The sequence below is a fragment of the Medicago sativa genome, chromosome 8, assembly GCF_051527215.1.
Source record: "Medicago sativa cultivar Bolivia chromosome 8, Bolivia_mono, whole genome shotgun sequence".
In the NCBI taxonomy this organism is placed as follows: domain Eukaryota; kingdom Viridiplantae; phylum Streptophyta; class Magnoliopsida; order Fabales; family Fabaceae; genus Medicago; species Medicago sativa.
In genome coordinates, this window is record NC_140756.1 from 50,898,316 (window position 1) to 51,042,494 (window position 144,179).

Here is a 144,179-nt window from a genome sequence, read left to right on the forward strand (position 1 = left end):
GCCGTGGTAACCACGGCTAGAGCTAGGCTGTTCTATCTTTTGGTATCGTAGTTACGCACCTTTAAATACCTTGCCGACGAAATAAATTGGTTTTTCATGTTTCGAGTCTTCTACCAGATTGTGCTCATGGCGTTTTCGGAGATAGCCAAATACAAAAATAGGACGGCGTTCTAATTTGGCCGTTGGAGGACAAGTGGACTAGATAGAAACTTCTTTACCCGCCGAAAGGCGTCTTCACATTCTCGGTGTCCATTCAAATTTCTCCTTCTTTTTAATGGAGGCGAAGAAAGAAAAAGCTTTGTCGCCGGCGCAGATAAAAAACGAGATAAAGCCGCCGGTCTTCATGTGAGTTGTTGTACTTCTTTGATGCTTTGGAGGGGCTTCTCATGTCGATGATCTCCCGACATTTATCGGGGTTTGCTTCAATACCTTGCCTTGTTAAGAGGAAACCTAGGAACTTTCTCGCTTGTACTCCGAAAGAACACTTTGTTGGATTCGACGGATTCGTACTTCCGAACCCGACCCAAAATTTCCTCCAAGTCGTCCGCATGATTATGCCTTTCTTTTGTTTTTGCCACCGGATCATCGATATATACTTCCAAATTCCATCATATCTGTTGAGAGAAAGTTGTGTCCATAGATCTTTGAAAGGTGGCGCCTCGCATTCTTGAGACCAAAGGACATGACTTCATAGTGATAATTCTTGGTGTTGGTCATAAAGGCTATTTTAGGGGCGTCCGGGGGATCCATGTGTATCTGGTTATAACCGGAATAGGCGTCCATAAAGCTCAAAGTTACGTATCCCGAGGCGTTGTCGATCAAGTGGTTAATATTGGGGACACGCCATGTTTAGATCGGTGTAATCCACGCACATTCTCCACTTTCCATTTTCTTTCTTCACGAGGACGGTGTTGGCCGGCCACGTGGGATACCTTATTTCGGCGATAAAGCGGGCGTCCACTAACTTCTTTACTTCATCGTCCACAACTTTTCTTCTTTCTTCGCCCATCTTCCTTTTTCATGTACGACCGGCTTCACACCGGGCTTGATGGATAAGTGGTGGCACGCTATGTCGGGATCCATTCCGGCATTTCGGATGGGTGCCGGGCGAAGAGATCCAAATTCCTTCATAGCGGATTGACCGGGCGGTTTCTTCCTTAGGGCTCGGGGACGTGCCAATCTTAGTTGTTTGATGGGCTTCGGACCAATGGAGATTTCTTTTAAGTCTTCGGTGGGTTCTAATCGTTCTTCCCGGAATTCTTCTCTCGGGGTCGAGGTCAATCATGTTGACTTCATGCGTTGCCTCGTTACCGGATTTCTTCCTTGTTTTTTTTTTGCAATCACAAACGGTTGTGATAGCATTCTCTCGGCGAGCTTCGATCGCCTCGGATGGTCCCAATCTTCCCATTATCTAAAGGGTACTTCATGACTAAGAACTTGGTGGATAGGAAACCACCCAAAAGGTTGAAAGCGGGGTGACCAATAATGATGTTGTAGGAGCTTGGCGAGTTTACCATGATATACCTTACGCGAATGGTTTTTGAATGAGCTCCGCTACCAAAGGTCGTCTTAAGGGTGATGTAGCCTCTTACATGGACCTCGTTCACCCGTGAATCCCGTCGTTGTTCCATTGAAAGGTTGCGGTTGTTCTGGGTCTAGTCCCATTCGGTTGAATGTGTCATAGTAAATTATATCAGCGGAGCTTCCCGGGTCTATCAAGACCCTCTTCACGTCCCACTTGAAGATTTGCAGAGTGATAATCATGGGATCATCGTTGTGTGGTATGATGTCTTAATAGTCTTTGGCCGTGAAAGATACATCTAGCTCATGCTCCGGAGTTTGTCCTTCATATTCTTGGCACAACATTACTTGTCTTACATACTTCTTTCGAGACGAACTTGACCCTCCTCCTCCGAAGAACCCGCCGGATATGGTGTTTAGCGTGTGTCTCTTTTCCTCGCCAAACTTCCTCTTTCTTACCGTCGGATTTTTGTCTATTCTCGCCCCTCCTATCTTGGGCGTATCCTCTCAACTTTCCATTCTCGTATTAACTTCTCAATTTCCTGGCGAAGATGTATGCATGAGTCGGTGTCGTGGCCCCGTATCTTGTGATACTTGCACCATTTATCTTTGTCTCCTCCCATGATGGGGTATCGTGTTGGAGGTGGATCGGTGGATCAACTTTGTTTCGTAGACCTCCTTCATGATACGTTTTGGTCTTGTGTTCAAAGAGGTGAATTCTTCTAGGCGCGGCTTTTGGAAAAAGGGGTTGTAATGTCGCCTTTCCGGTCTTCCGTAGGGGACTCGGTCTCTGCCGGCCCGGTTGATATGATCTTCGTTTCACGCCGTTGGGTGCATGCTCTTTGGTGTCCCTTGCTTTCTTTCTCGCATTGCTTTGGTTGATACGACTTGGAAGTATGTTTCTAAGGTCTTGGAATCGCGATTTGCGATCCGCAGAAATCGTGGGAGATTCATGTACCACCGTATTCCGGCTAATAGTTTGCACTTGAGAGAATCGGGGGCTCGACTACAACCATACGAGTGTTGAAAGTCGTAACATGTTCAATGGGGTCGCTCTTCCCGTCGAAGACGGAGAGATGGGGTGGCTTGAAGTTCTCGGAACCGGTGCTCCCGCATTTTGGCGGACAAGGGTTGCGGTTCCGGTCGTCCATCTCGCCGTGGTTTGACTCGTCTTTTTCTTCTAGTTGCTTTTGTTGTATGGTTTCCATCGAGGCCTATAGGGCATCATTGTGTTCCTTCAATTGAGCGAGCCGAGTCCGTAAGGATTCCAACTCTTACGGTGTTGCCATGATGATGGGCTGTCCTCTAAATCGTACGTGAGGTGCGACCTATGTTGGTAAAAGAAAGGGTAGGGTTTCCAAATAGAAAAGGGTTTTACGACTTGGAAGTATGTTTCTAAGGTCTTGGAATCGCAATTTGCGATCCGGAGAAATCGTGGTCAAGGCTAGTTTTACCGTTTCCCACATATGGCGCCAAGCTTGTACTTGCAAAAAGTACGATAAGGATTCTAGGGTTAAGAATCTTATGCTAGGGTTTAGGCTTGATGATTAGAAGCCATGAGAATGCTCCCAAGAGTGGTATTTATAGCCTATTATGGGCTTGGGTTTCGGTTGCTTGGTTTCCAAGCAACAGGGGCATTTATGTATTTATGTTAGTTTTATGTGGTTTCTAGAAGCCCGGTAGGTCGATGCCTTTAGTAGAGCACGTTAGTGGTCCCGGGAGCCCTTCCGGAGAGCGCCCGGGCCCTTCGGGAGGCCTTAGAGCCCTTCCGGGAGGTCCTCTAAGACTTTAGGAATATTATGACGGTTCAAAGCTTAACATGGAAACCCTTGTCTCTATGAACTTCATTAAACATCGTCTACCCCTCCATTACCAACTCAAGCTAAATGTGCCTATCATGTTTTTACTTCCTAACCCATCTCGGACTACCACCGAGGTGGCAGAAAATTTATTGTATGTTGATGATGTGCGAGATTCTTGGGGAGCAAGATGATGATGTAGGTGAAGGTGCTAACTTGCACCATGATGTAGGAGAAGGTGCTAACTTGCACCACGAGGAAGGGCACCATGACCATGAATCCGGTGAGCTTAATGACAATCAAAGATGGGCATGGATACACAATGAGGTTGAGAGGATAAGCACCGAGCAACAAAGGCAAGGTGTTGAAATCTCCGGACTAAGAAATGGTGTCCAAAGGGGCAACCACATTCATGAAGAAAATAATGAAATGCTCCGTAGGATGATGCAACACCTCCATCTCCAAGGTCCTTCTTATGGACCTCAATGAACAATTGTAGCTTTCCTCTTCCTCTCTTCCCTTCTTCTCCTTCTTCTCTTCCTACTTCTTCTTCTTCTACTTCTTCTTCTTCTTCTTCTTCTTCTTCTTCTTATCTTTTATAGCAAAATTCATGATTAAGTAGCTTGTTTTTAATGGAAACCATGGCATACATTTTTTTGTTGTCTTCTCTTAAAAAAGGTTGTTTCTTGTGCATGAAAGTAATTTCTTGTGTTTTTAGTGTTCTTGTTATACCCACATCATGTTTTATTGTGAAAATTCTCCAATGAGAAAAGCACCCAGTTGCAATCTTTGACCAAGTGTATGAATAGTTATTTTAAGGAGTGTATTCTATCTTTAATGGTAACTTAGACCCATAAAAGTCTTTAGAGTAAAAGTAATATAAGTTTGTGGGGCTGGAGAATGGCACAAACATGTGGGGGAAAGGACTCAAATGAGGAAATAATTTCATCAAAGTAAGGGGGAAAGGACAACTTGTCCAAAAAGACTTCCTATGCGGAGATGATAAAATTTTTTGCAGCACTACTTAGGGTGATCATGGAATCTAAGGGGAAAGGACAACTCATCCAAAAAGACTTCCTATGAGAAAATGATAACCCCTAAGCAATCTGCAGCCCCTTGTGCTTAAATTGATAATCTATTTTAATTTTACCTAAATTCCCATCTCTCTTATATGAAAAGAAGAAAGGACTTTTCTCGGTTACTTTAGTATTAGGGATAGAACCTGTTCCTCATAATATTTGTTTTATACGGGAGCAAGAAAAGGGTTGGACTGCACACACACACACTCACTTAAGACTTGTTGTTGGGTTGAATAGGTTCACAAGGAATACTTGAAGTCATGATTAGTGTACTTGAAACAAAACCTTAGGAGAGACATGAGTTTTCAATTGTGTTGCCATGATAAATCTTTTTGTTGTTGCTATGTCTATTGCCTTTTGCTTGAGGACAAGCAAAGATTCAAGTGTGGGGGAGTTTGATGAGTCAATATTTAGTCTACTTTTATATATTATTTAGTTTCGTTTTATATAGATTTAGTTTTATTTTATTTAAATATTATTTCCTTTTTGAACTATTTTACTTCAATTGCATATTTTATATTTCAAAGAACGAATATTGGATGGAGGGAGTCTTGGAGCAAAAGAAAAGAGTCCGGAACTGATTCGGAGCGAAAATACGAAAGATTCGGGAACAAAAATATGTTCCCCCAAGTCAGAATCTTGGCACGGCCCGTGCCAACATGTGGCACGGCCGTGCCACCCTCCGCAGTGCCTTTTCCTGCTTTTTCTTCGAGCCCAAGATACTCTATTTTAGTTTTACCGAAAAGTCGTTGTAATTTCTTAGATTTTAAGTCAAATGTAAGCTATAAATAGAGTAGCTCTCCATCACAAATATTCATCTTTATTTCTTGGAATTCAATAGTGACAATTGTTTTCTTAATAAAGTTCACCTTTTTATTTCTTTACTTTCTTGCAATTTATTTTATGTTTTCTCTCTTCTCCGCCATGTCTACGATGAACATGAGTGAGTAGACTTCTCTTGTCTTGGGATTGTTGGATAAGTCTAATGACATAATCCTAATCGAAGCTTAAACCCTAATTTCATGTAGCCATAATTTCTAATCTAGAATCACCGTTTTAACATGAATTAACCATTATCAAACCGTGGAAACGAAAGTGGAGGGTTTGATAGTTGTTAATCCATCATCTAAAATATCAATTCATAATGCGAAATCGGAGCTTTGATATTGGAACAAGTGAATCTAGACAAGAATTGCAAAGGCAGCGAAATAGTCTTTGCAATCCTTGAGACATGTGTAGTTTCAATCCTATAAGCTTCTTCTAGTAATCAAGTCAGCGAAATAGGCTTGGTTGCTAGGGTTAAACTCTCACCGGAATTGATCGGAAAGGTGAGGGGCTAAGGGAAACCGGTCTTTAGAAATTAAGGTGTAAACCATGAAGTTAGAAGTTAAAGTCTTGGCCGATGAAGGATTTGTTATTATGACGAACCAATGTTCCCAAGGCTCCTTTTTATTATTGTTATTTACTTTCAACCAACCGAAACCACCTCTTTTATAAACTTTCTTCTCCTCTAATCATTCTCTTAAAGTTAGTTAAATTGAACAACTCCATAGCGGAACGATACTCTCTTTTACTACTACTTCGATAGACCGTGCACTTGCGGTTTGGCCTATCAGGTTTCTCCCCGCCGAGGATGAGGAGTATGAGTACAACAACTTCGCATTGGCTGTCATCTTGATAGTGAAATCGTGTGGTTTGTTGATGCCTTCGGTTTTGACCTTAATGCTTGAGGCACAATGAAGGGGAGAAAAACACAAGAAGGGGTTGAATTGTGTTGGACTTTTCTTCTTTTTCTCTTAACAAAACTAGTATATTTACCCGGCGTTGCCCGGGCTAGGCATATAATTTTGTATACTCGTAAATTTATAGATGCACGTACAAATATAATTAACCGGATTTAGTAAAATTATTAACATATATATATATATATATATATATATATATATATATATATATATATATATAAAATAAAATAAACATTTTTTAAGTATCCGGACTTGCAAAAATCTGTACCCATTATTATATTAGTAAAATTATACAATTGTCATATTACTTGAATAAAAATCTTCTCGTCGTGAAATAAAATATAATTGTATTGTCTAATTAATGATTTTTGTTTGATTAGTAATTTCTTGTCAAGTGAAAGTGTGTGGTATAATATTTTTGTCTTAAAAAATAGAAGGAATAAGTTTAAGATGTGTCAATTCAGTGGTAAAAGTCTGACTTTGTAACTTCAAGAGATGTTGTCCAAATCTCACATGAAACGGTTGTAAAATGATCATTAGAATCACACTTATTAAAAAAAATTACGAATAAATTCTACATAATTTCAATTATTTTTTAATAATGCATTTTTTTGTATAAAAAAATTGTTTTACACGTTGATATTTTCAAATATTTGTAAATATCTTAATATCCACCAATACTCGTTTGGTGGATATTCATGCAAATGTGAAAATATAACATAAATATCATTTTTATCAAATAAAGAGATATAGTAACAACAATAAAATAATCATAATAATAATTATATTAAAAAATAATAATAAACTAACACTTCCATTAAAAAAAAATAATCTCAAAGTATAAAGAGAAAAAAATTGTTCAAAGTCCAAAAATAATGCAAACCTTATGATAATTGATTCAAAAATGATAAATATTTATTTTATATATATATATATATATATATATATATATATATATATATATTTTCCAAAAGAGAAATAAAATAACATATAAGAAAAGAGGTACGAGAGGGGGACATTAGACCTGACCCGTAAATAACCCAATCGGGGATACATCGTGATATAACATAAAAAAGAAACTACCCTAATCAATCTAAACAAAACGAACTCTCATCACGGGCGCAACCCGCCGAACCCGCGTACGGATTCGAAACCAAGTTACAAAAAAGATGATAAGAGAGCGTCGATTGGGATAAAAAAGGGTTCTAAGATTGGCGTATGGATCGACCGCCAACACGGTACCAAGATCCACGTTCCAAAGAACCCCCGAACAAATCAAGAGGTATAAAGCTCTTTCGAGCAACAATCCGTGAACAATCACAAGGACCGCAACGGACAAGAAAACGATACCGGAGTGAAGGCGGACACGATGCATCGAGACCTGCGGATCTCAACAGACCTGAAAATATCGTAGAATCAAGCATGGAACACCAACACAAAGGTTTCTAAAAAACACTTTTGAACCCATAACGAGAGTCCAAAGCGATCACATCCAAACCACCCTTACGGTTACCAAACCAACGCCAAATCTGCAAATACCAACACAGCTCCGAACCTACAAAACACAACAACACCAAACACAAAACAACAGAACAAAAGGCCATGAACAATATCCGACAGTAATCTCACACCAAATCCACAACAAGAATCGAGACCGCCTTGTTCCAAGCAAACAAACCTACGATCCAAAGGAACGATAAACAGAGGAAGATTAAACAAAGCAAGCAGAAATCACGAGAAGAAGATAAGAGCAGAGCACCGTCGAACAAAGAGCCACCACCGATAAACCCACCGGCGCGACGACACCATGAAGGCTCACAAAAAGACCCCATCCACCAACCGAAATCTGCAGAACACACCCGCAAAACCGAAGAACGGATCCAACAGAATCACCCCGGACCGGAACTAAATCGACGGCAAAGCAATTGATGAAAAGCAAATCGCCGGAGGAGAAAGGAGCAAACGACCCCTAAAGGGGCAAAGAGGTGAAGTGGAGAAATAAGAATCTCATCAAATAAACATCGTAAGAAGAATAAATGAAAGGAACATTGATAAATTTAGCTTTTTTAGTTGTTGTTTGACAAATGAAAATGTTCAACATCGTATCTTTTTTGCTTATATACCACAAAGCATAGTAAAACAAAATGAAAACGTACTAAAAAATAAATGAGTATCTTTCACTCTTTATTCTCGAAGAAAAAAGAAACACCCATACAACAAATAAAGAATAATAAGATGAAAAAAAATAACATAAGAATAATTATACCGAAAGGAAAATAGTCAAAGATAAATACTATAAAGTAAGAAAAATCCCTAATAAATAGAATGACAAAGAGTGTTGGGGAAAAAAGAAAGCAAGATAAAAAAATAGTATTTTTTTTTTGAGAGAGAGAAAAAAATTTTGTTTATGGATAAAATAATAACATATATCACATCATGAATAAAACACATAAAAAAGTATGAGAATAATATAATTGATTAGTTTCCATGGAAAAAATATAAGCGGTTAGATATTTATAGAGAAAATATAGGTGGTTGTTCCATAGAAATATAAGAATTTAACAAAATAAATGATGTTAAAATAAAATTAGAAAATAAAAAAAAACAAATAAAATATTTGGAAAAAAAAAAACAAATCTTACTTTATATATATACTATTGATTGATATTGATAATTATTTAGAAATACAAACGACCGTGATTGGTTTGTTATTTAGAAACGACTGTGTGTTCCTATACAATATTGGGTTCACATGTCCGCTATATTGTCATGCACCAATTATGAATGGATGCCAATACCTATTGCTATAACGGCACGCACCAATTATGAATGTCCGCTATACTTGGTTCACGCACAAAACAACATAAAAGATCAACATAAGCAAAAATACCTATTGCTAAACTACGGAACTGGTGAAATAAAAATAAAATAATAATAATAAAATAATAATAATACAAAATAGGAATGGATGCCACAAACTCAATTATGAATTATGAATAAGAATGGAGAAAAGAGTGGTACCGTTGAATCGGAAAAAGAAAAAAAAACAATAGTATAGGTGTTAGTTCAAGGACCTGAAACTCGTAGGTGTTTGTAATGGATACCGAAACAATAGTTCAAGGACTGAAGAAAAAAAAAACGGTAAACTCACTCGTAGATGTTAGTTACATCTTATATTATATATATAAAAATAATAATCTAAGCATAAGTAGAAGAAACGATAGTATAGGTGTTTGTCAAACATGAAGGAAAAAAATCTTAGATCAAAAGAAGGTTTGAGTTTCGGTTTCTGCTCAAAATATGTGATTTTGGTGATTAACAAAATCTCATTTATTTAAAGTTAAAAAAAAACAAACCGAAGCCTTTTTTTCCTCAATGAAAAAACTAATTGAATAATATGGTAAGCCTTTTTTTCCTCAATGAAAAAACTAATTGAATAATATGGTGATTTTAAGGAAAAATGCAATTTAAATTAGTCTCATCGAAGTATTTGGAGAATATTTTAGAAACATTGTTATTTTGAAAATTGTCTAAAGAACAAAATGTTTTGAAGATAAATTTTCGAAAGAAAAGTCTCTCGATGAGAGAGAGTTCTCCATAGTTACTTTTGTCAAATTTATGGTGATTAAGTGTTTTGAGAGGTTTTGAGACGAAGGCTCTTTTGGAAAACATTTTATTTAAGTTTTTGGAATTATTGAAGTTGATCGTATTTTCGTGAATTGCTAAGGTTTCACCTAGAATGGGTAGGAAGCTTTAGAGCCGGTATTTACCTAAGTTATTGTATCCGTTAGGATACTTAGCTCGAGGGTTTAGAGACGGTCCCGAGGTAGATGCTTACGAGTTGTAGAGCTGTACATTATAAGGAATGCTTTGCTCGGGTAAGGGGCACTTTCTTAAACATCATAGTTACTTAAATGCCTGGATGATGTATGTGCTATTGTGTGTATTGTGAATATGATATGTTAAGTGAATGTGTTTGCCCGGTGTGGGATTTGTTTGCAATCAACTTGATTATGATATGTTGATGTGCGTTGCTTTGATATGATTTGAGAATAAATATATGAAATGCATGTTGATTTATGAAATGTTGTTTGATATGAATTGAAAGATAATATGTGAACTGCCGGTTGAGGCATGTTTTTATACTACATATGTTGAATGATGTATAAGAGTTGCATTTGCACATATTGAGTGGACAATATATGCTCATGCATTTCATGGTACGTGTTAGTCCGTTGGACGAACGGGTCTTATAGTACGCGGTAGTTCGTGGAGACGCACGAACGCGCGGGGTGTGGACCGCCGTGAAGGAACCCACCTTAAATCTATGAGATTGGGTCTTATAATACGCGGTAGTTCGTGGAGACGCACGAACGCGCGGGGTGTGGACTGCCGTGAAGGAACCCACCTTAAATCTGGTCTTATAGTACGCGGTAGTACGTGGAGACGCACGGACGCGCGGGGTGTCGACCGCCGTGAAGGAACCCACCTTAAATCTGGTCTTATAGTACGTGGTAGTCCGTGGAGACGCACGGACGCGCGGGTGTGTACCGCCGTGAAGGAACCCACCTTAAATCTATGAGAATCATGATTTTCTTACCCTCTCGTGGAGTGGATTATTCCGGAATCATTTGCATGTGATAGGCCGGTGGAGGTTGTATCACACATGTAGAATCTCGCATTTGCTAGGCTAATTGTGCATCATTATATTTTGTGTGAGGAATGTTTATGCCGATGCCATTTACCATGCTAGTATATATGCTCGCGGTATTTTTGTAATTATGTTGTTATTAGATCGTGACCCTTTACATTAATCCGTGGATCGGGCTTTGCCCCATATCCAAATAGGGAGTGTGCTTTGCGGGAATAGCAAAGGCTTTGGAGGTGTAGCGGTTTGGCGGTCGGGCTTGATGCCATTGGTGGGATCTTGTACCATGTCATCCCGGTTCGTAGTTAAGGATCAGCTTAGATATTTTAGTTGTGGTGTCTTATGTTTATGTAATTTTACTTCTTTTGTTTGGGCACCGCCGTAAATGATGCTACCATGAGAAATGAATACTCGAACATTATTTTATGCTTCGTAGTGCATGATTTGATAGTAAAATCTCATTGCCTAATATTGTTTTATAAAATGTGACATTTGATTCAGATTGTATTGTTGGTAATGCTTTCAAAATGTTTTACTTACTCGATTTTAAATTAAAGACAATCCCGAACCCTTTAGTGCATGGCATTGAGTTGTTTTAAAAAAGAAAAAAATGCACTCCTGTTTTGAAAATCGAGCTGTTACACTTTATGACTTCGTAATATGTACACAACAATAAAACTTCGCAAACATACAACGGCCGGGGTAAAAATTAGAAAATTATTGATTAGAACTTTTAAGAGCATAGTTATGGTGTCTTGTTATTTTAATTTGAGAGCTGCTAAATAGTGTGAAGTGGTCTCTAACGAAAATTTACGAAATAAAAATGACAACCACACATTATTATTATTTTTTTGAAAAAATGTAGATTAGTTTAAACAAATAAAGATTACAACATCCTAATAAAAATATTCTCATTAATTCTCTTGCCTCATGCCACTAGACGGTGAGGTCGGCAATATTAACAAAAGATTTTATTAAATGGATTCAAATTGTAATGATAGATGAATAGCCACATATCTAAGAAATAAAAGTCTAGAAGAGAAGAGTGAAAATTCTAGCAAACAGTTTTAGAAAAAGGATACCATTATACTAGAGTTAGCAGTCCCGCATCGAAACTCTGTAACTAATAGACACAAAAAGTTGCCTATAAAACAATGCGAGTGAACTTCAAGTTTTACATTGTGGTTGTTCCCTTTATACGTTGTTAGTATATCACTAGCCATTGTCCGGGGATGGGGATAAATAGTTGGAGGCTATAAATGATTGCATTTTGTAATGCATTTAATTTCTTGTCACTTGAAACTTCTGACTATCTTTCCGTCCTCTTGTTATATTTATAAGATATATTTGGGTTAATAAGAGTTGATGTATTATATACAACAACTTTTATTGACTTAATTAAAAATTGAATACTTATGAGAGTTTATATTGTCAATTAAAAAATGGGTTTCTATGATGTGTAAATTTACACATTAAAAAATTCAAAATAGTAATTTTGTATTAGAACTTGACCTTAAGTATATAATTTTTTAATAAATAAGAGTTGTCTATCAATAAAAAGTTGCTGCTTTTAATTCTTTTAACACATACGTTTTAGACAAACCCATTGAAAAATCGATTGAAGGGTTTTAATACATATTTATTTTTATGAAAAGTCTAAATTGAGAATTAAAATATGTGTACATCTAGTAGATCAATTTAATTCACTACAAAAAAGTTTTTATACAAAATACAACTATTATTCACCTTATTCATCCATATACTATCGAAAGTAAAAAAATATATTAATGTGATCAAATTTAATGTCTAGCCTAGTGTAGCACATATATATGAGTGAGCCAATGATTTTCCTGGTGTAGTGTAGCATTCACAGGTTCAACATTTGTGTCTTTGCTTAGTTTAACACAAGTTTCATAGGAGTTATTGCAGGATTGCAATTGTTCATTCTGAATTTCTTTAGAAAGTCACTACCACAATTTTGGCTTTTAATAGCACAATTTTAATAGCGTTTACGGATAAATGCTATTAAAAATGCAAATTATAGACATGTTATAGCACTCTTCAGAAAGCGCTAAGAAAAACTTGTTAAAAATCTGGGTTAGATAGCGCTTTTTTATAAGTGCTATTATTCTTGTTCTCACTAATAGCGCTTTTAAGAAAACGCTATTGTTGAAGGGGTATAGATAGCGTTTTCACAAACGCTATGTTTGTGCTTTATGAAAATTAAAAAAGGGTGGATGACTTTTTTCATTTTCGCGCACTAACAAATAACACTACTCTCTCTTCCTTCAAAAAAAAAAAAACATAACACTCTCTCCAAAAAGAAAGAGCTTCCACCGTCCAAAACTAAACCCCACTCCTCCGACCACCGTCCTTCCTTCATTCTCGAAAGAGCTTCCACCGTCCTTCCTTCACCGTCCTTCAACTCAAAAACTGAAATCTAAACCAACTTCCTCGGTCAAAATCAAAGTCGAATCGAAATCGAAGTAAGAAGTCGGAATCGACGTCGGAATCGTGGTGGTGAAACGCTTTCTCTCTTTCTTCTCGGTTAGATCTTCATTCTCTTCTTTTACACTTCCATTCTCTCTCTTTATTATGCATGAATTAGATAACCTAGGAATTGTGTTCTCAACTTGGTGTTGTTAGGCTTTGGGGTAATTGCAAACAATATAGAAGCATATTTTTGTAATGGGTTGAAGATTTGTAGATCACTATGTCATTTTGGTATTGAAATACCCGATCTGAAATCATTTAGATCCATTCCAAATGGGTTTCTTCGGTACAATTTTTGGTTTTTTCGGATTTGGTGTTGAAATTTCAATTGGTCTCGTTGTTGGTTATTTTCTCTTCATCTACTTTCAACCTATAGATGTTGAGGTAATCATTCTTAATCTTGAAATCTAGAAGCATTACATTGTTTATGTTGTTTTGTTAGCTTATTTTTGAGTTTTTTTTTTTTTGATTTTGGAACGGGATCCTAAAATTACGCCAATAGTGGACCAAGACGATGAGACTTTGTAAAAAATGCTTCCTGAGATTCCTAATTGGATTAAAAATCCTGACTTTGATAGGGTAAATTAAATTAAATTCAGTAGTATTATCTATGAAGCACACGACACATACACCGGATACGACACCGACACGGGCATGTCGAGATAGTTTGAGAAAATAAATTAATTGAATAGTAATCACATGTGTACGTGTCGTGTTGTAAACCATTTACAACACACGATTTCAATAAGAAGTGTCATTGTTACATAGAGTAGTATACAACTATGGTACATTTCTATTTTTAGGTTTTGAGTTTTGGTTTTTAGTACTTAGCCGATGAAATATTGTTTTTGTTTGTGGTTTTTGTCAAGGTTGATTGGTTGAACAAGTTTATAGAACTTATGTGGCCTTATCTTGATAAGGTATGTTGTTTTTATGTACTTTAACGGCAATAGAAAACAATTGTTAACATTTGACATTTTTTTGCTTCTCATTGTTCTCGTTTTGGAATTATTTTGTTTTTTGTTTTTGTTTTAACGTTTAGGCGATTTGTAAGACCGCAAAGAACATTGCGAAACCCATAATCGAAGAGCGATTCCAAAATATAAAATTGATTACGTTGAGTTTCGTACACTCACTCTCGGGACCCTGCCCCCAACTTTTCAAGGTTTGTTGATCTAGACATGATGCATTGTTGGATAAGAACCTTTTAATTGCATGCACAGATGCTCAAGATATTTTCATCGATGTTTTTAAAATTGTTACTTATTTCACTGTTTGTAAAGGGATGAATATAACTTTTTGTGGATTCTCCTCTTAATATTGAGGTTTGAAACTGAGATTTATCATTGTTGTACTTTCTTTGACATCAAAGACTATTCTCGTTTAAAATTTGAAGAAACTTGATGTGTTATACGATGCATTTCCCCATAAGACCCTCTTTATGGTGTTATTTGTTATGTGTGAGACAATTGTAAAAAGTCATAAAGATTACTCTTTTTTTTATATCTTCATGGTTCATATCTGCTCACAAAGGGATGTACTTTTCGCCGCTTTGCTATTTCATACACAAAATCCATTTTTGTCTTGATAACATATTTGTGATATTGTATGAACATTCTCAATACTTTCTGTCATATTCACGGGAATGAAAGTTTATGTGACTGATGAGAAGGAGTTGATTATGGAGCCTTCTATAAAATGGGCCGGAAATCCCAATGTCACCATTGCCGTTAAGGCATTTGGGTTGAAAGCAACCGTTCGGAGTAACATCTTTGTTGTATGTCGGCTAGTAGAGAATGAATGAATTTTTTTTTCTCGTCTTTCTATGCTAAAATATATGTAATTTCCAGGTTGTGGATTTGCAAGTTTTTCTTTTGCCTCGCATTACATTGAAGCCTTTGGTTCCAAGCTTTCCTTGCTTTGCCAATATCTATGTCGCTCATATTATAAATAAGTTTTCCTTTAGTTCTTATTTACTTGTTTAATTTCCCGCCTTTTTTGGCTAATCTTGATACTTCATACTTAACTGATATAGTATTGCCGTACCGATAGGACGAGAGTGAGTGTAGCAATAGTATGATCACTATTGAGAATAACTTGTAATTATGAATTAGACATTTCCATCTTTTTGCACACGTAGGAATTAAACTACGATAAGAGGTGGCTGAAGTAGGTGTGGAATTTAGGAATTGTATTACGTGTTCCTTTTCGCCGGGGTATTTTGTAAGGCTTGGTTGTTGTCGTGATGAAATGTAAATGCTGGTTTGATTGAAATTCTAAGTGAATAGAGTAGCATATTAAAAGAGGAAATGGCAAGAAGCTTGTTGATTGTCAACGTAAAGCCTTATCCGTCAAGGATCCAACTCCAAAAAACCCCGGCAACCAAAGTGCCGCTAACCTTGCTTGTGTGACGGGTTATTATGGTTTAACTTATCTTTTAGAAAAGTCTCTAGTTGAGCTTAGCTGGAAATATTAACGGTTTATTGGAAATAGGCATGGCTGATCATTGAATTCCGAGAACCTTACCGGGGACCAGCTGATTTTGAAGGAACCTTTAGCGTAAACATGGCGAGGAGATGATCTGTTGGAATACATGAACCTTGTAGATAAGGTAGATTTTTGGGGAGTGGTATTGTTAGGATCTATCATTATATTTATTTAGTTAATTAGATAAGTTAACTAGTTACAAGGGATATAGATTAACTAAATAGTTAGTTAGTAGAGAAGTTAAGTAATTTAAAGGGATATGTACGTATAGGAGACATAAGGATGGGAGAGGGATCCAATACACGTGTTTGTTGTATTGTGAAAGGACAAAGGAGTTTTGTGAAAGTGAAACCATTATAAGCAAATCTTATCTCCTATATCATTCTTAAAATAAAATGTGTTCAATTTTTTTTTCTTCATTTCTTTCTATCAATTTTCCAATTTTTTTCGGTGCTCAATGTTTTATTTAGACATAAATATTCCCTCATTTTGTTTGTCATTCAGAGTTTATTAGATTGGTTGTTCTTGCAAGGTTCCATAACCCTTGGCATGGGACAACCTCTTGTTTATTTCTTATATATTTGATTGAAATTTGCTCGTGCTACGGGAGATCAACCAAAATTTCTCTGGTTATTCGACAAACCATGGAAGAATGCATATTGACACATTTAATGCCCCGTTCCCTGTGTTCTATTACGGTCTCCGGACCTTATTTTTTTTAATCATTGTAAATTGTGTATTTTCTTTTTGCAATGATTTGGCTATTTAATTTGCAGATTGATATTTATGTCCAATAAAGAAACTATATTTGAAAAGGTATTCTTATGACTGTTTTGATTCCATTTTAAATACTATTTTCCTTGTCTAATCCAACAAAACTGTTGACGGATGTGATTCCATGTATTAATGTGTGCTGTGATGTTTCATTGTGCTTATCTTTTTGGCATAAACATCAAATTACTTCTTAATTATCCAAACCATTAAGAGGGATTTAGATTTAATATGGTGTATCATTCAACTTGATTCATATATGATATTTTGATGTCGTTTCATCTATTTTGCCAACCTTAATTGCCTAGTTTGCTTTCTTCAAAGACCGTCATAGTAGTGTTTATACTTCATAGACTGTCCCTCATGAATATTGTCTTATATATTAAAGTTTTTCTCCACTATATGGAGTATACATGAGATGCTTCAAGGTTTAAGCACTCTCAATCAATCAATTATATATCATGTTTAAGACAATGTACCTTGAAACATAGATTGATTGAAAGTGCTAAAATATGAATGGAAATAGATAGGTGATATTCGATAAATGCTTAGGTACATTGTCTTAAACATGATATATAATTTTGTATTTTGTTATTATAAGGTTGAAGTTTTAATTAAGTGAACCGGTACCTTGAAACATAGATGACTCGTCCCCTTTTTCTTAGGTAGTATACATACGCCAATTGTGAAAAGCTTAGCGGTGAACACGCCACTTAATTAAAAATACTATGTCATGTGAATATTTATTCTTTACGGAATTTATTTACTATGTCATGTTCCTTATGGAGATTTTTTCGATTAGTTAATGCATTGCTGAATTCATTTTGTATAACTTTAGGTTCGTTAGAATGCTCGAGGTCAACCGGTTGGGGAAGAAAGCCAAAGTTTTGTCGGTTACTTTAGGAAAATTGGAGAAAAAAAGCCAAGGTTTTTTAGTTACTTTAGGTTTGTCATCGTTCATATATATATATATATATATATATATATATATATATATACGTATCCACGAACTTTGCATTTTTATACAAGTGTACATTAGATTTCATTTGTAATTAAGTGTACTGATCAATACATTATTGATTTTTATTTCTATTAATGGATGACTAGTATTTCTCCTAAGTATATATATTTTTTGTCCGGTCAATATCTTATTATGATACTTTTAGTTGTAGATGTAATTTTAAAATTAAAAAAATAAGGACTTTTGTTAGCGCTTTCGTGAAAGTGCTATTAAAGGGGGATAATTAAGATAGCGCTTTCCAAAAAACGCTAAGAAACATCTGTTTAAAAATAACACAAAAATAAGGCTTTATTAGCGCTTTTCCGAAAGCGCTATCGAAACACTTGCTATTTAATAGCGTTTGGAAAGCGCTATTAGAGGCTCCCGACCTATTATAGCGGGGGCTTTCTTAGCGCTTGAGAAGCGCTATTAAGAGCCAAAATGAGTGCTATTAAAGGGGGTATTTTGTAGTAGTGAGTCTTCTACATATATTTCTTCTGATGCAAGAAAACTCCAACTATTGTATTCACAAAGTATGACAAGTTAAACTCTAGTGTTAGATTGCTTAAACCTTGTTTTCATCTTCTAGTCTCTTGCTGCAAGCCTGCAATTATTTTTCCATTTTCCATATAATAATAATCACACTCTCTTTTGCTCTTCCATCTTTGAAGAACAAGAGTATTTATATATACTTAATACACACCTTCATCCCTTGTGATTGGTGATACTCCTTAATATATAGTTATTTATATATAAAAAATTCGTGACACAAACAATAGTACGATCTACTTTAAAATTATATTTAAGATAAATTGTGGACCATCTAGGAGCACATTGGTGCGCTATGATTGTGGCGTAACAATGGGAGAAACAAGATCTAAACATTAAATTGTTGTTAACCAATGACAAGCAAGTTGGAAGAGCACATAGGTTCATCAATGAAATGTGCTTCTTGTTAATGTCGACAATGAAATTGGAAATCTATTCTTAAGTTAATTTTCTTGTTAAATTTGATGAACCTATGTGACCTTCCTCTATTCTTAGTAACCTTATCGCTAATGTTGGACAATGAAATATGTTGTGTGATCTATCAATGGTGGCACCGAGCGCCGTGCAGCCATTAAAAGACAGTTGGAACTTTGAAGTTTAAGTAGAAGAGTCCAATGTTTAAGACTCTAAATCCCAAACTAATAACGTTCTAATCTACGCCTTTATAGGAAAAATGTTGAAATAAAATGATGTTGCTTAACTTGAACACACTTGATATGGTATACGGGAGTATTTGACATTTATCTTAGAACATATTCAATGGCATCTTTACCAAAAAAGTGTTAAGAGTCCCACATCGGTTAGGAGTTGGCTCCGACAATTTGTTTATAAGTGGGGGCAATCCTCACCTCACAAGCCGGTTTTGTGGGGTTGTTTTAGGCCCAACCACGATTTCTAAGATGGTATCGAGCCTCTTCATGATTCTTTGGGCCACCCGTTATCGGGTTTCCGTTATCGGGCCACCCGTCATTTATGTTCACGCTTCGGATGTGCAATCCCGAGCGTGAGGGGGTGTGTTAAGAGTCCCACATCGGTTAGGAGTTGGTCCGACAATTTGTTTATAAGTGGGGGCAATCCTCACCTCACAAGCCGGTATTGTGGGGTTGTGTTAGGCCCAACCACGATTTCTAAGAAAAAGATCGAAAATGTCGCTATGGCTAGCACCTTGAAAAAGACGGCTTCGAAAATGTCGCTATGGCTAGCACCTTGTCTCTATGGCTAGCACCTTGAAAAAGACGGCTATAAGTGTTTATAAGTGGGGGCAATCCTCACCTCACAAGCCGGTATTGTGGGGTTTTGTTTGGCCCAACCACGATTTCTAAGAAAAAGATCGAAAATGTCGCTATGGCTAGCACCTTGAAAAAGTCGGCTATAAGGGAAAAAGATCGAAAATGTCGCTATGGCTAGCACCTTGAAAAAGTCGGCTATAAGGAAAAGAAACTAAGAAAAAGATCGAAAATGTCGCTATGGCTAGCACCTTGAAAAAGACGGCTATAAAAAGGTTCTTTCAAGCTTTATATTTTTTTCTTTTGAGCGTGAGGGGGTGTGTTAAGAGTCCCACATCGGTTAGGAGTTGGTCCGACAATTTGTTTATAAGTGGGGGCAATCCTCACCTCACAAGCCGGTATTGTGGGGTTGTGTTAGGCCCAGCCACGATTTCTAAGAAAAAGATCGAAAAATGTCGCTATGGCTAGCACCTTGAAAAAGACGGCTATAAGGAAAAGAAACTAAAAAAAGATCGAAAATGTCGCTATGGCTAGCACCTTGAAAAAGACGGCTATAAAAAGGTTCTTTCAAGCTTTATATTTTTTTCTTTCTCTTTCAAGCTTTATATTTTTTTCTTTCTAGTGTTGAGAATGGATCTACATTTGTTAATGATGACACCAAATTCATTGATGGAGGCACACTCCCAAACTACACTATGAACTATATGTTGACATTCCATTCTATTAACACCGGTTCTTCGATATGTCACCAACAATTTTAATGCTTGCCATAGTTCTATACATTCAGCATCATGAGTAAAGAGTCTTTCCATAATGTCATAATGTTTTTGCTCCCAAACTGCACATGACCATGTCATCCGAGAAAACAATGCCAATCATCATCAATCAAAACATCGCGATCGACAACTTGATAGTGATGAATCTATGAGACTCCATAGTGAATCCATAGGCCGACGAACGAGTATATTTTCCATCCTTGCTGAATTTCTACACCGGTACATCTTCAATATTAATTTGCATGATAGGAATTCTCGTCACGCTATATATCTCATGCTGGTTCATCACATTTGTTCCATTTAAATATGCAGCTTAAGTGAACTATGATATAATTCATCTGAATTGCATTTGATCATATGCAATTACAAGTAGGACATATGATATTGACCACCACTTTACTCCACACAATCAAGTTTTTATTGGTGTGATTATTTAACGAATTCACAACACACCTTGTGATAAGGAGGCTGTAGTTTTCTAGTTTTGAATAACGAAGGAATATGAAAGAATAGAACGTAACGAGAGAGAATATGGCTGCAGAAAACTAATTTTATTAAAATGAGAAACTGATGTTATATTACGGATCAAAAGAAAAATAACTGAATGAATAAAATGCTCCTTAATTGTAGCACCACCACTTACTAAGTGAAACTAACTTGTCCACTAAAACAAAATAATAGATATTTTGATTTGACTTATTCAAACTTAAAACAAACGAGAAAATATGCTAACGGCATCCAAAGACACGTTTTCAATACTCCTCCTTGCCGTGGAGGCTGCAAACTCCTAGCTTCTTCTTTAAAAATTCAAACCTGTGAGTGGAAAAGACTTGGTAAACATATCAGCCTTGATCTTCGTGTTACAATAAACCAAATTCACATCACCATTTTCTTGCACTTCTCTTAAGTAAAATAGCTTGACATTAAAGTGCTTGGTCTTCCCATGAAATACTGGATTATATGATATGGAAATGGCAGCTTGATTATCAACAAAAATCGGTCTACTTTGCTCTTGCTTCGTGCCCAAATACTGCTAAGATATTCCTCAACCAAATAGCTTGATTTACAGCATTGCGGCTACAAACTCAACTCGGCTTTGTTGACCGAGCTACAACCTCTTGTTTCTTTGAACACCAAGAGAAAACACTTGAACCTATGTTGAAACGGTACCTGAAGTACTCTTCATATCATCCAAGCTACCCTGCCCAATCACCTGTCGGAGTAGCCACATAATTTGAATTCTTTGACCTTGCGGTACTTTACTCCATAATGCACAATTCCTTTGATGTACCTTACAACTCTTTTTGCTGCCTTCAAGTGCAATTCACTAGGACAATGCATGAATCTTGACAACAAGCTAACCGAGAATAAAATGTCGAGCCTTGTAGAAGTAAGATACATTAGACACCCAATCAAGCTTCTAAAATGAGCTTCATCAACTTTATCGGCCCATCATCCTTGATGAACTTCTCCTTTTGATTCATAGGAGTGTTCATTGTTTTGCATTCATCAAGCTGAATTTTTTAAAATCTCCTTTGCATATTTTTTCGACAAATAAAAATCTCATTCTTCTTTTGAGTGATTTCCATGCCCAAAAAATAAGTCATAAGGCCAAGATCGAGTCATCTCAAAGACATCTTTCATTTCTTGCTTGAATTCTTCAACTAGTGCTAGGTTGCTTCCTGTCACTAAAAGATCATCAACATACAAAGAAATGATTAAAATATCAGCACCAACATACTTGACATAAAGTGTAGCTTCGGATAGGCTCTTTTTGAAGTCCAAATGCAGCAAATGATCATTAATTCTATTGTACCACACTCTCGGTGCTTGCTTTAAGCCGTAGAGAGCCTTTTTTAGCAAGTAGACTTTTTCTTCGTGACCTTTGATCACAAAACCATCTGGTTGCTCAACATATATCTCCTCTTGCAGAAAACCGTTAAGGAAAGCCGACTTAACGTCCATATGAAACACTTGCCACCCTTTTTGTGCAACAACGGCAAGTGTAACGACCGATTTTTCGCTAGATTTATTTTATTTATTATTTATGTGTGCTATATGTGCTCTTATGTGATTATTGCCTCTGTGTGTATTTTTGGTTGGGAATCGTAGAATTCGGTGTTAGAAGGGTATTTTAGTCATTTTGGACTTAGGGGCATTTTGGTCATTTTGAGAGTAGGGGTAATTTTGTAATTTTGCAGAAAGTTTTTTTTTTTTTGTGTTTAGTGAGAGTTATTATTTTACCAAGTTACTAGAGGGTGTAGTAATTATTTTATTTACCATTAAGTGACCGTTAGTGTTATATTTTAGGTAAGTGAGTAGTAACATTTTTGAGGTTGAATTAGAAATGGGTTAGGCCCATTAAGGTTTGTGAGATAAGCCCATTAAGTGAGCCTTTATAAACTTATGTTAGTGAAGAGATAGGGTTACAAACATTTTCATTTCATTTTTCATTTGAGAAGAGAAGAGATAAAGGCTAAAGGGAAGAACAAGAACAAGGGTTAGAGGCAAAGGGGATTCATCTAGGAGCTAAATTGAAGCTTGGGTTAGAGAATCTTGGTGCTAGAGGTAAGAGGGTTAGGTTTCAACCATAATTCATCTCTTTTTCTTTTTACCCATTTTATGAAATTGATGAATTGAACCTAATTGATTGTAAATTTGTGTTCATGTTTTGATGCAATGTTTGAGTATGAAAATTAAATGTTAATTGAGTTGTTGATGATGAAATTACATGCTTAAGTTGTGGTTATATGTATGCTTTGCATTTTTGTCCAAAAATGATGATATAAAGTGTTGTTGTGATGAATTGTTGATGAATTTATGATGTTTAGTTGCCGTTGTTGTTGAGAGATGTTGTTGTTGATGATTAAAACATTGGGTAATCATAATTGGAGAGTTTGCTATGACTTTGTGTTGTTTTATTGAAGTTTGATGAAAATGGGTCAAATGAGGAATTTTGTCAAGGGGATGTTTTGGGGCAAATTTTATATGGAATTGAGTGTCTTTTCATGTTTAGAAATGTTTAAACAAACTTTGGGATCAAATTTGAGCTTTGGGAAGTCAAAATTGGGGTTTTGGGGTGAAAATGAAGTTTTTCCCGAGACTGAATCTGTCATAACTCGCAATGGCGAGTAAAGCTTACTCGCAATTGCGAGCACTCGCAATGGCGATCAGTACCTACTCGCAATTGCGAGCTACACGAGTCGCGTTCCCCTGTTTTGGTGTTTTCGTGTCTTTTCCCTCGTTTTTGTTTTGAACTGGTTTTTGGTACAAACATGAAAGTTGTAGATAATATTTTTATCTTTCCAAAGGCGTTGGTTTGACTTGAATATGATTCTTGGTTTTCAAGTTATGTGGAAAATACTCTTGAAAAGTTTTGTCAAAAAATCCCTCATAACTAGTCCTAAGTCGACCCAATCCTTGTGGAATGTTTTTAATCCTTGGAACTTGGTTTTTATGAGTTCAGCTAAGGTGGTTAAACCGTGATGTAGTGAACCTACTTGTTTTTCTTTGAAAATGGGAATTTTATGAAAAATGGTCAAGTGAGACGAACTTAGGAATTTTTGGTAATTCTCCATGTGTGGCCGATGAAATGCTTATTTAACCTCTACTCGCATGTATAAGTAACTTGTAAGGGTGCATGGCATAGGCAATTGAGCTTATAGGATTGGTTTTGGTTCATAACCTCTAATTATCTTATGTTTTGACTTTGAGAGACGAACTTGATTGAAAATGATTTTTGAATGTCAATAACTTATCAATTTGTTATGAATAGGTTAATATGATTATGAGATGATGTATGAATGGTTGCTGAGTGGTGAATATGATGTTTGTGATCATATGTTGTATTTGTTCCTTTATATGAACTATGTGGAATTGTGGCAACTATATGTTGTTTGTGTTGTGAATGTTGTTGGTGATTGTATATATGATATGTGGTGGTGAATTATTATTGATTGCATATATACAAGTATTGGTGATGGTGATGTAATTATTGTTTGTGTGAACATATGCATTTGTAGTTGAGTCATATGTTCATGCATACATGACTGATGGTGGTGGATTTTATATCCAATGGAGGTGATTACGATGTTTTTGTTGCATCGAAGGTGACGACCTTGAGGTGTTTTGGTACCACATGCATCTAGATGAGGCTAGAGACATTGCATAAACTGTTGGTGGATTGAATTGCATTGAGATGTAATTGATGGTTGATTTTTGCTAATTGTAATTGTGGATTGAATTGTTAATTGTTGATTGACAATGTGAGGTTGTGATATGTGTATGATATATTCGTTAATGTGAACTTGGAATGATAGTGATGAATTATATGTAGGTTGTGCATGCTTGTGAATACATGCTTGATTTGTTATTCTTGAATATATTCTTTCATTTCCAATGTTCATATTAAACCTTTTTTTATTGATTATGATGATGTAATGCTAACCCTCGGTGGTTTACCACATACCTTTACGTATGGACGGGTAGATGGAGTGCGGGATGCTTAGTTGTTTGCTTGATGATGCCGAGGAGTGGAGTTTCTCTTTTTATGCAAGTGTCTAGATTAGGGCTCTGATCTAGGGTAGTCTTGCATGTTGGTTTTTATTTTGGACTATGTATTATGGAGTTGAGATGTTATCTCGTTATTTGAGAATTGGAGAATACAATTGTATTTTTGTTGAGATCCGGAGATGTTTTATGAATGATATGTATGTTCCGTTGCTATGTTATGTAACATGATCTTTATGCATGTATTTTTGTGGTTTAATTCGAAGACGTAGCATCTATTTCTAGAATATGTTTGAATATTCACGCGTTTTACCGCTTATTAAAAATAGGGTGTTACAAGTTGGTATCGAGCCGTGGTCGGTCTTGTCCAAACTAGTAGACTAGTGTTTGTTGATACTCCCTGTTAGTATGCGAATGGTAATGAGTTACCTTCGGTACTTGTTCTTGTGTTGTTGTGTTGTGTTCTTATCTGTTTGTTGGTTTTATGTATAAGTGAGATTGCTTGGTGGTAGGGATGATGGAGCAACCGCTCGGGCTTTGACTTCGATGGCTCGGGTGTTGGCTCGGGTTAATGAGCAGGCGGCGGTTGGTCATCGTGATCCCGGTGAGGCAAAGGAGCGGAGGTTGGATTATTTCTTGCGAAACAGTCTGCCGACGTTCAAGGGTAGGTATGACCCGGATGGAGCTCGAGTTGGATACAAGCCATGGAGAGGATCTTTCGTGCTATGGTTACTAGTGAGGATCAAAAGGTCGGGTTGGCTACTCACATGCTTGCCGAAGAGGCCGAGTATTGGTGGACCAATGCTAAGGGAAGGCTTCGAGGGCCGGTGGAGCCGTGACTTGGGCTAGGTTCAAGATTGAGTTTTTGAGGAAGTACTTTCCCGAGGATTTGAGGACTAAGAAGGAAGTGGAATTCTTGAACTTGAAGCAAGAGAACCGTTCGGTGGTGAGTATGCGGCGAATTTTGAGGAGCTTTCGAGGTTTTGCCGTACATCAATGCGGAGGATGCTATGGTTTCTAAGTGTGTGAAGTTTGAAAGCGGTTTGAGGCCCGACATCTATCAAGATATGTGTATTCGGGAGATCCGAGACTTTGATACTTTGGTGCATAAGTGCCGTATGTTTGATGATGCCGGAAGGGCTAAGGTTAATCACTACAAGGCTCGGAATGAGAAGAAAGGAAAGAGTCATGGATTTGGGAAGCCGTACAACAAAGACAAAGGCAAGAAGAGAGAATGCTGGTGGAGGCTCTAAGGTGAATGTTGCCGAGGTGAGGTGCTACAAGTGCGGTACTTTGGGTCATTTTGCTAATGATTGCAAGGGTGGTGAGAAATGCTACAAGTGTGGGGAAGCAGGTCACAAGGCTTTGGAGTGCAACAAGGAGATCACTTGTTACAATTGTGGTGAGAAGGGGCATATCGGTACTAAGTGTACCAAGCCGAAGAAGGCGACGGGGAAGGTGTTTGCCTTGAATGCGGAAGAGGTGGAGCATCCGGATAATCTCATCCGAGGTATGTGTTTTATTAATAGTACTCATTTGATTGCAATTATTGATACCGGTGCTACTCATTCTTTTATCACGGTTAGTTGTGTGGAGCGTTTGGGTTTGGTTGTGACTCTGTTGTCTCGTGGGATGGTTATTGATACCCCGGGTAGTGGTTACTGTGACTACTTCTTTAGTATGTGCTAAGTGTCCTGTTAGTTTTGGTAATGTTGATTTTGAGTTGGATCTTGTGTGTCTTCCGTTGAAGCATATGGACGTGATTTTCGGTATGGATTGGATGTTGACTTTTGGTGTTAACATTAAATGTTTGACTAAGAGTGTGACGTTTTCTTAGCCGGTAGGCGAGGAAGGTGGAAGGTTCTTAACTTTGGAGAAAGTGAAGAAGTCCTTGGATGGTGAAGCTTGTGTGTTCATGATGTTTGCTTCCTTGAAGGAAAGTGGTGAGAAAGGAGTTGGTGATTTGCCGGTAGTGCAAGAGTTTCCGAAGTTTTTCCGAACAACATTACCGAGTTGCCGCGAGAGAGAAGTTGAGTTTGCAATTGATTTGGTTCCGGAACGAGTCCTATTTCGATTGCGCCGTATCGGATGTCCGCATCGAGTTTGGTGAGTTGAAGAAGCAGTTGGAATAGTTGCTCGAGAAGCGGTTTATCGTGCCGAGTGTTTCTCCGTGGGGTACTCCTGTGTTGTTGGTTAAGAAGAAAGATGGAAGCATGAGGTTATGTGTGGATTATCGGCAGTTGAACAAAGTGACAATCAAGAATCGGTACCCACTCCCAAGGATTGATGATTTGATGGATCAATTGGTTGGTGCGAAAGTGTTCGGCAAGATTGATTTGAGATCGGGATATCATCGGATTAGAGTAAAGGCGGAAGATATATCCAAAACTGCGTTCGGTACGAGGTATGGACACTATGAGTATTCGGTGATGCCATTTGGAGTATCTAATGCGCCAGGTGTTTTCATGGAAAATATGAATAGAATATTTCATCCTTTTCTAGACCGTTTTGTGGTGGTGTTCATAGATGATATTTTGGTGTATTCGAAGTCCGAAGAAGAGCATGTCGAGCATTTGAGGATTGTGTTGGGAGTGTTGAAGGAGAAGAAGTTGTTTGCTAAGTTGTCGAAGTGTGAGTTACGGTTGCGGGAAGTGAGTTTCCTTGGTCATGTAATTTCTAAAGGTGGTATTGCCGTGGATCCGTCGAAGGTTGATGCGGTGTTGCGGTGGGAATCACCTAAGTCTGTTTTTGAAGTTAGAAGTTTTCTTGGATTGGCGAGTTATTATCGGAGGTTCATTGAGGGATTCTCTAAGTTGGCGTTGCCATTGACGCAATTGACTCGGAAAGGACAAGCTTATGTTTGGGATGCTAAGTGTGAAAAGAGTTTCCAAGAGTTGAAGAAGAAGTTGACGTCGGCTCCGGTTCGATTTTGCCGAATCCGAAGGAATCGTTTGTTGTGTATTGTGATGCTTCTAAGATGGGTCTTGGTGGTGTGCTTATGCGTAATCGTCGAGTTGTGGCTTATGCTTCAAGGCGATTGAAAGTGCATGAGAAGAATTATCCGACTCATGATTTGGAATTGGCGGCTATTGTGTATGTATTGAAGATTTGGAGGCATTATACTGTATGGTTCTAAGTTTGAGGTGTTCGGTGATCACAAGAGTTTGAAGTATTTGTTCGACCGAAGGAGTTGAATATGAGGCAAAGAAGATGGTTGGAATATCTTAAGGATTTTGATTTTCGGTTGAGTTATCATCTGGAAAGGCCAATGTTGATGTTGATGCTTTGAGTAGGAAGTCGTTGCATATGTCTGCTTTAATGGTGAAAGAGTTGGAATTGATTGAGCGGTTTAGAGACTTGAGTTTGGTTAGTGAGTTGACGCCGGATGGTGTGAGGTTAGGAATGTTGAAGCCGACAAGTAATATATTGGAAGAGATTAAGAATGGCCGAAGGAAGATTTGGAACTTGTGGATCGTGTGGTGCCGGTTAATCAAGGTAAAGGAGGAGATTTCAAGTTGGATGAGAACGAGTGTTTTAATGTTTCGTGATTATGTTTGTGTGTCAAGTGTTCTTGAGCTTAACAGACAGATTTTCGAAGAAGGTCACATGAGTAGTTTGAGTGTTCATCCAGAGCGACTAAGATGTATCGGGATTTGAAGAGGTTGTTTGGGTGGCCTGGAATGAAGAAAGAGATCGCAAAATTTGTGCATGCTTGCTTGGTTTGTCGAAGTCTAAGATTGAACATCGAGAGACCGTGTGTTTGATGCAACCGTTGTTTGTGCACGAGTGGAAGTGGGATAGTATATCAATGAACTTTGTTGGAGCGTTGCCGAAGACTATTAAGGGTTTTGATTCAATTTGGGTGATTGTTGATCGGTTGACGAAGTCGACACATTTTGTTCCCATTAAGACCGGTATGTCCGTGGCAAAGTTGGCTGAGATCTACATTGAACAAATTGTTAGATTGCATGGTGTTCCTTCTAGTATTGTGTCGGATCGGGATCCGAGGTTTACTTCTAAGTTTTGGGAGAGTTTGCAAGATGCTTTAGGAACTAAGTTGAGGTTGAGTTCGCTTATCATCCTCGGATCGATGGTCGGACGGAGAGGACTATTCGTAGTTTGGAAGATTTGTTGAGAGCTTGTGTGTTGGAGCAAGGTGTCGGTTGGATTGAATGTTTACCGTTGATTGAGTTTACTTACAACAACAGTTTTCATTCTAGTATCGGAATGGCACCGTTTGAAGCTTTGTATGGTCGGAGGTGTAGGACTCCTTTGTGTTGGTATGAGTCGGGGAGAAAGTGCTTTGTTAGGACCGGATGTTGTGCAAGAGACTACGGAAAAGGTTAAGATGATCCAAGAGAAGATGAAAGCGTCTCGAGTAGGCGAAGAGTTATCATGACAAGAGGAGGAAAGACCTTGAGTTTCGTGTTGGTGATCATGTGTTTCGAGAGTGAATCCCGTAACCGTGTTGGTCGTGCTTTGAAGTGTCGGAAGTTGACTCCTCGTTTTGTTGGACCCTTTGAGATTGTTGAGAAGGTTGGGGTTGTAGCGTATCGGATTGCGTTACCGCCATCTTTGTCGAATCTTCATGATGTGTTTCATGTGTCTCGGTTGAGGAAGTATGTGTATGATGCGTCTCATGTGATCCAAGTGGATGATTTGGAAGTAAGAGATAATTTGGTTGTTGAGACTTGGCCGGTTAGGATTGAGGATCGTGAAGTGAAGCGGTTGCGTGTCAAGGAGATCGTTTTGGTTAAAGTGATTTGGGTTGGACCGACCGGTGAGAGTGCCACTTGGGAATTGGAGAGTAGGAAGTGGGTTGCGTATCCGAGTTGTTTCCTTCGGGTAATTTTCAAGGGCGAAAATTCTTTTTAGTGGGGGAGAGTTGTAACGGCCCGATTTTTCGCTAGATTTATTTTATTTATTATTTATGTGTGCTATATGTGCTCTTATGTGATTATTGCCTCTGTGTGTATTTTTGGTTGGGAATCGTAGAATTCGGTGTTAGAAGGGTATTTTAGTCATTTTGGACTTAGGGGCATTTTGGTCATTTTGAGAGTAGGGGTAATTTTGTAATTTTGCAGAAAGTTATTTATTTTTATTTTTTTTTGTGTTTAGTGAGAGTAATTATTTTACCAAGTTACTAGAGGGTGTAGTCATTATTTTATTTACCATTAAGTGACCGTTAGTGTTATATTTTACCGGTAAGTGAGTAGTAACATTTTTGAGGTTGAATTAGAAATGGGTTAGGCCTATTAAGGTTTGTGAGATAAGCCCATTAAGTGAGCCTTTATAAACTTATGTTAGTGAAGAGATAGGGTTACAAACATTTTCATTTCATTTTTCATTTGAGAAGAGAAGAGATAGAGGCTAGAGGGAAGAACAAGAACAAGGGTTAAAGGCAAAGGGGATTCATCATCTAGGAGCTAAATTGAAGCTTGGGTTAGAGAATCTTGGTGCTAGAGGTAAGAGGGTTAGGTTTCAACCATAATTCATCTCTTTTTCTTTTTACCCATTTTATGAAATTGATGAATTGAACCTAAGTGATTGTAAATTCGTGTTCATGTTTTGATGCAATGTTTGAGTATGTAAATTAAATGTTAATTGAGTTGTTGATGATGAAATTACATGCTTAAGTTGTGGATATATGTATGCTTTGCATTTTTGTCCAAAAATGATGATATGAAGTGTTGTTGTGATGAATTGTTGATGAATTCATGATGTTTAGTTGCCGTTGTTGTTAAGAGATGTTGTTGTTGATGATTAAAACATTGGGTAATCGTAATTGGAGAGTTTTCTATGACTTTGTGTTGTTTTGTTGAAGTTTGATGAAAATGGGTCAAATGAGGAATTTTGTCAAGGGGATGTTTTGGGGCAAATTTTATATGGAATTGAGTGTCTTTTCATGTTTAGAAATGTTTAAACAAACTTTGGGATCAAATTTGAGCTTTGGGAAGTCAAAATTGGGGTTTTGGGGTGAAAATGAAGTTTTTCCCGAGATCGAATCTGTCATAACTCGCAATGGCGAGTAAAGCTTACTCGCAATTGCGAGCACTCGCAATGGCGAGCAGACCTACTCGCAATTGCGAGCTACACGAGTCGGTGCTCCCTGTTTTGGTGTTTTCGTGTCTTTTCCTCGTTTTTGTTTTGAACCGGTTTTTGGTACAAACATGAAAGTTGTAGATAATATTTTTATCTTTCCAAAGGCGTTGGTTTGACTTGAATATGATTCTTGGTTTTCAAGTTATGGGGAAAATACTCTTGAAAAGTTTTGTCGAAAAATCCCTCATAACTAGTCCTAAGTCGACCCAATCCTTGTGGAATGTTTTTAATCCTTGGAACTTGGTTTTTATGAGTTCGGCTAAGGCGGTTAAACCGTGATGTAGTGAACTTATTCAACAAAATAAATAGAAGTTCATCTTAGAACCCTAGCCTAAAAAGATTTAGTTACTCATGATAACTAAACGACTAATTACAAAAGAAATAAAACTTACTAGAATCCGCTTCCTCTTGAACTCGCTCTAGTTTTGAACGAGAAATTATGAATGAGGAAGGACGTATTTATAGGAAAAGTTTACACCTGAACTTGGGCTAAAACCGCGGGCTTAAAGGGCAAAAACGTTACAAAATTGTGACTTTTTCGCAAGACAACATGCTCGGGGTGCATAGACCATCCCCAAGGGGAGCATGTGCATTCCAACCTAAACCGCTTCCATGTGCCTGGAGCGCCATTACATGCGCCGGGCGCATGTTCCTGGTTGCTCCATGCTACGGGCGCATGGTTACATCTCCGCGGCGCATGGGCACGACTTTGCGGTGCCGAAGTGCCTGTTTCTTCGCCTTTTTAGGTGTTTGCTTCTATGTAAGTTGTCTTGGAAGTTGGGAACTAAATTCCCTCCTATGTAAAGTCTTCGATGCCTCTTGAATCTTCATTCTTCATCTTCCCAAGGACCACATACATCTTCGGATGTCTTTGCTTTGCCGATTTGCATGACTTCTTCGTGAATTACGTCAAAAACACCTTAAAATTGCTATGTTTCGGGAAGAACGAAATTACGAGACTCAAATATAGAAAACATTACAAATGTCCTGAAATCATAGGCAATTGTTATAATACTTTGTTGTTGTGCTTTGGTAAAACCTACAAAAACGGACCGAAAAACATGCTAAGAATAATGTAAGACTTGATATCTCATATTCATTTACTTGTGAGATGTGGTCATCGGTCTACTCACATTATAGTCTCTGTGCATTACTATTTTCCCACTTCCAAGTAAAACACTACAAATAATTTCATAATAATGACCTTATGTTTAATGGGGTCTCACTATTAAGTTCCGCTTAATGTTTCATTAAATAGGTTAGCTAACTGCTATAGAGAATTTATCAATCTAAAACAAACTTTATAAAGAAATATCTTACATTATAACTAAATAATCAAGAACAATTTCTAAGTTTAAACATAAAAACATTGACCTCTAGAGCTTAGACTAACAACATGTCCCTAGCTAAATGAAATGATGCGATATTTAATTATAATAGAAAAAAATTACATTGGAGATTGTACACACTTGCACATATTAAAAATGAAGGATTAAAAAGTTAATTTGAAATTGCTCCCAAGATATATAAGAGATAATTTATTAGTAACGTGGTTATATAGTAACTAATTCCACATGTATTTTAGATATGCTAGCTTAAATATTGGCACATTTTTTCAATTTTCTATTACAATTTATAGTTTTTTAGTTTTAACATATTTTGTTGTATATCATACGTTTTGATTTGATTTACTTTCATATTCGAAATAAAGGAGTCATGTGATTCTTGTGAATGTGATAAATCAATACCAATAAATATAGAAATATAGAAAACAAAATTATTAAATTAAGGGTTAATAGTGTTTACCCCCGTAATATAGGTCATTTCTGGTTTTACCCCCGTAAAATAATTTTTTTGGATTTCGTCCTTGTAATTTGAAGATTTTTGGTTTTGGACCTTCTTGAAGCATTTGGGAGGTCTATACGAGCCAAAGGCCTTTTGAGAAACTAAATAATAAATAATCATTTAATCAAACACCATATGAGCAAAAGGGGGTCAATCATTATTAAATACTTTCACTTCATTTTTATTTTTTATTTCCTATATACATCCTTCCTATCAAAATGCTCCACATCCATGAAATTGAAAATGAACTATTAAATTTTATAGATTTTTATCAACCCTATAATAACTTAAATTAAACCATTTGCAATTTCTTAACGTTAAAATCATACGGGTTTGGATAAGTTAATATATTAGGTATGAGATAATTTCTTCATTTATATCTCAAATCGGTGTTTTAAATTGCCAATTGCATGTTTTTATATTGGTTTATGAACCGGCTCCTAGTGTCGAGTTACAAAGCGTGTTAGCAAAGAAATATTCCTAGAATATGAAAATCAACATTTGGAATCTGAGATCTCGATGTATCACACAATTTCACCATTTGCAATTTCTTAACCCCAAAACCCTAGGAGCTCGGTGATGATAAGAAATTAGGTATGAGATCGTTTCATCATTTGTATATCAAGTCTGTTTTAAATCGCCAATTTCATGTTTTTCATTTTGGTTTATGAAATTGAGTTTGTTGTCGAGTGCTAGAGTGTAAAAACAAGTAAATATTCCAAGGGAAAGAAAATCAACCTTGGGGGTCTGCGATCTCGATGCAGCACATAATTACACCATTTGCAATTTCTTAACACCAAAACTTTTGGAGCACAGCAATGATAAGAAATTAGGTATATATGAGACACTTTCTTCATAGAGATTTTTCTTGCAATTTATATATTGATGATTAAATTTAAAGAAAAATATAGTCAAATATGTTGTCTAGATTTTGAAAAAATTGATGCACCCCAATGATAGTGAATATAAAATTGTATATGCTTACCTATGATGTATTGATCTATAAGTTATCTGTAACTTAATCTCACTACGATGACTTTCAAAATATTTTTGCTTTATGTACATTAAGATGTTACAATTTATGTTTTTCGTCATGAATAATTTGTGAATCAAGTTATATTCTACGATAATATAACATTTGATGCTTTGTTTGTGTAATATCCCACCTAATTCTTAATAGATTGTAGTATCGGTAATGTGTTAGGAAAGAATCGTTTCAAAGAAATGACATTAAGGTAATTGTTACATGTGTATATAAAGAGCCAAAGCCCTCATTACATCTCATATTGTCCTTTTCCCTTTCACTTTTCTGAAATTAAATCCATCCTACTCTCCACTCTCTCTCACGTATATCTCCTCCCACTCTATCATTCATAAAAAACTTTCCTAGTTTAACATGCAAATTTCCCATCATGATCTTTGGAACCTTGGGTACAAATGCTAGCTTAATTTCATTCCCTCCCTTCACTCTTTCCCCACATGACCGAACCCCATTTCTTATTACCTTAACCCCAACCTTTCTTCCAAAATCATAAATCCAAGTTTGCATGCTAAAAATTTCACCTCCAACCATCTCTTTGAACTAGTTGTAAGCTTCAATTTAAAGTGGGTAGAAGAATATTGTTAATGTTATAATTTTTAATGTATGCACTACTTTATGCTTAACACCCTTCTAAATATTTTAGACATTTTTGTATGGGTGTTACGGTTTGGTTTGGATAGAAAATATTCGTGTTTAAAATTGAGAAAGATTGACATATTATAAGGTGATTCCAAAGATTAACTATATGTTAATTAAGACGGCATAATGAAATATCTTATGATATACAAATCTTATTTGAAGATAATAAGGGTAATGATCTTTCAAATAATCATATTTACATTCAATTACTAAAACTTTATATACATATATGTATATAACTCTCAAAGATGTTTACATATTTTGATATCACCCAAAAACACTTATAACTAATAAGATATTGTTGGGTCTCGAGGGGAGCCTGGAAGATCACCAACACTTGGGTTCATAGTAGCCTTATAAGTGAGTTGGAAACCACACTTTTACCAAAAACACTAAGACATTAGATTTATGGGTCCCTGTCACTTATAAGGTGCTCAACCTCCAATTTTCTAAGCAATGTGAGACTTCTAACTAGAAATTTTTACACAATGATCTCCCACCTCAAGTGTGTATCCACCACTTCAACATGCTTATCCCTCAAGAAAAATCATTTCATCCACAAACGGAGGAAGTATTTTTAAGTAATAGGTCTTTTGCCTTACTATTTTTCTCCCTTTTTGATAATTGAATATTTTCATGAATAAAATAAACTTGCAAAAGAAGGAGTAATAATACTAATAAAATATTAAGTTATCGAGATTATGAATCATCTCTTTTTCTATGTCAAATAGTTTATTTATTCATAATCGATGTACAATGACCTGTATTTAAGAACGGAGAAAGTATTAATTTTCTTCTTCCCCAATCTTCATATCTCTTTTATCTTTGTAGAATACATTTTTTTTTATTTTTAATTTGATATTTGAATTGTTTGTTAATTCATAAATTATTTTATTTCATTCAAAAATTTATCTATGGTTATTTGTTAAAATTGTCGATTAATGTTACTTTAAAATAATGATAAATTTTTATGGTAGTAAATTTTAAAAGGATTTAAAGATATGCTTTAATGGATCTTCTTAAAGTAATTTACACCGTTATGCAAAAAATGTGAGCAAGTATACACAATCAAAACAAGTAGTATAATAAAATCGTTAACACGATAATCGTTGATGTCACCTTCAATATTATTAAAATATCTACTACCATAACATTAATATTATTTTAAAGAAAGAAATCTGATTTTTTTAAAAATATCCATACTTAGATTTCACATTAAAAGAATTTTTATAATTCACATTAAAAGAATATTTTTTATGATTTAACAAACATATGAAAATCAAATTAGAAATAAAGAAATTTTTTTCTAGAAAGATCAAACGGATTTGTGAAATGTTGAAAAAGAAAACTAATACAATGAACAATGACTACATGCTTACTCGGCTAAAACTGTTTTCCAATTAGAAGTGATCGTGACAAGAAAGAAATCATAGCATTTCCATATAGGGAAAAACTCTATCTTTAATGTTTACCTTTTCGGTGCGTATTTCTGACATACCCAATTCCATAATGGGTTAATTTAGACTTTATATTTTTGGGTTAGAATTAGTATAAAAAGGACCCCTTACTCGCCTAATGAGAGGCACAATTTCAAAGTTAGAACAAATTATTTTTGATATTATTTGGTTTTCTGCTATTGTGTGTATTTACGCATTCAGGTATAATTTCGTAGCTTAGTCTTTTTGACTTAATTTTTTATTATTTATTATTTATATTAATTATTTTTTTAATTTTGAATTTGAATTATTGTAATTAACTTTGTTTTTGTTCTTTTTTTTATTGAACGTGTAATTGATAGGTTGATTTAAGTGCATGAAGTTAGGTTTTTTTTTGTTCTTTATGTTTGAATCGAGTTTTTATTTTTCATCATTTTTTGGGGATGATTTTACTATTTAAAGTGACATTAAAACTAGCAGATGGTTTTGAATGATTTTTTTCGAGGTGTTGTAGATGATTGTTGGATTTCTTAGGTGTCAACATAGTTGGGATTGTTGTATGGTGCTTAAAAATTTTTGCTTAAAAATTCACAAACGGGTGTGGATTTGTTTAATTATTTATTTAAATTTGAATGAAATATTGGTACAATTTCTTTAGTTGGGATTGGTGTATGGTGCAAGCAAGACCTTGTTGGTTTTGAATTTTGATTAAGCTAAGTGAGATTTATTTTTATAAAAAAAAAAACAAAAAGTTATAATCTTTTATATTGTTAAATTTAGGGTTAATGGTGTTTTACCCCCCTGTAATATAGGTCATTTCCGGGTCTACCCCCTGTAAATTTTTTTTTTATTTACCCCCTGTGAAATTTTTTTTCTTGAGAATACCCCTAATAGGCCATACCAGAGGTTAAACGAGCATCCCACACCCAAATTTTTATTTTATTTTTTTAAGAAATTTTGGTTTTTGTATGGCCTATTAGGGGGTATTCTAAAAATTATTTTACAGGGGCTAAATCAAAAAATTATTTTACAGGGGGTAAATCCGGAAATGACCTATATTACAGGTGGTAAAACATTATTAACCCTTAAATTTATTTACCATGAGAATAGCATGTACAGTTTTTCGAGTGTTGGATAAGCATCAATTTTTTTACTATTGTCAATTTAGCATAATTTCTTTATTATGTTAAATTCTTTTTTGTTTTAATCATGTTTTAGCTATGGTTTTTATGCTTTTATTCTTTAGCTTCAATATTTTGTAAATATCGGTTTGATTGGTATGTCTAATCCTTTCATGGATGCTAGATGGTGAAAATGATGATGAATTTCTTGAGAACCCATACTAGTTTTTCTTTAGAAACTTTTTCTACACAACTATTTTTATGAGTGAGTGGGAAATGCATTAAGCTTTATCGATTTAAGAAAACCATATCAGCTATTAAGTATTTATTTTGAAAGCTTTTTGGGGACCATATAAATATTTGTAGAAATAGATTTGTTTTGTTGGAAACCAGGTGCCAACAAAGGCCACTTCAATATACTTTACGAGTATGAGTTTACTTGGATATATTCCATTATGATATGTTTGTATTGTTGGAATAATACCTTTGCAATTGTTAAAATTTACTTGTTTTGCCCACAAGGGAATGCCCTTATTGACTAACCTTTTATCTTTATTATTGTATGAACATTATATTATAATGGTGAGCACATGATCATTTCTACTATTTCAATATTCTTAAATGTTTTAAACATTCGTGGACTGCCAAATATTCTGGTTTCTCAAGGTTTTGTAGTAAAAATGGAAGAGAAACCCTCAAAGTCATTGGGTGAAGTTGCACTCAATCAAAAGCGAAAGAGGGATACCCAATGTGTTGAACATCGGCGGGAGTCTCGGCACCAACAAGTGTGGTTGGAGATGTATGCAAATCGAGATGACTCTTGTCCCGATATTTCCAAGTCATTGGTCGGTTATTATTTTAATTATAAGAAAAGTGGAATACCGAAACGTTTGATGTTCTATAAGAATGGTGAATGGGTTGACTATCCGGAGGATGTTGTTGACTTGGTTAGAAAAGATTTCAAAATAAAGAAGGCAGTTGTAGAAGTAGAGTTAGATGGCCAAGAGGTTGTGCTAGATTTTTTGCATATGCATCATGTGAATTTGAAAACATGTTTGCAACTACCCATTGCGTGGATTGATGAGGAAGGAAACTACTTTTTCCCTAAATCTTTTGTTGATTCTACTAAAGAACTCAATAATATAAGGGAGCAGGAGGGTGAAGAAAGTCCTAATAAGAAAGAACCATATGAGACAAAACTACATATATCCAATGAAATAAATGGGATGGATGAGTCCATGTTAAGAAAGTATAGCCGAGAGTCGGATGATGCAACAAAGAATGTAAAAGTTGTTGGTCATGTTTTGACTAACAAAATGGGGATTCGAAATTTTGCTATAGATCTTAACAAAGAGCCGGACATAGATTTAAATGATTATTACGAATCTTTATATGAAAAATTGGATGCGGATTCTGCACAAAAGATGTTTCTTACAGGAATGAGTTCATTGGGCATTAGCAAGTCTGATATAGTTGAGATTTATCGCAGCTCGGGAAAGTCAATGCAAACACGACTACGGTTATTCCAAAAGCAGGTTGATATCACAAAAGGAGTTCGAGGGGAAGCTAATGTTCGCTATGCCTGGCTTGCTTGTTCTAAAGAGGAATTCTCAACAATGATGGAATATGGACTTAGTCAATATAAACTAACACCGTCCAAATGCATATATGGCTTTGGTGTTCATCTTGCACCTGTTACCCACCCTTCGTCCGGTTAGTTATCATATGATAAACATTGAACTTCATACATTTTTATTATTATTATTATTATTATTATTATTATACGATATGTTATCATAGATTATTTTTCTGGATTTCTCAAAGGATTTAGTTTTCCCATGTTCACAGTTCACCTTCTTGTGATGTTGACGAAAGTGGAATTAAGCGTATGTTCTTATGTCGTGTCATAATGGGGAACATAGAGCTTCTTCGTCCCGGCGGTAAACAAATTCGTCCAAGTAGTTGCGAATATGATAATGGGGTGGATGACATTCAATGCCCAAAGTGTTATGTGGTGTGGAACATGAATATGAACACACATATCTATCCCGAATTTGTTGTTAGCTTCAAGTCCCCTTTGGTTTTTGAGGGTAATTTAATGTTCCTTTAGAAAAAAATTATGTCGTGTGTCAATGTTAGATATATGCTTTTGTATGACAACATGCTTTACATTTTAGCATTACATAATTATCACCGAAGGGTGAAGGAGTTAATCATTGACAAACCAATTGATATGTAAAACTTTTCAACTTGTTGAATGCTTTACTCTAATTTGGCAAAACAATCGTTTGTATATGTTGCTAAGTTATATGATTGATATTTCTTTCAACAACGGAAAGATCCTCTTGATCACGACACTTGATTTTTTTGTTGTTGTTTTGAACAGAAATGTTTGTTTAAATGAGAGTAAGAAAAAACGGTATCGACATTCTACGGTGGACACTGCATGGCTTTTTCATGAGTTTTGCTTCTTATGGTTTTCTAGTTTTCTATGTAAAAGACAATGTTATCACAATTTTTTTTAACTGTTTTTAAAATCTAACAATGATTTATTTAGTGCACAACTTTCCATTCTAATATTTTTTATCTTCGGTTTTAATACATTTACGGTTTTATCTTTTAACCGTTTTGCTTCTTTGGGGCATTCATCTTTTGAGATTTATCTTATAGTTTTTATTCCTATATTGTTTTCCTTTATTGCCTTTATCCAAACAATTTTGGTTTGTGGTATGCCTCGGGTAAAAGCTACTAGTGTTTACGGTAACATCGAAGAACTCCAAGTTCCGCTCGGCTGCCTTTTCCCATTCCTTTTTCCGTGCTTTTATCTTCCATGAGAAACGTGGTTCCTTCCCATATTATGTTTCTTATCGACGCCCAATATGCGTTGTTGATGGTATGCAAATGATGTCCAATTTATGTCAATGTCTTACATAGTAAAATGTCACTAATGTATCATGTCGTGCTTGTGCGGTCGAATAAGATTTCACGTGATGATTTCATGTCGAAGTTGAGGTCGGTTGTTGGAAATGATGTACTAAAATCTGCAAGTATACAATGTTGTATCCAAGGTACAAAATTTTTTTTTCTAGAAATATTTATTTGGTTTGCTATATGTTTTGATCTTATCTCGTTAAATATGTTATGCTTAAATTTTGGATTGTGTAATCATATGATCTATCTCTTGCAATTTGATTATGCCTTCTAATGTTTAGTTGGCTTCTTGCGTAGACCACCAGGTGGTGGATCAAATTTCTTAAACGTTAAGCAAGAGTGAGGCTTTAAACAGAGGAGCCAGAGATCTTACACATGGAGTTAACTATTGTCAACATGGAGTTCGATATTATTTTCTTCTAGGAGATTTTTTTTTGTAATTTCATTTTATCATCTAATTCCCAATTTCGATCCGGAATTATAGCAAATGTTTGATTTGGGCCCTAAGTAATAAGAAATTTTAAAAAAATTGAATTCCTAAAGTGTAAATGTCATTTAATTAAAGATAATACGTTTTATTACGTTAAATAATCTAATGAAACTATCATACTTCATACGAAAAGCAATACCTGCGAGAATATCCAACTCGTCGTACAAAACAACTCCTACAAGAATTTCTAGATCCAAAAATCATTAACAATGTATTTTTACATCAATATGTTCTATGATATCTTTCTCAATACATAAAATGGCTAGAGCATATAACTTTTATTGTGACATTGACAGTTTGAAGTAGTTTTTGAACAATTTTAACTTAAAAAAATCTCTTTACGGATGCAGCGATCGACATAATTATGAGAATTCAATAAGCAATTGAAACATTTGATATTCAATTCCTAGAAAGATTCTCTATGGAGAAAAGTAAGAATATGAAAAATGGCTACACTACTAGGAAAAGCAAAATTAGGGAGGGAAATTTGTGACGGAAAAAATAAAATCTCTCACAAAATTCTTGGTCGCAAAATTTAGTGACGGAATTAGAGAGGGATTTCGTGTTTTCCCTCACTAAATTTTGCTCACTAATTTTTGTTTTTTTAGTAGTGCTAGAAAGATTGTCTATAGGAAATGTAATATTCAATTCTCCAATAGGTCCTTTTTTAATTAAAATGTGTCTCATTTTAGCATCAAGAATACCCCAACTTTTAGGATAATAGATATCTAAAGGTGAGATGAAGTGGTCATCGATGCCATCAATATTTGAGACATCAAGAACACTATCATGGTCATTTATGGGATTGTCATCATTCAATTTTTTATTAAATTGTTCAAGATTATCTTCTACTACGGGAAATCCATCACTATTTGCAGGCTATTATGCCCCTTTACAAATATATATATATATATATATATATATATATATATATATATATATATATATATATATATATATATATATATTTACACCCACCCCAAAACACTGAGGTACAAGTGAGCAAAGCTACACCCACTTGTGTTTTTACCAAAGAGTGCATTTGTCACTATTCAAACAAATTTTAAATTGAATGGTAATTTTGTCAATTTCAATTAAAGAAAAAAAAACAATAAAACACACGCGTAATGTAACACCCCAAATTTTTCATAATAAATTTTCATATATCTAAATATATGTTTCGCGTATATCTTACTTATTGTTGTGATTTTGTGTGAATTTGTAATTTGATAATAAGTGTGTGCATATTTTATTTTAATTAGTTCTAACTATCATCAAATTTAATTATTTATTTTATAAGTAATTATCTTGATGTCTTGGTAATTGCGTGATCTTTATTACTTGTATGTGTAATTGTTATGGTGTGGTAATTTAAACATATTCTCATATTAAAAATAATAGTTAGAAAGAATAAAAATAATAAAAAAGTATAATGATAATGACAATTACGGTGCCGCTAGTCATACTTGTGTGATCTACCCAATAGCCTAAGGTAAATGTGTATATCTTCTTCTTCTTACTCTAAAAGCTTGTAAGGTTTAGCTATTGGTTTACCCTAATTACATGCCTTAATTTCCTCCTTAACAACTTAAATGAAATCCTAATCACATGGACAAATAAATGAAATCTTACACTCTTTATTTAAAAAAACAAAAAACTCATTATTGTTCACTCTGTACATCATTTTGATTTGAGAAGGCTAACACGGCTCAAAAGACCGGCTTTGCTCCTACCAAAGCTTCATGACTTCTCAACTCTCTCTCTCTCTCTCTCTCTCTCTCTCTCTCTATCTCTCTCTCTCTTAGATACATTTTGTTCATTTCCAAGGAAAACAAAATCAATTTGTGGCTCTCTCTCACATTTTTCCAAAGATCATCTTCCACTCTTCTCATTTGGTTCTTCAAATCTGATCTCAAATAGTTTTTTAGAGCCAAACCCTACTATCACCATCTTGGTTGAGTTTATAAACGGAGCTTTCTTCTATTTGGATCATTCTGAATCCAAGTTTTGTCACCTTTGTTTTGTTTCGATGGAGCTTCAAAGGAGACTTTTTACGGTGATCGGTGTTCTGTTGTTTACACAAGGAGGGACTCTTCAACCCATCACGGTATATGTTGTTTACAAGAAGATTTCAGAGGCTTTAGATTTTTGGATTTTTAGTAAGATTTGGTTAAAAGAAAATTCTAGGGTTGTCTTATGGTTGTGATTGAACGCACGTCAAGCAAAACAAACTTCTATGAAAGTTTTGCAAAACTTATTGAATTAAGGACCGATTCAGCTTTATTACAAAAGTCAAAACCAAGTTTCACAAATCATCTAAGCGAAAAGAAGAATACAATTTTATCATATCAAATACACTTAGTTTCATGATATCATGCCATAAAATTGCAAATTATAATTCGCAAAATCAGTTGGTTCATCTAAAACTATTAATATTTCTCTCGCCGCACCTGTATTGAGGTTTGGCACCAAGTATCTATTATTTACTTTTTTTGTTTCTATCATTGTAAGTTTACCATGTAACGAGAAGACAACATTTAGTAATTTACCGAGCAAAGTGAGGAATTTGAATTGCCTCATAGATCTAAATTTTCACTCATAGGGTCAAAATCCAACAAGTAATCTTTATCTACAGGAATACAAATTGTGCGTTATCCTTTTTTGTGTCCACTTGGTGGCTCGATCACCAATTTGTATGCTATTTTTTCATCATTCCTCATTCTCTTTCATTTTTAATCCTTCAATTTTTTGTTTTACAAGAGACGCGTGATGAAAGTTTTAGTGTTTAGTCATAGATCACTAGATACAAATTATAGCATATCATCGATAACAAAGAAGGAACAAGAAATTGTGTAACTTTGAATTAGGTTGATGAAGGATAAACGCAGACAACTCCGACAACAATGAGAGGGATAACTACCCTCATTCCGTCTAGCTCTAGGTTTTCACCATGACATTCGGCATAATTAACCGTCCGATGGGATGACGAATAAATAGCTAAACGGTTGAGGGCAAGGACCTCTCATTGGGCTTATCTAAATGGTCCAACCCATCACGGTCCATTTAGTAACAATAGCCCAACCACTCAAATTCATCAACTAATTAGTGCTTAACACAATAGACCATAATTTATAATATAATATTAACTTTTAATAATTGATTATTGTCAATCCATAATTGATTAATTAAATAATTAATCCAACAGTCTCTCACTTGGATGACAATACTCAATTACTAAAAGAATTCAAAATTTCACTTGTAATAAAGAATTTGGTCAAAGCACTAATAAATCAAAAGAGAAGTGAGTTTTAATGCTGCATAAATTGAATCCGATAGGGAATGTGTCACTAAAGAATAGCCCAAGCATTTTAAAAAATGCTATAACAAACTCCCACTAACCCAAAATAACATAGACATGATCAAATTATTATGAGTTACAATACTCATATATATAAGTCTGTGGTTAGTGGTTCTGCCAATGGGTTTTCAATATTACGTAAGTCCTATATCCACATAGGTACACGAATAGTAATTACTTATAGGGATAGCCTATTAAGAGTGTAATTACATATAGTCAAAATCAATAAATGTTCTACGACATTCAATTAATGCAAGTTTTACAAAAAATGTGACTATGAAAATCCATAAAAGCAAAATAGGAAATTCAATAATCCCCAAATTGGATTAACATAGACACTTAGTTTAAAGAAAAAATGTGGATTAATGTGGCCACTAGAATGTCAATAACAAAAGAACATCTATGATTATCTCAAATTATAAGTACCACAAGAACACAATATCATACTCGATAGGAGTATTGATATTATACATTGTACTTACTATTTATGACCTCAAAAATGTGGAATGTTGGTAAAACAGAAGCACAATGTATATTTGCATGCCAAGAAATTATTGTGCATATTCCAACAAAATTGACTTAAGCATCCAATTATGATGCTCATTGAGATTGATAGAATTTTAATATATATCTCAATAGAATGAGACTAAAATTTAAAGTCTCATAAGCTATGCCATATTTTATAGTGTGCACAAGAGTATATGGCGATAACGAGAATAATATTGTGTACACATTTCTCTTGATCTCACATATATATAAACAAGAGTGAGATTTCTCATTTGAGCTCATAATATATAATGTTGTGTACACACTCCCACTAATCCCACATATATATAAACAAGAGTAAGTGAGATTCTCATTAGTGATCAGCTGATATAAAAATATTATAATAATGTTATATTCAACAGTGGGATACTTAATTGCTAGTGCAAAATTATTAACATAAGTGGTTATATAATTTTAACTAATAGAGTTTCATGAACTCAACCACATATTTTGCACATAAGCATAGCAGAATTATTAACACAAGTGGTAACTCAAGGATAATATAAAACCCCTCAAATACATATTTTATCAATGGCATACATCATCAAGAATTGAGTTTCGTAGTTAACCACATATTCTGCATTTATAATTAAGGAGAATGTAAATTTTCATTTAAGAAATTTATAACACAAAATCTCCTTTTTCACAATTAAAATTCCAAAGAATTTTATAAATATAGTAACCTTTATATGACATAGTATGATGATTATATAAAAGGTTTATTATCATATGAGTGAGATAAGTCTTTATTATTATAAAATAGGATATGAGACTCTATTCACAATTTTAATAACTCACTCAAAACTCAAATGTTACAATTATACTTCAACACATTTGAAAAAATATCGTGTTACACGCAGCGGAAATACACAAGACTTATATTTTATTATTACTGAGGATATAAAAGAAAATAGTCATAAGCTTCCATAAGTATTAAAGAATAGCAATAACATAATTAATATCCTCAATATAAGTCTCTACAATAATTTCATATCTAAAGTTATGAAACAAATAAATATATTTGTTTATGAGATATAGTTAGTTGACATGTAGAATTTTTCTCACTTGTTGAAGAATGATATTTTCTCCACTTGGTGGAGAATGATAGTTAAACTATCTTACCCACAAAAGGATGATTATGTTAAGTAATGTCATACCGATAGGGTATGTCCATCACGTTACACAATACATAGCAATGATTCTCCCACTTGATAGAGAACTAATCATGATAGTTGAATTAAAAGTTTGAAAATATTTTAAATAAAATATTCAACTATTTCTCTATCACAAAATGATATGTTAAGTAACGTCACACCGATATGTCCGTCACTCACATAACAAAGGGATAGTAGCAATCCAAAATATTTATATATATATAAAATCACATATAGTTAGAAATTTAATTCAAAATATAATAATATTGGATTGCAAAATTTATACAATTTTCTACATGTCTTTTAACAAAGTAACTTACTTATATTAATCCCTTTCAAGGATCTTAAGGATAATAAGTAAGAACTATATCATCACAATGTACAATTCTTATGTCTTACAAAATTTAAACCTTGATAGAGTATTCTATTATAATTGACATAAGTATAAACATTTTAGGTACATTGAATAATAACAACTATATTAATAACAACACATCAATGGGGTATGACTGTTACCAATATAATGTTAATCAGTTTAACAAAATTCGCATAATTGTATTCACGATAGGTGAGATTACAATTATACAAATAAATAATGTTTATGCTTAAGAGAATATGATACAATAATATCATGCATAAACAATTGTACTTAATTTACTCATCTTCGTTCATATTCAAATGATAGAAAAATGTGCTTAACAATATTTTAAAATAGCACATCATGAATATGACTTTAGAATTTCTATTATATGAAGTAGTATAATAACAAAAGTTATTATTTGAAATACAAGTGTGTCAAATAGTTTTCTAATATATCCAGAATAGAACTCTTAGAATAAAAATTTTCAATACTACCACTATAAATTAGAAAGAACATAAATACAAAATGGAGTATTATAGTAAGAAAATAGTATATAACAAAAGAGTTCTGTTTAGAATATTCTGAAAAAAAGGATTTAATTTCTATAGGATATCATAATTGCACAACAAAAGAGAAGAAGAACTAAATTTCTTCATATGTTCAATAATAAGCAATAAGTCACAAGAGGATAAAATAATTAAATAACAACTTACCTCGCAGAGTGTGACATTCATCCTTATACTTAGAGCCAATGCCTTTTGATGACTTAACGAGAATATCTTATAATATAGTCATCTCAAAATATTCCACAATAGAGAATAAACAATTATAAATAAACATATGTGAGACTCTAATTAAAAAAATAAATCAATATGATTTATATAAGAATTCAGATGTAAGGATGATACATATTTTAAAAATTGCCTCAATTCTTAATAAGTTGTTTTTATAATAGTTAACGGATAAACAACAAAGAGGGGTACAAATTTTAATTCATAATTAGAATTTTAGCATTATTCACTATATATAAAATATATAGTTTAATATTATTGTGATCCAAATATTTAATTGCGACAAGACACATAATAATATTTGTCACAAAATTTAGAGTAATAAACTACGGGTCTAGATTAGAGAGTATAGTAGAAAACATAATGTATATTAAAGAGAAATATGCCAATTTTAAATTCAATTAATATAAATGACATATATATACAACTCACTATACTCATTTTGAAAACAAAATATTATGAGGACCCTTCAAAACAATTTGTGACAAGAATCAAAGACAAGTGTCTTAGTTTAAATATGTCGCCAAAAAATGATCAATTAGTAAATTTTGGATCTTTATACTAAGACAATATGAATAATATATTTGGCATTAGAATTAATAAATTGAACCTTCTAGAAATTCACAATAGTAACATTTCAATTGATTAAATAGTTAGTGTTACTAATGTAAGAGTGAATTTTCAAAATAGTTTAGGCTCAAATATTGAGAATATATGATTTGAAGAGAAATAATTCTCAACGATCCTTTTAAGATTTGACAAAATTTTTGAAACCCATAAATCAAGAATAGTATAATAGTCAAGTTATTCTTGACACGACAAATAATTTTGAAGGTATCAACAAATCTCAAAATATATATTAATGTAGAATATTTGATGCAAGATAGAATATTTGATGCAAGAATATAAGTCCGAGGGCTCGTTTGGTTCGGCTTACACTTGACCAAAAGCAATTCTCTACAAAGGCCAAAAGCAATTCTAGCCAAAAACAACGTGTTTGGTTTGGCTTTTCAGAATTGCTTTTATCCTCCAAAAACAATTCTCCATGAAGCTACAAATCCTAGCTTCTAGCTTTTCTAGAATCAATTATAAACAATAAATATTATATTTTATTATTACAACCTATTATTTTCCTTTATTACCCTTTATCAATTCTCCTTTAGCTATGTCTATTTTAGTAATTATACATTCAAAAGCAATTCTACATAATTGTATCCAAACATAAATTAGTTTGTTTAATCAATTCTACATAATTGTATCCAAACATAAATCAATTCTCTCGAATCAATTTCGAATCAATTCTATCGTAATCAATTCTGTCGAGAATCAATTATATTCAAAGCTGAACCAAACACTTTAAAAAGAATAAATTTACATAAGTGTTATATTTTAGACTCAAATCTAAAGAATTCATGATTCAAAAGAACATAAGATTCTCATATTAGTATACATCAAATATTTAGAGATCTCAAAAGTAATTTAAATCCCAAATTTTAAGGGTATAAAATAAATCAAATCTTCCAAATATTTTGGGTACAAGATAAATTATATTTATAACCCAAAATAATATAATATTTACTAGTTAATTAGAGATGTAAAATTCCTCATTGATACATCAATCTCAAGTTTAAGAGAGTGAAATTTTTCATAAGTGTCAAATACGACTAAGGAATCTTGCCATAAAAGAATATGATATTTTAGGAAACAATTTATTCCCCAAATAATAATATATAAAATATATATATAATTGTCAAAATAATTCCAAAATAAATTACCAAAATAATCAGAATATAATAATTATATTATTATTTGGCATAAAACAAAAAATGGAACTTTAAGAGTAACGCGCACGTGTTATCACACGCTGGATCTTCTTCGCCCGGTTGGGCTGATTTTGGGTCGAGACAATCCACGACTTGACCCGATTGGATTTGGCATGATCAACAACATAAAAAAAACAACGATTTTAAGGGGCAAATGATCTTATTCCTTCAATATAGAGAAACCCATTAATTTTTATAATTGTTCACGTTTTTGAGAGAATCGGAAATCGCAAACAGAGTTTTGGAGCTTTTAGTAATCAATTGTATACACATAAAGAATTAGGCAACCATCTATTCTCAGGTTCTTTGCAAAACGAATTATCAAATAAGAGAAACGCAAGGTATTTGATAAATTTGAGAATTGTCAATTCTGATCAAAACCTTGTAGATGGCATAGTATATGATATAAACAAAACAAATAGCATGATGTATATCGAAACCATATTTCATATTCCAGTGTATACTTAATTGAACGAATCAACCAAACACATGATCAGGTACGTATAAGCATAATAGCCATAAATTGTATCTATTAGGCTCGATACCAATTGATGAAAGTTTTAGTGTTTAGCCATAGATCACTAGATACAAATTATAGCATATCATCGATAACAAAAAAGGAACAAGAAATTGTGTACCTTTGAATTAGGTTGATGAAGGATAAACGCAGACAACTCCGACAACAATGAGAGGGATAACTACCCTCATTCCGTCTAGCTCTAGGTTTTCACCATGACATTCTGCATAATTAACCGTCCGATGGGATGACGAATAAATAGCTAAACGGCCGAGGGCGGGGACCTCTCATTGGGCTTATCTAAATGGTCCAACCCATCACGGTCCATTTAGTAACAATAGCCCAACCACTCAAATTCATCAACTAATTAGTGCTTAACACAATAGACCATAATTTATAATATAATATTAACTTTTAATAATTGATTATTGTCAATCCATAATTGATTAATTAAATAATTAATCCAACAAGGCGATGCAACACACTAGATTGGTTAAGTGGACGGTTGAGGTGCCGACCGTAGGTAGAAGGTTTTTGACTGTAGGGAGTGGCTTGTGGTACTTCTTTTAGGTTTCTTTCGCAAATCAAGGTAATTGTTGTGGGTTTGGTTGGTTAGTTTCACATTTTAAGAATTTTCAAATTGGAGGTTTTAGCTATTTTTTATTTTGTAGTTTTATGTGTAGGTTTCTTCAATCCATTAAGGTAATGTATGTTCAATTCAAATGTATCTTTGCTAGCAAGAGTCTATCATCAAATGATTGTTCTTTCCTTTAAATGGAAGGTTGAAGAATCTAAGATTTGTGACCTGTAGAAACCCAACACTACTTTCTAACTTCTTTCAACAATAATAGCGGGGATAACATATCCTTTAATTGAAATCGAAATTGGAGCATTTGCTTTGTTTAATTTTTGGTTATTTTTTATTTGATAAGTTTTTTGATGGGGTGATGATTAGTGAAAGTGACAAGGGAATCAAAATGGTTTTCCCGTATTCGAGGCCAAGAAAGTTACCTCCAGAATTTTAGAAAAGAAGGATAATTGCTTGATGCCTTTTCATTCATTACTAGTAGATATATAATACAATACTCATAGTACCGACTTAACGGTAATAAAAGGACATAAGATAAGGTTACGGCAAACAAGCACAAATTCTATTCATCCAGCCTCATGGCATCCACCCATGAGGACGTTTAGTGTTGCATTTGGGCTAGGAGGTATTGGGCCGGCATACGTAGTTGGGCTATCATTACCTGCTCCATCGGAAGGCACCTTGTCCCCAAGGTGGTACGAAGCCTTCAAGAATTCCCGGCCTTCCAAAGTGGTGTCTTCGAGGGTGAATGTTCCCACCGGACCAAAGCCAACCGCTTTGGGGGCACGACGAAGTGTCCCACTTGAAGTCTAGAATTGCAAGGGGTTGAGTGTTGGTAAGGGAGTCCTCATTAGTAGAAGGATGGTGTTGAGCCGGGATTGGACCATGATGAGGCTTGAGCAATGAGCAGTTGAATACCGGTGTATCCTTGAGTTTGGTGGTAAACTCGGTCGATACGCAACCGGTCCAATTGTTTCGGTCACACGATAAGGGCCATAATAGTGTTTTCCCAACTTGCCGTAGCGAGCAGATGCCACGGATGTTTGGTGATAGGGCCGGAGTTTGACATAGACCCAATCACCAATTTTGTTAGAGACATCCTGCGGTGCCGATCGTGTGAAAGCTTCATCCGTCGCCGGATCTTCACTAGCTTTTTCTTAAGATATGTATCAAGCTCTTCGCATGAGGTGAGTAGCGAATCCACAACTTTGCTACGGGAGGAACCAGCTAGGTAAGTAGGGATGGATGGTGGTGGTTTCCCATAAGTAACTTGGAAAGGGGTGACGTCTCGTAGCAGAATGACACGTAGTGTTATAGCACCATTTAGCCAAGCTAAGAAATTTTCCCCATAGTGAAGGCTGGTGATGGACATATGAGCGAAGATATTGCTCTAAAGTGCGGTTGAGGACCTCCGTTTGTCCGTCGGTTTGAGGATGATAGGAGGTGGTCATGCACAATTTGGTACCGGAAAGTTTGAATAGCTCTTTCCAAAAGTTGCTAACAAACACGGGGTCTCGATCAAATATCGGACTTTTCGGAAATCCGTGTAGTTTATAGACCATGTCAAGAAACAGAGAGGCCACTTTGTGTGTAAAGAGTTGAGTGGGAAGTAAACCAAAGTGAGCTCCTTTCGAGTAACGATCCACTACCACTACGATTACCGTGGAACCATGATAGGGTGGGAGGCCTGTGATAAAGTCCAAGGCCAAGTCCTCCCATGTGTTGGATGGATGAGAGATAGGTTGTACTAATCCAAATGGGTTTGAGCGGAACGTATTTGGTGTGAAGACAAGTCTTGGCAGCTCTAAATATACTTCGACAATTAGTTCGCATCTCGGCCGGTAAAAATTCATCCGAAGTTTACCGAGGATTTTTGCTAGACCAAGTGTGCCCTCTCAATGGTGATTTGTGAAATTCCAATAAGAGAAGAGGGATGAAGATGTTCCCCTTGTTGATCCAAATATGACCCTTGTACAATATGAGGCCATTAGACGGCTTATAATCAACAAGTTCCACCGGATTTTGCGTAATGCGCCGGTAGAGGGTTGTTGTACTTGCAAAAAGTACAAGAGAGGATACTAGGGTTCAATATCGTATTCTAGGGTTTAGACTGATTATTCAATGCCCTAAAAGTGTTCCCAAGGGTGGTATTTATAACCTCCTTGTGGGCTTGTTTTAGCGTGACTTCAGCCCCAAGGAAGCCGGGCTTTTGGCCTTTTAGGCGGTTTCTAGCGGTTTCTAGAAGCTAAGAAAGACGGCGCCCTATTAAGGGCGCGCCTAGGCCTCATAAGCCTTTCTAGAGGGCTTTTAAGCCTTTAGGAATATTATGACGGTTCACGGCCCCCCAAACACAAGTCTTGTAACAAGGCAAAGTGATGAATCAGTAAGGTTGGTCGTATAGGATGCTTTAGAGCGTTCTAGATGTTTCTAGAAGCCTTTAGAGGTGGCGCCCTTAAGGGGTCTTGCCTAAGGCCGTTTTTGGCCCTTTTGGAGGGCGTTTCGAGCTCTTAATTGTACATTAACGGTCCACAGCCCCCGAGGCACGAGTCTTGGGACAAGGCGAAGTGATTAATTATGAAGTCGATAGTCCACGGCCCCCATGCACGAGACTTAGAACAAGGCGAAGTGGTTTGTTATAAGATTGCTTTAGAAACCGAGGGGCGGGCGACGTCTATCATTTAGGAATATTATGGCGAGCTTTGTACGGCTTGGTCACCCCTTTATATTTTTCTAAAGGTTCATAACCCCCAAACACGAGGTTCGTAAGAGCGAAATGGTTAATTCACACTCGCATCATATTTAATCATAGATTGGTGCTTTCCACGCTTTTTAGCGAAATTGTCGAGTCTTTTTTCTCTCTTTTTTGGGCGATGTCTCTCATATGGGAGAGTTCCCCAAGTACTTTAGCTTCTTGTTTATTTTTGTTTCAATTCTTGCTCAAGAACGAGATAGTCGTTTGTTTTGGGAAGTCTTCATAACTTGTTGAATCGAGGTGCTCCCCCTTGGGAATCTTCAACCTTGTCGATTCTTCCATTGTGGGAAGGGATATTTAGGAATTTCAACCTTGTTGATCCTTCCGTCGTGGGAAGCCTTGCATATTTAGGAATTTCAACCATTATTATTTAGGAATTTCAACCTTGTTGATTCTTCCATCGTGGGAAGTCTTCATATTTAGGAATTTCAACCTTTATTATTTAGGATTTTCAACCTTATTATTTAGGAATTTCAACCTTGTTATTCGGGAATTTCAACCGTATTATTTAGGAATTTCAACGTTAATCGCCTATGTGAGGTCTTTATGAAGTCGTCCTTTTTATCTGTTCATCGGCAAATTGCAATAGAGATTTTTAAGTGAGTAGGGTGTCTAATTAAAAAATTGCCCTTGCGGGGAAAGGGAGGGTAAACCTGCCCCTTTTATTGAAATAATAATAATAATAATAATAATAATAATAATAATAATAATAATAATAATAATAATAATAATAATAATAATAATAATAATAATGAAATGACAATCAAAATAATGATAATAATCTACTGTATGGGCTAGCTCATTGCTTAGAGGTGAGATTTTACGCATTATTTTTCTTTTGTTTTTGTTTTTAGGAAATCTGCAAAACAAAACTCGAAAGTCGAGAGAGGTTAAGACAATTCCATGTTTCATCTTCATATTTTTAATTGCGGGACCGTTGCTTCCTTATGCGCTCTTTTTCCACGATTTATTTTTGGCGTGCTGTTTGGTGGGTTCTCTCTTTTTGTTAATCGATCCTTGGCGGGCTAGTTTGTATCCCGAGCTTGATTTATCTAAAATATAACAATTCTTCCACACTTTCAAAGTAATCGGTATCATAAAAAAAATGAGTCTTAATCATATTTAATCATCTTAATGGAAATTAACTACTCTTTGTCCTTCTCCAATTTACTTGTCCATGTTTTCTACTCTTCTCATGTTCAATCCAAACTAACTTCTATTCAATTTTACTTACTTGACGGTAGACGATACAAATGAAAAGAATTTACCGATATCATACATATACTTGAATTAAACCAATTATATAACAAGGCCGAATTCTTCTAAGTAATAAATAATAGTAACAAGGAGCAATATAGCATAAACACAATTACGAACATAAAAAAGGATGAGTAGAATAAGCTTTCACGCATTCATGGTTATTATGGTTATTAGTGCTATAAATATGGAATCAAGTTCTACCTACTACAAGGGTATTTACCATGCTGTCTTCAAATTCAGAATGATACATAATGATAGCTCATGATTATTTAGTGGATGATGATGAATTTTAGCAAGTACCGTAGACACGGATGATGGAATAATAGTAAGTCACTCGATTGTCCACATGATCTAAATATACCTAATCTATATATATATATATATATATATATATATATATATATATATATATGCACCGAAAACATATGTGGAAGTGGAGATAACATCATAAGGTGATGTGTAGCATTCATGCAACCAACATATGATAATCAAACCAAGCGAGTGCTATGAATTAATTGAGGAAATATAGAACCTGGATGGTTTTCATTATATCAAATTGTAACAATATCACCTTGATTGTGAGAATATTAATCGCGAAAATTGAAGAGGCGTGCCACACTCCATCTGTTTTTCTTCTTATGTGCCGATCCTTTGTTGGTCTTGAGAAAACTCATAGCAAACTTCTCTCCGTTTGCTTATCTATGATCATTCAAGAGAAAACTCATAGCAAACTTCTCTCCGTTTGCTTATGATCATTCAAATTTGTCATATTCCTTTGAGGTTCCTGCACTATGCTCAATTTGATACTCTTTTTGGTTATAGCGTCATCACTTGTATTTACCATATGCTAGGTATCATTAATTTAAATCCAATGACATATAATCAAATCAAATAATATGTAATATAGACTTACTCTTTGAAAAATGACATGGAACAGCACAACACATGTTTTGTTTACATTAAACAATAATGGAATAACTTAAATGTGACCCTATTATTGGATAAATAGCATATACATTGACGAACAACGGGAACACTTAAACTTAAATTTACACCGGGGATTGTCAATCCACAAACCGTTTCTTCTTTCATATACCTTCTTAACCAAGTTTGCAAAACGGATCCATCTATCATTGTGTCTCCTATTTATCCGGTTGATATACCTTCTAAACCCAAGAACTAGCCTAGTTAACACATGCTATTTTAACTCACTTTTATTGTTTACGTTAAAAATCATGCTAGGTAGTGGAAACTTTCCTAGAAAACATTAAAAAAGGACACAACAATGTTATCACTTGAACGAGAGTTTTATTCTATGACTCAAAATCATAACCTCTTCGCCATATAATAGGGAATTGCTTATTCAAAAACCAATTACGAGGGATAGACTTAAAGTAGTACACATGGGATATTGCTACCCAATAATTGCACTAAAAGAAGAAAAAACAGACTACATAGATTATCAAACACCACCTTATAATACTTATTTAACATACCAACAGCGAAACCAATTTCATTAAGGGTATAATAAGAGCGAAACAAAGGCATTAAAATCAAATCGAATCATGGCAAAGATTATGATTATAGGCACCAGTGACGAGATCGATATAGTAGGACTGAAATATCGAGAGGTCGGTTTACCTTTTGAGGGTGCAATAAAGCCCTATGTACTCGGGGAGAAACAACAAATAAACCAACCTGAAAAGACCTTGCTCCGCCTCGCAAACCGTGAAAAGTTCTTGTCGTTGCTTGCATATGTTTCCCACCTTACGCCGTTGAAGTCTTCGCCGGACCTTGTGTTATTGAATTCTTCTTACAAAGATATGACATACATTCTTGAACAAGTCATGGTAGCCACTTTCAAATCTATTTGTCGAAACTCTATGACATCATAAATACGACTTATATACAAAAATTTAAGATGATAACGGACTACGCGTATTGGCGATTACATCATCATTAATTATACATATTAGTTGACCAAATCTTTTCTTTTTTTTTTTATAAAAAATTGCCCTGAACCTGAAGTATGAGACAAAAGTGTTTGATTTGTAGATTATATTCCTCCAAAACACATGACACGAGAATGCGAATTATTAGCGAGATTGAATGGCTGCAAATTGGATAAGGAGAAACATCCCGATCTACTAGTACGCTCACGGTGTAACACTCAAAAAAGGAAACAAAATATAGAGTCCTTCACACTCCACTAAGAAACACAATAAAAAATATTGATCATACAAAATAACCTCGCCAAACCGGACAAGATAATCATCCTCTAAAAAGAAGAAAAAACCCAATTTCTCATATTTAATCAAGTTTTTAGAGCCGTGAGAATAATATAAAGTATCAAGGTTCTGTTAAACAATGGACTAAAGGAAGCAACTCATGATTCATGAAAGAGTGAAGGGTTAACATGGATTTATGGGAAGAAAAGAAACCGATACTAGGATTAATAATCACTAGGATTGAGATTTAAAAGAACCAAAGTACTTACGTATAAGGTATACGAGACGGCCAATTGGAATCTAAAGAACATATTGAATCAAAACAAAACACTTACGTATATGGATTGGATTCAAATTGAAGAGAGCCAAATACTTATGTACTAGATTGAAAAACAACACCTTCGAAAACAATCATACGTGCAACTTGATGAGAAAATTGAAAGAAGGCGTGGTGAAACAACGCCTATCGTGATCGATTTGGTTGTTTCCGAATAGTGATGCCGGATTACGATTCGAAAAATAGGGTTTTGAGATGTGCTCTAGGTTAGTTTTACCTTTTCCCATAGACGACGCCAACCGTACTTGCAAAAAGTACAATAGAGGATACTAGGGTTTAGTGTCGTATGAAAGTGTTCCCAAGGGTGGTATTTATAACCTCCTTGTGGGCTTGTTTTAGGCGGTTTGTAGAGGTTTCTAGAAGCTAAGAAAGACGACGCCCTATTAAGGGCGCGCCTAGGCCTCGAAGCCTTTCTAGAGGGCTTTTATGCCTTTAGGAATATTATGACGGTTCAGTTGTGAATTCGGTGGAATCGGCTAGCTCCTTCTTGAGATCTTCGAGGAATTTGTAATGTGTGATAGAAAGGATCATAAAGACTTGAGCCGGTGGGTCGTGTACATGAGAAGGAGCGTCCGCCACGACGTTTTGCTTGCCGGATTTGTGCGAATCGTGTAATCGTAACCAATCGGCTTGGCTAAGTAAACGTGTTGCTCTAGTGTTTGTACATATTGGCTCATAAGCTCCTTCGGACTTTGATGACCGGTAAGGATGGAAAAAGAATGACCCGGTAAATATTGCCTCCATTTTTTGATGGCTGATGTGATGGCATGGAGTTCGTGAATATATGTGGAAGAGCGCATCGGTTTGGGGCGTAACCGCTTGCCGAAAACGTGATTATGGAACCGCTTGCTGATGTAAGGATATTTGTATGGCCTTACATTAATAGGTTTATAATTATGGACAAGGTGTATGGAATGGTCGTTGTTTCGTTGCGGAGGTAAGGTAGATGGTTGATGAAAGAAACTTTGGTACCGTGTTAAGAGTGTTTGAATGGAGGGGGGTGTTTACGGATAGTTAGTGTCTCTAGGTTGAACCTGGAGGTGGAAGCACGCCGCATTGCTCTCTCTGTAGAGAGAAGTCTCTTGATGTGGTGATGAGAGACTTCGGTTGGGCCTGACCCGGTACAACCCTGTAGGATTACCATTTGATTATCCTTCATAAACTTCATTGTAAGCCGATTGTAATCGGTCACTACCGTACCCGATTGCTTAAGCCATTCGACACCAAATACCACATCGGCGCCACCAAGGGCCATGACATAAAGGTCCACTATGAAGGAGTGACCCCGAATCAATGCGGTACCTCTCTCGCATACTTGATTACAAGGTAGCCGGTTTCCATCACCGACCAGAACACTTAGATGCTTAGTAGGTTGGGCTTGGAAATTAAGGAATCATACCATTTTGTCTTTGGACAAAATTATGGGTAATGGCGCCATCAATAAGGATTATGGCTTCCTTTCCCTTGATTGACCCATTGACCCGTCTCCTTTCGGGAGCCAAGTTCCACGACAACGTATTGAGGCTTATCGGAGCTGGTTGTGACGGATCGGGAGAAGGCGAAGCTATAAGGGAGAGGGGTCCTCTACTCATGTTATGTGTTCCTCAATGCTAGAATCCTTGTCATCTTCGACTACGAAGGGGAAAAACCTTGCCTTGCATCTATGGTTGGGGCCGAATCTTTCATCATAGTTGTAACATAAGCCTTTTTGCGGCGGGCTGCCATTTCCGTCGGTGTGAGTCGTTTGAGGGAAGTTTTAGGTGGGGCCGGAAGAATGGTGGTAGTTTTGATGGAAGGAGTGGAGGGATTGAGTTGAGAGGTGTGGCTTGTATAGGTGTGTTGGAAAAACGAGGTTTACGGGCTCTTTTAGCATCTATGAGTTTATCTTCTTGAAGCCTTGCCAAGGCTGCGGCTTGAAGTTGTAACGACCTAATTCTATTAAAGCGATAAAACACGCGAATATAGCAAATATTCAAGAATTAGACGCTACGTCTAAACAAAATCCAACGGACATGCATATAAAATTCTCAAGAGTCACGGCGGAATACAAATCATACAACGCCACAATTTACATGTCATAAAACAACATAGGTCATAAGTGAATCTCCAAAAATCCGACAATGGATAACTCCTCAACGGTGGTCAATACATAAAATCCAAAACAACGAGACACCTAATTAGAGCCTAAGATCTAGACTCGACAACCGACAACGAAACAACTCCCACCATCCAAGCACTCACGAAAAGCAACTACTCCCGCACGGCGTCTACCCATCCATATAGACAGGTAGGCGGTCAAAACCACCGGAGGTTAGCATTACATTAATCATAATCAATACCATCAACTAGACATATATATATATATATATATATATATATATATATATATATCATTTCAATTCTTCACTTAATAACATGAATAATTAACCTCCACATATTCATTCACATAACATTTACGAATGACACAAATACATGTATTCATCACACATACATCAACCACAACTTCATCACATTCATCATTAAATGCAACATTCAAGACTCATGCTATAATGATATGCGCCTAATCGGACACATATATGCATGTGGTACCAAATCTCCTCAAGGTCGTCACCCATGATGCAACAATAACATCATTATCAACGGCTATAGTCAACGGCAATATGGATATAACATCCGACACGACATATGATGAATGAACGTATGACTCAATCCATTATACATATGTTCACAACAATTCAACGGCTATATTCAATGACTATCATCAACATTCAACTTTATTAAATATCGAAGCAATTCCATATATTCTTCATAAACCAAGTAAAATGGAACAACACATCATATTATGATAAACAACATATTCAATCGTCCACAATCATCCACATATCATCAATTAATCATATAAAACCATTCATGAAAGATTTGTAGTGCAATTGGTTTAAAGAATTATTTTCAACAAGTTCGTCTATCGGTATCCCATTTTCAAAATAATTGAAGTATCGAACCAAAACAAAACAAACAAGATCCAATGCCTCAACTAAGTATTCCCCTAGGCTACATATAAGTACAGTAGGGTATACTTTGGCGTTTCACCGGCTAAACACGACGAAATCATGAAAATCGCAAAGTCCGTCTCACTTTATCATTTTTACAAAAGAATGCAATTTTCAAAGCAAAACATGTTAAGACTTGATGAAACCAATCACAACCATTTTTAGAAATCATATAAACATTATACAACCTTAATTCTACTTCAATTCCCGGAGAAAACGAGTTTTCGGAAAAAATCGACTTTTTGGACCGATTTTCAAAAGTTAAGTGAATTTCACAAATCCAAGTCCAATTTGATTCAAATGAAGTTACGGTAGGATCAAGTGTACAAACAGTGGTTAAACAAGTCAAAAGAAACATTTTAGAAATCCCGGATTGGTCCCCAAGTGCACGAAACGAAAAATCAAATGTGGCTGAACCGGGTGCGGCTCTCTTAAGCGAAGCCTTTCTCGCTTAAGCGAACAAGTTCCGAGAAGCACCGGGCTTGCTCGCTTGGAGCTTGCTTAAGCGAAGCTTCATCTGCCCAGAATTGCACCTTTCAGGTTCCAACCCCTTTTCACCCCAAAATCCCAATTTTGATCATTCCAAACCCCAAAACTTAATCCCAAAGATGTTTATAGGTCATGTATACTTCAAAACACTTAAACATGCATACAACTTGCAATCACGGCTTCAATTCATCAAAATTCATCAATTCACCAAACTTTTACAACTTTTAACAACAACAAAAATTCTCATCACCAATTCATCAAATCATGATACCCAATGTATCAATTCAACAACAACACATCTAACAACAACAACATCATATGATCATGAATCTATCCACAAATCAACAACCACAACATCATTCATCCTCAATTTCACTCAAGAACATGTCATATACATATAAACCCATTTTGGCATACAAATTCAACAACAACAACACAATTACCATTCAATTCATGTACATAATCATGTTATCAAAATTAAGCACGAATTTCTACATCTAAAATCAAATTAACAACTTAACCACAATTATGCAAAGAATTAGGGTAGAAATTAAACTATTAGATTATGATTAAAGTCTAACCCCCTTACCTTAATTCTTCACAATCACCAACTAAGGCTTCACTTTAGCTCCCCAAGCTTGAATCTCTAGCTCCCTCTAGCCCTCTCTAGGTCTTCCTCTTCAACCCTTGTCTTCTCTCTATCTCTATCTCTTCTCAATTGTGAAAATGTTGGTAAAACCCTATTTTCTCTACCAACTAGAGTTTATATAGGTTCCACCTAATTGGGCTCAACTTACAATGCCTTAATGGGCCTAACCCATTTCTATTCTAACCCAAAATGTTACTACCTACTTAACGGTAAAATGTAATACTAACGGTCACCTACCGGTAATAAAACAATTCACTACAACTCTCTAGCACTTAGTAAAATAATTCTAGCTCTCACTAAGCACTAAAAATAATTCTCAGCAAAATTACTAAATTACCCTTACTCTCAAAATGACCAAAATAGCCCTGAGTCCAAAATGACTAAAATACCCTTCTAACACCGAATTCTACAATTTCCAACCAAAAATACACACAGAGGCAATTAATCACATATAACACACATAAATAAATAATAAAATAAATCTAGCGAAAAATCGAGCCGTTACAACTCTCTCCCACTAAAAAGAATTTTCGCCCTCGAAAATTACCTGAAGGAAACAACTCCGGATACGAAACCTTAATCCTACTCTCCGATTCCCAAGTGGCACTCTCACCGGTTGGTCCAACCCAAATCACTTTAACCAAAACGATCTCCTTGCCACGTGATGAGTCATAGAATAGTCTATTTTCTTGCATTATTTAGTTTAGTTTTATTTAAGATTTGATTTAATTTTATTGCATTTTATTTCCTTTTAGAATATTTTACTTTAAATTGCTTTTTATTTTATTTTAGGAACGAATATATGGTGGAAGGTGTCTTGGAGCAAAAGAAAGAGGACTGGAGCAAATACGGTGCGAAAATACGAAGATACGGGACAAAAATATAATCCCACCAAGTCGAAGCTTGGCACAGCCCGTGCCAACATGTGGCACGACCGTGCCCGTCCCGTAAACCTCTTTTGTTGCTTTTTCTTCGGGCCCAAGTTACCCCTGTTGCGGCTTTCTTGTTTTGTCCTTTTAGTTGCTTAGTTTCTAAGTCGATTGTAAAGCTATAAATAGAGTGGCTCTCCACCATAAACATTCACCCTTACTTTTGCTTAGAATATTTTAATTATCAATAAAAGTCTTTTATTTTCTTTCTTGCAATTTTACTTCTTGTTATTTTCTCTCTTCTTCCCCCATGTCTACGATGAACATGAGTGAGTAGACTTTTTCGTCTTGGGATTGTTGGGAAGTCTAATGACATAATCCTAAACAAACCAAGCTTAAACCCTAATTTTATGTAACCCTAATTTCTAATCTAGATTCACCGCCTTAACGTGGATTAACAATTATTAAACTGTGGAAGCGAAAGCGGAGGGTTTGATAATCGTTAATCCATCATCCCAAACATCAATTCATAAAGCGAGAGCGGAGTTTTGATGTTGGAACAAGTGAATCTAGACAATAATTGCAAAACAGTGAAATAGTCTTTGCAATTATTGAGACACAAGTAGTTTCAATCCTATATGCATCTTCTAGTAATCAAGTCGGCGAAATAGGCTTGGTTACTAGAGGTGAGGGCTAAAGGAATCCGGTCTTTAAAAATTAAGGTTTAAACCATGGAATTAGATGTTTAAGTCTTGTCTAGTGAAGGGTTTGTTATTATGACAAACTAATAATCCAAAGGCTTTTTATTATTATTATTAATTACTTTCAGCAATCAAACCTCCTTTTTACTAAACTTTATCTCCTCTAATCATTCTTTAAAAAGTTAATTAAGTTGAACAACTCCCTAGCGGAACGATACTCTTTCTTACTACTATTACTTCGATAGGCCGTGCACTTGCGGTTTGGCCCTATCAAGTTTTTGGCGCCGTTGCCGGGGAGTTAACTAATTTGATTAACTTTTTCTTAGTGATTAGAATTCTCTCTTCTTCTTTCTCTTTTCTTTTTTCTTTTTATTTTTAACTTTTTATCGTTAACTTCTTGGGTTCTCAATTTTTTATGCGAAAAACCAAAAATCGAGTTGTAATAATCAACGAGATCGAAAGGTATTTGCATAAACGAAAGAGAGAAGCACAAAATAACACCGCCATGGCCAATCGCACTCTCAAAGAGTATGCAACGCCGTCTACGGCTGAGCCACAAGCTGTTATTGTGTACCCAACGGTTGAGGATGACAACTTTAAAATTAAGCTCGCCCTACTTAACTTGGTGCAGCAAAACCAATTCTCGGGATCCCCCACCGAGGATCCCAATCTTCACATATTTGTTTTTCTTCGAATTAGTGGAACCATGAAGGAAAACCAAGAGGCCGTAAAACTTCATCTCTTTCCCTTTTCCTTAAGGGATAGAGCTAGTGCTTGGTTCCATTCCCTCGAAGTCGGTTCCATTACTTCATGGGATCGATGAGGCAAGCATTCCTTGCCCGATTCTTTCCACCATCTAAAACCGCTAAACTTAGAGACCAAATCACACGGTTCAACCAAAAATATGGGGAATCTCTCTATGAGGCGTGGGAGCGTTTCAAAGAAATGCTAAGACTTTGTCCCCACTATGGCCTAGAGAAGTGGCTTATAGTCCACACTTTTTATAATGGCTTGTCTTATACCACTAAGATGTCTGTTGATGCGGCTGCAGGTGGAGCACTTATGAACAAGAACTACACGGAGGCGTATGCCTTGATTGAAGACATGGCTCAAAATCATTACAAATGGACCGACGAGAGAGCCATCACTAGTTCTTCATCCTCCAAAAAGGAGGCAGGTATGTACGAAGTCCCTAACTATGATCACCTTGCTTCTAAAATTGATACACTAACTAAAAAACTTGAAAAACTCAATGTTAGTGCTATCAATTCTGCTTCTACTTCTTCTTGTGAAATTTGTGGTATAACTGGTCATGCTTGGTGTTGATTGCCAACTAGGTAGTGCTATTAACGGTGTTGAGCAAATGAATTATGCTCAATACAACCAAGGGATGAGACAAAATCAAAAATTTTATAAAAACCAAAATCCCTATGGACAAGTAGCACCACCCGGTTATGCAAACAACCAAAGATTCACTAAGAAATCCAATTTGGAAATTTTGTTGGAAAACTCTATTGCCAACCAAAACAAACAACTTCAAGAACTCAAAAACCAAACCAGATTTCGAATGATTCTCTTTCCAAGCTCAATACCAAGGTTGATTCTATTGCTACTCACTCTAAAATGCTTGAAACTCAAATCGCCCAAATAGCCCAACAAGTGGCTACTTCTTCCCAAACACCGGGAGTCTTTCCTGGTCAAACCGAAGCCAATCCCAAAGCCCAAGTTAATGTCATATCTTTTGGGGGTAGTAAGTTAGGCGAAACTTTTGCTAAGGTTAAAAACATTGGGAAAGAAAATGTCAAGCCTTTAGGTGATACAATTGTGATAGAAGAGGTAAAACCGCTTGAAGAAAACAAAACTCCATCCCCACTAAATCTTGATAAGCTTAAACTAGAGGGTAAGTTTGAAAAATTTGTTAACATACTTAGTAAGATTTGCATTAAACTTCCTTTTGCAGAGGCTTTGTCTAGGATGCCTCTATATGCCAAGTTTTTAAAGGAAATTTTTTCAAAGAAAAGGGCTATAGAGCATAGTGAGACAACGGCTTTGGCCAAGGACACTAGTGCAATCATTCAAGAGGCACCCCCTAAGCTTAGAGATCCAGGTAGCTTTGCCATACCATGTGAAATTGGGAATGAAACCATAAACAAAGCCTTATGTGACTTAGGAGCTAGTGTTAGTTTGCTGCCTTTGTCTCTTCTTAAAAGGATAGGGATAGGAGAATTAAAACCTACCGAAATAGAATTGAAGCTAGCTGATCGTTCTACCATGAAACTTGTAGGATTTGTCGAGGACATACTGTTAAGATAGAAGGGATATACATCCCAACTGATTTTGTAGTCGTTGACATTACCGAGGACGAAGACGTCCCGATAATCCTAGGTAGACCTTCTCCTCTCAACCGCGGGAGCTCTTATAGATGTCAAGAACGGTAGGATAGTTTTTCAAGTGAGTGATAAGATGGTAGGATTTGAGTTGGAAAACGTTATGAAAGGTCCCGCCCTTTACTCTTGTTGCATGCTTAACGATCATGTTGTGAAAGAACGTTTTGTAGCGTCATCTACACAATATGATATCTTTGATCCATTCTAAGGACCCTTTCTAACCGTCAAGCTAATGACACTAAAAGAGCGCTTCGTGGGAGGCAACCCACGCATTTAATCGCTTTTGTTTTGTTTTTCTTTGTTTTAAGTTGTTTTGTAGGTAATTGTCCAAGTGTGATTCGAAGAAAATCAAGAAATTGAAAATTTTTGAAGTCCCTCTCACCGGAAGGTTGGCACCGCCCGTGCCGAGGATGGCACGGCCGTGCCATGGTTTGTGAACAAAATTTGAAGGCCAAAGTCGAATGTTGGCACGGCCCGTGCCAAGGTTGGCACGGCCGTGCCCGACCTCTACACACCTTATAACACAAAATTTTTCTTCCTTCTTCCTCATTCACAAACCACAATCCTCTTTCCTCTTCTAAACCTCCATAACCATCAAACCTCAAACTTTCACATCTTCATCAAATCATCACCAAATCACTCAATTCTTTCACCAATCAATCACAAACTTCATTCTAAACACAAACCACCAATCAAAAACAACTTCCCTCCATCTAAACCTATAATTCACCAAACCCTTATGTCCATAAAACCTAACCACTAAAACCATAAAATATTAACCAATCTCCACATCCAAACCCAAAAATCTCACTTTTACATCAACCCCAACCCACAACCATCCTTTTTCACAAAAATTCTTCCCAAACCCTAAACCTTCCCCAACCTTCAATTCAAACCAAGGTTAAAGGTCAAATGGCTTCAAGGAGAAGTGGTAAGGAACCAGCAAGCTCCTCCGGAGGGCCTCCACAAAAGAAAAGGGCACCGGCAAAGAATCATGGTATCACCTTCAAGGATAACAACCAAAAAGAAAGGTACAAAATTCTTATCACTAAACCTTTGCATCCTTGTAGGTACCCTCATTCCCATACTATGAATACCTTAGGGATTAGGGACAATGCTTTTGAATTGCTGAATAGATTAGGATGGGGTGAGATGCTTAGTCCTATGAGGGGGTATGAAAATTTCACTTATGAGTTTTTAAGTTCTATCCAATTCAAAAAGATAAGTTGAATTTAGATGACCCCGATCATAGAGTCTCCTTCCGGCTTTTGAATATTGATTACGAGATGTCCCTTGAAAACTTTTGTAATGAAATGGGCTTCGCAAATGCGGGGTTCATCCATGACTCTTGGAATCAAGCTTTAAAGCGGAAGACTATGACCCTGCTAGCTTTTGGAAACGCATCACCGGTTTAAATCAATATGTTTTACGTTCCAACAAGGCTAGTAACATCCACAACCTAGTTCTTAGGTACCTTCAAAGGGTAATGGATTGTACCATTTGGGGTAGGAAGGAAGTAGGAACATGTAGGACAGATGAACTCTTTATGCTTTGGGCTATGCTTCATAATAATCCCGTGAATACTTGTTTTTACATGCTTGACTACCTTGCCTCAATAGGAACTAAGCCTAATCTTGTAGCCGACATAGTAGTGGGGGGTCTTATCACATTCATTGCTAGGAAGTTTGGAGTGAGCGAGGAGGAAGGGATAAATGAAATTCGGGGCAACAAAGCTTAACATAGAGACACTAATCTCTATGAAATTCATTACACATCATCCACCCATGCAATATGCCCTTAAACTCAATGTGCCTATTATATTTTTGCTTCCTAACCCATCTCGGACTAACACCGAGGTGGAGGAAAATTGGTTGTATATGTTGATAATGAACAGTACATGAGCAACATGACGAAGGAGAAGGTGCTAACTTGCTCCATGAGGAAGAATACCATGGCCATGATGCCGGTGTGCTTAATGAGGATCAAAGATGGACATGGATTCACAATGAAATCGAGAGGATGAGCACCGAGCAACAAAGGCAAGGTGTTGAAATCTTCGGCCTTCGCAATGAAGTTCAAAGGGGCAACCATGTCAATGATGAAAATAATGAGATGCTCCGTCGGATGATGCAACACCTCCAACTTCAAGGTCCTCCATATGGACCTCAATAAGAACATGTGAGTTTTCCTCTTCCTCTCTTCCCTTCTTCTTATTCTTCTCTCCCTAATTCTTCTTCTCCTACTTCTTCTTCTCTTTTAATTTCTTTTCTTTTGAATCATTGAGGACAATGCTTCCCCTAAGTGTGGGGGGGGGGGCTAATAAAGTGCCTAGAGTCGTAGTGTTTCCAAACTCCCTTGAACTTTATTCTTTTTGTTTCGTTTTTATAGCAAGAGGCATGACTAGTAGCTTGTTTTTAATGTAAAATTTGGCATAATTTTTTTTTGTTTTGTCTCTTCTTTAAAGGTTGTTTCTTGTACATAAAAGTAGTTTCTTGTGTTTCTTGTGTTCTTGCTATACCCATGTCTTGTTTTATTGTGAAAATTATCCAATGAGAAAAGCACCCGGTTGCAATCTTTGAGCAAGTGTATGAATATGTATTTTAAGGAACACGTTCTATCTTTAGTGTTAACTTAGACCCTTAAAAGTCTTAAGAGTAAAAGTAGTATAAGTTTGTGTGGGAAATTAATCAAATGTTCTTAATTGTTATATGCTTAATTGATAAAGTTATAATGGGGCGGGAGAATGGCACCAACATGTGGGGGAAAGGACAATCCCTAACTTCCTAATTGTGGTGGTGACTCCCTAATTTGAACCTAAAGTGAAACAAATTCATCAATGCTAGGGGGAAAGGACAATTACATCCAAAAAGACTTCCTACGCGGAGATGAAACAAATAATAATTTTGCAGCACTGCTTAGGGTGATTTTGAATCTAGGGGGAAAGGACAATTACATCCGAGAAGACTTCCTACGAGGATAGATAGCCCCTAAGCATCTGCAGCCCCTTGTGCTTAATTGTTAATCTAATTTAATTTTAACTTAAATTCCCATCACTCTTATATGAAATGAAGAAAGGACTTTTCTCGGTTACTTTAGCACTAAGGATAGAACCTATTCCTCATAATATCCGTCTTATACGGGAGCAAGAAAAGGGTTGGACTGCACACACACACTCACTTGAGACTTGATGTTGGGTAGAATAGGTTCATGAGAAATATTTGAAATTGTAATTAGTGTACTTGAAGCAAAACCTTTCTTTTGAGACATGTGTTCTTAATATTGCCATGATTAATCTTTTGTTGCCGCTATGTCTATTGCCTTTTGCTTGAGGACAAGCAAAGGTTCAAGTGTGGGGGAGTTTGATGAGTCATAAAATAGTCTATTTTACTGCATTATTTAGTTTAGTTTTATTTAAGATTTGATTTAATTTTATTGCATTTTATTTCCTTTTAGAATATTTTACTTTAAATTGCTTTTTATTTTATTTTAGGAACGAATATATGGTGGAAGGTGTCTTGGAGCAAAAGAAAGAGGACTGAGTAAATACAAGTGCGAAAATACGAAGATACGGGACAAAAATATAATCCCACCAAGTCGAAGCTTGGCACGGCCCGTGCCAACATGTGGCACGGCCGTGCCCGTCCCGAAACCTCTTTTGTCGCTTTTTCTTCGGCCCAAGTTACCCCGTTGCCTTTTATCGTTTTGTCCTTTTAGTTGCTTAGTTTCTAAGTCGATTGTAAAGCTATAAATAGAGTGGCTCTCCACCATAAACATTCACCCTTACTTTTGCTTAGAATATTTTAATTATCAATAAAAGTCTTTTATTTTCTTTCTTGCAATTTTACTTTACCGTTATTTTCTCTCTTCTTCCCCCATGTTTACGATGAACATGAGTGAGTAGAATAATTCGTGTTCATGTTTTGATGCAATGTTCGAGTATGAAAATTAAATGTTAATTAAGTTGTTGATGATGAAATTACATGCTTAAGTTGTGGTTATATGTATGCTTTGCATTTTTGTCCAAAAATGATGATATAAAGTGTTGTTGTGATGAATTGTTGATGAATTCATGATGTTTAGTTGCCGTTGTTGTTAAGAGATGTTGTTGTTGATGATTAAAACATTGGGTAATCATAATTGGAGAGTTTTCTATGACTTTGTGTTGTTTTGTTGAAGTTTGATGAAAATGGGTCAAATGAGGAATTTTGTCAAGGGGATGTTTTGGGGCAAATTTTATATGGAATTGAGTGTCTTTTCATGTTTAGAAATGTTTAAACAAACTTTGGGATCAAATTTGAGCTTTGGGAAGTCAAAATTGGGGTTTTGGGGTGAAAATGAAGTTTTTCCCGAGACTGAACTGTCATAGCTCGCAATGGCGAGTAAAGCTTACTCGCAATTGCGAGCACTCGCAATGGCGAGCGGACCTACTCGCAATTGCGAGCTACACGAGTCGGTGCTCCCTGTTTTGGTGTTTTCGTGTCTTTTCCCTCGTTTTTGTTTTGAACTGGTTTTTGGTACAAACATGAAAGTTGTAGATAATATTTTTATCTTTCCAAAGGCGTTGGTTTGACTTGAATATGATTCTTGGTTTTCAAGTTATGGGGAAAATACTCTTGAAAAGTTTTGTCGAAAAATCCCTCATAACTAGTCCTAAGTCGACCCAATCCTTGTGGAATGTTTTTAATCCTTGGAACTTGGTTTTTATGAGTTCAGCTAAGGCGGTTAAACCGTGATGTAGTGAACCTACTTGTTTTTCTTTGAAAATGGTAATTTTGTGAAAAATGGTCAAGTGAGACGAACTTAGGAATTTTTGGTAATTCTCCATGTGTGGCTGATGAAATGCTTATGTAACATCTACTGCATGTATAAGTAACTTGTGAGGGTGCATGGCATAGGCAATTGAGCTTGTAGGATTGGTTTTGGTTCATAACCTCTAATTATCTTATGTTGTGACTTTGAGAGACGAACTTGATTGAAAATGATTTTTGAAAGTCAATAACTTATCAATTTGTTATGAATAGGTTAATATGATTATGAGATAATGTATGAATGGTTGTTGAGTGGTGAATATGATGTTTGTGATCATATGTTGTATTTGTTCCTTTATATGGACTATGTGGAATTGTGGCAACTATATGTTGTTTGTGTCGTGAATGTTGTTGGTGATTGTATATATGATATGTGGTGGTGAATTATTATTGATTGCATATATACAAGTATTGGTGATGGTGAGGTGATTATTGTTTGTGTGAACATATGCATTTGTAGTTGAGTCATATGTTCATGCATACATGACTGATGGTGGTGGATTTTATATCCAATGGAGGTGATTACGATGTTTTTGTTGCATCGAAGGTGACGACCTTGAGGTGTTTTGGTACCACATGCATCTAGATGAGTCTAGAGACATTGCATAAACTGTTGGTGGATTGAATTGCATTGAGATGTAATTGATGGTTGATTTTTGCTAATTGTAATTGTGGATTGTATTGTTAATTGTTGATTGACAAGGTGAGGTTGTGATATGTGTATGATATATTCGTTAATGTGAACTTTGAATGATAGTGATGAATTATATGTAGGTTGTGCATGCTTGTGAATACATGTTTGATTTGTTATTCTTGAATATATTCTTTCATTTCCAATGTTCATATTAAACCTTTTTTTTATGGATTATGATGATGTAATGCTAACCCTCGGTGGTTTACCACCTACCTTTCGTATGGACGGGTAGATGGAGTGCGGGATGCTTAGTTGTTTGCTTGATGATGCCGAGGAGTGGAGTTCCTCTTTTTATGCAAGTGTCTAGATTAGGGCTCTGATCTAGGGTAATCTTGCATGTTGGTTTTTATTTTGGACTATGTATTATGGAGTTGAGATGTTATCTGTTATTTGAGAATTGGAGAATACAATTGTATTTTTGTTGAGATCCGGAGATGTTTTATGAATGATATGTATGTTCCGTTGCTATGTTATGTAACATGATCTTTATGCATGTATTTTTGTGGTTTAATTCGAAGACGTAGCATCTATTTCTAGAATATGTTTGAATATTCGCACGTTTTACCGCTTATTAGAAATAGGGTGTTACGGCAAGTAGTAGTCTGATTGTGTCATGTCTTGCTACCGGAGCAAAAGTATCGGTAATAATCAATTCCAAATATTTGAGAATAACCCTTCACAACAAGCCTTGCTTTGTGCTTGTTTATAGAGCCATCGAGGTTGAATTTTGTTCTAAAAACCCATTTCACTCCAATGACCTTTCTATCATGAGGTCTTGGAACCAACTCCCATGTTTGGTTTTTCTCGATCATCGAGAGCTCCTCTTCCATCGCAGCTAACCATTTCGCCTCCTTAACAGCCTTCTTCAAAACTAGCCGGTTCAAATACGGCTATGTTGCACACTACTACATTGCTTCTTTGATAGATGTCAGAGACTAGTCTTGTGCCTCGAATTGGTGGATCATCTACTGTTTCTTCAAGGTCCAATACAACATTATGATTCTTACTTGGACCATTCCAAAGACCACTTTTCATCTTCCATGAAGTGCACATCTCTACTTACCAACAATTTTCCACTTTGAGGTTGAAAAATTTTATAAGCTTTAAAGACCGTGTTGTAGCCAATAAATATTCCGGGTTCAGCCCTTTTGTCAAGCTTGTCACGCTTAATCCGAGGTACATGTGAGTAGCATAAGCAACCAAATACTCTAAAAATCCAGAGAAGGTTTAAATCCAAACCGGGCCTCAAATGGAGTTTGATTTTGCAAAGCTCGTGTAGGGAGTCTATTTTGAATGAAAACGGCGGTACTTACAACTTCAGCCCATAATTTCTTTGGCAATTCCTTTTGATGAAGCATACACCTAGCCATCTCCATAATTGATCTATTTTTCCTTTCACTCACTCCATTTTGTTGAGGAGTGTAAGGAGCGATCAATTGATGTTCGATCCCTCGCTTCATCACAAAATTGTTGAAACTGATTTGATACATACTCTTTTCCATTATCCGACCTCGTAATTTGAATACGGCAATTGCTTTGATTTTCAACATGAGCTTTGAATTTCCAAAACACGGCGGCCTACTTCGATTTGTATCTAAGAAAATAAATCCAACACATTTTGGTTAAGTCGTCAATAAAAGCAATATAATAAAGACTTCCATTTAGTGATGGAGTTCTTTGTGGTCCACAAAGATCGGTGTGAATAAGTTGGAGCTTCGGCTCGCCTTCCAGTACTTGTAGGAAATGGCTTCTTTGTTTGCTTCCCGAATTGACAAGCTTCACATTCAGCTAGATTTTACGTTAAAGATGGAATTACACGAACTAATTTATTTTTCAGCATGTATTCCATTCCCAATTGATGGAAATGTCCTAGCCGTTTGTGCCAAAGATCGGTTGTGCTAATTGTGACCGGAAAAGCAAATTGCTCCTCCTTCATTAGCTCAAATGAGAAACTCTTGCTCTTCATTTTGACTTTGAACATTTCTTGGCCTGTTGGGTCCTTAATTATACAATTCTTATCTTCAAAAATAACTTTGAACCCTTTTTCAAGTAGTTGTCCAACACTAAGCAAGTTTTGATTAATTTCGGGCACATATAGAACATCAGTGAGATTTTCGTACCGAGTAGCTTGTTATAGCTACTGTTCCCTTGCCTTTAACTGGAATATGTTCACCATTTCCAATTCGACCCATTTGATTTCGGAGTCCTCCGGTTTCTTGAACAAAGTTTTATCATAGTTCATGTGATTAGTGCATCCACTATCAATCGGCCAGATTCACTTGAACCGCTTGCCGGAAAAACATGTTGCAACAAAGAGATAGTCTTCCTCCTCTTTGCCGGACATTTTCTCGATTCAACCGCAACTTGTTGGATTTTTGCTTTACAAATCACATCTTCATGACCCATTTCATTGCACTTGCTGCACTTTGCATCCGGCCTTCTCCAACATTTAAATGGTGGGTGACCCATTTTTCCGCAAAGGTTCACAAGGTGGGTAACTTTTCTTCTTACCCTTTCCTTTGCCGTAATTATTTGCGGCATTTTCACTACTTGCCGGATGATTCTTCAAAGAGTTTGATTGTTGGCTCTTGGCTGCTAAAGCACCTTCAACCATACGATCTTGTCTCATAAGTCTTCGTTGTTCTTGGGCTTGCAAGGCATGTATGACTTCGCCAAAGTAATCTTACTAAGATCCTTTGTGTTCTCTAAACGAGGCAAGAGATGCCTCATATCTTTCCGGCACCGTAACCAAAAAATTTTCTACAATTCCGGAATCGGCAAATCCAAAGTGTCAAGTAATCTAACCTTGTTTGCAATAGACAACAATTTGTCCGAGTATTCTTTGATTGTCTCGGTACTCTTTCATTTTCTCGCAACTCAAACTCTCTCATCGTATTCAACACTTGCATGCTTCGAATTCTTTCATCACCTGCATATTCTTCCTTCAAATAGTCCCATATTGCTTTTGGTGTTTTGAGGGTCATGATTCTAATGAAAACTTTTTCGAAACACCAGAAAGAGACAAGATTTTGCTTTCGCCTTCTTAGTTTTTTTCTCCTTGTGATATTTCAACCGAGCCATAGTTGGATTATCCGGCAGTGGAGGAACTTCATAATCCTCTTCTATGGCTTCCCAAACATCCAAAGCTTCTAGGCAGGCCTCCATTTTTACCGCCCAAAGTTCATAGTTGTTCCCATCAAAGAGAGGAGGGGCAACTTTTGAAAAAATTGACTCATCATCCATTTCACAGGTCCCTCAAGAAGAGAGCTCTAGATACCAATTGTAGTTTTCTAGTTTTGAATAACGAAGGAATATGAAAGAATAGAACGTAACGAGAGAGAATATGGCCTGCGAAAACTAATTTTATTAAAATGAGAAACTGATGTTATATTACAGATCAAAAGAAAAATAACCGAATGAATAAAATGCTCCTTAATTGTAGCACCACTACTTACTAAGTGAAACTAACTTGTCCACTAAAACAAAATAATAGATATTTTGATTTGACTTATTCAAACTTAAAACAAACAAAATATGCTAGCGGCATCCAAAGACACGTTTTCAATAGAGACCACCTTATTAGTGTTAATATAATTCATCTTTTATTCTTAAAATAAATAAATAAATATATATATATATATATATATATATATATATATATATATATATATATATATGAAGGTGAGAAAAACACAAGAAGGGGGTTGAATTGTGTTTTGAAAAATTCTTCGTTTCTCCTAAAAGCTGAACACACCGATCGAAGCCGAGTGAGACAACTTCGAAGTGATGATCGAATCTAAATGCAGCGGAATAAAACAGAGAGAGAGAAGAAGAACGACACAAAACAATTATCTTGGTTCCTTCCACAATCCGGAAGTAGTCCGGTCCCCCTTGCACTTCCAAGGAGATTTCACTAAGAGTAATATCGATTACAATTGCTCAAGCACACAAGCAAGAGACTTCCTTTGCTCAAGAACACAATCAAGAGACTTCCCGCTCAAGCACAACCGCAAGAGACTTCTTAACTAAACAAAATTACACAGAAAATTGTTTAAGGTTGAACACTTGATATACAATCGAGGTGCTCACAATATAAATCAGATACGGACTCAATGGACTTAAGAATTTCTAAGATATGACTTTGAGACACGTAAATTCTAAGTGAATGCGAGAACAATTTCAGCGAGAGGTTTGGCACTTGTAAAAATGTTATGAGTCTTTCGTTCAGCGTTCTTGCATTACCAAAACTCTAAGTCTTCACTCCTTTATATAGAGGTGTGAAAGAGACGTTGTGAAATTTCCCGCACACCAAAGAGTCGTTGTTTGAAGCTTGATCTTTCATCAATGATCTTTTGCACGATTTGGTTGTTGTCCTATGAAGAACCATTTTGAAATCCATTCCTTATCCAAAGGAACATCTATGCAGCGAAGCCGTATTCGAAGCCGTTTTCTTGTCTTGTAGCGTGGACACAAAACAGAGTAGTGGAGAAGGTGGTTGTACGGTTCGTACAATAGTACAATGTCAACGCTTTCGTCCAAATTGCAAGCACATGCCTTAAAACACCTTTGAAATGACCGTTGCAATGTTCCACTAATTTTCGTTGTGTTTTCGAATCCAATAGACGGCTTTTGCAATGTAGATTCTTCAATCTTTGAATCTTCTCGCAAATCCGGTTGATCTTCACTTCGGTGAAATGACTTCGATGAGGCGGCTTCGATGATGCGGCTTCGATGAAGCAGCTTGCGGCTTCGATGGTGCGGCTTCGATGATGCGGCTTCGGTGATGCGGCTTCGATAATGTGGCTTCGGACCTCTTGTCTTCGGGAGCACTATTCTTCGGGAGCACTATTTCTTCAGAGCGCTTTTACTATCTTCGGGAGCAGCTTGACTTCGGGAGCGCTTTCCACTTTCAGAGCGTATTGCCTTCGGAATCGTCTAAGCTTCATTTTCTTTTGCTCTTTATTTGCTCATTCGTAACCAATTAATGAAGTAACTTTTTAACTGTGGTCCCGTACACTTGAACAAATATTATCTAGTCCAATTTACAATTTTTAATACCTTGTTATCATCAAAACTCTTTGAGGTTCATTGTTAAACACATTTTGTTCCAACAATATATATATATATATATATATATATATATATATATATATATATATATATATATATATATATATATAGAAATAAAGTCATCAAACTTTAAGTTACCAAAATGAAATCTACTAGTGTTAACATCTGTAAAGATTATTTTTTGAATAATTTTAACTAAATTTTGATATCTAGTCAATATGCTTGTTGAAAATCACAAGCGATTGGGCATTAAAGAAACAAATTCAATTGTAATTTCCAACAACAATGACCATTCATATACGAAAAGATTATAGATCTTCTTGTTGTTTTATAGGCATATCTTCCCATATGTTACGTACAAATATACGTTGTGGGCCTTTTGAACAATGTTTGTTTTATAGGCATATCTTTCTCATGTTCCGTTTAGTTTTTTAAATTATTCCAAAATGAACATGTTAATAGATTAGCTATGGCAAGTTTTGTTTTATAGGCATGTCTTCCAAGGTTCACTTTGGTTATGCTGGATATGTGATTTAAAAGCTTGTTGACTTTAGTTGGAGGTGATCCCAGTCTAAGAAGCATGTACACATGTACATACATCGGACATGTCGACACATATAATAATTTGAGTATATAACAAATTCAATGTGATCACATGTGTCGGTGTCATACAGAATGTATCGGACACCGGACACACCTTCGATAAAAAATGTCGGGCTAAAGAGATCCTAGTGCTGGCAAGATGTATGGCAACAAAACTGAATCTAAAAGTAAGATGCTTTTTGTACTGGAGCTAAGGTTTGTTTCCTGTTATTGTTTAATGCTTCAATTTAATATCACTATTTAGTGGCTATTTCATTTGTAAACCCTAGCATTCAATAAAGATCAAAGAGCTAGCGGGAATGGATGATCCTGTTAAAGGTATTGGAAAACTACATGTAGCCAAAGAGTAAGTTAGATGTAAAATTGCAATCATAGTTACACGGTTCGCAATTCGCTCGGTACATGGTACGGTTTCGGGTATGCGGTTCGCCACTTTTAAAAGAATTAGATACGTGGGGGAATACATAGTCGGTACGCTGTTTGGATTCGCGGTACGTTCGAATATAATAATCGGTACGTTACAAATAAAAAATATTTAATTAACAAAACATAAAATAGATGTACGAAGATTGCCCCTTTAAATTTTTCTTTGGGGAAAAAGGACTTTGAACTTTGTAACAGTACGGGAAGATATTGCTTTACAAGAACAAAACTTAGTTCCACATCGGTTAATTTTAAAATATGAATTTTGCTCTCCACCCAAGGCACGTTTTGCTCGCACCCCGCAGCCATGTCAATTTTGCCCTTGCGCAAGTTAACTCACGCCGCGCAAGTTAACTCACGCTGCGCAAGTTAACTCACGCGGTTCCCGTTTTTGAACAAAACCCATCAGTCCGAACTCCAACCACCATTTTCTTTCCCTCCACCTTCAAAAACCCAAAAAGTGCGATTTTTTGGGTCTAAATCATCATCCCAAATCATTGCAAATCGTCGGGAAGCAAGTTTCTACGCTCATCAAGCATCAAATATCAGGTATTGTACCATCTAAACTCATCTCATTTTGCTGGTTTTCCCGCTTGGTTCGTCTGTTTTTCGTAGGGCATGGTACGCAAGTTAACTTGCGCATGTTAGCTTACGCGCGAGTTAATCGGCGCAAGTGCATTAGTGCCGCGTGACTTAAGTCACGCCACCGTGCAGCCATGTTTTTTTGAATTTTTGCGCCACTTTTGTTCTTGGTTAGCTAGTTCCGCAAGTAATTTATTTTTTCTTCCTTTGTAATTTTTTTTATTCAATAGATATTTAGGGAGATGGTTGACAAAGTTGCGGATGATGGCGTTGAACCGAAACCGGCCAAAAAAGAAGGTTCCGGCGAAGGTTCCGGCGATGTCAAACCAAGCTTTAATTTCAAACCATTTAAAGTCCAAATTCCAATTCAAGCTCGAATTGGTAAAATTCAAGAACCTAATGCGGTACCTACCGGTGTTATTTGTGAAGCTCGTGACACCGCCTCATTTTTTACAACAAATGCAAGATGGAGAGAGCGAGAAGAGTTACTTACTTGGGTTCGCGGACAAGGGGTGAAGGCCGGATTTGGTGTTTGTATAGATAAATCCATTATAAAAAGGCCGTATTTGACGATGCAATGTGAAAGGAGTGGGGTATACAAGCCACCTAAGACAAGGAAGAAACTGAACCTTGAAGGCATTGGCTCAAGGAAATGTAATTGTCCGTTTAGGTTGAAAGGTTTCTTTGATAAAGATACAAATGATTGGTGGCTTGCAATGCTTTGTGGAATGCACAACCATGACTTGGAGGTGGGAAAGTTACAAGGACACCTAATTGCGGGTAGACTTCGTGCGGAGGAGAAGAAAAAAGTTATTGAAATGACAAAGAGTTTGACGGTGCCTCGGAATATTCTCACCAATTTGAAGGAAAACAACAACGAAAGTGTGACAACAATCAAGCAAGTGTACAATGTGAGAACAAGATGGCGCAAGGGGGAAAGAGGTGACATGACGGAGTTGCAATTCTTGATTTCGAAGTTGGTGGAGCATAAGTACGTCTATTACACAAGATGCAATAGTGAGGAAACCACTCTTGAAGACATCTTTTTTGCTCATCCGGAGTCAATTAAATTGCTCAACACCTTTCCGACCGTTTTGGTCATGGACTCTACATACAAAACCAACAACTACCGAATGCCTTTGTTTGAGATAGTTGGTTGCACCTCTACAAGAATGACGTATTCCGTTGGTTTCGGCTTTCTTCACTTTGAACTAGAGGATAACTTTGCTTGGGCACTTACAATGTTGAAAGGTCTCTTGTACTCAAAAGACAAGCATGCCTAAGGTGATTGTCACCGATAGGGATGGTGCTTTGATGAAGGCCGTTGGCACGGCTTTTCCCGAGACATACACCATGCTTTGTTATTTTCATATTGGGAAGAATGTAAGGTCCAAGTGCATCACGGATTGTAAAGTGGTGCCAAAGCCTCCTAAGGGTACAAAACTAGACAAGAAAGAATTGAAGAAGAACAAGATGAAGAATAGCGATGTTGTTGAGAAAGTGGTGAATGCTTGGAGAGAGTTGGTTGAATCTCCCACGAAGGAATCATATGCAATTAATTTGTTGAAATTCAAAGAGGTATGCATGCCATTTCCGGAATTCATTAAATATGTCGAAGAAACGGTTTTGAACCTTAAGGAGAAATTTGTGAGGGCATGGACGGATAAAGTCTTGCATCTAGGGTGTAGAACCACCAACATAGTTGAATCCGCTCATGGTGTTTTGAAAAATATTTGAGGAGTAGCGTGGGTGATTTGGCATCATGTTGGGATGAAATCCACAAGATGTTGGCGGTGCAATTTGGTGAAATACAAGGTAGTTTCGGGAGGAACAAAACGGTGTTTGAGCACAAATACAAAAAGATCAAGATGATGAAAGAATTGGAGGGTTATGTTTCTAGAAAAGCATTGAGATTTATCTATGATGAATTGAAATGCTCCAAGACATTCGCATTTGGTGAGGAAGATTGTGGTTGTGTTCAAATGACATCCTACGGGTTACCTTGTGCGTGTATTATTGCCATGAAGAGCAAGCAAAAATTGGCTCTTGTCTTGGATGATATATACCCTCATTGGAAAAGGTTGTGTGTACAAGGAGAGAAGATTGATGATGACTTTTCCGTGATGGAGGAGTGGAATGGCATTCAAGAACTTCTCAAGAAAAGCCCTTACAATATGAAGCTCCACATCAAAGAGATGATGCGTCAAATTGCATTTCCGGAAACCACATTTTTGTCTCCGCCTTTGAAAAAGGTGGTAACCAAGGGAGCACCTAAAAGGAAGAGGACTACACTCAAAGTGTCATCAACGGGTCGAATCCCCTCTAGGTGGGAGACCATTGATTCTCAAAATCCAGATAGTCAACCTTCACAACCAAAGAGGTCACTTCCAAAGAGGAAAGGTGCACGCCTTGGCACTTACTCCCGCTCACAAGCTTCATCCTCCACTTCAAAACCGTTTTGGAATATCCTATACATTTCACAAATTCCAAATATCATGAGGCCTTTTGTTGAAGAAATTGTGAATGTTAAAGGGGATGGTCATCGTGGATTCCGGTGATAGCTAGGCACTTGGGGATGGATGAGGAAGATCATGTATTGATTCGTCATGCACTTATTCAAGAGTTGAGAAATCATAAGAGTGACTACATGCCGATATATGACACGGAGGAGCGTTATAACATAATCTTGAATGGTTTATACCCTCCTAAACGTACAATTGGTGTTGCGCCTCCAGATAAGTGGATGACCACTCCGGATATGGGTCACATTATTGCTTCTTGCTACAAAAGACCCGTTGTTCTATTGACTTTGTCCGAAACGACGGGTGGTGTATGTGAGACATTTTTCCCAATCCGAAGTGCTCCTCCACTTAATCCACATTCCAACATCATGTGTCTTTGCTTAATTCCCGATCACTATCTTCATGTGATTTTGAAGGAAGGTTGTCCGTTACCACCGAGTTGTAAGGAGTGGATGAACAACAAGATTGGTGAGGCGGAGAATTGGCATTTTGCATTTTTGGATAGACAAAACGCTTTCAATGAACTCATGTCTAAGGAGCCTAAGCCGCCAAAGAAACCAACAAATGAGCACAATCCAATTGTTTGTGGTGATACTCCCACCCCGCAAAAAAAGGAACAAGAATTTGAATGGACGGAGGACATGGAAGAGGACGGCAATTTAGGAATATCACTAGACCTCTTAGATAGGTTATAATAGGTTAGGAAAGTTATAGGTCGGTTGGTGTTCGTCCTATTTTTTGGTGGTATTACACCCCGACATATTTTTTGGTGGCCGGTTATGTAATTTGTATATTGTGGGCAATATGTAACTAATATATATATATATATATATATATATATATATATATATATATTAAATGAAATGAATTATTTTTTTTGGTGGCCGGTTATGTCACACCAATTATTGCTTGCATTACTTACTTTGTCTCTAATTATTTGTAATTTGGATCGTTTACGTGTCATTAAGTGTGTTTAAATGATTACGGGTCATTACCGACGAATTTGTGTAATTTGGACTGTTTGGATCGTTATGTGTGATTATGTGATTGTGAAAAAACGATGTTTTGGTGTAATTTTGATGCACCAAGTCGTATTATCCAATAATATTGTTAAACCGACGTAATTAGGTTCAATTACGAGCATTTTAGGGTTTGGACCCAAACCGCATTCAATGCACATCGGTACAACATTTAATGCCGTACCGATATATCGCAGTGCGTGAGTTAACTCGCGCAAGTGTAATACTATGCGTGAGTTAACTCACGCGGTTTTTTTCATACATGCCTATGCGTGAGTTAACTCACGCAAAGGTTTTTTTCATACATGCCTATGCGCGAGTTAACTCACGTAGGGTTTTACACTTGCGCATCTTAACTTACGCAACGTTACTTAACTAACGCATAGTATTACACTTGCGTTAGTTAACATGCGCAGTGGGCAAAATTGGCATGGCTGCAGGGTGCGAGCAAAACGTGCCGGGTGGAGAGCAAAATTCTTAAAATATTGAGAGGTGAGCTTGGCTATAAATTAAGAGTCTACAAGCTTGAGAGGCATAACATCCAATGCATTGGCTTAGTGGGTCTATCGATGCTATACTTTCTTAGTAGTAAAGTATAGCTCTGGTAGTTAGTGGGCCCATTGATGCTGGTCTAGATCAACGTGCAGTGTAAACTGTACAGTTTGAAATAAACATACCAATTATTTGTTAATTAAAAGTGGTGCATTCAACTTCTTAAAAGTTAAACTATATGTTTTTCAATGTAAAATTGCCCTTTTTGGGTTCCTTAACATGTGCCCTCAGACACAAGTTAACATGACCCTTAGTTTAAATGTTCATATTTTTCCCATTTGTTTACTGGGTTAGGTTTTCCCAAATTTACAGAGAATTTGGGCGAACCAGTTTGCGGTTCCCTAGGAGGGTCAGTGAATTATGTGACTCTGGTTGCAATACAGTTAGTGTTGATGAAAAATGAAAAACTTTAATACAATAGAATTGTTATCAAATATGAAAATATTATTTTGGTTTTCATTTCTTAGTCCATATTATATATCCTTTAACACAGTGAAATGGTTCCACTCAATTGGAGTAGAAATGCACATGAAATTTTATTGATTTACTCAAAGAAGCAAACGACATTACTCAATAAGTGAGGTTTAATGAAAATTTTGATTTTATATATGGGGCTTTTTTTGTGTGCAGATGACATGTTGCCTTTTTGTACGTAGGCCTAAAACGAGGGATTTAGTGACCTAGCTCTTGGGCCGACCGTGAGAATCAGTACTCAATAAGTAGAGTCCTTGCTGATAGAGAATATTTGGGTAATACAAGAAATGCAGTAAAAAGTTATATGAAGAACAAAAGGGCGGGACTAGAGAATCTGTACCTTATTCAGTGATATATGTATACGCTCATTCCTTGATGTTCACCTTTGATCCTCACCACTCTCGTGTCCACGTGTCTCGTTGTTATAACAAACTCGCTGCCCTTATTTGACGACTTTGTTTTCTTTATTGGGATCATTACACACAGTCTCGGTGCAAGTGACATTTTATACAAACTTTTTACTTGTTTTTAACTGTTATCTGCTACACATTTTCATAGCAATTTCTAGGAACTAATTTTCATACCATACGCTTCTCCTTTTGTGTTGTTTACACATTTTCGATGTGGAACCTGCAAACAAACACAACATGGTGCTGCGAATATTATATGTGGGAGTATGCATTCACATTCACTATTCTCCTATTATTATTGTAAAATGTGTATATATATAGGAATAACTCTAATCACCAATCAGGACTTCGTAGTCTTTGGCTAAATTTGAAAGATATGAATATCAATTTTATTTGTTCCATTGCTTGAACAATCTATTCATTCTGATGAACTACTATACATATTTGAAAGATGTTCCAAATTCTGTTCTGGTTCTGGTTGTTATTACCATACGTGACTCGGACTTCTTGAGCATTTCTCCACCCTGTTAACTGTGTCAGCCCTTTTATTCTTTTGTTGGAATCATGTTTTTCTTCTTGAAAGTTAAAACCAATGCCAATTATTGACGTAATCACTGTACCTTCTCAGATTTAAGATTTAATTTGTAAATTAGCCTTTCTTTATTTTCATTATGGGTGAGACACGAATATCAAGCTCTCATAATCAATATCACATTTGAAATATTTAGTTTTCAAATACAAGTTCTTGTATCTCATATCTCAACCACATGCTCCAAGAAGCTCTTGTCAACTAATATGAGTGGTGACAGTTCCTCTATTCCTGCTAGGTGTTTGATGTTTGTTGAATACATATGTATTTAAGAGGATCATGAATATTAAAAGGATCCTCGGCTTTTGCGACATAGTCCCAATGTTGTCTTCACCGTGCGCTCACAACACATAGGGAGTAAATATCCCCTGCAGTCGTTGCTTCTGGCTGCTACTGCTTTTATTACCCTGTCGTCGCTGCATCATCTTCCTCGTACGACGCCATCTCTCTAATTGTGCTAGTTGCTTAAGTTGAAGATTTGGACCATATAATATGATCATGAGAAATACATAATGTATTAAAAATTATGGTTTTGTTAAATGTGATAGTGCTTCATGTGCATCTAAAAAAGTATCATCGTCATTCTAACAGATTCTCAGCACAAAGACCATAAAAGCAGCTAGAGACTTTGAATCTGGGTTGATATAAAATGTCATGACTTAAACTAATGGGATAATGAAAAGGCTTATAGTTTCTATACTGAATGAATTAACCTATATAAGCATTGAGATAATAATAATACTAAGAAAAGAGAATTGAATTGAATTGAATTGAATTGAGAATGAAAAAGAACATACCTCTTGGAGAAAAAAACGAGAGAAAGAAAGTTTCACTCACCTTATAGCACTCTTGAGTCCCACATCGATAAAAACTTAAACATCGCACACCAAGTTTACCTATAAAATAGCATTCGTCTCTGTTACAATTCAGTGTAACTGTTTGGTTGGACCCAATTACTTTGTGTTGTCCTCTTGGTATATTGATATTTGATATAGTGTAGTTGCAAAAAAATGATTTTAAAATGATTTTAATATTTTAATTTAATTTAATTTAATTAATCAATTTTGGGAAAACTAAGAATCTACAAATCTTTTTCGAGTGGCCAATTTTAGCTAGGTTGTCGTAATTCACATAAATAATTTTTTAGTAAATAAAAAATATTTTTCTGGTGGTTAAAATAGGGAAGTCCTAAGAAAAAACATTTATCTACATTCAAAAAATTTAAACCTGAATTTATTGTTACCAATATTAGTTGCATTTAGATATTAACATCATTGTTACATTTAGAAAACAAACTTGTGGAGTTCTTTGAAATGTTCAAATTCAATTCAGATTGTTGCAAACACATCCACTACAATAATTTTCACACAAATGTTGCCTCTCGCAAAGAGGTAATTTAATATTGCAGCTACGCACCCACTACATTGTGCAATAAATCCCCCCAGGCTCTCCACAACAAAACCAGAATCAGGCTCTCCTATACTTCTGAGCAGACTACTTCCTACTAGACTAAACAACTGACTGATTACATAAGGACCACACACACACACCAACACTAAACTCGTTCTTTACTCCACAGAAGCAAAATATAACAGATATGCAGACATCAAGTGCCCCCTAAAAACTGAATTTCTTCTCCAAATTCTTCAAAAGGCACGCCGATCATACCACCACCACTCCAAAACCTTCAAAACATTGCATAACCTGACTCCCAATTTAGAAGTAATGATTTTAACCATCCCTGACTAGAATGTCAGCCTGAACTAGATATGAGATCACCTCCATCAAACATCTCCCGAACTTCTGACTTAGCGCCAGCTCCTAAACAAGGTAGAGGGTTAGTCCACTAATGTAATATTGCATATCCAGACCCAAGGTTTTAAATAACGGTAGCGGTTTCGGTCGCGGTCGCGTTAAAGTTGTCGCGATTTCGGGTGTTACGGATGTTACGTTACAGATTGCGGTCGTTGCGGTGTGAACTAATCACCACAAATATATATTAAATAATTTATTCTATTATATAGTGTATAATAACTTAAATTGAACTATTATTTTATATATTTTAAGATGGTTAAAATAAATATAATAATTACAACATTATATAACACGAAAATAGGCGATGAAATGAATATGAGAAACTATTGGCTCATCACAGTCTCTCATTTTCTATTTTTTCTTATGAACGATGTTGTGTTTTTTGCTTCCATAAAGGTGTGTCGCATTCGTAACCGAGTTTTACGGTTATATCGGCTTTTTGTCACGGTCGTGTTTCGGTATGATTTTTCTTCTCACCCTAAAAACAAGCAAAAACGGTAACGGTGGCCACCTATACCTTTTTGTCGCGGCTGTTTTCACGGTAACGGCCCGTATTTAAAACCTCGTCCAGACCCCCCGATGATTTTGATTGCATCTAGTTCCAGGAAAGCATTTTAACCTGTTCTGAAATGGTATCAGTCGAAACACTTATATCGTGAAATTTTTTCGCATTCCTAGCCCTCCAAATACACCATAGACAAGGAAGTCAAATCATTCTTATACCCAATTTTGTCTCTTTCTTACCTTGGATTATTCAAGAGAAAGAACAAGATGAGAACTACAATTGTTAAGCTATACTACCGAAATCCCCATCAAATTGGTCAAATCCAACCACACCTTATAAAAAACAGAACACTCAAAAATAAATGTGATTTTGTATAGCTCGCTAAGCAAAAACCGCTACTTTCGACGGAACGAAACCATGACATATATCTTGAGTAACAACTGTGCTTGCACAAGAAAGCTTATATAAGAGACCTGCATATGAAGTCAAATGATATAGTTAAACTTCGAATCATGTTCTAAATCCACTACAAAAGGATAACCAACTAATGCGTAAAATATATATTAAACCATCATTAGAGACATATTGGGGTTAATAAGAAAAATTGACCTAGATATTCATGTGAGAAATTTTAGAGTAGTTTGTCGAAGTATTAACTTGATCACAATTCACCAACATGATTGGACCTATATTGATCTCTACAAGACTATAAAAACAATAATTTGTTTAAAAATATGAAATAAAGATGAGAGGTGTGTGTGTTAGGGCCGTCCCTATGTATTTGGAGGCTCGGCTCTCATTTAAAAACAGGCCCCTAATCAAATAAAAACATAATTTTTTTTAAAAGAGCAATTATCGATTTAAATTGAAAATAAGATCCGTAACTATTAAAAAAAGTCAATATTGTGACTAACACAGAAATATTAATATTCTAATCAATAATATAAAAATACAACTTCAAGCGAATATCTTTATCAATCTTCTAGGTTATTTTTTCCTTAATTTGTACAAAGGTAAAAATAAAAGGTTTATAATGTTTTTTTTAGAGAATAATTATAATGTTTTTTTTTTGACAAAATAATTATAATGTTTGTTCTCTCAATTAAAAAAATTATAATATTTGTTGTTAGCGCTTCACTATTTTATACGATAAGTATGGGCCAAAAATTATAGGAAGTGTTCTACCAAAAATAAGAAAGGAAAAAAATTATATTGTATTTTTAATTGTAAATATATAATCCAATATGTTAAGGACAATTTGCCTGAATTGGAAAGAGGATTGAGAATAGATGAGCCTCAAATCCATGATAAATTATGTCCAAATCATAAAGCTCTCTCATACTAAAAAACATAATTAAAAAAGAAAAAGGAAGAAAAAAATTAATTAAAGAAAAACATGAGTTTTGGGTTAATTATAGAAGGAAAAAGGGAAAAAATGTTAATTAAAAAAAAAAATGGTAATGTAATTAAAGAAGAAAAAAGGAAAAGAAAAAATAATTAAGAAAAAAACAATGGTTCAGAGTTTCAAACCCAAGTCCTAAACATCACAAATTCACACTCTTACCGCTAAGCCATTACCGCATTACTGATATCAAAATCGCGCTACTTGTACATAATATTAGTTTACTTGCAGTATATACAAAAAAAATATTTGGGCCCCCAAATTTTGGAGGCCCAAATTTCGAGAGCTGTTTGCACCCCCTCATGGCCGACCCTGGTGTGTGTGTCTATATATATATATATATATATGTATGTATATTCGAGTAATAGCCACTCAATACTAGCATTACATATTGTTAATCAAGGTTTAATCAACAAACTTGAGTTGTAAAGACCGAATAGTTGCATAAATCATAATCATCAATTTTATATCATGAGTATCAAGAACTACTTGTCAACCTGAAAATGGTTATTAGAATGGAACTAATAACTAGTGATTCTTGTACCCAAAAAATAAAAAAATAACTAGTGGTTCTAATTAAAGAGAATCTATTTGAATAATGGTTACCATATTTGTATGAGTTGATACATGTTTTAATTGAACCGAACCTATCTAAATTGTTTGCTTTGATACTTATTTATATATATTATTAATCAATGCACTTGAGACCCATGAAGATTAAGGTCTTATGCACTTTTGTTGAACACTGTTGTTGAACTCACAATTAAGGTCAAGCAAAATGACAATTCCATTATATCAAAGTTTGTAATTTGGAATGATAATTTATAAAAACAATAATTTATTTAAAAGAAAAATATGAAGGAGGGTCGGAGATTGGATTTGGAATGATAAGATGAAATAAAGATGAAAATTAAGATTTGAATTTTATTTTTAATTTTTTTCTTATTTTTTTATTATTTTTAATTTAATTTTCATTTATTTAATTTAAAAATGATTTTATGGTTTTTAAATTTTTTTTAATTTAATAATTACACACGTGGCATGCCACGTAGGCATTGACCGGTCAAAATTGGCAAAAAGGATCAAAGTTGCAAAGAGGCTAAATCTTAGGGGGACAAAATTGTAGTTTTTGTACTTAGGGGTTAAAATTACAAGTTTTTGAAAGTTAGGGGTGGAAAAATGCACTTTAACCTAATATATTTGTTCTTAAAAATTTTTAGAGTAGAGTATCCCAAGAGTGTAGGTGACATTGTTTGCTTGCCTCATAGTAACATGCTTTGAAATAAATGTAACAAGGCTTTACAATCTCCTAAAATAGTTTCAAATACAACTAAATTGGTAAGGTTTCCAATGACATTATCCAACACAAGTTTGTAATTAAGATCGATGGTAACACTCTCGATGCCTAACTCACCCATCCCCAAAGCATAGCATCATTGTAAGGCAGAAAACTGCTGCTATTGACATTTTGTATTTTGCTACATGTGGTTCTAAATATATCTCTTATTAATGTTATCATTTGTCATGGAATTTGAAAAGTCAAACTATAATAATTTTTTCTTAATACACGTGCTGATTTTTGTTAGAGGTTCATATATAATAACATACAGAGGAAGTGTATTATATATGGTCTCCAAATTGCTTGGAATAGGAGATTTGGACAAATCAACTTTATTTTTTGATTTGGATAAGGTTGAGGGAAGATAAGGTTCAAAGATTAGTTTTCTAGTTTTCTATCCCAATAAGAAGGTTCAATTAGATAGATGGTTAGACTGCATGATAAAATACACCTAAGCCAATTCTATACGACAACATAAATTAGGGTTAAATATATGTGTAGTGTTCAAATCCTCTCCATTTCTTATAATAAATGTTAAAGTTCATTACTATCCTATAATTTGACCTAGGTATAAATATTTAATTAATGTCACATATTATAGAAATGGATACATTTATATCATGCATTTATTACAAAACTATAGTAATGAATATTGTCCTTTATTGTAGGAAATGGAGAGGATCTCAACTCATATTTGTAGTCTTTCTAAATATATCAATTTTCAAAGTTGAGTAAGAATGACTTGAGATTCTCATATGTATTTAAAAGTTTATTCTAAAGTAGAACTCTGTCTTGAATGATGGTCGTCATTTATGTTTTTCATATGTTGCAACAATAACAATAAGCGATATTCCTCTCTTTGAAACGTACGAACAATGAGACAGTTTTTATATACATTATTTGTATAACTAGTTAGCATTTTGGAATGTCATGAAAATATATGATACCGCAAAACTCCTGCAATATGTGATTTTCCGTGTTTTTAGACTGATTTGCAATTTTAATTTGGATCAAATTTAAGTGCTAAGTTAAAAAAAAAACAAGAATAATGATATATTTTTTTTTATTTAAAAAGTAATTAAATATCGTTCCTTGTACTTGACACTATACTAGTTTTAACCTAAGGAAGATGAATGTAATTCTTGTTTAAAATGAATGTAATTTTTAAATTTTTAAATAATTTCAACTAAATTTTAATATCCTATAACTATGTGATTGACTTTGCAAGAGATTACAAGCGAGCTGATGTCGTCTTCCTTGCTCGGAGCACAACACATGGTTATCCAGAACGGATAGGGTCGGAGATTGATCCTCGTCTGCTGAAGAAAAGAGCGGAGGACTCTGAGTAGGTGGAGTTCCATGATACGCCTTGAGTTTCTCAATGTGAAATACCAAGTGAATCCAAGCATCAGACGGGGCCAAGGGCGCACATGACCTAAGCATGATTCCTTTCTCTTGCTTAAAGAAAATATCGTTACACTTTATTCCAGCAAGATGATATGAGGTAGACTATGCTCAAAAGAGTATTAATTTTGAGAGCATTATTTAGATACTACAATTCTCGATATCATACGATACGATTATAAGCTACTAAAGCAAACTAACCGATACAATTATAAGCTACAATACTCCGTTTTGTTACATTTAGAATATGAAGCTTAAGCAAAGTACTATAATATTATTTAAAAAGGATTATTTTTCCATATGCAAGTTACTGTTTTATCGGAATTAGAGTCGGTAACTTCCAGGGAGGGTTGTATGGAAGTTACTGTTTGATTAGAAGACTCATCAAACTATTACTCTGAAATCAGCTGATAGGGTTTTAATAGAAGAAAGCAACCATGGAGTTCAATCGTTCAATACCAAGGTGTGGCATAAATTTGTTCCATTGAAAGTTGTGGATTTTCCTTGGTGGGCTATACAAAATCGGATTCCTTTAAAGGTTAACTTGTTTAGAAGAGGAATCATAGGCAGTAAGGAGCTGAATTGTGTTGGAGGTTGTGGTGTGCAAGAGAAAACATTGCCTTAATTTTTTTAGTGCTGTTATTTTTCTAAGGTGTGGTTGGATTGATGGCCAGATGGCGATTAAGGCAGTATACCATAACAATTGTAGTTCTCATCTTAATTCTGGAATAGTCTAAGGTAGGAAAGAGACATGATATACAGAGTTGGAAAAAATGTACATATTCCGGAAATGCATATAGTGTGATTCATACTTCCAAATACAACGAGGGAATCAGCGAATTAAGCATAGAAAAGTTCTAAAAATTTGATAGAAAATAAATTCAAATTGTAATCATAAATTGAAAGCCATATATCTAAGAAATCAAACCTCGGATCAGTGGCAGTAGCTTCACTCAAACCTTATTCTATTCATCTGTCCAGACAGTAATCCAGCCAAGGTTAAACCGTACCGTTATCCTCATAGCCCAAAAGCACAAAAAGAATTGATGGTGGCTGAAATATTGACTACAAGCCCTTTTTTCTCTCCCTTGTTTGTCAAAAAGAAGGATGATATCACTGTGAAAGATAGTTTTCTGATTCTCACTGTGGATGAGTTCCTTGATGAATTCCACGATGCAAGTCATTTTTCGAAGCTGGACTTGCGTTATGGTCACCACCAGATCCTTGTGACACCGGAGGACAGACACAACCGCTTTCCGTACTCATCATGGGCTGTACAAATGGCTAATCATCCCTTTTGGCCTCACCAATGCCCCGACTACGTTTCAAAGTCTCATGAATCAGGTATTCAAGCACCTTCTGCACAAATATGTCCTTGTGTGTTTGTGATGATATACTGGTTTTTAGTCCATCTTGGTCTGCTCATGTTGTTCATTTACTAGAGGTTTGCTGCACATCCACCGTTTATATGCCAAAACGTCGAAGTGTTCTTTTGTCATCACCAAGGTTGATTACTTTGGACATACCGTCTCTGGTCAAGGGGTTTAAAAGGATGAATCCAAGGTTAAGGCAGTGTCCGGATGGCTTTTACCTATCAATATCAAGTAGCTCCATGGGTTTTTAGGATTGAACGTTTATTATAGTCGATTAGAGAAGCATTATGCATCAATTGCCTTTCCCCTCACCATCTTACTAAAGAAGGATATTTGCATGGAGTTCTGAAGCTACTACAACGTTTCATGTTTATACAAGGTCATTACGCGAGCATCGATTCCAGCTTTGCCGTATTTTTCTCAAGTCTTTGTGTTGTAGATGTATGTTCCTGGCTCCGGTATAGGGACTATCTTGAGTTAGAATCGACACCCTATATCTTTCTTTTTGTAGAAACTGACCTCTAGCATGCAACACAAGTTGGCCTATGTTAGGGAGCTTTTTGCCTTCACTGAAGCTTTGGTAAAATTCAGGCGTTACCTCTTGGGCCACAAATTCGTCATCCGGACTGATCAAAAGAGTCTGAAGTCACTCCCGGACCAAACTATTCAAACACCTGAGTAACAAGGGTGGCTTCACAAGTCCATTGGCTTTTAATTTTGACAAAGACAATTTAGCAGCCGAAGCTTTATCCCGCTCGTTTATGATGGTTCTGTCAAACCAACAATCTCTTTCGCTGCAACAAATACATCGGGCCATTGCTGCTGATGTTATTTAACTGCTTCAAAGATACAATGCTCAGCTGGTACACAACGAGATCCATATTATCAGATTCAGTATGACTTCATCACGGGGATGTCACTTTCACATTGCTTTAAGGTCATTATGTAGTTATTGACTGTTTCTCAAACTATTCGCATTTCACATGGCTTTGAAGATCTCTTTAGTGTACTTCGTATGGACTATGGAGTGATTCATCAATAAAAGTCCGCCTATTTTACAATTGATTCTCTACTGTTATATTGCATTCTGTACCACAACAAAAGGAAACACATCATCTATGAAGCCCCGATACACACGATACCGATACGATACGATACCGATACGGCGATACGGGAAAATTTTCAAAATTCCGTATAAGTGCACAATGTATAAACATAACTAAAAATGATAATAAACAAACATTCACATTAATGAAAATGATCAAAACAAGTGACAATTACATATTTTTTCCGCACAAATTAGATAGAATATAGCTAAACATCATTAGTACCATCCAAAGAGAACATCATAAGTACTATAAAAAAAAGAACATCTTTGTATAATGTTGACTACTTAACAAGTTAACACTAATTTATATCGAAAACAAACAGCATAAGAAACATAACATTAGAGAGAAGAGAAACGAGTAGAATTCAATCGGTGGTAATGGTTAGAAGAGAGAATAACTATTGCTATGTGGTGACGAGAAACCTTATTTTTTAGGTTAGAAGAGACAATATGATTTTGATAGCGCTTCCGGACTTGTAGTTTTATTTCTTATTATTTTATTTTTCTTTTTTTAAAGGAAATATGTAAGACGAAGTATAGGTGTCGGAGTATAAGTAAGCCGTGTCGAAGTACAAATTAGTCGTATCCGACACATATCGGTCATTTTTTTCCTTCAAAAAATAAATATTAACTGCCCAATACTTCTCCGATACGCGTATCGGGACGTATCCGACACGTATCGGTCATTGTTTTTCAAAAAATAAATATTAATTGACCGATACTTTTTTGATACGTGTATCGGAACGTATCGGGGTGTATCGGTATAAAATGGTTTTTTCTATAACTGTTTGCTAGTATACAATGAAAAGAGTTAGAATTGCTAAAATATTCGGTGTTGATTCATTTATTGATATATTTGCAATAAATCACTTATGTAATTAATGTTTCGAGCATTTAATTATGCTTATTTTTGAGAAATTCGTTTGATAAATTTTGATTTTTATATAGTTAGCTCCTCCATCCGTCCAATCGTAGCTTCACCTCTGATTGTGATCCTTCAGTTCCACCACCTTGGTTGGTCCTCCGGTACACACATTTCAGTAATTTCTCAATATCAAGTATTCCCTTCGCTGTCATTGTGCTCGAGACTTAAATGAGACCCCCAATTGAAAACAAGGCTTAGACTTTACATGATCATAAGTGGCTTGATACCTCGGAAATTATATATCAACATCCAAGCTATATCAAAGGAACTTTGACGCAAGCATCGTCTTTTGTGAGAGATAATTCTAATGAACATGATGATGTAAATATTTGTAGTTTCAAAGCTTGTATTCACATCACACTCATATATGAATAAGCATTATGACACACATATGGAATGCTTAAAGTAAGCAGTTTAGATAAATTTTGGAAATTAAAGAGAAATAGTTAAAAGAACTATTTCTAAATCACATAAGCACAAAGACATGTATTATATAATTATGTGTGTTCAGAGAGAGATATAGACCATCCAGCAGCTTGTTGGATTTGGAATTGGATTAGATATTTCTTTGGATGTTTGATTTTCTGTTCAGCCATGTAGTATACGAAAAAAGTCCCACATCGAATATGTGTAAGAAACAGGCACGGAGTTTTGCTTATAAAGTAACAATGTATATCAGTTTCAAACATATAATTGGGGACCCATGTTAGTTACATGCGTTGTCTCATAATTTTAACTGTTTTATAACATCTCATTGTCCGAATTTTGTTTTTTTCAAATTACAAGTGATTGCATTTTTAAATGAATGCCCTTTGGTGTTAGTCACTTGAATTTTGAAAAAAAACAAAGTTTGGATAATGACCGTATATAATTAAACCAATTTAAAGTTTTCAAAATGAAATTGAGGAAAAGTTTCATGAGTAAACTTTGTTTGGAGACTGAAATTGTTGAACAAATTGTTTGTATATTTTTTTAAAAATAATTTGTAAAATAAATAGTAGGAGAACAATATCGTGTAAGAGAGAAGCATTTAAAAGAACGGAAATGCTTGATATCGCGACAAGAGTTTCACGAATGATTCACGAATGAGTGATTTACTTCCATTTGCAATTCTTTTTCTTCTAGCTTTCCATTTGAAAAGAAAGATATATCCTAAATATTTTATCTACTTTATTATACGTATCTTATGTCTGCGGTGCTACATCATCACCGCTGCATTAAAATGAAAGATGTGTCAATTAACCATTATACCCTCAATGGCAGTGAAGATGACACTGGTGATGGCGGTGGTTCCTATCCTAGAATATACTTTGCACTTTATGGTAGGTGAATGAGATATTTTGATTTTATTTTATTTTTAAGACAAAATTATAAGGTTGGTTATTCTCTCCGGGAATGTAGTATACCACAACTAGTCCCACATCGAGTATGTGATAAAACAGTCACAAAAGTTTACCTATAAAATAATAATGTATATCATCAAATGAGTCATAGTTGGGGGACCCAAATCTCATACATTCGTTGTCCCCAAGATTTATATGTTTTATAACAGGTCATTTTTCGGTTTTTGTTGCTAGTGATTACGAGTCACCTCCGACAACAACTAGGCATGGCAATGGGGCGGGGTGGGGACGGGTTTTACCTTCCCCGTCCCCATACCCGATTCTCGTATATTTACCCGTTACCCTACCCATACCCAACGGGGATGAGAAATTGAATCCCATCCCCGTCCTCGACGGGTTCGGGTATCCCCGCCCCATCCCCGTCCCCTGAATTGAATAATTTTTTAATAAAAAATAGAAGTTTTTTTGCATCCCAAAAAGCAACGTTGTAATACATTATCTAACAATACACTCACTTTAACATTTGTTAGATGAAATGATTTAGTTGATCCTTTAAATATCAATCGTAGTTTTTATTAACATAACAATTATCAAACAAACTAACATGACAAATCACATAAAGTAATTTTTTACATTTGGGACGGGTTTGGGTATGGGTTCGGGGTGGGTACCTATATACCCGTTACCCATCCCATACCCGTAATTTGAAATCGGGGAAAACCCATACCCATACCCAAACCCGGTCAAAACGGGAAAAATCCGTCAAATTGGGTTTGGTTTGGACGGGTAACCGCGGGTATGGGTTTTGTTGCCATGCCTAACAACAACATGCATGATGACTGTATATAATTAAACTAGCTTAAAATTTTCAAAATAATATCTTTTTTACTTTTATTGTTGATAAAAATCTTACGGTCCATCCTTTCGTGAATATAATTTCAGTTTTACGGTCATTTATTCTTGTTTATGTCACTAAACCATGTCGATCCCCTTTACTTTGAACTCCAAACGTTATTTTTACAATAAGACCTCATTTAAAGTAAAAATCAACTTATTGATGCAGGATATCAAACAAAATTATATCCACTCTACATGAATCCCAAATAAAGGTCTCACTTACAATACAAGTAAAATTTACATCTAACAATTTAATTAAGAGGAAGTTGAGACATTGCAACACAGGTTGTGTTACTTAGTCCAATGTCATTTCCCAGAGACATAAAAAGAGGATTGATGTTCAATTTTCTATCAGACAACTTGTTCTAAATCCAAAATTGAACAAGTTCAAAGGTCTCACTTTATAAGTAAAATTTACATCTAACAATTTAATGAAGAGGAGGTTGAGGTACTGCAACATAAAATGTGTTACTTAGTCCAATGCCATTTCTAATTTGTGACTTGCAGGATTGTGGCCTTCAGTCTAATATCTTCTTCTTTGATTTGGTTAACGACGGCGAGATGAATTGTGTCTCACAGACATAAAAAGAGGATTGATGTTCAATTTCCTATCAGACAGCTTGTTCTAAATCCAAAATTGAACAAGTTCAAAGGTCTAAACAATATCATAATGTGCTCAAAAAAACTACATTCAAGTTAGGTTACCATATATCATCACACAACTGAAAAAGGATGACAAACCTTAGTTCATGTACAAAAGCATAGTTTTATCATCCCAAAATAATTCATACCTACAACCATGAGTACTCTTACCAACACTGAGATTACTATTTACTACCTACTAAAGTCAATAAGCCTTGAAATCCACATCCTACATAAACAAAGTTAACCTTAAAATAAAACTTGCCATAGCCTTAATCTATTAACATGTTCATTTTGGAATAATTTAAAGAAACTATTTCACTTCCATGTGCCTAAAATTTGATTAAAATTGATTCAAATTACAATCATAAATGAAAAGGCACTTATTTAAGAAATTATACCTCAAATCAGCCATAGTAGGTCCACTCAAACAAAGCCTAGAAGAGAAGAATGAAAATACTAACAAGCAAGCATAAATTATTTATCAAACAACTCTATGAATCTGTAAATAAGTAGGACTGTGTGACATTAAAGGTTTGGTTCAGTTTCTTAAAGATTGGGTGGTGCCCTTAGATGGAACACCTGCTGAAATTTTCGAAACATTAGACAGTCGAATTATTTTGCAACTAATTAAATTAACAAGTTTTAATTTTTGAAGTAAAAACAAAACCATAATCAATTTTCAAGTACAACATGCTATTTCTAACAAGAATTTTTATCGCCAATGTCCCACGAATCATTGCCGACCCAATGAAATCATGTTCTGGCCGCAAAACACGGGATAATGGGTGTAATGGAGGATAGACTTTCTAATATATAACACTTTGTGATCTTATCGTGATTTATTTTCTCGCTATGTTAAGCATTACTGATTCAAGTATAAAGTACATTTGACTAACAGAAAAATAATTTTCAAGAATATTAACCAAATGCATTGTAATTGGATTATACTCTACAGATCTCTTTACAATTTACAGCTATGAAGTACTAAACTTGAAAGAAATACCTCTATGGTGGAACCTCAACCGTAAATGAAATGTAATCACATGAGGTCAACGTTTTGACATGGTCTGCAATGAGGTCCCTCCAGGCTCCATCTGAATGCCGCCAACAAACGACCATCATAACTGCGAGAGATATCAAAAACTGGATTTGGCCAAAGAATCGATTGAAGAAGAGTATTTCTATGTCTGAGAAGAAAATAATAGATAGTATCGCATAGAGAAATCGGGGGTCTGTTTTAATAAATAGATAAATAGATTTGAAATTCCATTAAATGATAATAGGTCAAGTATTTTCACCACAATCTAGACTCACATGGAGGTAAAATAGCTTGAAGTCTCTTTCTGAGTTCTGCTGACAGTCAATGATTAAACATATATATTTCAATTCATTGTTCCATTGTTGTCTACAAGGTCAATTACTTTGTATCCTAGCAATTCACTAGGGATTTGAAAATTCCCTTTTGATCAAGTTCTATCTGGACAACTTCATGTATGCGCCTTTTACAGCATACATGTGCTACTGCTGAAGTGTACTGCAACTTCAACGTTGCTTCGATACTTCCCAGGCATCAATGAGCATATATCCCGACTTTCCGGAGGAATTTCACTCTCTCCTTTTCTGATGTGTTTGCAAACCCTTCCAGATTACCTCCGCATCGTTTCCAAGATCATTTTGTACCTCTGTTGGAGGGTAGTAATACAATTAAGGAATCTGGCTGAAATGTTTACTCATGTATATTATTCATCCCGATACAAGCCCTATTTCCTCTCCTGTGTTGTTGGTCTAAAAGAAAGATGGCACGTGGCATTTCTGTAGGGCTCTGAATTTTATCATTGAAAAAGATAGTTTTCCGATTCCCACCGTGGATTAGTTTCTCGATGAATTACATGGTGCGAGTCATTTTTCGAAGCTGGTGTGTTACATTCCGGATATACCACTAGATCCTTGTGACACTGGAGGGCAGACACACAACCGCTTACTCATCAAGGATTGTATGAATGGATAGTCATGCCTTTTGGCCTCACCAATGCCCTGGCTACATTTGAAAGTCTCATGAATGATGAATCAGGTAGTCAAGCACCTTCTGTGCAAACCTGTCGTAGTGTTTTTCAACAATATACTGGGTTTTAGTCCATCTGCTCATGTCGTTCATTTACAAGAGGTGCATCTCCCGTCTATATGCCAAAATGTCGAAGTTTCTTTTGGCATCATCACCAAGGTTAATTACTTTGGAAATACTGTCTCTGGTCAAAGGGTTGAAATGGACAAATCCAAGTGTTGGAATGACCTTTACCTATCAATATCAAGCAGCTCCGTGGGTTTTTGGGGCTTTAACTTTTTGCTTAAACCATATAGAAACTTGTAAGCATGAGGGAGGCTATTACAGCAGCAAAATCTAATTTGAAATGTAGTAGTAGTTGCAAAAATTAATTGACTACTTGAGTTTGTGATTGTTAAGTTTTTGTTACTCAAATAGGAGCTCCTATCGGTTTTTATCAATTGATTCGTTTTGCAATTGTTGTAATGTTCATGAGTGGTTGGTGCAAAGCGAATTTTCATAGAAATTTTCAGGGTCCTTGGCGCCAGTCTTTGAGCTGGTGAAGTTATTTGGAGCACTTCGCTTCAGTTGCAGTGGCAGTATGTCAACATATCGAGCAGCTTATGATATTCTATCATCTTATTGCAGTTAAGTCTTGTAACGTACTGTGTTTATAATCAATTACTATTGGCAGTGGTTTCATAAAAAAATTATGTTGTTGGTTTTATGAGGAGTTTGTAGTTGCGTTCATCGATTTTGGTTTTGCATGGGCATTTTGGTTTTAGGTGTTGCTGTCTTTGTTTAAATCTTAGTAGCTCTCTCTACCCTTCCTTCTGGCATCTCTCTCACAAGTCCCACATCGAAATTGTTTAAGCAGCATAGAGGAATATTTACTTATAATTTAAAAAATAAAAGTTTATACCGTTATTATAAACATACATTTGGAAAGTCCTGATATATATATTTTTTTTGTCAAATAGTCTAGTGGCTAGAGCTTACACAATTAAATTGTGGAAAGTCCTGACCCCATCATATAATATGCAATATCCCTCCCTACCAACTGAGCTAAGCTCACGGGGATGAAAGTCCTAGTATTATTGTTGAAGATTATTATACATTATTTAATGTCGTTAGGCATTTGCAATAAACTTCAATAATTCTAATTGGAATAGTTACAGTATATATTAAACTTTAATCAAACTCATCTATACTTACTATATCTATATCTATATTATATATAAAGAAAACTACCCTTTCAAAGCACAATTTTAAGTTGGACTTTCTTTTCAAAAATATCCTTAATTTTAAATACAAATAGCCAATTATAAAATAACACGTGGATTATTAATCCATGTCACTAATCCTCCCCGTTAACCATCTTTTATCACATATCAAACTCACAAAAAGTTTTAAAATTATATTTGCATTCTTTATGTCACTTCTCATGAATTCAAATCGATCCAGAGTTCAATAATTATGGGTATTCGTTTGCAATCCAAAATTGATCATATTAATTGTGTGAAATTTATGTTTTTCCCGCTTTATTTACAGGGTTAGTAGATTACTATTGTTAGAAGAATGAATCAAAGGTGAACAATAATCACTTATGCAAAAAAATAATCTAAAGTTTATGTTTTTTCTGCTTTATTTCTCACGAGTCCGAGTTTTTTTTAAATTTTTTTTAACAAAACTAATAGCTGAAAAAGTTCAAACTAAACAAGTAAACCTACATTTAAACCATTTTGAGTCATGATATTTTCAACCAAAGTGGCTATATTATTATGTGCTCCGAAATTTTGTTGTTGGACATTTCTAACAACTTCGTACGCATCATGCTTTCTATCTACCAAAATTAGCTCGGTTGTGCTTGTCCCATTGGTTTGACTGGTTGAGGTCGAGGCACATATTGTTGTCTTTGAACAATGGTTTCGACAATTTGCACAAAGTTGAGTAATTTGGGCTTGAGGGATATTTTGGATCCGAGGGATCCGTTGATAGACAGTTTGTGGAGGGGTGAAAAAATCTCGCTATTCTCCCCATTTGAGTGGCTAATGCTTGGTAACCCCGATTTGTGATTTTAATCAAAGGGTTAAACATCGTACCAATTTGTTGTGTTAACAAATTAACCATCTCATGATTGCTCTCACCCATTTGTTTCCTAAACAACATCATAGACTCTTTAGTTAAGGCCGGTAGAGCGTTTATGCCAAAAACACTACAACTTGAAGGACTATGTGTATTAAACGGTGTAAATGGATTTGCATGTTGAATATAATGAAAATTTTTCATCATTGAAGTTGGCATACCGTATGGTTGATCCCTAGAAAAGTTCTTCGTGTTTATGACCCTAGGAGAAGTAGGAACACTTCTAGACACGGGTCACCACGGTGAAGGTCCCCATTTCGGTTGTGTCATTTGATCGGTTACGGGCATAGCAGTTGTGGGAGCGGTTACTCCCATTTCCGTCGAACCGGCATGGCCATGGTTACCCCCAAGGCCGTTGCTACACTTGCATCCATTGCGGGGATGAATGTTTGTGTAATTTGTGCTTGTGAAGAGGATTGCAATGATTGTGATAACATAGAAGCATCAATATTGCGGATTTAGTCATTTTATTCAAAGCTTTACCACTCCGTAAATGCATGCACAAAGATGTGGATTTTCCTTAGGAAAAGTTTTACCGAAAATAGTTGCTAATCTTCGTAAAGACCGTTTCCACGAGAAGGTTTTAAAAACAAGTTTTTCTTAGAAAAAGTTTTTAAATTTTTGGAAGATTATGGCAATCTCTCCCAAGGGTTTTTTGTTTAAAAAATGCACAATGGGATTTACGCCAAAGGTTTTGAAAAATGTTTTTGAAAACTACAATGGAAATTTCTTTCCAAGGTTTTGAAAAAGACTACAATGGAAATTTCTTCCCAAAGTTTTTAAAGATACAATGGAAATCACTCTCCAAGGTTTCGAAAACATTTTGGAAAAAAGATGCACAAATGTGGTCCCACTCGGTGTGCCAATTTGTTTACCGGTGTTTTTGGTAAACAAATACCGACCGGTTTTGATTATGAGAAGAAGGACCAAACAAGAGATCCTAGGACATGTTGTGCATTCAGTTGTTGTGCGTTCATCGAGTTCATAGGTTACTTAACGAGCGGGACGAGACTCGTGTGGCGTCTTTCGATAGGGTTTAAAAGAAATAAAGGTGCATTAAGTTTAAATTGCAGAAACTTAAAGAAAAAAATATACAAATGCAAGTGCATTAAAAATAAATGTGGTTCGACAAATCCTTTACATAGATTCTTTATGACTCTTTTCTCTCGCGCCGGTGCTTCGAGTGTTTTAGAATTTCGTATAGGTGATTTGCGATCCGTTTTCCCTATGGAAAACTACTATGTAGACAACCGCTTGTCTCCCACGTTCTCCCTCGAGGAAACCACTTCTCTTTTGAAATTCGAATTTTCCCACTTCAAAGGTAGTTGCTTGACTTCGACGGGATTGCCTCTTGCTCCGTATTTTGTCGAACGTCAAAGCTTTGAGACTCTTTATGCTAAGTCCAACATCTCGTCGAAACTTCTTTGATTGAAGAAAGGCTTCGATTCCCGCAAGAGTAAAAGTCAACTAATTGTTGACCACATTAAATGAGGCCGGGGAAAATACCGGCTAATAGTGACATGGAGAGAAGACTCACGATGCGGATGAGAGAGATTTCTTTTTCTTGGTTGCAAAGTTTTAAGGGTTGAACTAACTCTATAAATACAAGGATAAATTTTTTAGTTCTAGATAATGTGTGCAAATATGTGAATTTTGGGGAATCAAAAGAGGGGACACTTGAGAGAGGGTTAGTTCATTTTGAGGGAGGGATTCATAGGGAGGAAACACATGAGAGGTGAGATTGAGGCGAACAAGGTTTTATCAAAAGAGGAGATCCTTAAGAAATCCGAAGTTAATGATCAGTTCCTTTTGCCAATAGAAATTATAGTAGGAAAATAATTGTAACACCTTGGTAGAGAAATCATAGAGTCTCTTGGCTATGGGAAAATATTATTGAAAAGGGTAGTAATTAGGGTTCGGTAATTCATGAGTAGAGAAAATATCATAGAGTCTCTTAAGGAGTCGGCTTAAAAGCTAATTTCTTGTAACTCATCGTATCTCTTTGTAAGTTACTCTCTTGATTAGTAAATTAGAGACATCTATCTTGCCTATAACAGTCGGTATTTGACGGAACTAGGTAAAAAATAGTGTGTTGTTCCTCTTCTCTACTATTCTTTTATCTTATTTTTTTTATTCAATAGTAGTTTTGCATTACGTTGTTGTTATTGCTTGCGATCTATTTGGTTATTTGTTTTTGCTGACCCTAATTCCACACATCAAAGTTTTTTGGTGTGAGTTTTGATCCGAATTCACAACATGATATAATATTATGGTGAAATTTGATCCATATATTTGAACTCGCTATTGAGATAAGACTTGGTTGTTATTGTGTGTGGCGTAGTATGTGTGTGTGAGAGCGAGGGTGAGTGAATACTTAGTCAAATCGTGTTTAATTAAGTGATTCCCTTATTCAAATTTGACTACCTATTTCATGGTTCAATTTTATAATAAGCAATTGTTAAAAATAAATAAAAACACAACACATTAAAAGGTTACTAAATAACTTAGTTAAATGAATCTTACACTAAACTCAAAGGATTTGATCTAGTATTAAAAAGGCAAGTCTTAAATTTGAGATGTCCCAAGTTCGAGCATTGCTAGTGTCTTTGAAGGAAGGTAAATATAAACACTTTTATAAGTGTTTTTTGATCCGAAGGTCTTCTCTGTCTTGGATTGTGGCAACATCCCATCACCTAAAATTTTTATTTACAAAAAATATAATGAATCTTACACTATGGAAGGAAAAATAAGGGATGTTACAATAATCTTCCATTCTCTTTTGAAGTTTTCTTTTATTTTTTCTTCATTCGCCGTAAAGAGGTCATTTTAGGTAATTATTTTGTAGTCACCCATCTAAATCTCTTTTCTTTTGTGATTTCTTCATCTAAGTGTGTCGTTATTTGGTTTGTCGTCTTTATGATACATTGTTGGATTTCATGTCATGTTTTGGTGTTTGTTTCGTTCAGATGAACTCATCAACTTCGATCAATTAGAATTCAATCATTTACTAGGTCGTTAATATTGATCCAGAGGCATAAGTATTGAGGTCCCATTGATTTTGTCACAATATTTGTAGGTATTTTGTTGTTTTATGTTATTAATTAATTTAGATGTTGTGAATTTGTTCTCATACTCATTCTTTTAATTTTAAGGATTTTGAGTTTGTGTTTGTTTCTAATGAACTCCACTAATTTGAATGAATGAATGTTGTTTCTTTTAGTTCAAAAAATGAATTCTGCTCTTTACCCAATAGTTATTGCTCGTTCCCAACTAAACTTCCCAAAATACCCCTGCGTGATTTATCTCCCGCAAGTGTTAATTCTAGCGTGAGTTAACTCACGCAAGTGTTAATTTTCAGCGTGAGTTAACTCGGATAAATATTCATTTCAGCGTGAGTTAATTCGCGTAGCACATGTTAAGATGCGCAGATTTTAACATGTGCGTTACTTAACTAGCGATAGGGGTATTTTCGGTATTTCAGTTGGGCGCTAGCAAAATGTGTTGGAAGAAGAGCATAATTCCAAAAAATTGATCGTGAGCATGGCATGGGCCTATTTGTTATAGTTTTTTTTAATATTTTTTTATAGTGTTTTATCTTTTTGTTATAACTTTCTTAACGAAGAAGTTTCTAAAGAAACCTTCGATTTAAAAAATTGGTTTAAGTAATTTATGTAGAGTTTCAAGTATGAGTGGTTAAGTCCTAGATATAAATGGATAAAATGTTGGATACTTGGATTTATAAGAGAGGTTAATCATATACATGTCTTAAGGTTTTACTTGTTGTCGTTCCTGACTACCTCGAACTCTCTTGTAATCTTAGAGTATTTGGCTTGTTATCGCTCCTGGCAACTCTCAGACTTCCAACAGTTTATCATAAAAAATAATTTGAATTTATTTCATTATTTTGCTATGACATTTTTTAGATAATAAAATTTTAAAAAAATACTGAAAATGAGAAGTTATTTTTAAGAACTTCTCATAAAAGTAATTTTCAAAAGAGTTATTATAGAATCGAAAATAATGGCTAATCCAAATCCAAATTTCATGGGATTTCTTATCCATATTTAGAATCTGATTTCACTTGCAGGTTAAAAAAAAATTAACAACGGCGACAAGAAACGGAAACAAATCTAAAACACCACTCACATCAAAGGAAATTAGAATCCCTTCCACATCGCATGCAACACACAACACTTTTTTCCTTCATTTTCTCAAATCCTCATGCACCCCTCGTTCTTCTTCAACCGTCACCAAAAACAATCCACCAACTTATCAAAATCTTCTTCAACATTTGTCATAATTTTCTTCCAATATTCATATGGATTCTACCGAGACAAGACCAATTAATGAAAACAAAAGAAAACGTTATTTGTTCAACTGTTTTAAAACGGACGATGTTGTAGACCCACCACCGTGTCGGAAAGTGAAAACAACTGATCCGCTTCTTAGTTACCTTGCCTTGGCGGAGAAGCAAGGCCCTGTGTTACCTACCATTTTATCGTCGGCTTTAAAGGCGACAAAAGATGGCACCGGAGATGGAAGTGCAAGTCCTCGGAGAAAGATTGGTAAAGAAAAGTCTCTTCGAATTCGTCAGGCTTTAATTTCAGCTTTGAGTCGTACATCATTGGTATTCTTATTCTTTCTTCGCTACATTACTTTCAATTAAATTTGCAAATATTTGTGGTAATATTTTTTGAACAGATATTTGTGGTAATATTAATATTGTTATCCTTGATAATGCATTCAAAGAGGTTGAAGTTGATGTTCTTGTTATGTGGCCACTATCAAGTATAACGAATGCAATCAGTTTTATAAGACACGATTCTATGTAATGAAAATTGTGCAAGGAAGATAAGAATATTAAAAAAAAAAAAAAGGAAAGGGTAAATGATATAGAAATGGAGTCTAAAAGCAAGGATGTAACGATGTAAAAAAAAAAACATCAATGTAACATTAATGGTCTAGGAACATAGAAACTGAGATTTTAGCTTGGTTTGACGCCTCGTTTAGTCATTCTACATCTGAGGTGGATGCCACATTCCCATCCTCTCAACTTTTTGTTTCTTGAAAGGTGTGAATATGGACCACGCCCGAGATGTAAAATGGATGGATGAAATGATTGTCAAACATCATATGTGACATTGCCCTATCTTGCCCTATTTTTTAGGGAAAAATGGAAGGAAAACCAAAAAGAAATAAGGAACTATGTGTATAATAGGGAGTTTGTACGGTGTATTTACAAATTGAAGGGTTTTACTACATTTGCTTCTTAAATCACTAAGATTAACGATAAATTCTAGGGATAATTACATTGACCTCCCTTGAGGTCATTTAAAATGTCACTCACGCCCCTCTATATTTTAACTTAACACTTACCTCCTCTTCCTTGACGTGAGTTAAGCCGCCGTTAGCAAGAAAAATGAAACTACCGTTTTATCAAAACCAAGAACTGCGACGGCTTTGTGTAGAATAAGTATTCATACTTTAAAATATCTCGTTTTTCCAGAATGTCCAGCCCAAGCCTCAAATTTCCTTTACGACATATGCAACCTTTTCATCCTTGTTTCCAAGTTTTTTCATTTGAAACCTACTAAGTAGAAAATGGATTTTGTTTCACCATGATTCTTGCTCGCACACCGATAGGTGTTAATGTGTTAAGCACTTAAGCTATATTTTTTAATAGGTACTATTGTGTTATGTTATCCAAGTAATTCAATGGCAAACGGTGAAAAGAAGGACATGGCAAATTCAATGGAAGTTGCTTCAAGAATATGGTGTAGCTTTCTACGCACCTTTCTTCTTTAAAGATTATACCGTTTGAGTGAAAATGGTGTAGTCTCACAAAAGTGGATTGGCTATTAATGGTGGATTGAACAATGATGGATTACAAAAACCAAAACTAACGGAAAATTGACAGTGTTAATCGAAAAGGGGCGTGTTTGTATATTTGTTAAAAACTTAAGGGAGGTTAATGTAAGTTTTAAAACTAGAAGGGGTGTTTGTGTCATATTAATAGATCTCAGGGGAGGTAAGTGTAATTTTCCCTAAATTCTATTAATCAAAAATCTATTTATCCACTTTTTATTTTAGGAAAGATTATTTCATAAAAAAAACTCAATTTTATTGTTTATAAGCATTATACTAATTTTGTACATTATATCATTAAAAAATTTAATATTCACTATTTTTTAAAGGGATTCTTTTATTTTAGGAAAGATTATTTCATAAAATAAAAAACACAACTTTTGTTTGAAGTAGCTAAACTAGCCAACCTTAAATTGTCACTAGAGAGAATCGTGAAACCTTTGTGGAGAAGCACAATCTAAGCTCTCAAGTCAATAGCACCAAATCAATCCAAGTGGATTTATAAGCATTATACTAATTTTTTTGTCAAAACAAAAAAAAAAACATTATACTAATTTTGTACATTATATCATAAAAAATATTAAATATGCACTATTTTTAAGGGCACTATTTTTAAGGGATTCGATATTCACTATTATCAGTAATAAAAATTCATAAAGAAATAAATTTTATTTCAATGACACCTGTAGTAAATGATATTTAATTATTATAATTTTTAAATCATGTATATGAAATAGTTTTAAAAAATCCATTTATTTAAAAATTATCTTACTATTATGTAATGACACCATTAACTCCGTAAAGGCGGGGCCTACCGAACATATGTAAAGATCTAAAACAAATTTTATAGTAAAACATTTTTAAGAAGAAAAAAACAAGATTTATTATCAAACTAGTAGTATTTTCAATGAAATGATCTAAAATAAATGTGTAGAAAGAAAAGATTTTACCAACCTTGTTTTGTATCTTTTCTTTCTACATCATTTTGGTAACAAGTACTCCATTTGTTACCAACCAAGTAGTATTTCCCATGAAATAATAAAATAAACATAAAACAAGTTTTACGGAGACCTAGGCTCGCACACATATTTAAAAAAAAAAAAAAAAAAAGTATTTAAGCTCGCATACATTTGAGAAAATAAAAAAAAAATTAATTAAATAATGTGTGTACAAATGATTGGCCCAAATGTTTTTTTTTTGACAAAAGTAAACGATATTCATTCATTGAAATTGACAGAAGTACATTGATACAATACAAATCCAAATTCACTAAAAACAAAAACACACCGCACAAAGACGGGAAATCAAAAACACACCGCACAAAGATGGGAAATCAAAACAAATATAGTCGTTCGAGACGACGAAATCACAAAAACAAACGAAAGAAAACAAAAAATATGTGAAATCATTTATTCAAATAGGATAGAAGGAAAAACAACTCGGAGGGGTGATTTTTGGGTCAAAATTGACCCTAAATCACCCCTCTAACAAGAAGAAGAAGAAAAAGAAAGGGGTGACGGCTAGGGTTTGAGAAGGAGAGGAGAGAGAGGTTGGCCCAAATGTTTGTCGCCATGTAAGATTTTCTCAACCTTCATATTGACTACGTGAGTTGGACAGACGAATATTTATTGACTTTGTTAACTAACAATTTGCATTCTATTAGAACTTTAGTCTCGTTTTGTTCCTTGTCTTCTCTCTTCTTCTATATACATTCATATTCATATATTGTAACATATTTTTTGGTAGTGGATATATTGTAACATTTATCACATTGTTACAGGGCAGGAGAATTATTAATAGAACTAAAACAAACAAGAACAAGAACCCTTGGGGCAAATCAAGGGTCAACAAGTTAGGAGACGGTGGCAAAATCTCAAACACAAGTGATAAAGAAGTACCACAGGGAACCAATTCATACACTAATTCATCTTATAATTTTTCACCTGCATTCATTCCTTCTACATTATCATCTTCTACACGTTCAAGTATTTCACAAGGTACTCATGTTTGGGGTTCATCCTCTGCCTTGTATCCAAATCCACCGATGAATGGAATTGGGGTGAAACAAGAAGTTGGAGAGAGTAGAAAAAAGCATGTTGGTTCAAATATGAGTGTGTGTTTGATTTTTTTGATCAGTCTTTCGAGTTTGGTTCTGTTTGGTAAGTTTTGTGCTATATTTTGCACTTCAGTTGGGTTTTTTGTGGTGCCTTGTTGTCGGAGAAAATGGTGCAATGAGGGTTATATGTGTGAAGAAAGCAATGAATTTGATTCGGCTCAGAATAAGAAGAAGTTGATAATGGAAGGTCTGTCTAAAAAAGAATGTGTGAAATGAGGTTGAATATGTGTGAGTATGGGTGAAAATGAATCGTACTTTGAGGGTGACGCCAAGTCACCCTTATATAGTTGAAAAAGGCGCTAACAGCTTTCGGTGAAACACGATGCCTCATCAAAGAGTCGTTGGAGGCCACATGGACGGTGCAGAAGAGGTTAGGGTACATTCTAGCGCGGTGGTCCACACCAGAACTAGCGTGTTCCCTAGAGGTATCACGCCCTGTTTCACGGGCTTGATCCACGTCGTTGCATGGGATTAGCGTTCTCGCCGGTCCAGAACAATACTTTTTTTTAGAGAAGTATATTCCCTATTTGTAGCCTATGAGAATTGAGAACCAGCAATATTATAATTTTTTAATGGGATTATAAATTATATTTCTGTAGCACCAGAACTAGGGATATATTGTTGGATTATTATTTTTTACTGTTTTGTATGTTGTAGGTGAATGCAATCTGTTTGTTTTAGTTTGCGTCCCTGGTGTTGTGTAATCTGTAGCCGACTATAATTACACCCGTTCGTCGCGAATATTAATGTAGTACTATTTTTTAACAAATTTGAACGTTGTGTTTTTTTTTTGCTTTTTCTTTTTCGTTTTCGGAATCGAAGATGAACGTGATTTGTTTGTATTTCTTGCGTCGTGGTGATATTTCTCAATCCGTAGCCGACATTAATTCTACCACGTGTATCGCGCGGGATGCACGCTAGTACAAACTTAATTTGCTAACTTTGTTGCCACTAATGCAAACCCATGAGAATATAATAAAACACTACCCAAATACTTGAACATAGTGGCGGAGCCACGATCATTACAATGAAGTATGAGAGAATTAGGTTTTGAGAGCTCTTCGCCGCCTTACCGATTGAGCGTTCGTCGGTTTCCGGTGTGTCTAACCTAATGGGATAGTTAGCTTATATACTCATCGGTGGAGGCAGGGACCTCTCAAATGGGCCGACTAATAAAAACGGTCCAACCCATCACGGTCCGTTCACAATAAGCCCAATAGAAATACCAAGTACAATAACATTAAATATTTAATACTATATAATTAATTTATATTTTAATAATTAATTAAAGTAAATCCAAAATATTCAACAATCTCCCACTTAGATTACTTTAATTAAATATTAAAAGGATAATATAAGAATGGTAGTAGAAGTATATCAAATATTTATAATAGTACTTGTCATAAAGGTAGTATAAGAAACACAAGATTCAACAATGCGAAATTGAATCCAATAGGGCAAACAAAATCATACATGTTAAACCTTACATTTCACATAGAATAAAGAATATGGACTAACATTATAAATTGAGAATTTGTAATCCAATAAAGGTCCATGCATATAAAATGCTATGATAAACTCCCACTAACCCAAAATATCATAGACTTAATGAGTTACAATACTCATATATCCGTGGTTAGTAGTTCCGCCAATGAGTTTTCAATTTTATAGAGTCATATATCCACATAGGTATAAGAATAGTAATTACTTATAGGGATAGCCTATTAAGAGAGTGTAATTACATTTAGTCAAAAACGATAAATGTTCTTTGACATTCAATTAATCCAAGTTTTAGAAAAAAATGTGACTATGAAAATCTATAAAGAAATAGGAAATTCAAGAATCTCCAAAATGGATTAACATAGACACTTAGTTTAAAGAAAAACGGATGTGGATTAATGTGGTCACTAAAATGTCAATAATGAACGAACATTTATGATTATCTCGCATTATAAGTACTACAAGAACACAATATCATACTCGATAGGAGTATTGATATTATACATTGTACTTATTATTTATGACCTCATAAAATGTGGAATGTTGGTAAAAGAGAAGCACAATATATATTTGCATGCTAAGAGGTTATTGTGCATATTCCAACAAAATTGACTTAAGCGTCTAATTATGATGCTTATTGAGATTAAAAGAATTTTAATATATATCTCAATATAATAGAATGAGACTAAAATTTAAAGTCTCTTACACTATGCCATATTTTATAATGTGCACAAGAGTGTATGACAATGACGAGAATTTTAAATTGTATGTATATAATGTTGTGTACACATTTATCTTGATCTCACATATATATATATAAACAAGAGTGAGATTTCTCATTTGAGCTCATAGTATATAGTGTTGGTACACACTCCCACCGATCCCACATATATAAATAAGAGTAAGTGGGATTCTCATTAGTGATCACCGATATATAGAAATATTTTAATAATATAATATTCAACAGTGGGATACTTGATTACTAGTGCAAGATTATTAACATAAGTGGTTATATAATTTTAACTAATAGAGTTTCATGAACTCAACCACATATTTTGCACATGAGTATAGCGTAATTATTAAGACAAGTGGTAACTCAATGATAGTATAAAACTCAATGAATACATAATCTATTAATGCACTACAAGAAATGTTGCATTTTGCCGGGCGTAATCCCTGTCAAAATGCAAAAAGCCTTGGCAAATGGACGTTTGCCGAGAGCTTTGCCGGGGAAAGCGAGAATCCTAAGCAAATATGCCCATCGCAAATGAACATGCCGGGGCTTTAGCTCTGGCAAATTCGCTCCCGGCAAAGACCCCGGCACAACTCCCGGCAAATTGCGTCAAATAAAACACGTACTTTTCTCGTCCAAAGCAGTCTTTTGCGGACCATGTCCGCGTCATGTCAAACCTTTTCCGAAACATGTCGGCGCTTTGCCGTGGGTTAACCCCCGGCAAATAATGAACGAATTTTATAAAAAAAGAACGTTTTTTATTTGTTTTAAAAATCAAAATATTAAAATTTAATAATTAAAATAATTTTTAAAAAGAATTTAAATTTTTTTTCGAAAATTAATTCAATTTAATTATTAAAATATTTAAAATAAACGTTTTTAAATTGCTTTTTTAAAAATTGTTTTAATAATAAAAAATTATTGGCAATTAAAGTAATAGCACACATAAAATATAAAATATTGCCTAGCACTTTGAAATTAAATTTGTGCCAAGTACTACACAACATGAGTATCAAAGCGGTAGAAATTGTGCCAGAAGTATAAGAAACTTCCCAAATTACGGACCTAGAAATGAAATAGATAAAGCAATAAATCTTCAATCCTCATCATCATTCACATCATCCTCCTCATCTACCGGATAAGGCTCAACATTGGGACTTAAAACCGGCGCACAAGTGTGGGAGGGACCTTGAGCCCGTGCTTGCCTAAACCGAGCCAGTGCTCCTCGTATGATCTTTGACGGTGAAGCAAATCTTGTATAACAGCCGCTTGACTCGCCATCTGTTGCGTTAATTGGTCTTGTGTCAATTTGTGAATAAGCTCCCGCATCTTCGGCGTCGGCTCGACCAGCCGGGAGGATCCTTCACCATGATTGAGGGTTAGTCTTAGGGTTGATGCAACACTACCCTTCCGGTAGTTAGCAGCCAAGTTACCAAGACCATATAGCTTTCCCTTCTTCTTGTCTCCGGCAACTTTTTTCCAAGTCCCGAAGGTCAAAGAATAATCAACGGTAGACCCTTTAGAAATAGCCTCGGCAAGCCGCCGGTCATACTCCTCCCGTTCAAATAATAACAAAATATTTAAGGACACGGCTGGCAAGGATAATAACACGTAAACAATGTAAGGAGAGTGCAGTTAAATAGAGAAACTAATTTTGATAATAAACGAAATAAGGAAACTAATCTTAAGATAAAATGTAAGGATACTCTAAAATATGAAATTAATCATGAGTTAATCTAAATACTAACATAATATAATGACATTGAAAGATACTTTTGTATCATCAAATACCCTCCCTTGAGCTAAAGCTTACCACACTTAAGCTTGTTACGTACGTATCATTTGAAAGATAAATATAACCAAATCATATATTTCATATGACAAACAAAACCGAACCGGTACCAAACTACAATTTCTAAAGGGTACAAAACAGACCGGTACAAAACGAGACCACAATTCGGATATAAAAAAAAATGTGCCAAATGACAAACAAGACGACCGGTACCAAACTCGCAACAAAAATAGTGCAAAAATGCAAAACCAAAACCGAGAGATACGACAAAAGATTATGAATTAATGATTATGATTTGATGCAAATATGTTAAGCCGCATACGGATCGTAGACTTTTGCTAGGAAAATAACGTTTATGATTGGTGTCTCATGTCCTTATATCAATAATGAATATATTTATGAGTAACTTTAGGAAGGAGTCCGTAGGGTTGCAAGAGGTGACATTACGGATGAGCACAACCTATCATCCCAAATTTGATGGCCGAGACAGAGATCCTAAAATGTGCAGAAAATTATCAAAGATTACCCGCACTCTCCTAGCACGCTCGTCACGGTATTGGCCCGACCTATTTTTGTGCGTTTCGTCGTGAAGCTCGTTAATAAACGGATCCCGACGTAACCTCCTAGCCTATTTGTCACAAGAAATAAAATTTAGTTGTATTGATTTAAAATAATCAAAATTAAATCATATGGAAAAATAAATAAAAGTATATTATTTTTACCATACGCTCGCCGTGCTCTCCGTTGCTTAAGCAACCACCAAGGTGTGAATACATCCTCCCTTATCCGACGCCCGATTCTTCTTTGCTTTGTCGATTTTTTCTTGAATGCCTCGGTACGCCCAATACTTAACCAACTCATCAAAGATAGGCGGGCCAATCCAATGTGGCCGCTTTCTTGTTTCCTCAAACCGCATACGGGCTCGTCTAAGTAAATCGAAAAACGTGCAGCAGCTACGATATGAAAATTACGCTTCATTATATCATCATACACGGCTTCCCAAGAACACTTAGTCCGCATTATAACATATTAAACGAAATTAGTATACTATAACAATTGTGCATATGAAATAAAATAAAAATTATGATATAGATTTGAAGTAACTCGAAAGAGCCTAAACCAGGCGCTCTTTCTCATCATCATCCACATCACCATATGTCTTCCAAAAGTGATGATAGCAATATGAATGATGGATCCGATTGCTTCGGCAGCCGGTTTGCAAGGCGAGAAAATTTGAAACAATAAAAACTCAATTAAACATTTACTACAACTTAAAATATACATAAAATAATTGAAATTGAACTTACGAGTTTCCACTAGGCTTTAAGATGAATCGACGACGAGAATCTCTCGGATAATCCGGGAAAACATCATCAAACAGCACCAGCTCTCCACCACCCTCTTCGATCACATTTTCTTGTTGGAGTTGTGGGTTTTGTTGTTGTTGTTGGGGTTGTGGTGGGTTTTGTTGTTGTTGGGGTTGTAGTGGGTTTTGTTGTGGAGGGATTTGTTGTTGGGAAAAGGGTGGGTTTTGTTGTGGAGGGATTTGTTGTTGTTGGGGAAGGGGAAGGTTTTGTGGTGGGACCGAATATGGTGGGAAATGATAGGTCGGAGGAAGATAGGTCCCAAAAGGAGGTACGGTGCCATAATATCCTGGATTAACTGGAGGGCACATGAAAGTGGGAGGAGGAGGAGCAGAACCCATAACGGGAGCAGCTACACTAGCTCGGGAGGACCTGTGTGATCCCCGGCTAGAAGAAGTAGAAGATGCGGTAGATGCGGTGGAAATGACAGGCATGGGGCATAATCTAGCCTCGTTGCTTTGCGTCCACAATGTGAGTAGCATACTTCTTCCTATTGTTGCCCTTGCTCTTTCCATTATGTTTCGGAGGCATTCCTAGATATTTATCAATAACAAAAACATCATATCAAAACCATAGTAATTCTAATGTCTTGCTAAAAAATCTCAAAATGAAATTGGAGGCTTGAATGCTTCACCGCATGATTTCAACCGGACCTCGAAAACAAGTCACTTTATTACTTATAATCCCCTAAAAAAATATTCCGCTAGACCAAAAGAATTATTACGCTATACAAACTTTAAAACCAAACCACACCGAAAGTATGGTACTAACCGGCCCTTCATGAAAGAAGATGCAATATAGTTCCAAATTAATGCATGTAATTCAAGAATTCACCACTTGTGCATAAGAAAAACGCAACAAAAGCACCGTGCACAAATGACAAGAATGACGGCAGATACAACTAAACAAAACACCAGCTTAAAAAAAACGCTCTTTCATGCCACACAAGCCCTCCGCAAAAATGACAAACAGATACAACAGAACAAAATACCGGCTCTTTAGCAAAAATCCTAAACTCACCAAACTAGCACAGTAGTAGTTTTCTAATCATTCATGTAATCATAGAATTAGAAGGAAAAAAATCTCAACGTAACCATGATTGAAAGTAATGACTCCCAATAAGATCATTTATGTGAGTCAATGTCATGAATACTTTTTGCAAATTCAAAGTAATATCTTCAAATTCAATCTTCCCAAAGTAATCTCAACATAAAAATATGGGAAAATTGCTTTGACCTCCCCTAAGGTCTTTTTAAATAACACAAACACCCCCTCTAGTTTTAAAATAAACATCAACATCCCTTAAGTTTTCAACAAATAAATAGAAACCTCCCCTAATTAATTGCAACCCAGGAAGAGTTTCTTTAATTGCAATACAAAAACACAGATCGGTTGAAGTTAACATTAGCAATTAGTTATATTTTCATCGTTTGACATTGTTATCCCAACCAATAGCACCCTATACATGACAGCATCTTCTAATTAATTCACAACACCTTCTTGTTCAATGACATTGATTCCTTCCTTAGTGACTCATTATTTTTGTTCTATACCGTTGTCTCTATTTCGATCCCTCTATTACAAACATATCCACCCAATAAAATTGGAATAAAAAACTAAACTTGTGATTGGAAAAATCATAAGGGATTTAAACATAGCGAAATACACATGTGTGAAGAACGAAAAAGGGTACGATTCCAATCCAACATGTACATAATAAGAACAAAGTGTGCAGCAAGGGAGAATGATGTTGGAGATATAACTAATTGCTCCAAGACAGTGTAAAGTTCAACCAATTTGTGGTTATTATTGGATTTAACAGTGAAACAAACGGTGTTAAGTGATAAGGGATGTTTTTATTTATTTTTTGAGAACTTGAGGGAGGTTAGTGTCTATTTTAAAACTAGAGGGGTTGTTTGTGTTATTTAAAGAGACTTCAGGGGAGGTCAAAGCAATTTCCCCTAAAAATATAAATTACAATATAGATTATTATTATCATTATATCATTATTATTACTATTTTTGTGACTACTTTACACAAAATTCACTCAAGAGTAGTTGGTTGTATGAGTCGAGTACAATTTCATTCAAAGCGGCACAATTTTTGCAACTCAAATATGAATACTTGAAGTATCAATTATGTAATAAATGATTCTGGTTACTCAAATTAAATAAGTAAAGAAACAAAATCAAAAATATATACACGACTCAAATCACGAAAGTCACATAAAGACTCAAATCGGGGTGTGCAGATACTAGCCAAAAAAGACTCAAACTCCACGTATCGTAGACAATGAAAAAGATAGACACAAAGTGAACACTCGTAAAACTTATTCTTCGATATTGGATTCATTTGAATTAATAGTGTACCGTAAATCTTGTTTTATTCATGAAAAAGATAGACATAAGACATGCATTTATAATTTGTTGAATTTTGCGTCGAAAAATCTGTTGATTTTTTTTTTTGTTTTGTTTGAAGTGCATCAGGACATAAACCTAAAAAAGAAAGATACCCAGATCATGAATCATCATATACGTTAATAAAAATCGATCCTTTTTAACAAATATAAACAGGGATGAATCAACAGCATTAAAGGAGATTTATAGAAGAGATTTCGAAAATAGAGCAAGATTTATAGAAGAGAGAAGACACAAGATCAAGAAGTTACAAACACGATGAAAGGGGGCCGACGGCGGTTTACGGTGAAGGACGGAAGATGCGTTGTTGAGAGACCGAGAAGATGAGAGGCGTCGTTCGGTTGAGAGAGTGAGTGAGATGCGATTCAAGAATGAAGGTAGGAAGAGAATGCTGAAGCTTTCTAGGGTTTGATGAAAATGTCAAAAATACCCTTGTTTTGTTTTTAAAACCAAGGACAATCTTGTATTTTCACTAATGATACATAGCGGTTCTAAACCGCTATGTATCGTTGTGCCGCTATTGGCCGCTATTAACTAGTATGAATTAAACAATGCACATATTCATTCATATTGAAAATAATACACCAATTATAATAATATGACAATACATTAATTAATTATAACTAAGTCAACAGTACACCAATTATAATAATACGACAATACATTAATTATAATCCAAAAACACTTTCATTGACTTGATCTCCATCATCGAGATCCCCTTCAATATTGGGCTCTTCCAAACCAACATCATCCTCATCATTTTCATCTTCATTAGGAGTGAACAAAACAAGAGGATCAACATGATCCCCTTCAACTTGTGCATCACGCCAACCTCGTAACCGGCCGAACTTCAATTATCTCATTAACATTTGAAATTTCATCAATTTGCTCAACTTCATCAGTTGGCTCTTCGGTCTCAATGCGACCCCTTGGTTTTGTTTTGATTGCAACCGACCACCCTCGTTTGCGTGGTTGCGTTGGGGGATAAGGAACATAGTACACTTGCCTAACATTATGTGCCATGATAAACGGATCATACACATTATACTTTTTGTCCACTCGAATGTCAACATTGTGGCTTATTTTGTTCATTTTTGTCCACCTAGGCGAGGGATCAAACCAAATACAATAAAATAACACCACTTTATCCCGATTGTAAAATAACTCGTAAGTGTGTTTGATCACGCCATAGAAGTCATCCGCACCTCCTTCCGTAACTCCTTTTACATACACACCACCGTTATATGTCTTCTTCCCATCACTCCATGATTGGGTATGAAATTTATATCCATTTACGAAGTATGTATGATATTCGGTGGCACATTGTAAAGGACCTTGAGCTAAACCTCTTAAACGAAGGATTTGATCTCGTTGGTTCGGCATCGAATACTTTTTGCTTAAACCAACCAGAAAATATTCATGTATGTAACCGGGTGAATCATCACCAAATTCTTCATAAAAGGTATTAAATTCCCTATACCAAAATTAAAAAAAAAGTTAGACGTGTTTTAACTTAATAAATAATGTAATGGGAAAAATGTGTAATAATTTTGTTTCATACTCACTCAAGGTATGGTTTAACCTCCGTGCAATTAATTAAGACATGAACATGAGCTGATCGGCACTCTTTCGGATCTACCATCCAATGTTCCCTCGCCTTGCCGCAGTGGCGACCAGTAGATTAAAAACCGATAAGGTCAACGGGTCTCTTTCACCGTCAACATAAACTTCATTTCGTGTAGTGGTTGGAACAAGCACACGGTCGATGAAGTAATGACCGAGAAAGTATGAGGTTTCCTTATGAACGTAAACGGCACAGATTGATCCTTCAATTTTAGCCCTATTTTGAATGGATCGTTTTGAATCTCCCATGAATCTTTCAAAAGGGTACATCCACCTATATTGAACAGGCCCGCCAAGCTTAGCCTCATATGCCGGATGCACCGCAAGATGTTCCATAGAGTCAAAAACCTCGGGGGAAAAATTTGCTCAAGCCGACAGAGTATGATTGGAATTAACTTGTCTAATTTCTCAAGTTCATCGACTCTCAAAGTTGAAGCACAAATGTTTTTAAAAAATTGACTGATCTCGGTGAGTGGATTTAACACATGGGAGGGCGGTGAACTAAACGCACTTGGGAGTAAGTGCTCCATGAAAACATGATTATCATGACTTTTCATTCCAATTACCCTTCCGGTTTAACATCGGCACACCTGCCCAAGTTAGAACAATATCCGTCGAGCATTCTCAAATCTTTCAACCATTGACAAACTGCCTTAGCTTCTTCGGAAGTTAGAGTGTATATTGCCTTGGGTTTCAACAACTTTCCATTCGATTGAGGTTGTAACTCCAAGTCCCTTCTTTTACAATACACTTCTAAGTCTTTTACGGCTTTCTCATTATCTTTTGTCTTCCCTTTAACATCCATCACCGTGTTAAATATGTTGTCGAAAAAATTCTTCTCAATGTGCATTACATCAAGATTATGTCCGAGCAAGTTATCTTTCCAATAGGGGAGGTCCCAAAATATACTCTTTTTTGTCCATGGTGGTCAACTCCGTATCGTGGTATTGGGACAGTTGTGCCAAAATTAGTGACCGTAGGATAATCACTAACTCTTGTGCACACCTCTTCGATGTGATTTTAGGGGGCGGGCCAACTACTACTCTCGTATCCTTCGGGAAGCCATTCTTACTTCTTCTAAATGGGTGATTATTAGGCAAGAAACAACGATGATCAAACCACGAACTCTTCCCTCCATGCTCCAAAGTAAACGCCTTCCTATTTTCCATACAATGTGGACAAGCCATTTTTCCATGGGTGCTCCAACCGTACAACATGCCATACGCCGGAAAATCATTAATTGTCCACATCAAAGATGCTCTCATTAGAAAATTCCGTTTGGTTGAAATATCGTATGTCAATTCTCCAATCCACAACCTCCTCAAATCATCAATTAAAGGTTCTAGAAACACATCTATGCCTCGCTTTAGGGTTATCTCGGCCCCGGAACAACACACGTCAAATACATGTACGGCTTTGTCATGCACATCTCGGGAGGGAGATTGTAGGGGGTTACAATGATCGGCCAACAAGAATAGGGTTTCACGATGCTGGATATGTGGAGTGAAACCATCGAGCACAATCCAAGTCTTACATTACGCGGATCCGCTGCAAAATCGGGATATACTTCATCAAAGTGTTTCCAAGCTTCACCATCGGATGGATGTCGCATGACTCCGGGAATTTTGTTTGAATGATGCCACGTCATATGGCAAGCGGTTTTCATCGATGCAAACAATCTTTGTAATCTTGGTATTATTGGCAAGTAAAACATTTTCTTATTCGGAATCCTCCCACTCTTGGTTAGACGATATCGTGGACTCGACAAAATTTGCATTCCACCAATGCTCCGTCATTTTTCCCAAATTCATTGTCATAAAACAACATGCAGCCGTTTATGCAACAATCAATCTTATCAACTTTTAATCCCAACTTCATCACCAACCTCTCGGCGTCATAATAAGTTGCTTTGGCAAATTATCTTTAAAAGGAGTCACATCCAACAACATCTCCGTAATTTCATCCACACCTTTATCGGCGGTACCATAATTTGCCTTATGAGCTAAAAGTCCGACACACATTGATAACTTTGATTGCGTACACCCTTCAAACAGGGACATTACATTCACTCAACAACCGATAAAATCTCTGGGCTTCCTCATTTGGGGGTTGTTCACCTTGTTCATCTTCAACATCATCATTGTAAGACAATTCCACACCTAAAGCATCGGCGACCATATCATTCATCATGTTGAATTGCTCATTGTCATCCACATTTATTCCACTACTTGAAGCTTGTGCATTGACTCCCGCCCCAAAATTTTGAAACCGTTCACCGTTATAAATCCAAACCCAATAATCGGCATAAATCCAACTTTTTCCAAGTGTTTCTTCACTTCATTGGGGTCAGTCTTTATATATCTACACGAACATTTAAGACACGGGCATCTTATCCCTCCCTCATTTTGACAAACTTGTTGTCCCCATGCCCATGAAATAAATCCGTGAACTCCTTCGACAAAATGGCGTTAATGATATGTGGGAGAGGATGGCTCATGAGATTAAGAAGGTGGCAAAAGAGACATTGGGAGAATCTAGAGGTTTTGGACCTAGGGGTAAAGAATCTCGGTGGTGGAATGACGGTGTTCGCAGTAAAGTTCGGATCAAGAGAGATTGTTTTAGAGATTGGTCTAAGTGTAAAAATGCCGAAACTTGGGATAAATATAAGATAGCTAGGAAAGAGGCTAAGAAGGCGGTGAGCGAAGCGAGAACTCAAGCATTTGAAGGATTATACCAATCTTTAGGTACCAAGGAGGGGAGAAATCTATATACGAAGCTTGCGAAGGGACGAGAACGAAAGACAAGAGACCTGGACCAAGTGAAGTGTATTAAGGATGAAGAGGGTATAGTTTTGGTGCAAGAGAGAGATATTAAGGATAGATGGAAGAAGTATTTCCACAACTTATTTAATGAAGGATATGAGATCTTACCGGACTCTAACGAGTTAGACATCGTAGAGGAGGACCGAAACTATAACTATTATCGTCGGATTCGGGAGCACGAGGTGAAAGAAGCGTTGAAAAGGATGAGTAATGGCAAGGCAGTTGGGCCGGACAACATACCTATCGAAGTGTGGAAAAGTCTTGGCGATAGAGGAATTGGGTGGCTCACAAAACTTTTCAACGAGATTATGAGGACGAAGAAAATGTCGGACGAGTGGAGAAGAAGCACCTTAATTCCAATCTATAAGAACAAGGGGGATATACAAGATTGCGCGAATTATAGGGGAATTAAGCTAATGAGTCATACCATGAAGTTATGGGAAAGGGTAATTGAGCGAAGACTAAGAAAAGAGACTCATGTTACGGATAACCAATTTGGTTTTATGCCCGGGAGGTCGACTATGGAAGCGATCTACTTACTTCGACGCGTGATGGAGCGATATCGGACGGATAAAAAGACTTGCACTTAGTTTTCATTGATTTGGAGAAGGCGTATGATAGAGTACCTAGAGAGATTTTGTGGAAAGCCCTAGAGAAGAAAGGGGTGAGGATTGCCTATATTAGAGCTATCCAGATATGTATGAGGGGGCTTCGACTAGTGTGAGGAAGCGGGATGGGGATACCGAAGATTTTCCCATAACAATAGGACTGCACCAAGGGTCAACCCTAAGTCCTTATCTTTTTACTTTAGTTTTGGATGTACCGACGGAACACATCCAAGAGTTAGCACCGAGATGTATGCTTTTTGCGGATGATGTAGTCTTGCTTGGTGAGTCGAGGGAGGAGTTAAACGGGAGGCTAGAGACTTGGAGGCAAGCCTTAGAAGCGTACGGTTTCCGCCCGAGTAGAAACAAGACGGAATATATGGAATGTAACTTCAGTAAAAAGAGAAGTGGGTCTACCTTAGAGGTGAAAGTTGGAGATCATATCATACCCCAAGTTACACGGTTTAGATATCTTGGGTCCATAGTACAAAATGACGGAGAAATAGAAGCCGATGTACATCATCGTATTCAAGCCGGGTGGTTGAAATGGAGAAGAGCCTCGGGTGTTTTGTGCGATAAGAAAGTACCACTTAAGCCGAAAGGAAAGTTCTATCGGACAGCGATCGGACCGGCAATGTTGTATGGTACGGAGTGTTGGGCGGTTAAGAGCCAACACGAGAGTAAAGTAAGCGTAGCGGAGATGAGGATGTTGCGTTGGATGAGTGGTAAGACTAGACATGATAGGATTAGGAATGACATCATTAGAGAGAGAGTGGGGGTAGCACCTATAGTAGAAAAGTTGGTAGAAAATAGGCTTAGATGGTTTGGACATGTAGAGAGAAGACCCGTAGACGCCGTGGTAAGAAGAGTAGATCAAATGGAGGAGAGTCGAGGTTAAAAGAGGTAGAGGAAGACCTAAGAAAACTATTAGAGAAACCATTAGAAAAGATTTAGAGGTCAATGAGTTGGATCCAAATATGGTCTTTGATAGAACATTATGGCGGCATTTGATCCATGTAGCCGACCCCACTTAGTAGGATAAGGCGTTGTTGTTGTTGTCTTCCCGAAACGTTCCGTCATACATCCAACTACGATAATACCGATAATACTCCATCTTTGTCACGTTCAACTATAACATTCACATATTTAAAGATTAGTAATTAAACTATAACGTTCACATATTAAAATATTACTTAATGTTGTTTTTGTACTAACTAACATAAATTGCACTAAATTTCTTTACGCGCAAATCATATTACTAACTAAATTATTATTTTTACTAACTAACCTAAATTGCGCTAAATTTATTTACGCGGTAATTTTTTTAACGCGGAATTGATTTTAATAAACAAATTTCTTTACTTAAGAAATAGTTTGTAGTTAAAAATTATTTTTTTACATAACTTTTTTCCTAATTTTAACAGCTTTACCTTAGAAATTTTTTCTTTCAAAATTTTATTACAGAAAAATTGAAATATATTTCAAAAAAAAACTTGAACATGAAAATATTATAACATCATCAATAGTATTTATACTAAATTGCGCTAAATTTCTTTACGCGGTAATTTTTTTAACGCATAATTGATTTTAATAAACAAATTTCTTTACTTAAGAATAGTAAATTGTGTAAAAAATTATTTTTTACACAATTTTTTTTCCTAATTTTAACAGCTTTACCTTAGAAATTTTTTCTTTAAAAATTTTATTACAGAAAAATTGAAATATATTTCAAAAAACTTGAACATGAAAATATTATAACATCATCCATATCAATAGTATTTATAAGTAGAAAAATTTACTAACTTGTTGAAGCTTGATGATAGAACAGATCCAAACAGCAACAAGGATGGCAAGGGAACAATAAGAGGCAATAAACTTGGACACCGTTGCAAATTAAATAAGTAAAAAAATAAGTAAATAAGCAATCAAAAAATATAACATGAAATTATAACAAGTGAAAAGAGTTATACCTAATGAAATAAGTTTAATTAAGATGGGAAAGAACAAAAAAATTCTAAGGTTGAGAGGCATTTTTTATAACCGTAAAAGATGAATATGCCTCTATGAATGAATGATACGGTGCCGTTATTGCAAATATTATAGATCCGCAATTTGCCAGAGCCCGGCCGAAGCTACCCCCGGCAAGGTGCGGTCACCAAGTTCAATGCATAGCCGCAGCCTACAAAAAAGTTGTCGGCAATTTGCCGGGGACTTGTGCATTTTGCCGGGGGTTGAGCCCTCGTAATTTTGTCAAATCTTCGCATAATGCGAGAGATTCCCTTGACTAAATTCGAATTATTTTTTCCCGCCGAAAATTTGCCGGGGGTTACCGCACTTTGCCAGGGGTTTGCTCCCGGCTTATTGTAAAGTTTGTAAATGCAATTTGCCAAGGGTTTCCCGGCATTACTCCCGGCAAATTTGCCGGGAGCATCAGCTACGGCATTGTTCCCCGGCAAAACGCAATTTTTCTTGTAGTGATGGCGGATATTATCAAGAATTGAGTTTCGTAGTTAACTACATATTCTGCTTTTAGAATTAAGGAGAATGTAAATTTTCTTTTAAGAATTTTATAACTCAAAATCTCCTTTTCACAATTAAAATTACAAAGAATTTTATAAATATAGTAACCTTTATATTATAGAGTATGATGATTATATAAAAGGTTTATCATCATATGAGTGAGATTAAATCTCTGGTCTTATAAAATAGGATATGAGAATATATGGTTAAGTCTCTAATATTAAATCATAGGATGTGAGACTCTATATACAATTTTAGCAACTCACTCAAAACTCAAATGCTACAATTATACTTCCACACATTTGAGAAAAAAATCGGGTTACACGCGGCGGAAATACACAAGACTTATACTTTATTATTATTGAGGATATAAGAGAAAATAGTCATAAACTTTCATAAGTATTAAAGAATAGCAATAATATAAGATATGTCTAAATATAGTAAAATGGTAAAATAAAATATTACAAATATATCATTTATAATTATTTAGAATAGTGGTATAAATAAAATTTTCTCGACGAGTTGTTAAGAATTTTAGGATTTTGACATATTGCTTTTACAAAATAAGTTTACAATAATATAAAAGGATATGGAAGTGAAAATAATTTATGAGAATAATAATTTATGATAAAAGACTATAATTAATATCCTCAATATAAATCTCTACAATAATTTTTGTTTAGATTTATGAAACAAATAATATATTTGTTTATAAGATATAGTTAATTGACATGTAGAATTTATCATTGCTTATTAAAGAATGACATTTTCTCCATTTGGTGGAGAATGATAGTTGAACTAATAAGGTATTTTTCTTACCCATAAAAGGATGATTATGTTAAGCAATGTCATACCGATAGGGTATGTTCATCACGTTACACAATACATAGCAAGAATTCTCCCACTTGATAGAGAATAGATGATAGTTGAATTAAAAAGTTTGAAAGATATTTTAGATAAAATATTCAACTATTTCTCTATCACGGAATGATATGTTAAGTAACGTCACGCCGATAGGGTATGTCCGTCACTCACATAACGAAGGGATAGTAGCAATCCAAAATATTTATATATACAAAAATAATATTTAAGTAGAAATTTAATTCAATTTGACTAATATTGGATTGCAAAATTTATATATTTTGCTACATGTCTTTTAATAGAGTAACTTACTTATTGTAATCTTATTCGAGGATCTTAAGGATAATAACTAATAACTATATCATCACAACGTACAGTTCATATGTCTCAAAAATTGAAATATTGATAGGGTGCTCTGCTTATATTTGGCATAAGTATAACAAAATTAAGGTACATTGATTAATAGCAAAATTATATTAATAACAACACACCGATAGGGTATAATTGTCACCAATATAATGCTAATCTATTTAACAAAATTTGCATAATTGTATCCACGATAGGTGAGATTACAATTATACAAATCAATAATGTTTATGCTTAAGAGAATATGATAAAATAATATCATGCATAAACAATTGGATTTAATTTACTCAACTTCGGTCATATTCAAATTCAAATAATAGAAAGACATGCTTAACAATATTTTAAATTAGCACATCATAAATATGACTTTAGAATTTATTTATATGAAATAGTATAATAACAAAAGTTATTATTTAGAATACTAGTGTGTCAATTAGTTTTTTTTTTAAATCCAGAGTTATAATATTATGGAAAAGGGATTTCACTTCTATATAGGATATCATAATTGCACAACAAAAGAGAAAAATGAATAAATGTTTTCATATGTGCAATAATATACGATAAGTCACAAGAGGATAAAATAATTAAATCACGACTTACCTCGTGGTGTGTGACATCGTGGTGTGTGACATTCATCCTTATGCTTAGAGCCAATAACTTTTGATGACTTAACAAGAATATTTTATAATATAGTCATCTCAAAATAATCATGAACACAGAATAAGTCATCTCAAAATTGCGACAAGACACATAATTAGATAGGTAATAGTGTTTGTCACAAAATTTAGAGTGATAAATTAAAGGTCCGGGTTAGAGAGTATAGTAGAAACTATAAGAATGTATATTAAAGAGAAATATATCAATTTTAGATTCAATTAATATAAATGACATATATAATATACAACTCACTATACTCATTTTGAAAACAAAATATTATTAGAGTCCTTTAAATCAATTTGTGACAAGAATCGTAGACAAGTGTATAAGTTTAAATATGTCGCCAAAAGAATGATCAAGTACTAAACTTTGGATCTTTATGCTAAGAAAATATAAATTAAAGAACAGATTATATTAGAATATTTATAATGCCAAAAATATTTAAAATCATAAAATTTAAATTAATTATATTTGGCATTAAAATTTATAAAATTGAGCCTTCTATAAATTCACAATAGTAACATTTTAATTGATTAGATAGTTAGTGTTACTAATATAAGAGAGGATTTTCAAAATGCTTTAGGCTCAAATATTGAGAATATATGATTTGAAAGAGTATACGATTCTCATATTAATTTATATCAGATACTTAGAGATTTTATAAAGTAATTTAAATCCCAAATTTTAAGGGTATAAAATAAATTAAATTCTTAAGAATATTTTGGGTACAAGAGAAATTATATTTTTATCCCAAAATAATATAATATCTACTAATTAATTAGAGATATAAAATTCCTCATTGACATATCAATCTCAAGTTTGAGAGAGTGAGTTAGATTTCTCATAAGGATCAAATAAGAGTAAGGAATATTGATAAAATTTTCACACAACAAACTTAAGAATATAATTTTAGAGGCAAACAATAAAAACTATTTATTTAGAATTTATATTAACAATAATATATCTATGGAACAAATTAATTGCTATAGAACAAATTTTTTATGTACGCAATTAACATACATGACTCGCACAACCGCACTTGCGATGGGCAAAGTTACAATTACACAAATTGACAATATCTATGCTCAAAAGAATTTGATATGTTAATAGAAAAACAGGCTCACTAAGCAATTTAACTGAATTTGGGCCCTACAGGTTGTACGTGAGTGTAGAGCACAAACACTCTCCACAAACATGTGTGCCAGGGAGTACATGAATCGAGTGTTCAAGGGAAAACATGAAGACGTGCATATGTCAATACGTCAGGAAGAGTGCGCGTGTGACACACGCTTTGGACGGTTACACGCGTCCGGGTTCTTACGCGTGTGATACACACGTCTCACAGTATTATTTTCTGAAACGGGTCGTTTCGACCCGAAATCGAACCGTTTGGATCTCTCTCTTTCATGGTGCGGCAAGGCAGAAACATAGATTTGAAACAAAAAAATTCATTATAATTAATGACAAGCAAAGCTTGAATATGCCATACTTGAATATAGCAATCAAAACAGGGAGTACATGAATCAAAAGTTTTAATAATCAAGTCGTACCATGCGATATGCTAAAAAATGCAGCAATCGATTTTCATGTATATATAGAGATTTTAATAAAGAAAACAAATCGTTCAATTAGTAGACATGGTCACATGGATAACAGGATTGTGCATATCTCATACTACTGTATATGGCAATTATATTTTATAATATTCAAGTTTCAATTACGGCTTGTAGTTGCTATCGTAACCGTCGCATATGCATATATAAACAAGCAGAATATTCAATTGCGATAAAAAACATAGAATTTCAATTGAGAATTTTGGATCGGTTACAATTATTCAACAGCCATATAACATATCTATTAGGCTCGATACCAATTGAAGTATTTTATAATATTATCACATTCATAGATATGGAATATAGCATATTATTTATAATATTAATTGACATCATAACCGCGTACCTTGAATGGTTGAAGAAGAATCCATGGAGATTTGAAAGTGACTTGAGAGAATTAGGTTTTGAGAGCTCTTCCCCGCCGCCTTACCGATTGAAGCGTTCGTCGGTTTCCGGTGTGTCTAACCTAATGGGATAGTTAGCTTATATACTCATCGGTGGAGGCGGGGACCTCTCAAATGGCCGACTAATAAAAACGGTCCAACCCATCACGGTCCGTTCACAATAAGCCCAATAGAAATACCAAGTACAATAACATTAAATATTTAATACTATATAATTCATTTATATTTTAATAATTAATTAAAGTAAATCCAAAATATTCAACATACAAAGCTTAGGCAAAAAAAATTGCATCACATTTATAGGGATTTACATAAGAAATTGCAAGCAAATAATAAAAAAATCTAAAGAAATTGTCCAAATTTATAGAGGTTTATATAAGCAATTCGTAAGAATTTACATAAGAAATTGCAAAAAATTTAGGCCGGAGCCCGGCGCGCTTGAACATCATCTTCGTTTCATCGGTAGACATCACACTCGTGGAAGGTATTAACACCCTTTATGTCCTTAGTACTCTACGGGACCTCTTGATTTCATTTAATTAATGTGCTATAACTTGCTTATTTTTGAAAAAAGGAATTTGAAATGACGAAGAAAGGAGACCTAGTTTATCTACATTTTATTGATTTGGAAGGACAAGTCCTTTGCCTACGTACCCGTAAGGGATCAAAATCACGTAGTTCGTGGTAAAAATTGATGTTTCATTGGTTGAGTGTTTTTTATTAGTTTTGAAAAAGGTTTTAAAGTGAAAAGCCAAGTGGCAAAGTAAGCTTGTTTGTATTTTTTATATTAAAGAAAGGAGACTCAAAAATGAAATTAAATTGATTAATGTTTGATTTAAGAAAATAAAAACAAAAGACGGTCACTTGATTTAAGATCAAAGTTTATTTTAAAAAATATTTTTGTGTTTTGTTATATACATTTTTGTTGTTTTCAAATAACTAGAATAAAATTAAACTAAACTAACGGAGCATAAAGGAATAAAATCGTTGGGACCCCATGGTAGCGTTGGACCACCACACGGGCCTTTTACCTAAACTACCAAGCATAAAAGTAAACATACACCCACTCACGCACACATGCACCTAAGCTATTACAAAAAACCTATTAATACATTCTATGGTCTGCGAGAAAATAAATATGCATAATTTACATCAAACCTAAATTTAGATTCTAAGCCGGGTGCAATAAAGAAAGATAAATTACATTAGGGCCTATTTTATACATTCTAATTTCATGCAATGACATAAGAATAAATTAAAATGCATGATAAACTAGACTAAAAATGCATGAAATATTTACATTCAAACTTAATGTACAAACTAATTCTATATGATAAAAATAAATGACATAACAAATAAACAAACATGCAATGGATAAATGAATGAACGATGAATATGCTACTTAATCTAATAAATATAAGAAATAATAAGGTGCAAAAGACATAATAGTAAGATAAATAAAATGCAAGAGGGTTTAAAATGCATGAATCATATAAAAAATGCAAGGAAATTTAAAAATGCATGAAAATGATAAAAATGAGATTGTGGGGGTGCAAGCAAGGTAAGGTGGGGTGCAGAATGAAAAAAGATTGAATTAGGCCAAAGGAGGACAGGCGCGCCGCCGGGCTTAAAAGGGAACGAAATGGGCCGTTGATTTGATCAACGGCCTTGATTAGTTCAAGAGGCAAGCGCCGCCGCCGTCCGATTGAGAATCAAAGTTCAAATACTCGTGGGTGTACGCTATCGGGTGTACGTAACCACACCGGATCGGTAGAGCCTTTAAAAAGGTTGTAACCTCGTAAATCATTCATTTTCTCAATTTCCTTCTCTCTCATCTCTTTTACTTCTCTCACAAAGCTCTCTCTTCTCTCTTCTTTCACTTCGTCTTCTCCGACGAGAAGTGACTCGCCGGCGCGGCGGCCGGCCACTTTAGGTGGCGGCGCCGCCGCTTCAATAATTTTTTTAAAATCCGCTTCTACTCCCTCTCCTCTATTCATCTACAACCTTAAAATTCCCAAATTCAAATCTCGCGACCCTAGATCTAACATGAAAAGAAAGAAGAAGTTGTATACCTTTCCTTGTTGTTTGCGTCTTGATTTGCGACCGGCCCGAGTAGCCGATGGGTGTTGATCGGTTTCGGCCTGCTTGTCTCTCGCTTGCGTGAGCGGCGGTTGTGGGTTGTTGAATGGTCGGTTTGGTTAAAGAGTTGGAGTTGATTGAGCTTCGAGATTTGAGTTTTGTTAATGAGTTAACACCAGATGGTGTGAGGTTAGGAATGTTGAAGCCGACGAGTAATATTGTGGAAGAGATTAAGAATGGTCGAAGGAAGATTTGGAACTTGTAGATCGTGTGGTGTTAGGTAATCAAGGCAAGGGTGGAGACTTCAGATTGAGTGAGAACGGAGTTTTGATGTTTCGTGATTGTGTTTGTGTACCGTATGTTCTTGAGCTTAAGAGATGGATTTTGGAAGAAGGTGACGAAGTAGTTTGAGTATTCATCTAGGAGCGACTAAGATGTATCGGGATTTTAAGAAGTTGTTTTAGTGGCCTGGAATGAAAAAGGAGATCGCGGAATTTGTATATGCTTGTTTGGTTTGTCGAAGTCTAAGATTGAACATCGAGACCGTCGGGTTTGATGCAACCGTTGTTTGTGCCGAGTGGAAGTGTGATAGTATCTCTATGGATTTTGTTGGAGCTTTGCCGAAGACTCGTTAAGGGTTTAGATTCGATTTGGGTGATTGTTGATCGAGTTGACGAAGTCGGCACATTTTGTTCCTATCAAGACGGGTATGTCCGTGGCAAATTTGGATGAGATCTACATTGAGCGTATTGTTAGATTGCATGGTATTCCTTCTAGTATTGCGTCGGATCAAGATCCGAGGTTTACTTCTAAGTTTTGGGAGAGTTTGCAAGTTGCTTTGAGAACTAAGTTGAGGTTGAGTTCTTCTTATCATCCCTGCATCGATGGTCGGACGGAGAGGACTATTCGTAGTTTGGAAGATTTGTTGAGAGCTTCGTGTTTTGGAGCAAGGTGTCGGTTGGGTTGAATGTTTACCGTTGATTGAGTTTACTTATAACAACAATTTTCATTCTAGTATTGGGATGACACCGTTTGAGGCTTTGTATGGTAGGAGGCGTAGAACGCCGTTGTATTGGTACGAGGCAGTGAAAGTGCTTTGTTAGGACCGGAAGTGGTGCAAGAGACTACGGAAAAGGTTAAGATGATTCAAGAGAAGATGAAAGCGTCTCGTAGTAGGCGAAGAGTTATCATGATAAGAGGAGGAAGGACATTGAGTTTCGGTTGGTGATCATGTGTTTTTGAGGTTGAATCCTGTAATCGGTATTGGTCGTGCTTTGAAGTGTCGGAAGTTGACTCCTCGTTTTGTTGGACCGTTTGAGATTGTGGAGAAGGTTGGGGTTGTAGCGTATCGAATTGCGTTACCACCATCTTTGTCGAATCTTCATGATGTGTTTCATGTGTCTCGGTTGCGGAAGTATATGTATGATGTGTCTTACGTGATTCAAGTAGATGATTTGGAAGTAAGGGATAATTTGACCGTCGAGACTTGGCCAGCTAGGATCGAGGATCGTGAAGTGAAGCGTTTGCATGGCAAGGAGATCGTTTTGGTTAAAGTGATTTGGGTTAGACCAACCGGTGAGGGTGCCACTTGGTAATCGAGAGAGTAGGATGAGGGTTTCGTATCCAAAGTTGTTTCCTTCAGCAATTTTCGAGGGCGAAAATTCTTTTTAGTGGGGGAGAGTTGTAACAGCCCGAATTTTCGTTAGATTTATTTTATTATTTATTTATGTGTGTTATATGTGCTCTTATGTGATTATTTGCCTCTGTGTGTACTTTTGATCGGGAATTATAGAATTCGGTGTTAGAAGGGTATTTTAGTCATTTTGGACTTAGGGATATTTTGGTCATTTTGAGAGTAGGGGTAATTTAGTAATTGCGTTGAGAATTATTTTTTAGTGCTTAGTGAGGGTTGTTATTTTACTAAGTGCTAGGGAGTTGTAGTAATTTATTTTATTACCTATGAAGTGACCGTTAGCATCACATTTTACCGTTAAGTGAGTAGTAACATTTTGGGTTAGAATAGGAATATGGGTTAGGCCCATTAAGACTTTGTGAGTTAAGCCCAATTAGGTGAACCTATATAAACTCTTGTTAGTAGAGAAATAGGGTTTTTCACCAACATTTGCAATTGAGTAGAGACGAGTTAGTGAGAAGAACAAGAGAAAAGGGTTGGAGGCTAGAGCTAGAAGAGGAATTCATCATCTAGGAGCTAAATTGAGGCTTGGGTTAGTGATTCTTGGTGCTAGAGGTAAGAGGGTTAGGCTTCACTCATAATTTCATAATTTTTCCCTCTTTACCCATTTTTGTGAAATTGATGAATTGAATCTAATTGTTGTAAATTCGTGCATGATTGTTGTTGTTATGTTTGAGAACATGATTAGTATGATAATTGTATGTTAGTATGTGGATTAACATGTTGAAATGCATAATTGTTGGTCCCTTGTGTTCTTGAGCAAATTTAATGAGAAATGAAGTTGTGGTGTTGAATTGTGCATGAATTTGTGTTCATTAGTTGTTGTTATTGATTTGGAATATGTTGTTGTTGAATTGATGCTTGGGTATCTTGAATTGATGAATTGGAGATGAGGATTGTTGTTGTTGATTGAAAGTTGTGGAAGTTTGTTGAAGTGATGAATTTTGTTGTGTTGATGCTTTAATTTCATATCTTGTGCATGTTTAAGTGTTTTGAAGTATATATGACATATAAACACCTTTTGGAACAAGTTTGGGCATTTAGAAAATCAAATTTGGGAATTTTGGAATGAATTGGGGTGAAACCCGTAACTGGTTTTTGACAGATCGAAGGAGGACGCTTAAGCGTGCTCACCGCGCTTAAGCGAGCAAGCGTGCCGCCCGCGTGCCGAAAGCGTGCGGCGGACGCTTAAGCGTGCCGAGTCCCGTACATCAATTTTTGACTTTTCATTTGTGAACCTTGGGACCTATCCGAGCATTTTCTAACACTTCTTTTCACCTCTATAAACATTGTTTGCATCTATAATCCTACCGGAGTAACATTTGAATCGAATTGGATTGATTTTGAAAGATTGAGCTTGAAACTTGAAAATGGTCAAGAACACGGACTTTCCGGAACTTGATTCTTTTTAAGGAAACCAAGTGGGATTATACTTGAATAAGGTTTATATGATTTTTAATGATGATTACAACTGGTTCCATGGATTCATTACTTGTTTTACCTTGAAAACTTAGAATTTTGGAAAAGTGGCAAAAGTGAGACGAATTTCGTGAATTTGCGAATTCTTCATATGTGGCCATTGAAATGCTTATGTAACCTCTAATGCACACATATGTGACTTGTGAGAATACATGGCATAGGCAATTGATCTTGTTTACTTGGTTTTGGTTCAATAACTTCAATTATTCGAATTTGTGAACGATAGACAAACTTGATTGAAAATGGTGTTCTTGTACCAATTACCTTGTAACTCTTTCATGAACGGTTTCATATGTTTAATAGAGGAGATGAGAGTGGTTATGTGAAGTTGGTTAATGTATATCCATGATAACTATATGTTGATTGATTTGTAAATGTTGTTGGTGATTGTATATATGTCAAGTGGTGGTGAATTATTGTTGATTGCATATATACCAAATGTTGGAGATGTTGGAGTGATTATTGTTTGTGTCAACATATGCATTGTAGTCGAGTCCTATGTTCATGCATACATGACTGATGGTGGCGGATTTTATATTCAATTGAGGTGATTACGATGTTTTTGTTGCATCGGAGGTGACGACCTTGGAGGAGACTTGGTACCACATGCATCTAGATGAGTCTAGAGACATTGCATACATTGTTGGTGAATTGAAATGCATTTGAGTTATGCGTGACGATTGAATTTGTTAATTTGGGAATTGACATGATTGAAATTGTGATATGTGTATGTTACACTGTTGATGTGAACTTAGAATGATGATATTGAATGATATGATTGTTGTGATTACTTGAGAGTACATGTATGAATTGTTATTCGTCATTCTTGAATATATCTTTCATTCCCAATGTTCTTGTCAATTTTACTATGGATTATGATGATGTAATGCTAACCCTCATGGTTTACCACCTACCTTTCCGTATGGACGGGTAGATGGAGTGCGGGATGCTTAGATTGTATGTTTGATGTTGCCGAGGAGCGGGGTTCCACTTTTATGTGAAAGTGTCTAGATTAGGGCTCGATCTAGGGTAGTACTTGCATGCCGGATTCGTTTTGATTATGTAATTTTGGAGTTAAGATAATTATTGTATCCGAGATCAAGAGATGTATTTATTATCATGAGATTTGGAGATGTTATTCATATGGTTTATATATATGTTCTCACGCTATGTTCATGAAACTTGATAATTTATACATGTATGTTTTGATGATGTAACATCTATTTCTAGAACATAAACTTATATTCGCGCGTTTTACCGCTTATTAGAAGTAGGGTGTTACAAAAGATACATAGTGGAGGCATTGGGTCTTATTTACTTGGTCTTGACTTCCTCGTTTCAAATATTTTAAAGTGGTAAAATGAGAGACGAACTTTGTCGAAAAATAATCTTTAAGTCCAATTACTTGGCAAATCTTTGGTGGATAGTTTGATATGATTATATGAATATATGTGAATGCTTTTTAGGCGATTGAATATGATATTTATCATAAGGTGTTGTATATTCTCCTTTACTTGAATTGTGAGGAATTGTATGGAGTTGTTGAACTATGTGATATAGTCGATGTTGAATATAGCCGTTGAATGTAGTCCGTGATTATAGCCGTTGAATTATTGTGAACATATGCATGGTGGATTGAGTCATATGTTCATGCATCATATGTCGTGTCGGATGTTATATCCGTATAGCCGTCGATTATAGCCATTGATAATGATGTTTTTGTTGCATCATGGGTGACGACCTTGAGGAGATTTGGCACCACATGCATATATGTGTCGTGTATAGGCACATATCATATTGGCATGAGTCTTAATTGTTGCATTTGAATGATGAATGTTGATGATAAGTGTGTTTGATGAATACATACTTGTGATATTTGGAATTGTTATGTGAATGTTTATATGGAGGTTAATTGCTCATGTTATTAGTGGAGAATTGAATTGATTCATTTATGTCAAACTGTTTATGTTGATTATGGTTGATGTGAAGCTAACCCCTGATGGTTTTGACCGCCTACCTGTTTGTATGAATGAGTAGACGGAATGCAGGAGTAGTTTGCTTTTGATGAGTGCTTGGATAGCAGGAGCTAATCTCCGTTATCGTTTCTTGGAGTCTTAGATTAGGCTCGATTAGGCGTCGGTCTTATGTTTCGTTGGACTTATTTTGTTGTGGAGATTTTTTCCCATTTGTCGGGTTTTGGAGATTTTTATCTTATGACATGTATATTTTTGAGACATGAATTATATCCGTTGTGACTTTTGTGAATTTTTATAAACGCATGTTGTGGGATTGTTGTTGAAGACGTAGCGTCTATTTCTTGAATAAATGTTTTATTCGCATGTTTTATCGCTTTAATAGAAGTAGGGCGTTACAATAATTATGTCGCCGATCGCTACATCCGCAAAGAGATTTTTAGGGTTAATAGGGGTTTACCCCCGCCATTTGGGCGACTTTTGGTTTACCCCCGTAAAAAACTTGGAGATACCCCCTCGTAATTTAAAGATTCCTTGGTTTACCCCCCCCCCCACCAATAGTCAAGCATTCGATCGGGTATTTTGGCCGATGTGCCGTGCTTGATTGTATAAATAATTTTAATTTTGATTTTTTTTAATATCCACTTGGATAAAAATTAAATAAAAAAACAAAAATAAAACAAAAATCAATTAAAAAAACTAAAACTAAATCAAAACAAAAATTAAAACAAAAACAAATTAAAAAAAAAAAACTCAATTAATTCCCTTTCATTTTTTCTCCTTTACGTGGCCACCATATCCTCTCCTCCCTTCCATCTCCTTTCTCTTTGTTCTTCATCACCATCTTCATGTCCTTATCTCCTTGTTCTTCATTTTTCCAGCAACACAACAAAGCTGCGCCATATGGGTATGAACATCCACAACAACAACACACAAACAACCCATTTTCGGATCCAATCAACAACAACAACACACAAACAACGCATTTTTGGATCGAATCAAACATAAACAATGCAAATGGAATCAAATCAAACAACAAATTTGGGTTAGAATTTGGAATCAAACAACCCATTTTTTGGGTATGAACAGTTCAAGGAAGAGAAGAGAATGATGAAGAAAAGAGAAGAATTAGAACTTCAAACTCCTCTCTCTCTCCTTCCTGATTCCTCTTCTCCTCGGTTCATCCCTTTTCTCTCTCGGTTCCACTCTTCTCCTCTTTTTCTATTCTTTCTCTTCTGTATCAGTTCTGGATTTGTGTAAGGAAAGAAAGAAAAGGTCACTGTTTGATTATTATTTTTGGACTTGTGTTGAATTTGTGTTGTTAGTGTTGACGGTGTGTTGAATCTTACTTATGGATTTCTCTGAGCTGGTGAGAGTTTGAAAAATTTATGTTTTTGTTGAGAGTTTGAAAAGGGACGAAGAGAAGAAGAAGAAATTGGGATTTTTTTAATTTAACATTAGGGGTATTTTAGGTATTTCACCTCTTTAGTATTATTTTTTGAAAAAAATATTGTGTCCCACGTGGAAATTTAAAAAAAAAACAAAACTAAATAAAATAACACATCAGCGCGCCACATAAGCTAATTTATCCAATCGATGACCGAGGGGTGTGAACCAAGGAATCTACATTTTACAAGGGGAATCTCCAAGTTTTTTTTTTACGGGGGTAAACCAAAAGTCGCCCAAATGGCAAGGGGTAAACCCCTATTAACCCTTTTTTTTAAGTTAAAATTGTTCAAAAACTACTTCAAATTGTCAATGTCACAAGAAAAGTTATATGCTCTAGCCATTTTATGTATTGAGAAAGATATTGTAGACCATGATTTTCGGGTGTCAATCTATTAATTAGTTTTGAACCTTCAATCGTTTAGACTTTCTCGATTTTTCGTGGGAAGGGAAAATGAGTTAAACCCTTATTTGGATCCGGGGGTCGGTTACGATTAGGGAAGGTGTTAGGCACCCGCATCGTCCACGGTACTGTGGGAACCTCTTTCTAACTTTATCTTGTCCTAGGTTATTTTTATTTGAAAATTTATTGCTTAAAGTCTAAGTGAAAGAATGGAGGGAGAAGAAGTATAAGCTTTGGTTATTTTTATTTGATCGATTTGGAAGGAATAAACCCTTGCCTACGTACCCTTAAAAGGGATCAAAACCGCCGTAGTTCTCTCTCAAAAATATTTTTTTGGTGGGTTAGGTTGATTTTAATTGTTTTCGAAAATGGTTTTAAGAAGGGTTGCGAGACCTCAAGGTATAGAAGAATAAAATAGAAGTGAGGTTGTTTTATTTTATTTAAGAAATGTAGTCTAAGTTCAATTAAGATTCATTAGAAGTTTGGTTGAAATAAAAAGAAAAAAACAACTTGGATTTGGATCCAAAGGTTTATTAAGAAAATATTTGACTTTTGCTTATTTGATTTTTGAGATAAAAAGGTTTTTCTAACGGTAAACTAACGTAACGAAGCGAAAAGTAAAGCGAGGTGAAAGAGATAAGTAAAGTGATATGGTGTCGGTGCTTGTGTTACCTACATTATTACAAAAATTCCTAGATACATTCTATGGCCTCTTTGCCAAGCCACAAACCAATGGTAAAAAAATACATCCATTTCCTAGTTATACACACTAAACAATTGAAATGAAAATAAAATGATAAGAAGTATGAACATTCATGCTATGAGTCTGAACAAGAGAATGAAAATACTAGTGATTAAGACATAAGATAAGTAACATGATTAATGAGTCAAGATTAATAGACAAGTATGCGAAACATAAAAATATAAAAATGTAATTTGAAGTAAGATGCAAAAAATGGATGTGTGAATTGATGTTTTGAAAATGTTGATATGATGGTAGAAAAATGTAGAAGCTAAATAAAATTATCAAATGATGTAACTTATGAAAATATGCATGATATAAGGTGAAACATGAATTATAATGCTTAAAAACATGATTAAAATTGCTTTGCGACATGAAATAAAAGAGAAAACGCAAGCAAAAATGTTTTCAAAGTTGTAGGGGATGCAGGAAGTCAAACAAGGAGGTGTAACAAGCAATTACGAAAACACACAAGAAGGAAAACCGGGCCGATAAAGCTGATCCAAAGGCTTGAGGATAAACCGGTCCGGTTCAAACTCGGATTGGTTCACGTGCGAACCGAACCGGTTGATAGCCTATAAATTCACACGTACCGGTTCAACCTCTCATTTTTCCAAAACAACCTCTCTCTAACATGACAGACACTCTCTTCTCTCACTAGAATAACAGTTGGCCGGAGAAGGAAGATTGGCCGCCAGAGAGCCGCACCGCGCGGTGGTTCACCATTGTCGCCGCCGCGTCGGAGCTTTTATTCATTTTTTAAAATTTTCTTGTATCGATCCAGTCCATTCTTCCTCCTCTATTTGATTTCGGACTCATTTTTCTCAAAAAAACCTTTCAAAAACACTAGATCTACATTTGTATTATCAAAACTTTTTCATTCTTTGAAAAAAACGAAAACGGATCTCGAACATCCTTTTTGTGTTTAAGATGAATCCGAGTTCGTTTTTTTAAAGGAAGTCTAAACGAACCGTAGATCTAGGTTTCTTTTTCGAAAATCATTTTGAAAACGCAATCTTATATCATTTTTTATGAATATCATAAACATAGACATGGTAACATCACGGATCGAGGAAATAGGAAGTGGAATGAAGTTACCTCTCGCTTAAAATCGAGGTAAATCCGAGAAGGAAAAGAAAACTTCAAGATCCAAGAAAGTTATGAACAAATCCGAACCTCCTCTGTTGAATCCGTGAAAGATGTTAGTGTTGATGGAAATGAACTCGATTCGAGTTGTTTGTTGAACCGAATTCGTGATAAAAGTGTTGTTGTTAGTGATGATAGCATTCGGATGGTGTTGCTATGGTTCGGTAGCGTTTTTGAGTTTCGGAATTTTTTGTTCATGTGTTCATGATGAATGTATGTGAACATTCATGAGTTTCGAAAAAAGAAGAGTGTTTGATCCAAAATTTTGGAGAGAGAAAATTTGGAACTGTTTTTGAATGTGATTGGTGATCGCCGAAATATCTCCGACGCGTGAACAAATTCCTTCAACAAAGGTAATAAATGCCCTTTTTATAATGCCAAAAATTAGGGTTAGACCGATGAGAACCAATGTCAAAAATACCCTCAAATTGGGTTCGATAAGAGTGCCAAGACAACACGTAAGATTGGGGACCAAGTTAGACAAAGACCAATACTAGACCGACACCGGACCGACTCAAGACCCAAATGAACTAAACCAAATAATAAAGAAAAAATAAAAAAGAAAAAATAGGAGGAAGGAAAAGGACACATGATTGAAAAAAACAAACATTAAAGATAAAACTAATAATAATAATAATAATAATAATAATAATAATAATAATAATAATAATAATAATAATAATAATAATAATAATAATAATAATAATAATAATAATGATAGTAAGAATAAAAATGCAAATAAATGAGGTATTTTAAAATACCTCTCTCGCCGAAAATTCAACCGAAACGGTTTAAAAACAACGTGTTAATTACGAATGAAAAGGAAACTATTTAAAAGGTTAAAAAGGAAGCGAACTAAGACGACCTCAAATATTGTAAAAGTACGCGTGAAAATTCTGAAAACAAATAAAATGATTTTTAAAATACATGAGACATGAATAAAATTCTACTTGCTTTTAAAATACAAGATAAAAGTTTTAAAATGTTAAACAACGACTAAGCCCAATTTTAACCGATTAAAACCAAATAAAAAGGATTTTGAGCCGCATTAAAAATAAGACCAAAGGTTTTATCGTATGCCCCTATTTAAGTTTCTTCGTCACGAAGATTTGAAAGAAAACTTTTAAATCGATGGGTCGAGGAGACTTAAATATTAAGTACACCACTTTTGGACCAGTCGTAGTACTAAGAATGCAATGCTTATGAGTATTATGGTATGCATGCATGCCATGCAATTATGAATGCAACGACGACGAACATATACCGACCGGGGAACAAACCGGTAGTCACCGGGGAGGAAAGACCGTCTATTACCTTTAAATTGGTAAAGACGACATTACGAGAAAGATAACCACATGTCTATTACCTTTAGAATTGGTAAAGACGACAATACAAGAAAGATAAACACATGTCTATTACCTTTAGAATTGGTAAAGACGACATTACGAGAAATGAAACTTGTCTATTACCTTTAGAATTGGTAAAGACGACATTACAGAAAGATAAACACATGTCTATTACCTTTAGAATTGGTAAAGACGAAAAATAGGAAACAAGACTGAGCGTACACCGGGGATAACACCCGAGAAGATAGAAATTGAGTGACGTCTCGTCATCCGGTATACCGGGAGATGACACCGTTGACATTCCGTATTCCGACCAAGCGGGGAATGAAACACTTGATATTCCGTAATCCGACAAACCGGAGAACAAAAATCTTGACATTCCGTCTTCCGACCAAGCGGGAATGAAACAAATGATAATCCGTAATCCGATGAATTGGGGAATAAAAATCTTGAAATTCCGTCATCCGACCAAGCGGGGAATGAAACAAATGATATTCCGTAACCCAACAAACCGGGGAATAAAAACATTGACATTCCGTATTCCGACCAAGCGGGGAATGAAAAAACTTGATGATAAAGATTGAGTGATATCTCGTTATCTCGACAAAACAGAAACGACACTTTTGACAAGAAAAAGATTGGGTGACATCTCGTTATCCGACAAAGCAGGGACGACACTTCGACAAGAAAAATATTGGGTGACATCTCGTTATCCGACAAAGCAGGGGACGACACTTTTGTGAAAGTAAAGCCGATTGACATCTCGTTTTCCGACAAAGCAGGGGATGACACCTTTGTGAGATATAATTGAAATAAGACACCGGATGATAATGCAACCATGTATGAATGATATTTGTATGCATGTAATATGTGCATGAATGTTTATATGCATGAATGTATGACTTGTATGACTCTATATAACAAGCGAAACCGACGAGACCGGACAAGTAAGATGGAGGTGGACCGACATCGCAAGATGCGTACACTCCGCAATCTTCTTTGGGGATAACATTAATGGAGATGGGTTAAACACCTGTCGGGGTAAAGCCCACACTCGTACCACCGGCGGGCGAACAACCCATAATCACACAACCGAAGGGAGAATGCCCCATAATCAAACCACTTGAAAAGAGAAACAAACTCATTAATCAAACCACCGAAGGGAGAATGCCCCATAATCAACCACTTGGAGGGAGAATGCCCATAATCAAAAATTTGGCAAAAGTCGCCATCTCTAAGGGATAAAATACATCAATCAAAACCACAGATGGGAGACACCGTCAACCAAACCATAGGCCAGAGTCACTATTTCTCAAGGTAAAATTCATCAATCAATCACCCCGGCGAAGTCGCCATTTAATCAAACCACCGGCGTAAGTCGGCATCAATACAACCACCGGCGTAAGTGGCCATTTGTAAACCAGCACCAAGTGCATTCTTTCCATGTGGCCCATTTGAACTGTGATGCCTCTTGCTTTATTTTTCATTCATTTTTTGTATTGTTTTTTTTGTATATTTTTTTGAATCCCTAACTTTTGCTCGGATCGCCCTTTCGGGTTTTCAATCCACCGGGAATATACTTTTTTTTTGTATGTCCCTAATTTTTGCTTGGACCGCCCTTTCGTGTTTTCAATCCACCGGACGCTCATTTTTGCCTAAGCCGCCCTTTCGGGTTTTCGACTTAGCGAGCTCTTCTTTTTTTGTATTTTTTTTCTCTTTTTTTGACAGGGGTCATCGCACAACACTTGTTCATAACTATCTTGCAGAGTTTAACCGTCCTTGGGACGAATGTTGATGTATGCTTCTCTTACTCATAAGTTCAAAGAAGATGTACCTGTTGTTTATGCTTTTCAAAGGACATTAAAAAAGATTTTTTTTATTTTTTGGTTTAAGTATTCACATCAAAAATAGAAGAAAATTATGCAAACAGAATAAATGAGAATTTCAAATAAATGGGCACAGCTCAAATTAGATGTAAAGGAGTGGTGACTCGCCAAAGGCGTGGTTCCACAGATTTTAAAAAGTTTGGAAAATAGTAATTATATTGGAAAAGGTACATTGAACACAATGACCGCTATGCTCTCTAACAACTTTGAATTCCACTGTTCCGAGTCTTTTATTTTGCGTATGCTTCGTGTCGAAGGTCTTTTGACAGCTTGAAAATGCCCCGTATGAATCATATCCTGAATTGATGTAGTTACCTAGCCATAAACCGGAGGTCTTTTGACAACTGAAATGCCCCGTATGTGTCATATCTCGTTTTGATGCAATTACCTTGCCATGAGTTGGCGGTCTTTTGACGGCCGAAATTCCCCAAGTGAGTCATGTCCGACCAGATGCGGTTACTTTGTCATAATCCTTAACTTTTGCATAGGTCGCCCTTGCGGGTTTCAACCTATCGTGATAAGCACATTTTTTTTATCATTTTTTGTATATGTCTCTAACTTTTGTATGGACCGCCCTTTCGGGTTTTCATCCATCGAGACGCTCTTTTTTGCATAAGCTACCTTTTCGGGTTTGCGACTTATCGAGCTTTTCATTTTAACAAAGTATTTCTTGACCGCACCGGCATTCATAGGACACACAAGTTCATCACTACCCTTTGTAATTAGGCATACATTGCCCCCGGAATCAGTAACACATTTTTGAGCACAAAACCATTTTCTTGACGTTCACGGGGACGAGCCTTCTTTGTCAAATACTTGCTTTATCCTTTTGACATAACCGTACAGGGCACATTGTAATAACATTTTTAGATTCAACCAAGCTTAGCTTTCATTGGAGTTCCCGTTGACAGGACTTTGACCTCCATGTGGAACACAACCTTTATGTTGTATACCGAGGGATGGTGGGGAGTTGCCCCTATTAAAGTGTGCACTTGAAGTACAATATCCTTGCAAGGCAGATGGTAGCATCTCGTGCCGATTCTTTGTACATGAAAGTCCTCTTCCGGACGATCTTTCTTGATATCTCAGCCTTCGGCGGACAAGATGCCCCAGTAGGCAATAATCTCATTGGGAAACTTTCATCTTCCCTTTTTCGGCCTCGTACACAAGGAACTCAAAGTTGAGAGAGAGTACAAGGTTAAAGTTTTCAACGGGTTTATTAATGCATGATTAGACTATTGATATAAACATTATGATTATGCAGATATGTGGAAATGATTAAAGAAAATTTTTGGTTTTTTGTATTACCATTTTTTCCGTAAAAAGCACGAAATAAAAACAAAGTGGGGATCAAAGCGACCTTTTAATTAATGATGAAAATACATAAAGCAAAAGCCCTAAACAAATTCACTTCCGTCTCGGGTGGGACGAAAGGATTCTTTTTTTTGAAAAACATAAAGCAACAAGCAAACATATTAATTAAACAGATAAGTAGTAAAAATAAACATCAAGCAAAGACCCAATTGCGGCTAAACATTCCATGTATCAACATTAAACACCAAGATCCGATAGCGGATTAACTTGCATGTTAGAATCCAAACTTAGAAAGGCAGGAGATCGGCTTCAAATAAATCTTGGACTGCATTCTTGAAAGCGTAATGCTGCTCAATGTCATGACCTAGTGCCCCTTGATGGAAGACACATGAGAGATCGACTCTAAACCGTGCCGGCAATTTTTTAGGCATTGTAGGAGGTGGTTTAGTTTGGACGAGGTTCCTCCTAAGCAAATCAGAAACAGCTCCTCATATTTCATTGGAATCGATCAAATTTAGTTCTTGGAGACTCGTTTTCGAGGCCGTTGTTGATACCGCCGGGGACCGGGCTTGATAACCCAAACTCGAACATCATTTATGATAGGCATAACAGCGACAACAGGGTGATAAGCCGTATACCGTTGTTGAGGCCGACTTTCTACCATACTCATTTCCCGGTTTTCCTCCTCCGAACTATCGGTGGGAACACTTTCTTTGACCAAGCGTCCTTCTCGAACCCCTTGTTCGAGACACATCCCCATAATCATCATCTTTGCAAAGTTGGTGGGAGCACTTCCAACCATTTTCTCATAATAAAACCGATCCAAAGTCCTCAAGAAAATCCCAACAATTCTTTCTCTTCCAGAGGTGGACGGACTCGATCGGCAAAATCACTCCATCGCCGGGCATATGCTTTGAAAGATTCATTATCATTCCGGGTCATGGCATACGTATCTTCTCTGTCGGTGGGCCAAGTACAAGTTGTAGTTGTATCTTTGGACGAAAGCATTGCCCAAATCTTTGAAAGTTTTGACATCAACACGGCTTAGGCTCCGTATACCACTTCAAAGTGGCACCCGCCGACTATCTTGAAAGCGGTAGATAAGAAGCTTATCATTGTCGATTTGAGGGGACATCTTTCGGCGTATATTGTCAAATGGCCCTTAGGGCATGTATTCCCTTTGTACTTCTCAAAATCGTGGACCTTGAATTTGGGTGGTATTACGACATTTGGTACCAAGCGTAGATCATAAGCACTTTCCCCAAATGATTCTTCCCCACGTAGAGCTTTCAATTCCAATCGCATTCTATCAAACTTTTCTCTCGCTCTTCTACCCGGTTGTATGTAACCACACTTCTTGAGTGATAGATGGGTTCATGGTCCCGTTGAGTAGTATGAATCAAAGGAGCCGAATAGGTCATAACACTTGAGGGATCAAAGGGCCCGATTGAGGGATAGGCGTTGTTTGTTGCACACAAGGAGTTTGAACCTTAGAGACACCGGACGAAATACTTCACTAGAACTTAGAGGTGTACTCCAGAGATAACCTTCCAAAGATAGCATGTTGAGGAGTACCGGCAAACACCGTTGAGATCGGGGTAGTGGAAGCAACCGTCCGAGCTTGAGTGCCGACAACGGGAAAGGATAATGGCCGACTCGTGGAACCGTCATCAAAGATACTAAGTTCCTCAAAATCTCATTTTCGGCCCGGAGAGTTGTCACCTCTTCACGAAGCTTGTGGTTCTCTTGTTCAAGATGATCCATTCTGATTTGCTCGAGTGTTGTAGATGCGATTAGACAGATGGGTTGACCTCTTGTAGCAAGAACCAAAGTATGAGACACAAACTAGAAACTATGAACGCAAAATGATGCATGATATGTTTATGCAAAAATGGACATTTTTTTGGAGGACTTATCGTAGTTAGTTGTAAACAATGTAGATGAACATGGTAGAGATATTGCAATTGGTTCTATTTTTCAAAAGGTAAGAACGAAAACCAAGGACGAAGTTCTTTAACAAAAGCAAAAGTTTAGTGAAATTTTTTTTTTTTTGAAATTGTATTGCTTGGTGTTCATTCTTACAAGGTCCATACTTTTGATGTTTACAAAAAACTTGGCTAAGTCCTTCAATTTTTTGATGGAACAAAGTATTTATGAATGGATGCATGTATGCATGATTATGCATGGAAAGCATGATGAGGTTTAAAGTATACAATGTTGGAGCTTAAGGGTAACAACGCCATTTGGTAAGGACTATGGATTCCATTTGCACAACTAACAAGGGTTCTACCAAGTTCCCAACTTACAACTACCCTTATGAATATCTCGGTGCGTAGGATTAACTCCTAGACCAATAATTCGTAAGGAAGTCTAGTTTGAGTGTAGTATCGCGTGACGACCAAAGTCAAGACTACTCTTGGTTTAGTCTCCGCACTACGTCCTAATAAAAGGCCAAGATGGGTTAAGGGTGATCTAAAGGTCCTCAATGCTTGATGGATTTCAAAAATAATAACGCCAATCACGACTACTCATGGTGACGTATAGTACTCTTGAATCCACGTTGAGTGGAGTTATATCACATGCACACATATCGTAGGACTACTCCCGGTATGGCACTATGACCGTACTCGTCCTATCTTATGTTTCACTCAAGTCC

At 35.7% G+C, this 144,179-nt stretch overlaps 3 protein-coding genes, 1 long non-coding RNA gene, 1 other non-coding gene and 3 pseudogenes across 6 annotated transcripts; 7 read left to right on the forward strand and 1 right to left on the reverse strand.

Moving 5' to 3' along the window:
• Nucleotides 1-12,918: 12,918 nt before the first annotated feature.
• On the forward strand, nucleotides 12,919-15,270 carry LOC146899372 (synaptotagmin-1-like; annotated as a pseudogene). Its single transcript, XR_015023195.1, has 6 exons — nucleotides 12,919-13,665; nucleotides 13,762-13,864; nucleotides 14,155-14,205; nucleotides 14,328-14,449; nucleotides 14,928-15,059; nucleotides 15,136-15,270. The product of XR_015023195.1 is annotated as a synaptotagmin-1-like (transcript).
• A 613-nt stretch (nucleotides 15,271-15,883) lies between these two features.
• On the forward strand, nucleotides 15,884-17,667 carry LOC146899373 (uncharacterized). Its single transcript, XR_015022676.1, has 2 exons — nucleotides 15,884-16,588; nucleotides 17,382-17,667. It is a non-coding gene; the product is annotated as an uncharacterized LOC146899373 (long non-coding RNA).
• A 19,801-nt stretch (nucleotides 17,668-37,468) lies between these two features.
• LOC146899374 (inactive poly [ADP-ribose] polymerase RCD1-like) lies at nucleotides 37,469-40,062 on the forward strand (annotated as a pseudogene).
• A 22,488-nt stretch (nucleotides 40,063-62,550) lies between these two features.
• LOC146899375 (small nucleolar RNA R71) lies at nucleotides 62,551-62,657 on the reverse strand. Its single transcript, XR_015024334.1, has one exon. It is a non-coding gene; the product is annotated as a small nucleolar RNA R71 (small nucleolar RNA).
• A 13,835-nt stretch (nucleotides 62,658-76,492) lies between these two features.
• Nucleotides 76,493-77,533, forward strand: LOC146899376 (protein FAR1-RELATED SEQUENCE 5-like; annotated as a pseudogene).
• Nucleotides 77,534-78,034: 501 nt separating this feature from the next.
• LOC146899377 (uncharacterized) lies at nucleotides 78,035-78,808 on the forward strand. The gene has a single exon (XM_085736756.1). It carries the CDS (start codon nucleotides 78,035-78,037, stop codon nucleotides 78,806-78,808), a length of 774 nt encoding a protein of 257 aa, XP_085592882.1.
• Nucleotides 78,809-78,825: 17 nt separating this feature from the next.
• On the forward strand, nucleotides 78,826-79,467 carry LOC146899378 (uncharacterized). Its single transcript, XM_085736758.1, has one exon. The coding sequence runs from the start codon at nucleotides 78,826-78,828 to the stop codon at nucleotides 79,465-79,467; it is 642 nt and encodes a 213-aa protein (XP_085592884.1).
• A 23,379-nt stretch (nucleotides 79,468-102,846) lies between these two features.
• Nucleotides 102,847-107,502, forward strand: LOC146899379 (uncharacterized). The gene is made up of 2 exons (XM_085737847.1): nucleotides 102,847-103,385; nucleotides 106,404-107,502. Exons 1-2 carry the CDS (start codon nucleotides 103,077-103,079, stop codon nucleotides 106,953-106,955), a joined length of 861 nt encoding a protein of 286 aa, XP_085593973.1. The 5' UTR covers nucleotides 102,847-103,076; the 3' UTR covers nucleotides 106,956-107,502.
• Nucleotides 107,503-144,179: the final 36,677 nt, after the last annotated feature.

Bases quoted from the DNA above. Each gene is read 5' to 3' on its own strand.
- LOC146899377 (XM_085736756.1), top strand. From the start codon at position 78,035: ATGTTGGCGGTGCAATTTGGTGAAATACAAGGTAGTTTCGGGAGGAAC.
- LOC146899378 (XM_085736758.1), top strand. From the start codon at position 78,826: ATGGATGAGGAAGATCATGTATTGATTCGTCATGCACTTATTCAAGAG.
- LOC146899379 (XM_085737847.1), top strand. From the start codon at position 103,077: ATGGATTCTACCGAGACAAGACCAATTAATGAAAACAAAAGAAAACGT. The intron at 103,386-106,403 runs GTATTCTTATTC...ACATTGTTACAG, and splicing joins CTTTGAGTCGTACATCATTG to GGCAGGAGAATTATTAATAG.